Source organism: Pezoporus flaviventris, unplaced genomic scaffold, assembly GCF_033815535.1.
Source record: "Pezoporus flaviventris isolate CSIRO_AGI_PZ_B2104156 unplaced genomic scaffold, CSIRO_AGI_Pfla_v1 ptg000041l, whole genome shotgun sequence".
Taxonomy (NCBI): domain Eukaryota; kingdom Metazoa; phylum Chordata; class Aves; order Psittaciformes; family Psittacidae; genus Pezoporus; species Pezoporus flaviventris.
Window position 1 is genome coordinate 3,032,737 of NW_026892589.1, and position 142,243 is coordinate 3,174,979.

Genomic DNA, 142,243 nt, shown 5'->3' on the forward strand with positions numbered 1-142,243 from the left:
GGAAAAGAGAGAAGGAAAATGAGAAATAAGTGTAGTGGGTGACTTCCCGGCTTGCTTCAAGGCGCGTGATGCAAGCTGGCTGCAAGGGCTGACTGTTCAGACATGCATTTCCTCTGTGCTTTGAGGTTCTTTTGGTAACCTGGTGACTGAAATGTATTGGAGAGGAGAAAGAATCCCAGCTGGTGCATGGGACAGAGATGGGGCTGGTGGTGAGATGGTTGTAGCTTGTTAGAGAAAGACTTGATCTCCCTGGGAAGCCATTGGAGGAAGAGTGACCGCACTTTGCTGTTTGTATTTAATCCCAGGGATTAAATGCCCATTTAATCTCAGCACCCAGTGGGTTGGAGGAGGCAGCGCCGGTGCAGAATTCTGTGTGTCTCCACTCATCCATCCATAACAGAGAGTTTTCACCTGACTTAAACCTGCATTTGTATGCAATGGGGAAGGCTTTTCCAGGTGTTAAAACGTATTTGGTGTCGCAAAAAGACCTAATAGGCAGTTTATGGGCACTCTCAGCCAACACATGGAGGGTGATTAGCGGGGGATGAGCCCTCCCCGGTGGGCAGTCCCTTGGGATTGATTCCTGCGGGGGAGATGCGGCTGGGAATCGCTCCCCCGAGGCCGATCCAGACGGAGGGTCCCCCCGGGTTGCAAAGGGCAGAGCCCTTGGTAAGGGATGGGAGGGGGCTCCCCATCCACCCCAGCCTCAGCGTATACGGGTGAACGGGCATGAGGAGAAGCGCTCTCGGGGAATGTGGGAAGGGAAGAGCCGGGGGGCGCAACACCCGCTTTGGAGGCTGAAAATAGCGTCCTCCAGGCCCGGGTCTGGGGATGCTGCTGTGGGTAAATGACCAATTAGGGAATCTTTGTCAGATTCGGGAAAGCCGAGATAAGTCTCTTTTATCAGCCTATAAAAATACCACTTTCACTTATCTGGAGCTACCTACGCCGCCCAGCTGCGGGAGCCGGGACGGGGGGAGCGGAGCCGCTCCGCAGACAGAGGAGGAGTTACGGATGTGCTTGACAGCGAGTTGGGGGGGGGGGGGTTGGAAAACCATTTTCTGCCGGAAAACGAGCCCTCTTCCCCCCGGATCCCACCCGTTCCCCTCGCCGCGAACACCCTCCACCCGCTCCTTCCCCACGTTTTGCTTTTGCCTCTCCTTTTCCACCCTTTTCCCTGGCATCACGGCGAAGGGGGGCTCAGCCAGGCGGCGGTGAAGCCGATGAGTTGTTAGGGCTGAGTGGGGAAGGAGCACCCACGGGCACTGGTGGGTGCTGTACCCATGGGTTTGTTAGCATCACCCCAGGGGCTGCAGCCAAAAACACCGATGTGAGCGGGTACAAACTGGTTCTACGCCCATTCGTGCGCGTGTCTCCCAGCGTTGACATCGAAGCGCTCAGCTCCAGGCAGGCATCCTCACCCCGAGGCCGTGAGCTGCCCACGTCCATAGGTCCGGGTGGTTTGGGGACACCCAAAAGCCTTCTTGCATCTGTGCATCTGCCTCTGGAGGCATCTCTGCATGGATACCCACACGCCAACAGAGGATCGAGACGTGGAGAGAGTGCTAACATGCATTCCTACTGTGGGAAAACATGCTGCACTTTGATTATTTTCTCTGTGGTTTCCAGTCTGTTTGGGCTGCAGGAAAACGATCAGGAGGGAAAAAGAGCCCATCAGGCAACCCAAATCAAACCAGTGCTTTCTAGGGTTTTGAGGGGGTGTTGGTGGAGGGAAAAATGCGGCGGAAAGAAATACGGTTTTCGTTAAAATATCCCAAGCAGGTTTGCTCAAGTGGGAGCAGGCTGCGAGGCAGCGGCTCTCCTTCCTCTCCCAGGCCCACAGGACACCCCCGGGCTATGTGTTTTTTTAAGGCAAAACAAGCAAATCTGGCTGGCACAAAGTTAAAGCCTCTTCAGGAGCCTTTAACCCATTGCGGGGGGGGGGCATAAACCCCAGTTATCGCGGACAGGGAGAGAGCGGGGTGAGGTTGTTTCTGCTGGGGCAGGCAAAGGTGTTTTCTTGCGCCCTTTCTCCGTCCAGGAGTAAAGACGCGGCGGGGCGGCCCCGAAACATGGGGTGGCCCAGGGAGGAAAGAGGGGCCGGGGAAGAGGCACCCCCCCGGGGCTGCCCGTCCCTTCGGGCCGGTACCTTTCGCACGGATTTGCTGGATTTGGAAGGGCTTCCAAATTCTTTTCCAAATATAGCCCCAGGGCGGCCGCCGGCCTCCCGCCTCCCCCGTGTGCCCTTCATGGCTCCGAGCCGCAGATGAGGGACAACCGAGACACCCCCCCCCAATCCACAAGCCATGCCCGGCAGCCGGGAGGAAACCCGTGGAGGGGGGTACCATGGAAAACACGCATGGAAGCTGCGCGGCCGAGCCCCTGCGCTTTCCCCGCGTTTCAAGCAGGCTTTTTCGGGGAGGGACTGGGATGTTTTGGTCCATTCTCCCCTGCTGTCCCCTCCGGTCCCTTCCAGGAGGAGGGGACCTGCTCCGTGGCCCTGTCCTGGAGGCAGAGAGAAGGGTCAAAGGCTCCTCCAACCCACACGGCCTAACCCGAACCTGGCCATTCCCACCCAAACCCCCTTGGCAGAAAGCGGGGGCACTGCTGGTGGGTCGGGAAGCCCTCAGCTCCCATGGGGGGGCACACACAGCTTTCGGGAGAGCCATCCACTAGGATGAAGTGAAGCCTGGGCTGGGGGAAGGAGGCAAAGGCTGGGACCGGCATCTGGGGTGGAGGGACCCCTCAACGGGCCCTTACCCTGGGAGCCTTCAAAGATCATTTTAACAGCGATAAATGCCATTCCTCCCCCCTACACACACACACACTTTCCATTATAAAAGGCTCCGCCTGGGATATTTCTCCCCCATCACGTTTTTATAGCGAGATCAAGGACAAAGTTGTTGCGTTGTGATGACGGGTCCTTGTTTGGGGTCTTTTTAGATTCCTTTTTCAATGTTATTTAGGTTTTTTCCCAGTTGCTCTTCGGGATAAATCCCGGCTAAATCTGCAGTTCTCCCATTGCAATTAAGAGGGAGAAGGAGCGAGATCTTGATTGCTTCTGCTCGTTCTGATGGCTTCGGAGGTGGGGAAGGGGAGGGCGGGGGGGAGCGACGGGCGGGAATTGATTTTAGATTTCTCTTTTATGTCGGGTCTGGTTTCTGGTGATTAAATTTCTCTCTTATGTGGACTGAACCTCGGGATAACTGATTAATAACATGCCACTTGGCGCCAACACGGGGTCTCAAGGCCTTTAATCGGCAAGATGCACAAGAGAACAGAGAGAAACACAGAGCAGGACAAAACTCCACCAACTATTTTAGCCCTGCTGGTCTCTGCCTCGGCGGACGGGGGGGTGGTGGTGTTTCTTCATCTTTTCAGTATTTCCTGCTAAACTCGTAAACTTTATTTGATTTACAGCTATTTCATGAACCTGCTTAAACTAACATGTGTTCCGTCTTGTCCAACTGAATCATAAAAACCAATCTTGGATCCAAAAGCGATTTTTTTTTTTTCTGAGAGAGAGAGAAACGAGTTATTAATGACAGAAAATAGACGTTGTCTTGAACGGCTGCTGCTCCGGCCCCCGGAGCAGGGAAGTTGGTGGCTCCTGCCCCCGGCCCAGGGGGGATGGACCAGGGCTCGGTCCCGCAGGTACCACCAGGGCTCCACCGAGGGATGGTTTTGCGCGGAGATTTGAGCGTTAATTCCCTAAATCCCAGAATTATTCGTTGGAAATGAACGAATAAGCGTATAGTACCCAAAACGTGCTCGACCCCCAAGCCCCGTGCAGACATACACTGGTGCAGGAAAAGACGCGTGTACATCTCTTCCCCCAAACCCCTCAAAACAGATACGAAATGAGCTCCTAATATTTTCTTCCAATTTGTGAAAGCAGAGTTTTCTGTGCCCAAAAACAGCAGACCAGACGGACGAGCAGGTATGCAACACCGACGCTTAATATGCGTGGAACAGGTATAAATCTGTGGCGATTTATAGCACAAGGGCTTATAAAAATCGGGTTCACCAAACCGACTGCCAACACCAGCATCTCTTGGCACCCAAATCGCCAGCTCCTTTCTCCACCTCTGCTTGGGAAAACAGTGGGGGAAAGCTACCTGCAACCCTCGTGATCGGAATCCCGATCGGCGGGATAAGGCTGGGAAAAGCTCTTTGCAAATAGCGCTGGTGCTGCCCCGCACACCCGTGGGGCTGTGCCCCTTGCTTTGGTTGCCGCAGAACTATCCGCGGCCGCGCAGCTGGGCCGGATTTACAGCTTATGGCATGGCACCACATGGAAAGGGGTAAATGCTCTTTCCCCCCCCCTTTTCTCTTTCTCCTTTGGATATATATATATATTCTGCATTTAATTCCTGAAGAGAAGAAAAGGAGTTTCTTAGGCGCTGTTTGGGTGATTTTACAGAACCTGTGTTTTCCTTACATGGATGAAAGATGGGGTTTAGGATGCCGTGGGGTAGCGCGGTTCCTTCCACGCAACGAGGCCGCCCTCGGCCTTCCTGGGAGCCTCTTCAGCTCCCGAAATTTGTGGGTATCCTGGTAATACAAAGGATAACGTGGTCATAACGGATCGGCCGGGCTCGGGTGCGCTTTCGCTCTGCGTTAATTTAGGGCAGGGGATAGAAAGGGAACGGGGGCGAGACAAGAGAGGAGAACCAAAAATAAAAAGGAAGGGAAAATAGGAAGTATAAAGAAGGGAAAAATTGGTCGCGAAGAAGGAAATGAAGAAAAATGAGTTGGGAAGGAAGGTTTTGGAATGAGGTGGGTGTGTGGATGCCTGAGCTGGTAGCTCCTGGAAAGCCGGGGCACAGCGGGGGCCGGTCCTGGTCCTGGTCCTGCCTCGGGAGGAAAAGGAGAAGAGGCAGGAATAATTACAGGTGTCGCTTGTGCGGCCTTTATTCAGGCACTGATTCAACCCCCTTCGGTCTGGACTCCTCTCCCCGCCCCCCCTTCAAGGTCATTGCAAGATCACTTTCAGGGAAAGGCACAGGGAGCTGAAGACTTTCCCCCTTTTGCCCCCATTAGCTTTCTTCCCAGGGCGAGAGTGGAGGCCTTATCTGCCTTTATTTTCTCCTTTGGGCCGAGATAACGCCCTGATTGACACCCTGTTTGGCAAGAGCAGATTAGCCTTTCCATTCCGGCATCGATAACGCGCCCCACTCCATCGGCGCATCCGTCATTGATAGGGGCGGGGAGGGGAACCCGATGGGCACCCCATGCCAAAATGTCACCCGGCCTGGCTCTCTGAAAGGGGTGGGAAAGAGAAGTGCAGCCTAATTCTCCCTTGTCCGAACAGCACTGTGACCACGGGAAAAGCTGGATGGGAGGCCGAGCCCCGGCTCCCTCAAATGTGGTTAGTTCCGGGAGAGATGCTTTTTAGCAGCAGATTGGGGTGACAATATAGATCCCTTTTGCCCCAGGGATGCTTCTAGCTTGACTTTGGGACCCTGTCACCCTTTCCTCGCCTGTCATTTGGGAGAAAAAGTGACCTGCATCCCAAGAGTGGGAGGCTCCGAAGGGCAGTGTTGTGTGATTCTACAGCCCTTGCTTCTGCCCGGCTGTTTATGCTGCACATTTTGGTCACTGTTTTAAAGCCAGGAGTTTGCCTGGGAAATGAATAGGCTGAGAGGAGGGGGGAGCGGTTCTTAATTACAAAGTTCTTTCTCTTCGTTTTTTGTCCTTAAGTAGCCAGAAGGGTGGGGAAAAAGGGACCCCAAAACCACAAATATGAAAAGACAACTGGTGCTCACCTGTAGTTACAAAAACCCCAAGTTAAAGCAAAAAGCTCGACCCCAGGTATCTACCCCCCGAGGCTCGTCTGAGCGAGGTCTAGACCGCTAAACGCAGGGTTTTGTCATGGAAATATAGACACGGGGAGAGCTGTATCGGGGCTACAAAGAGACCAATGCAGGCGCTGCCCCTAAGGTAGAGGGAAAAAAAACCAAACCCTCCAAACCAACCAAGAAAACACAAAGTGAATAGAGCATTACGCTTCCAAAGAGGATGATTGTTTTAAATGCTTGTTTTCTCCCAGGTGCGTATTTCGCCACAGTGGGTACGCGGCCAACAAAAGGGAGATAGGAATAAAAGGAGAAATGGTCAAAAAGTGGAAGTAAATTGCTTAAAAATGGAAAGGGTGGGGGGTGTGGGGGATAATTCCTGCCGTGGAATCTCGGGGTGAGACGGGGGAGAAGAGAGAATGAGCAAGCAGAAGCTGCCGGAGGCCTAAGAACCGCTGTTGTACCGGCCGGGGCACCGTGCCCGGGTCCCCGGGCGGCTGCCGAGGAGCCGCCGGCTACGGGTGGATAGCAAAAGCCTTTCCGAGTTGCTTAAGCCGCCCCAAGAAGTGATTTGAAAGCGGGGGTGTGTGTTGGGGGAAGGTGGGGGGTGAGTTCATGCTCGGCACTATTTCTTACTGCTGACACCTCGACCCCACTGCAAGCCAGCACCCCGGCCACCCCCCCCCCCCCCTTCCTGTCCCTCCACCTCTCCTGGGGAATAGCCGATAGGAGAAACCTCCAGGGCGAGGGACATCCTCCGAAGGTAGCAAAAGGGCAGAGGGGTCCGGCCATGCGGCCTCAAAAAACGGGGGCTCCCCGCGGCCTGAGGCCCCGGGGACGGGCGGCGGGGCCTGGGCCTGATCCTGCGCTTCTGACTGCGGCGGGGAGCTGAGCAAGGGAGATCGAGCGTGTGTGTGTGTGTGTATGTGCAAAAGGGTCGGGGGCCTCCCACCCAAGCACGGACCCCCACACCCAGGGAGGTAAGTGGGGGGGGGGGGGTCGGATCTGTGGCTGCTGATGGTCTCTCCGGTGTTTCTATGCGTGCGGGAGCTTTTATATAGATATTTATATCTACTTTATGCGTATATATGTATGTATATATATATATACACGGAGTAGGGCTCATAGGTGGTGTGCACACATTTACACACAACCCCCCGAGTTTAGCGGGTGCACAGATTTGCACTGAGCTGCTCGGAGGGTGTGGACAGAATGATGTTTGTGCACACCCAAAACCCCTGGGTGCAAACCATAGAAGAAAGGTAAATATCTACATGTATGCGCGTGTGTAAGGGCAGGGGCACGGCTGGCTTTGCATTTGCGCCGTTGTGCGAGTGTGCAAAAGGTTGCCTTAGCGCTGATGCACGCACATATGATTTTGTGGTGTGCGTGTCTGTATATATACTCACAGGCACGTGTATAGAGAAGTATCTATACAGCTCTGCACACAGCCGTTCATGTTGCACGTTCAATCCGAGGGTATAAAACGCATTACAGCCCTGGAGCAAGGAGAAGGTGTCGTGTGTGCGTTTGCAGACCGCGTGTCCAGGCGTTGCACGCACACCTATACTTCTATATGTGTATCTATAGGAGGGGGCTGGTCGCGGTTCGGGGCTCGGGCCCGCAGGAGCTGGTTCTCCATCGCCCGGCTGCAGCTTCCTTTGAGTGGGGGGAAATTTAGGTGGAGGTCGGGATGGGGGGAAAAGGATTTTATTTCTCGGGGTACAAGGGGGGGGGGTGTCTCCCTCCCCCCCCCCCCCTTTTTCCTTTTTGCTGATTTTGGGGTTTTTGGTGATGTTTTTCTGTTTGCGGAGGACCTGGCTCCCACCGGGATCTGCAGAGCCGGGTGGGCTCTCAGCCTGGGGGAACCGGGTCAATCCAGGCAGATTCTGTCGGTCGGGGAGGTCGGGGGGTGCTGCCTGCAGCCCCCTCGGCAGGGAACACTCACCCTCCGCAGCGTCCAGGAGCTCCTCGCTCCATAGGTGTTGCTCTTTAGTTTCTTTCTCCCTGTTTCTCCTCCTCTCTTTTTTTTTCTGTTGGAGAAAGCAACGTTTTAGCATCGTTTTTTTTTTAGGGGGGGTGGGGGGAGCAGGAAGTGGACGGGGGGTGTGTGTGCTTGTGTGTAAAATCTTTCTGCAGCGGCCGCAAGTGCATCCCGAACCACTCCAACTTAAAGGAAAGATGGGACTCGGGGAAGCGCCGGCGGCTCCTCCGCAGCTCCTGCTTGTACTCAGGCATTTGGTGGGGCTTTTTTTAGGGCGATTTCTTGTTTTTCCCCTTCCCTTGTCAATCTTATTTGGCAAACAATCGCCTCGATTTAATACTTTTTTTTCCCCCGTTTATTTATTTATTTATTTTAAATCAGAGTAAATAATGGGTTCCCGAAGCACACTTGAATCTGTGCAAATAACCAGGTTATCATTTACTATATATAGCCCAGTGCGCTGCCTTCCAGAAGCGCCTGGACATTCATCTGACGAGTTTTCTGCTCGCTCTAAGAGCATTATTTAAAGAAAATACAATGAAATTACTAAATGAAGCTGAGCAATGCTAATACCGTTGGATGAACTGGGCTGCTCCTGGTGAAGGAGAGCTTTGCTGCTGGTTTCCGCCTTTTCCATTCCAAGAAGGAGCGGGTTCTCCTGGAGTTTCCAGCGCCTCCGTGCCTGCTTGGGTGATACACATACATATATGAGACAAATACATATATACACATATATATAAGAGATACATACATATATGATCTATACGGCCTTACACCCGCATATATACATAAGCGTTATATGTCTCGGCATGTGAATATATGTATATTTATGTGTATATATATACACACACATTATATAGAGAGGTTGCACACTCCTAGCCTCGTTGTATTTTGCATTGTACTGAATGGATTTTTTGGGGGGAGGGGGAAGGGAGGGGGGGAAAGCAGGAATCTCACTGATAGAGCCTTAAAAAGAGGAGAATAATACAAATTAACCTTCCATTACTGCTGCAGTCAACCATGACAGAGCAGGCCAGTTGCGTGGTTGGTGACGTCTCCGTGTCCTATAGGAGCAAAGCTCGTGAGATAGCAGCTATCGCCTTGAACTCTCTTTATTTTATCGGAGTATGGCTGGTAATAAACAGTAATATTTAATTTGTCGGAGACCACAAATCGGCTTCTAGCTGGAAGGCTCCTTCGCCTTGACGTTTCGGTCCTGGAGAGCCTGGACTTGCCATCCTTTTCCCAGCTTCCCCCCCCCCCCTCTTCCTTTTTACCCCCATCCAACCTGCAGACGGAAATAAATTCGATTTATTTGCATCGTTTTCAACTTGTCTTCAAGGTGTGTGAGCGCTAGTTTGGCACTGGAGAGGTGAGTGTTTCCCCAGGCAGCGGCCGTGCTCGGGTTCGCTCTTCCAAACTTGAGGGATTTTCACTTTTTGCCTTTCATCCCGGCGAGGGGAGGGAAGCTCGGGTTCCCCCTTGCTACCGGCTGCAAGAAACCTTTCTCCTCGGTGCTTTCGTTGGGAGTTTTAAGAGAAACCCCTCTTCTTTCGGCAGAACTGGGTACCTCGGGGGATGCTCCCAACATACGCTCGGGGCTGCGCCCACCGCGCTCCTTCCGCGGCTTTCCCCCAGCACCCATCACCGGCAGCTCCTCTTTGATACCTGTTTATTTCCCCCCTTGTTTTTCCACCCCCTTGTTTGCACCTTTCGCAGCAGCGCGGTGCGGTGGGAGGGCTGGGCCGGGCCGCCCGCCCCAGGCCCCGGGGCTGCTCCGGCCACCGCCACCTCTTTCCCGGAGGGAAGAGCCCTCCGGTTCGCTCCCTCGTTTATTTGTCTTTGGAAAACCTCCACGGCTCCTTTCCCTCTAAAAATAATGAAATATGGGGCAAGCTTTGTTCTGTTTGTTTAAGTAGCATTCTTTGGCTTATTCTCTGTGACTACAAGTGCAGCGATTTTATTATCCTTATTTGTAACCGTTTACTGTTGGCTGTTTCTTCTCAAGTAGCAGCTTGAACTGAGGCGAACATGGGAAATGGTGCCTTCCTTACCCTACCGCCCCTTCACCCCCCCGTAATAGCCGCTCACCCCCAGGTTTTTCCCTTCCTCACCTCAAACTTCGAGGGGGCTCCGGTGTTATCGCGCCCTGCGGGAGCTGGGAGCAAGGGTGGGATTGCTGAAAACTTCCACGAAATGCAAAAGAAACGGGCGAGAGGCAGAAAAAAGAATGAGGGATTTATTTTATTGGGGGGGGGGGGGGGAAGACAGGGATGGGACATACTGATGAGGAGAGGGTGGGGGCAGGAGGAGGAGGAGGGTGGGCAGAGCAGATCTAAACCATGCCATTTATTCCGAGTCTTATCAAAAATCCGCCTCGCCAATCTGGTTCTCTTCAGCCCGCAGAATGCGACAGGGAGGCTGTTTACCCTGCGCTGACCTATTCAACTTTACCCTCCCCATAATACATTAAAAAAAGGGAGCGAAGGAAGATGCAGATAAAGCCACATCCCCGCTCCTCCCTGACGGGTTGATTATTTGAGCGAGGCGAAGAGCTCCGGAGGGGCTGCGGCCCGAGGCCGGGCAGCGCTGCGCGGGGTGAGGAAGAGGATGGGGAAGGGCAGGAGAAGGAGCCTGGCTGCCTCCACAAGCGGGCAGAAGGGCCAACAACCCCACTAGGGGTCCACCGTCGAGGGGTTTTTCAGTCCCACTCCGCCGCGTTTCCTCCTTCCCCCTTTTTCCCCCCTTCCAGGTTATACCTAAGTGAGTCCATTTAGGGGGTACCCCCTCTACCCCCCCAATAAAAGGCCTCTGTGAGCATTAGCAAATATAAAGCTGGGTTTAAATCCACACCTCTAGGCTGGCTTTGAGGAAGGGGGGTGTTGGGGGGGCTGTGCGAGGTTAGCGGAGACAGCGATTTATTTAAAGGGGCGAGGGAGGGGAGGAAGAAGGGGGGGGGATATTCCCAGGCGCTGAATTTTCTCTTTGGTTGGGAGAGATGGATGGAGGAGGGAGGGAGGGAGAGGGGAAGGAGGTGAGGGAGAGGGGGGAGGGCTGCTGGGGAGTTTGATGATTGTCTTTGTGCCTTGTTCTTGTTTGCCGGCCAGAAAAATAGGCTGGAAAAGGAGGTTTAGGGGGGGAGGGGGCGGGGAGGGCTGTGTGAGGGTGAGTCTCTGCGGAGCAGGATCCCAGCTGGTTGGGTAGCGGGTCCCGGCACTTGGCGGACGGAGCTGGACGAGCCCACGTCACCTCCGCGCTCCGCTCCGCGCCCGGCTCCGCGCAGCCTCGGCGGCAGCGCCGCGAACCTGCCCGGAGGAGCGGCGGTCGCCACCAGCCCGAAACTTTTCTTTTCTCCTTCTTTTTTGCGTTTTTATCCTAATTTTTCCTGCACGAGGGAGCCGTTTTCCTTTTCCTCTCTTGAATCCTCTCCCTCTTTCTTATTGCTATTTTTGTTTCTTTAATTTTTTTTCTTTTTTTTTTTTTTTTTTTAGGTAGGGAGTAGGAGTGGGGTGGGGAAAACTGCATCTTCCAGATCAGGCTGAGGTGGGGGTGGGGGCTTTATCTTGGTCTCAGGATCCTTCCTAGTGCGTCTGACAACCTGGAAGTGTTTGGAGAGAGCAGGGGAGGGAGGGAAAGAGGGAGAGAGAGAGAGAGAGGAGCAGGCAAGCAGGCTTGCATTGGATAGATTTTTTTCTTCCAGGCTGTGTTTTCACATGCTGATCCGCAAATAAATAAATAAAAGGAAATATGCACACGCGAAGCCTGATCCCATTGTAATTTCCATTGCAAAGGGGGAAAATAGACACACACATTATATGTACGGAGATGCATTGATTGCATGGAATTCAACGAGCAAGGTAACAGCTCTTCCATTGCCATGTATGTCCGTCGGTGTCTGTCATCCGTGTGTGCGTGGGGGTGACCGAGAGAGAGCGAAAGGGGCTGGCTGGGGGCATTGTTGGGCACAGATTGTGGCTGCCGAGGAGCTGCGAGGCCTCGGGAGACGGGGGGGAAAAGGGGAAAAGGAGGGGGGGGCTGCCCTCTCAGGGCTTCCGCGGCCGCGTGTAGGGCTGGGAAAGGGGGGGGCGAGGGACAAAAGCAAAGGGGGGGATTTTCTTTTCCTGTTCCCCTTTATTTTTGCCCCTCCGCAAACCCACTTGGTGCTACTTTAGCAGCGCAGGATGCGTTTCTCATACAGCCACCGCGGCCTGGTTCTGTCAAGCTGTATTTCTTCTCAGCAGCTCTTTAAAGGGGAAAAAAGAGAAGGCATGGATCCCCAATTGCTCTTAGTTGCTGGGTTATTTTTTTGCCGTTATCCCCCCTTTTTAATGAATATTATTAGTATTTTTATATTTGCTTTATCGCGTCTCGACGCGGAGGGCTCGCTGGGGCCGGGCTGCCCTGCGCTGCCATAGCTGGCTCCTTCTTTGTTTTAATAAACGTTCTTTATTAATGCTATTTATTTTCCTTCCCCCTATCCTCTAATTTTGGCAGCTCAAGGGGGAATAATGGCTCCAAGCTGGAGGGAAATCGATTCAAAAACGGATAACGGGAACTTCCCAAGCTGCAGCAAGGGGAAAAATAGGGAAACAACAGTGCAGGGAGGGGGAAAAGAAGAAGAGGAGGAGGAGGAGGGGAAGAGAAAAGCCTTAAATGGTCCCTGGAGCCGCGGCTTTGCCCCCGAGGGCTGGGCCAGGGCCAGGGCCAGGGCCAGGGCCCGGGCCCGGAGCACCGGCTCCCGCAGCGTCCCGCGTCCCTCCGCGCACTTTCCGCGCTCGGTAGCGCTTTTGCTTCTCCCTTCAGTCACTTGGTGCCAAGCTCTTGGCTGGTGTGCGGTGGGAAAAGAGCGTTTGGGAAGGAGGGAGGGAAAGAGAGAAGGAGGGAGGGGGGGCCGGGCCGTTTCTGTGCGTGATCTTTAGCTCCAGAGGTGCGGACCTGGAATCCCTTCGCTTTTTGTCCTTTTAAATTATATATATGTACGTGTATCTGTTACGCACCGCTAACAGTGAAAACAATTTTCTCCCCCCTCTTTTCCCTATTTTTCCTCTGCATTTAAAGGAGATTTGCCTTTTTTTTTTTTCCTCCTTTTTTAAGGCTTTTAAATATTGTTGCAGGGAGAAGGAGAACTCATTTCAAAACATTCTCGTGTCCTCAAAACCAATATTGCCTCCATATGGTTGGTCTTTCCAAAATGAATCCCCTTTGAAACATACGACAGAGATTCCCCCCCCCCCCCAGCTACTAAAACTCTAAACTTCTTAAGAACAAAAACTAACAGATAATTCAATTGCTTTTATCTTTTACCGGTTTTTTTTTTTGGTGCTTCTTTGAAACTTTTACCATTCCTGATAGAGCCTTTAAAGCCACGTCAAAATAGCGCTTTTAGAACTCGCTGTGGTTACTCGCGTCAGAGAGAAACGGTGTATTTTTGAAGCTCGTTTTCGCTGCCGGTGTAGTTTGACTCTCAGTGTTATGGCTTAGCTCCCTTCAGCCCCAATTCCACCAGCCCGAGTGCGCGTTACCTTGCACAGTGTCTCGGCCGACTGATGTATTTGTACTTTTAGATTTAAACTATCTCCTTCGTCCTTTGCTTTACTCTTAACTGTGCGGAGAGGGGGAGAAAAGGCTTTTATTTGATTTATATTAATTTTATTTATATTAATTTTATTTATATTTATTTTATTATTTTATTTTACTATTTATTTTGTTTTATTTTTTCCAGTAGGGAGGGCAGAAGTTTAATTTTCTTTGCAAATGGGCCGATATAAGGGGCCTGGCGTGTCGGTGGCGTTTGCTTGGTCATTACTGGAGTGGGACGAAATCTCCTTTTTCCTTGAGAGCAATCAAGGGGGCTCTCACCCCACACCCCCACACCCCCCCCGCAGCAGCGAGCCCGGGGCAATTGGAGGTGTCTAAACCTCGGGGGAGTCTCTTTCACTCCCCCACCCCCCCATCTTGAACCCCAAACCTCCAGAGTCATTTCTGCGATGAGTTGGCCGGGCCACGGCCCCTCGGTGCCTTGCTCCCTTCGTCCTGCCAGACAGACCTAAAATACGCTGTTTACCTTTAGCAAAAGATGCATTCAATAATACCGCCTCCCCTTCCCCTCCCTCCCCGCACCCCCACCCCCCCTCCCCCCTCTCCTTCCCCCCCCCCAATCCTATCATCCCTTGCGGGCTGCGATAATAAATAAAAGTCTTTATTTCTCCCTCTTCCAAAGTTAAAGGGCCTCGTTCCCTCCCCGGGCAGCTGGAAGTGAGTTGCGGGCAGCGCGGGTTTGTCGGGCAGCCCTGCTCTAGGGCTCCGGCTGGCTTTCCCATCGCTAATGTATAGATAGCTCTATATTTTATTAAACGTCAGCGTTGACTTCTGCGTCTCTTATCTCTGCTCTCTCCCCATGTGTGCCTGCAGTGGGGGATCCGGCGAAGGAAGCTCGTAACATGGCGGATAGCGAGGAAGGCTTCGGGCTCCCCACCACGCCGGCTGACTCGGAGGCCAAGGAGCTCCAGGCTGAAGCCAAGCAGGACACTCAGCTGGGGGCCACCAGCAAGTCCCCCACTTCACCGCAGGCAGCCTTCACGCAGCAGGTAAGGACCCACCCTCCTCTTCCTCTTGCTTTCATTTGCGTTTCCCCCTTTTCTCGGCGTTTTCCCCCAAATGTCAGCTCAGCTGGGTGCCTGCTGCAGCTCTGGGCGGGGATGAGCCGGTTTAGGCCCCCACGGGCTTGAGAAATCCCACCTGTCTTTGGGCCTCATCCTGCTTTAGTGTTATTTGGGGCCGTGGTCAAGCAGGGAAGCACACGCGTGAGTATTGGGGTGCGTGCAGAAAAGCACCCAAAATACCGGGGAGAGGAGTCTGCTGGTGAAGGGGTCCACGCGTGAGGGTACGAATGCACATGGAAGTGCATGCATAAGCATGTATTTGCTGTGCCTGTGCGTCTCTGTGCAAGACATAAACATACATATATATTTATGTATATATATGCACACACAGGTACAGCCGCACTGGTGCACACGCAGCTCTGCCCCCAGCCAGGCAAAGGGCCCTGAGGGCAGGCAAGGGGGTGTCACGCGTGGGTACCCCAAAAGCGACCCTGGGACCCCGCACACCCTTGGGGTGCCCCTCAAACCCTCCATCGTTTCTCTCCCCGGGTGCTGCGTGGGGCCGGGACACGGGTGGGCTCCTACGGGGGACCCAGCTGACCTCCGCGCTGCCAAGGGAGAACGGGCCGAGGCAGCAGCGGGCCAGGATCCCCCCTGCTTGGCTTCCCCGTTCCCGGCGGGGCCGGGAGCCGTCCCCTGCGCTCGGCCCCGGGCAGCCCGGAGGAGGAGGAAGGGCAGGCCGGGAGAGGAGCTTTTCCACCGATGTGGTCTCGCCTTCAGCGGCTGCGGAGCCCCTCCTCAGAGCCCCGCTTACCCCCTGGCAGATAGACCCCTGGTTCGAGCCCTTCGCCGGCTGTGGGTGCCGTCCACGGGAGTGCGGGCACCGGGGTTAGCCCTGGGGCTCGGGGCCGTTTGGAAATAAATTGTTCCCCCAGTCCCTGAAGCTTTTGGTGGGGGCTTCGGTTCCGTTTCCAGCGAAGGGGGGGGGGGTGTCCATTGTGCCTCCCACCCCACGGCGTAGGGATATGTGGTCCCCACGGTGGCATCCGCGGTGCCGACCTTGGGATCGCAGGGCCCCGCTGCGGGCGGCCCTTGCTTGGGGCTGGGGGTGAAAGGGATGAGCCGGGCCGGGGGACGGAGGGGGCACCCCACATCACTCCAACAGGCGAAACAGGAGCCGGCGGGTGTAAGGCTCCTCCGGGTGGCTCTTGGAGCGCCTGGGCCAAAGCGTTGGGGTATTTCTCCTTCCCAGAAGCGGCTCGGAGCCGGTCCCGGTGCTCCCGGCCCTGCCTGCCCCACACTGGTGGCACAGTGGCCCGCACTGTCCTGCCCCAGTCCCCCAGCCAGCACCCCCCGGCCTGAATTCCCGTTGTCCCCGGCTTTGCCAGGGCTCAAGGGGCCGGAATTTCCTAGGAATGCCCCGAGCTCCGGCCCTCATCGCCCGGCCGCTTCCCTCCGAGCTTCTCCCGGCGGCCTCCCTCGTACCCATCCCGGGCTGACGGTCTGTGCCTTCCCCCTCCGCAGGGCATGGAGGGGATAAAGGTGTTTTTGCACGAACGGGAGCTGTGGCTGAAATTCCACGAAGTGGGGACGGAGATGATCATAACAAAGGCCGGGAGGTAAGAAGCGGAGGGGGGGGCGCGTTCCCCTTCGTTTCTGGGTGGCTGAATCGGCCTTTTGTGGGCCTGTTTGTGGGGGGAAGCTGCCTACAATGGGGACACACACACGCGTGGATGCGGGTGCGTGTCTGCGGCTGTAGCCCCGCTCTGCCTGACACCGGTACGGTCATATCTCTGACATCGAGAGCCCCCCATCCGTGTCCGTGTGCCACGGCCCCGGGAACGCCAAGAGTGCGGGGAACCGTCTCTGCGAGGATCTAGTCAGAAGAAACTGTTTCTTCTGGCTTTTCTTAACCAGAACGTTGGATCGTTAATCCCAATTTCAGGCTTTTGGAAGCTTTCCAGGCAAATGCGAGCTGCGACCGCTTGGCCAGAAGCTACCTTTGGTTACAGCAGCTCGCTGGGCGACTTATTATTATCATTACTATTAGTATGATTATAACACTCTTAATTAAAGGAGTAGCTCGGCCCATCTACGATTTCGCAATGCCTTACGCTGTTTACCGACAGGTCCTATTTATTTTGCTTACACCGAGGCGAACACACCCAGAGCACCCACCCACCCCATTTAAAACTCGATGCGGTCTAGAGCTACTGTTTATGTACGGATCGCGAAGCTGTTTAGATGCGATAGACGTGTCCGCAAATAAATAGCCTGCGGCTCTAAGTGCGTCCAGACACAGGCTTTTGGATGTGTGTGTTTGTGTGGGAGTGTAGGAAAATATACAGCCTCGCAAATCCAACTTTATTGGGATTCCGCGTAATCGATTCCATGACCGATTTAGTAGACGCGATCGGCAGATATATATGTGTGTATTTGAGTGCGTTTGGGGCGGTTTAACCTTATCTTTGATATTAATGCGTTGGAGGATTGTTAGATTGAAGGGTGCCTAAGGCAGCGAGATGCAGTAAAGGAGTCTCTCCAGTCCTGTCGCTAAACTGGGGCAGCCCGAGAGAGGCTCTTTCCGTTACGAGTTTGAGTTAAAACCCTCGGAGAAAGGGAAGGAAAAAAGCCCTCCCAAACCTTCTACATGTGTAGAAATGTAATAGCTGCAGTTTGCAAGGGCACAATCAACAACGCGGAGTCAAGCTTTCATTTTACTCTGTCCTCTGGCGTTTGTTGTGATCTTCCAAAGTTTGCTTGAAGTAGGAGGGGAAAAGTAAGTAAATGAAAACACAGAGTCGGTTGTATGAAGTTTTAGCAGAGAGATTTGTCTCATGGTTCGCCTTCTCCTAGAACCTTGCTGCTGCTGGAAAGTGGGGTTTAAAGAAGGGGTTTGTGTCCGAGGGAAGGGGTTACAAAGAGGGAAGGGGGGATGCTGCTGGGGACCGTCAGAACCCCACAACCCGGAGTGGGACAGGGGCTGGGGGAGCCGAGGGACCGCCCCAAATCCGAGTTTATGGGGGGAGAGGGAGGGGGAAAAAAGGAAAGAAAAAGGAAAAAAAAAAAGCAGCTCACGGAGGGAGACAGAAACCACCTTGCAGAAATTCCAGCCAAAATAGCGCAGTGGACAGAAGTCTCATCTGTAGAGCAATAAAACAGACATTTACAGGGCAGGGGCTGCAGGGGAGATACGTGATCGGTTTCCTCGTATCTCTAATTCCCCGTGTTTATTGTTGGAGAAGGCCGGTCAGGTGTTGTCGATGGAGTTACAGATCATTCTTCAGGTGGAACTGGATTTCTTCTCCTTTAAAAGTTAAAGTAAATCCCCATTTCCCCCTCTTCAACACCCCCACCCCCCCCGCCCCAAGCATTAAAACCCAGCCCAGCCGCCCTATGGCAGAGATAAGAACCCGAGGCTGGGGTAGGGAGGGAGGGCGGTATTTTTAGAGGTGTGGGGGTTTTGTTTAGGCGTATTTTAAGTCCAGGGATACATTTTCATCGGCTTTATTTTTAAATATTTGGAAAGCGCAAACTAAAATAACACCGAATGTTTTAAGTCCCTGCCTTGCAGTAATGGAAACTATTTCGAAAAGCCCCTGTTCTTCAGCGTGTATCCGAGCGGTTTCCAAGTCTTTGTCAGGTGTGTTTGCTGATGTCCCCCTCGCACGGATTTGGTGGGACACCTGAGTGCCTGTAGGTTGGGGTGCTCTTTCTTCACGTCTACACATTCAACTGTTGATACACATAGAGGTGGTTGAAATATGTGTATTTTAAGTATGTATATTTATAGAGATACATATATTTCTTTGGCAAATCTCCCCTCCTGTTCCAGCCGTTTATGTATAGAGGGAAGTAACTCGCTTCTAAAGTTCCCATGATCAGATTTTGTTCAAAGAAGGGGGAGTCGAAACAAAGAATACAAATAGGAATAGACCGGCAAGAACACGATTGGGTCAATATCAAACCCGCCAGCCTCCTATTACGGTTCTGCCTTGATGAATCGCCTGTTTTGCCTCAGCTGGGGGCTGGAGGAGCACCCAGCAGCATCCAAACATCCCCCCTAAGGGGAAGGAAGGCTGCAGTCCTCCCCTGGCCTTCCGGGAAGGCAGAATGTGGCTTTGCCCTTTTGTTAAATGACACCCCCCCCCCCCGGCAAACACCCACGCGAAACCACCTTGGAAAACTTTCCCTTCTCCGCTTTTAACCTGTGTTTTTCTTTGTTTTATTTCGTTTTTCATAGGCGCATGTTCCCCAGTTACAAAGTGAAGGTCACTGGACTTAATCCAAAAACGAAGTACATTCTGCTGATGGATATTGTACCAGCGGATGACCACAGATACAAATTTGCAGATAATAAATGGTAGGTGTGCGTGGCGAAAGGGGAAGGAGGAGATCTCTTTGTCGGTCTTTTTGGGCTGGGGATACCCATGAATAAGGTGCTCAGTGCTGATTTTTATCTCCTGGAAAGGAGAGGTGTTGGGTGCAGGGTCTTCACCTGAGCCTCTCGGGATGCTCCCACGGTCCTTGGGAAAGGCATCCATTAGCTAACGATAACTGTAATCCTGTTTGACGATGGGATTATTGGCTATTGTAGAGCTGATAGTTTAATTGCAATAAGAAAGGGACTATCTCCATCTCTAAGGATTGGGCGCCGGCAATTAGGGAGGGGGCGGTGGGGGGGAATGATGGGGTTAAACGGGGAAATGGCGAGAGCCAGCTCCGGCGGGAGAGGTGCCAGAGAGCTCAATTAATTCCCGAGCAGCGTTTGTAAACGCTTTTTCTCCCCAGGAACGGCGTGGGGACAACCGGGTGTGTGTGGGGGGCACCTACGGGAGAGGGTGTGTATCAGGGTGGAGACCAGGAGCCCACGGGAGGGGATGGATGGGGAACAGGAGCCCACAGGAGGGGATCCTTTCCCGGCCGGAGCTCAGGGCCCGTGTCCCCCCCCCACCTTCCTCACAGGTCGGTGACGGGGAAGGCAGAGCCGGCCATGCCTGGGCGATTGTACGTGCACCCCGACTCCCCGGCCACCGGCGCCCACTGGATGAGGCAGTTGGTTTCCTTCCAGAAGCTCAAACTCACCAACAACCACCTCGATCCCTTCGGACATGTAAGTACGGGAGAAGGGAGGGAAAGGGGCACAGCCCCCCCCCCCCCCCAGCGTGTCAAGCACCAACGCGTGGTCCCCCCACCACTGTTAGCGCTACCAAGGGCATGGCAATGTCACCCATCTCCAAATCCAGCGGATTGATGGGGTGTTGTTGTTCTCTTCCCTGAGAGAGTGGGGTAAACCCCAATGAAGGATCCTCCCTCTCCCGAGAAGTGGAAGGATAAACCTTAAACCCGGGCTATTTCTCAGCACTGCATGGGGATTGGTTACAGATCCCCAGGGGTAGAATCCGCGAGTGGGAGAAACTCGCCCGGCTTAATTGAGTGTTCAGCTACCTGGTTTTAATCTCATGGGGACCCATGGAGCGTTAAAAACCTGCTCCCTGCCTCCGTGAGTTTGCCCAACAGGTAAAATCAATCAGGCACAATTATTCGAGGGAAATAGGACCTAAAACCGTGCGGATCCCTCGATCCAAAGAAAATGCAGCAATAATTAAAGACCGTAATAATAATAATGAGAAAGTAATTGAAATCCCGCTAGAGCTTCTTGGACATAAAAAGGGCTTTGCTGGACCCGTGGGGCCATGAAAGCTTGTGTGAATTCTGCAGCCAGAACCGGCCCTCCTTCGGAGCTCCCCAAAGATGCTTGGTCCTCGGAGCGAATATATATGCGCGTGTATGAATAATATATATCTCTCTATAAAATATATAATTACTTAAAGGGGTATGCGAGTCCAGATCCCGCCATCTCTTTCCAAGAGCATATTTTCCTCCAGTCTCGTTTCTACACTTTAGTTTCATTTTTTTATTCCAAGTCTTGGGCTTTTTTCTTTCCTTTTTGTTTTTCCTTCGCTTTTTAGTGATAAATCTCGGGCTATTCAATGCTTGCCCATGTAGTCGCTGAGAAGCGAGGGAGGGAGCTGTTGGAGAGAGCCCCCACCCCAGTGCTGAGCATCTTTTACGAGCTCCTTTTCACCTCAGCTGGGGAGGGGTGCATTTATCTTATTTTTCTTTTCTAATGTCAATTTTGGCTCATTTTTTGCCTTGAGCTACGGACAAAGTGCTTTGCAAGAGCTTTTTTTCCAGGGCTCAGCACTTTTCCCACTCCTGCCCGGGGAGGAGGAGGGGAGAGAGGGGACCCCACAGCAACGCAGCCATGGGGGGACCTCTCCTACCCCCTCGGTGGGGTTTTGGGGGGCATCACTGGGGGGCCGGGGCTGGGCATCCCCCGCTGCGAACAGGCGGCTCTGGGGAGAAGTCCCTCTAAACAAAGCGGAGGCGCTGGGGAGACAATGAGGGACTTCAGAGGAGGAGCTGCACTAGGAGCCTCTCAATTAGAGTCGCTGTAATGAAATTAAAAGCCATTAGATCGTTCACCGTTGATGTCTACGACTTTCCTGGATGTCAAAGCAATTTGCTTAAACCCCCGGGACGGGACGGGACGGGGAGGCGGCGGCGGGGCGCGCTGCGTCTCGCTGTCGCCAGGGTCCGGCAGTCATTATCGCGACCGGGCGGCCCCCCGCCACCTTCCCCCGAGATTAACCCGGTACCGAGCAGGGCCCGCGTTTTATCTTGAATTTAGGTCCCCGACCTCCTCCTCTCCCATCCTCTGCGGGACACATTAAATCCCTCAGCCCCCCACTTCTGGTCTCTTTGCCCTCACCAGCAGCACGTTCAGGATGCCCACGGATGTTTGGGGATCAGCTCCGCTTTCCCCCTTGGGGACACAGCAGTACAGGCCAGGGATGGAGGCGAGAGAGCAGCAGGGAATGAGCACCCCTTTCACAGCATCACCGGCCCTGGTGGGCTGCTTGACTGGGGTGGGGGATTCTGGAGTGATGGAGATCACACTTGGGGGGGGTTTGGGGGCTAAGGAGAGCGAAGGCTTTGGGGAAGAGAGTGCCAGCACCTGCGGTCCCTTCTCCTCCCCTTCCTCCTCTCCCCAGACACCTCCACTCTGTGCCCCCTCCATTCCCACGGGATGTCCTCTTCTTCTTCCCTTGCCAGATCATCCTGAACTCCATGCACAAATACCAGCCCCGGCTTCACATCGTGAAAGCGGACGAGAACAACGGTTTCGGCTCCAAGAACACCGCCTTTTGCACCCATGTCTTCCCGGAGACCGCCTTCATCGCCGTCACCTCCTACCAAAACCACAAGGTGAGGGGCTGGACCGGGCCTCGCCCCGGCGAGGCGTCCCCCGCCTTCCCTCCTCCCTCTGCCGCTTTTCCTTCCCTCCTTTCTCCTACCTCCCTCCCCCCCCTTTTTTTCCGTTTCCTTCGTTCTTTCTCCTTCCCTCTCTCCTTCTTCCTTTCCCTATCCCTCCTTTCCCTTTTCCCCCTTTTCTCTTTCCCTTTCCTCCCTTTTCTCCTTTCCCACTCCTCCTTTTCCACCACCTTCTTTTCCCTTTCCTCCCTTCTCCCTCCACCTCCCCTCCTTTCTCCCTTTCCCTTCTCCCCCTTCCTTCTCATCACCTCCCCGTCCCACCCCCTCTGTTATTCCTGGCCGCACAAAGCATCCACAGACTGAGCTCAGGGCGACCCGGGGGGGAATTAGCTCAACAGGATGGGTTGCTCCAAGAGGAGCCGACCAACCGGGGAAGTTGCCTTTATCTCCCCCCCATTGCCGCCGGTTCCAGCCTGGTGATGATGGGGGGGAGCCCAGCGCTCTCCCCCAGCAACCGGGGGCCGATAACGCTCCGGCAGCGGGGGGGCCCTGCAAGGAAAGGGAGGTTCTGACCCCAAGATCAGATCCCGCCTGCCCGAGCAGAACAAAGCAGAATGTAGCTGAAATAAGGGTTTTCTTGGCTTGGTTCCCCTTTGGGGGACCCCGCTTCTCATCTTCTGGGCTTCCCCATCCCTCGAGGAAGAAAGAGGAGGAGGAAGGCTCAGGGTGGGAGTCCTCAGCAGATGTATTAGTGATGCCTTTCACCAGCCGCCCCTCATTGCTGCCTGTAGACCATCACTAGGGCAGAGCCCCAGGAAAAGCCAATTATTTTTCTATGGGGAAAAAGAAGGCAAATTCCCCCCTCAATCTCATACAAAGCAATTTCTACAAGCTTTTAGTTGTACTTACGGGCAGGTAGGATGGTTCCTTTGCACTTGACAGAGCGAAATCATTGTTTTTCAAATGGAGAAAGGTCATTTGACACCCTGGCTAAATCCTAGATGCTCTCCTGGAGGTGTAAGTAGGGAGCTCCTAAACCTATGCAAAGCAACGGTGTTATCTCCGGCCATCAGCTGGCAAAGCAGTTGCAGGGAGTAGAGGTAGAGAGGAGGTAGAGAGCTGGGGAAGAAAGAGTGTCTCACCGTAACTAAGGAGAAAAGAAAATACTTCCCTGCCCTTTAAAATAGGAGCTGTTGGCACGACCAGGACAAGCAAACTGAATCCAAACTGAGTCCCCGCCAAATTATGCCTTAAATTATAACTCCGCTGTGGATGCTATAAAATCAAGTTTAACTTCTGCTTGATGGATTCAGAGAAAGAATATAATATTAATAGAACTGGGAGTTAATAAAACGGGACACACTGCTCGTTTTAAAGGCATTTCCCTCTGAGAAAACAGACCTGAATTTAACTGCTTTCCTTTGATGAAAAATAGGACTGGTTTATAGAGAAAGGAATTATCATGCAAATAAAAGCAAAGCAGAAACATCGAAGTACAGTAGTTTGGGAAAAGTGCCATATTAGGAGGAGCAGGGCTATTTGATTGTAAATCAACAACATCTGTTTGATAAGAAATGACATCTGTGTATCCGTCTATGTCAAAACATAGGCACTGACAAACGCATGAATCCCTACAGACACACACGCTCGCATCCCACCAGACACATGCACCCACCACTACATATTTTACACACCCCCCTACACGTTTTACACACACTTACATCCCCCCTCCCCTCCCCGACACACGCATTTCTCCTCTCGCTGCACTGAACCATTGGGGAAAATGAGTAAAGAGTGGCTGTAGCCCCAAGATAAAGCCCAATTGAGGAAGATAGAGCCATAAAAAGAAACCAGGGAATGAGCTACCCCAAATGGCATCTCCCTCCAGGGAAGGGAATAAAATCTGTAGCTTGCCCCAGTGCAGATGGGGAATAATAGCAGTGCTGCGGTGGTGTGTAGCTGATGTTGCAGATGATGGCTGGGTGCAAGGGGTGACATCCTTGGGTGGCAAGTGGGTCTTTTTCCATAAGCGGACCCCCATGTTCAGCTTTCCCAAGTTTTGCTTGGCGAAACATCTTCCCATGTTGCAATGCCGACTGTGTTTCCTGTTGCCATAAATGATGGTCACAGTCCCGCTGGTCTGTGTCTGTCTGTATGGAGCTCCCCAAGGGGGGTCTGCCTGTCCATCCTTTCCATCCCACCTCTCTTTGTCAAGGCACTACCTATTTTTTCCCATTTCCAGCCATCCCTCTTTCCCATCCATCACCTGTAATGCATCCTTCACGTAGGCTTTCCTATCTGCACAATCACACGTAACTTGTATTTGCCACCATATTTTACACATTGCTTTATACACCCATGCATTTTACACATATATGTCCACAAATTCATGCGTTTTAGGTTTCAAGAGCTACATTATAGGTAAACTATATTATTAATTGTATGACTGGCCCAGAGTTTGAGCCTATGCTTACACAGCTTAGAGAAGTACCCGAGTTCAGATCCCTCAATTCATTTCAATAGCACAGCTGCAATCTCAGTGTAGGACTTGTGCTTATTTCCCCTGATATTTTAGGCAGCCTGAAAAGACATTTAAGCACACTGGGATCACTCCCTCCCCAGCCTCGCTGCCCAAAAGGAGGTTTAAGCTATGAAGAAAGTTTAGGTAAAGTTTTCAGTGTGGTTGTCAGCAGCTCGATCGATCGTCTCCCCCTTCACTGTGACCCTGCAACCCCCCCAGCTCCCCCCCCCCCCAAATATTGAGGTGTTAAAATAGGTCACATGCACATTTCATTTCCTTGCCATTTACACAATGGGTGCTTGCAATCAGGTTGAGTCCCTAATATTAACTTTCCCCTGCAGTTAAGTCCCGTTTTGCTGTAGCTTAAATCATTGTGTTACTAGCTTGTATTTATTAGGTACTAGCTCAGTGCTTAGGACCAGGAAATGAACCCTAATAGACAGAAATAATTAAGGTTCTGCCCTCATGAGGGTTCTTTCAAAAGCAAGAATTCACAACAATTATTCTCATTAATTTTTACAACCTACTTTCCCCCTTAGCTGGATTCGGGCTTTATATTGGTTTTCCCTCCTCAGGATATCCAGGTTTATGCCAATATTCCTCCCCCTGCCCCGACGTTATTTAACATTCTTGGTAGCCCAAACTCCTTTAAGGAAACATAATCCCAGCTGGGATGCTATAGGCACCCAGAAATGCTATATCCACCGTAGCAAAGCCAGGGAAGGACCTGTCTGAAGATGAATTGGACGCGCTCCCAGATGCCAGTCCTGGGGGTGGCTTTCTGATTGTAGAGGTTCATCCCACCCCCAGAAAGACCCCTGTGCTAAAAGAGCACTGTTAACTTGGTGTCTCTTCTCTGAGCATGTCGTCTTGCTTCTCTATCAAGGTATCTTGCAGGCCTTGGGGTGCTTTGTCCTGAGAGCTTGGTTCTCCTTGTCTTTGGTTGCAGTTCCTTCACTTCAGTAGAGGTCACCAATGTAGCGGCCCAGCTGGCATTCCATGGAGTGCCACTGTGCAGAGACTGGACCTTGTCCAGTCCCCCGGAGGAACCCTGCAGGGCTGTGTTCCCCACACTCTCCCTGCCCAGCCTGGAGCCATTGTCTTCTCCATGTCTTCCCATATCCATGGCAAGAAGGGGGAGCCCCTCTGCTTACTTGGTGGGTCCCCCAAGTGCTGAGAGAGGCAGGGATCCCAAGAGTTAAGGGAGGTGAGACCATGTATCTCCTCTTCATTACCGGGACTGGTGGCTTCTGGGCATCCCTTGGTTGCTTCGGGGTTGCAGTGAGCTCTTTCCTCACTGACCTTCTCCAGGGCTCCTCATATCTCTACTTTCAAATGCTTAGTCCCGTTACAGGCTTCCTTCAAGAGGTCTTGCGTCCTTCACAACCTGTGTATGAACCAGTCCTGTCTCCCTCTGCACCTTTGTCTTCAGTCTTGTGCCTGCCAGGCATGGGACGGGGTTCTCAGCCCAAGCTCCTCAAAGACATCCTATCTCCCTCCAGCCTCACTCCTGCCTCTGACCCACCTCCTTCCCACCCCCAATCCAACACTGTGCAAGGTCTGTCTCTTCCCGTCCTCCGTTCTTGTCTCCCAGTCCAGCCAACAGCCTCCTCAATGAGCTCCTCTGTCTCACACCAGTACCTTTAACCAGCCATTAGCTCTCAGTCCCTCCCATTTCCTTCACTGGCTTCTGGGTTCGTCATCTTCTTCCTGTTGCCAGCAGCCCCCCCTTCTCCTGGCCTTTACTTTGGGCTCCAAGTCCCAGCTCCCCATCCAGCTCCTCTGTTTGGCCCAGCCAGATGTACGTAGTCTCAGCAGGCACCTTGTCTTCAGCTATTGCTTTCCTTCCCACTTCTTCGGGTTTGGCTTCCTCCTCCCCACTGACTTGGTTTCCACCTGGGGTATGTGAGAGTGCAGAAGAAAAAGGCTTTGTGCTTTCGAGCCTGAAGCCCGGCATGCTGAGCAGGACCATGGTTACCTGCAGGGCAAGGACATCATGTTATCCCCACAACATGGGGAGGTCCTTGTGTGCTAAGCTTGAGGGAAAACACCTCAACCTCTTCATCACTAAATGAGGTGACCAGAAGGGTGATTTTTTTACCGCTCATGTTCACAAGAAAAGAGCTCAGAAACTAAGGCTCCCCATCCCTTGCAGAACATGAAGTCCCTTTTCTACAATGCCCAGCCTTTAAGACAGTTTCAGAAGTGCCTCCAGAAGAGCCTGAGAGGGTCAGGGTAGTATCTTTTCTCTTAGCTGAAGTGCTCCAAAGAAGTAGGACCAATTTGGCAGATGGCAAATGAAGTAAATAAAATAGAGCCCAGGGCATATACCTTGCATGGAATGTTTCAGTTTTGTAAAGAGTCTTTCCTTGATGCAACTAGATGCAAATTTTATCATGCTGGAGCTAAAGATGCTATTGGAAATGTCTCAGCAGATGTGCTTTGTGGTCAGTTAGCCCAAAGAAAGGAATGCAGAGGAGCAGTGTTGAGATTTCATTGGGAACTGTCGCTTCCTGTTAAAGTGAAGATGAACCCATGGGTCATACAAGCCCTGAAAAGCATCAGTCTAGGAGGCTTCACTCTGGAAAGCTCTCGTCTCAGAAGGGTCCGCATCAGCGGTCAGCAGCGAGCTTTGCCATTAAGTAAGAAATGCATAGATGTAGCCCTATGGTTTTATTGAATCAGTGCTGTATAATTTAGCCCTGGGCATTCTGTCTTAATGACTTTGCAGGACGTTGTATTTCAGTTTATTTTTCATGATGTAATTGTCATTTGACTTTCTGACAGCTTTTTCTCCCCCCTCAATGAGTTATAGTCAATTAAACAGAGTTTTGCTATGGCAAAGCTGATCCAGAAGGAGGTTATTTCCACCCACTCGTTTGCTTTTCCACCTCTGAAATAGTTTGTAAGTCAGACAAAAACTGGCCAAACAAAATATCTTCCCCAGGCTGTTTTCTAAAGCAGGGATTCACCACCTCCTTCTCTATTTTCTGTTTTGTTGTATAGGGTTTTGTTAAATCTGGCATGGACTCTTCTGGTTTAATGCTAGGGCTAATGCCTTGAGTTACCATCTAGGGAAACTGTTCAGAAAGCTTCTCCTGAAATCCATCTGAAGCCCACCAAAATGCTGAGACCTAATTTAAAACCTTCTCTAGCTCCTGGTTTCTAGATGCCTTCAATCTAGCAGATCTCCAACTTTAAGGAGGTTAAAATTGGTTATGCTTCACTTGGGGCATTCTGCTACCGACACGTGTGTTTGCTCATTAAGTGTGTTCATGATGCAGGTTAGGGACTACTCATGAAGCAATGTATTGACAAGATTGAGGGCCCATATGATATTTTGTCTGACGTTTTGTGGGTAACATGGTCTAGTGTGAGGCTTCCTTGCCCATGGCAGGGAGCTGGAACTAGATGATCTTAAGGTCCTTTCCAACCCAAACCATTCTATGATTCTATGATATAAAGGCTTGATTCATCAGACACAGCATTCATCTGAGGCCCTCAAATCAGGGGCTAGCATGTTGATGACTCCTCCTCCAGTGAATGGAGAGAGTTGGGGACCTGTGAAGGCAATGCTGCCCACCTCAGAGCCCCAGTGCCCTCTGGCAGTCCCCATCTCCCACCACTTATTCCAGCAGGAACACTGAGAGACGAGGTTCCCAGTGCAGGCGCCTTGGTTAAAATGCCTTCGGTTAGGTTGAGATGAATCTGGCCCTTTGTACATCTGTGTGCCGGTGCCAATGTTGTAAATCCTTGCTCAGTGAAGGACTTCACTTATGCAAGCAAATATTGCCATTGGGTTCGGCAAGGGAGGACAGCTCGTACATTTAGTGTGCTTCAGAATGCAAATTGCCTAGAAACAGTCAAAAACTTGAATAATGCCTATTATTCATTCCACAAGTGCTACCACCTCTATAGTGGAAACCAGTAGGTAGTTTCTTTGCAAAATACTCAGCTGGTTGTCTAATTATGAAGGACTTATAATTATTAAATGTGCCCCCATTTTACTGCTAGGAAATGGCTCGAATGGCAAATTGGATCAAATAGATCGGTTGTTTACCCTTCTCTTTGAAATCTGAAATGTATGACCAAAAAAAAAGTAGTTCAATGCCCTGTTTAGGTGTTACATTAGGTCCTGATTTAATAGGAATGCCCATGGCGGCAAGTGTAGGGGTGACAGGGGTCTTTGTGTGAGTTTTGAGGCTCAATTAGGCAAAAATGGCAAGTGAACAAATAGCCTTTGGGAAAAAAACATGCTCTAAGACAAGAAAATAGCAAAATAATCTGGTTGTGCAGACACCTGGCAGGGTTTGCTATTGACACTAGCTGAGCCAGGTTTTTCTCTTTGAATTCTGGCAAAGAGGAGGGTCCAGTTGCGTGTGCTTGACTTGGTGAACATGAACCTCTCTCTGTTCTCCCACCATTAATCTTGGGCTCTTTCCTTCCTGTTGGCCAACTTTCAATAGGAAGGAAAGACAGTGTTTCCATAAAATGCGGTGAGCACAAGGAGTTCCTCCAATGGCAAACACAGGACTCTCTCTCCTGGGCAAATGCAAGTGGTTTTCCCAACTCTTGGCTAAGGGCTTGGACTGCCAGGCAGTGATGGAGAAAGAGAAGAAGGGGAAATGTTGTCTGTTCTGCCTCAATATTAGGGCATCGCAGCTAGATCACATCTGATCCAGATTCAGTCCTGCTCTGCAAAGACCCCAAAGCATTTCCATTGCATTTGACATCCAGAGAGAGTTCATATGATATCACTAGGGTGTTTGAGGGTGTTGCTGGTCCACAGTTACTGTTGGCTTAAATGACAAACCCTGGCTTGAGAAAACCTACTCACCTAAGCCATCAAGAGGGATGTGTGAAATGTGTGAAGGAGAGGATTACACCTCAGTTGCTTTGGATAAGCATATATTCTCTAACATATAAGAGGATCAAAGTTATGAGTCTGAGAGGGATTAATCCTGACAAGTTTTAGATGCTGAAGGCAGCCAACCAAGTGAGCAAGCTAGTCCCTGTTAATTCCTTCTAGAATGAATGGGGAGGCAAATATTCTTTTGAGACATGATGGTCAGAGGTGGAGCTGTCCTCCAGGTAAATCTGGAAGTTAGTCCATGCATTGCTTACAGGTGTGGGGCTGGTTGTGGAGGGATGTCAGATGTGGAGCACCTGGAGTACATTTAACTGGTCTGAAATACATAAAGGGTGAGCCTCAGCAGCCTGAGTAGTGGGATACAGGGTTAGAGAGGTAAGGTTTTGGTCATGGCTGTACACTGATGAGAAAATACTTATTAGTGTTGGTGGGATTTGTTCAGGCAATGTGACTTTCCTCCCTGGCCCTGCAGTCAGTGCAGCCTTTTCTGTCCCAATAGCAAAATGAAAGTAACTCTAAGAAAGCAGATTTCCTCCAGAGAGAAATCTGTGTGTGTGTGTGTGCAGTCCCATGTGTTAGGGACAAGCCTAAGAGAAGCGAGAGGTTGTTGACAGGAGATATTTTTCCAGTGGAGCGATGTAGAGGAAGGCCCATCTGGAGTGGTCAGTGCCTGAGCTGAAGGAAGACTTGAGTTCCTGAAAGCTGTGTTTTCCACCACATCCCTATCGGCTTGGGTTTAATAAACAATATCCCCTCTCTCCCAGGCCATGCCTTGGACTTGTGATGAACCCGTTGCCTTTCCTCCCTTTCAGATCACCCAGTTAAAGATTGAGAACAACCCCTTTGCGAAAGGCTTCCGCGGCAGCGACGACATGGAGCTCCACAGGATGTCCAGGATGCAGAGGTAACTCGTGCCTCTGACATGGGGACCTGCTTAGCACCGTGAGAGCTGCCTGAGCTTTGCTTTGCATGTCACCTTTGGCTTGAGCTAAGCCAGGACTTAGGGGCAGTCCCTTCTCTGGCATCTGCATGTGTGCTTCACGTCAAGCTCTTGAAATACCATCAGGCCAAAATCCAGGACTTCCCACTCCGAGGTGAATGCTTTAACTGCTGGGTTACAGAGGCAGGATCTCACCTGTGGTTTGTCCTCTTGGCCACAGGGATCTTGTACTCCTTCCTGACTTGTTCCCATCCAGAACAACCTCTAGCTTTGGGCTAAGCAAATGTCTCCGAGGCTGTGTGTGGGCTTAAACCTGTTTAAAACAACAAGAGACTTGGGCTAGCTCTGAGAAGCTCTGGTCACCAGGCTGCTGCAGAAGAGCTGTGGGATATTTCTTTCCCCAGGTGGCAGTGCTTTAGAGACGAAGCTCATAGCCTTGTTCTGCAAGCAGGTTTGTTAAAGATGCTCCAGATGCCTTTGGAGATCTTAGTGCAGAGACCTGTGTTGTGCTGGTTTCTGGCTTTCAGAGGCAGGAGGGGAGTGTTTGTGTGGTCAGTTCTGGAAATGCAGAGGAGGAGTGCAGACGTGATGGTTTCGGGTTGAAGAAGGGAGGTATTAGAAATGTTGGGATCTCCAGGGCCAGGTGGCTGAAGAGACCTTTCTGAATGTCAGTTTTGGATGTAAGTACTTAAGCTGAAAATCAAGCCTAAATCCTGTTTAAAGTCCTTTTCTAAATGTCAGGGCCTGCCAATACTTAACTTCATGCCTTTCACTTCACTTGGAACTTCGTCCATGTGTCAAGCTGCTTCCTGGTGCAAATGTTTTGCAGGAACAGCGCCATACCCATGATTATACCTAAGACAGATGGAGATGCTCAATATAACATTTTCCATCCAGGAGGGCAGGAGTGACTCAGATCCCTTATTCTTCAGGACCAGCAGAGCTGGCTCTCAGTGGAGGGCTGCAGAGACCTGTGCTGTGACCTTCTGTTGGGAGGGTTTTCTCCACCACCCACCTAGGAGCTGGCTGTAGGTGGTCATTGAGGGCTGGAGCGCAGATGCTGGTGTGGATGCAGGAGTCTTTTCTGGTTGCCATAGATGGTGACCTTAGCACGGCTCTCCATAGCCATGCATATCATGTTGATGGGCAACAAATAATGCCTGAAATCCTGGGAGCACTTAGACCTGTTACCCTACTCAAATGGGCAAATGTGCTCAGGTGTACAAATATTTTCAGGCTCAGACTCAGAAAATCCAATATATACAAAATATATATATCATAGTTTTTACATATATATATGTACGTATATAAAATGTATATACACAACAGTTACTCTTCTCCATCTAAATAATCTCTGTGGTCTTCTGAATGTGCCCTGTGTTCCCTGCCTGCCCTTTCCAACGACAGCACAGATCCTGGCATAATATGTCAATATTTCTTTATTTATGGGTGTACTACCACTTGAAATAGCTTTTTTCCCTCCCGTGCCAGCCTCCCAGCCTCTACTGGAACTTGAGTAACGATGTCCCCTGCACAGTTTTGCTGCTAAACTACCCTTTCATTATGGTCAATGGAAAGATTTGAAGGTTTACATTCATGGTGGGGTTTTTTTGGAGCCGGGGGGGGAGGAGGTAAAACAGTAAGGACTATTAGAAGGGCTTCATGCCATATGAAGAGCATGGCATCTAGCCATGCTGAGCTTGTGCTAAAAATTGCTTGGCATTTTTATGCAGGCCTGCGGTCATAGTTGATGATACAGTGAACAGAAGCACTTGGAATCTATCAACACACCCACTCAGGCCTGGCAGGGTTGGAAGGGTTAAAATCCACAGTGTCGGCTTTTCAGGATGATTTTTGATGCTCACTTCCTTAATAACTTATCCTCTGTGCCAATAGCATAGAAATGACTATGCAGCTTTACAAAGATGTCTTTTTTTTTAAGGGAGAGCAGGATAAGATTATTATAGTGAAATAAAGACCTATTCAAGGTCAGAAATATGTGCCCACCTTCGTGCCTTTTAATATATATCTGAATATATGCAAAATTATATATAAAAATATAGGAAAACATACATAAATCATATATATATATAAAATGTGTATTTAAGATAAAGAGCCATTCAGGGTTGAGTATGCTAGAGAAGCATGAGCTACCTTTGTGGTTTATATAGGTTTAACATACAAATATATATTAAAATATAATTAAATATGCATTAAAATATAATTAAATATATAAAATATAATAATATATGTTAAAATATATTTTAATATATAAATGTATGTGGTGTGCCTATGTATTGACATTATTTCCCAGTGATGTACCTACTCCCTACCTGGCAAGTACAAGTAAGTCTCTCTTGGCTTTAGAGCAGTGATGCCTGTTTATGCCCTTGGAGAATAGGGTGGGCTGTATTTATAGTGCTATTTCTTCCCTATAGGAAAAAAAATAGCTGGAAAAAGCACTTCTTACAACAGCCTTTTGTACCGAAAACTGGTGACCTGATATAAATTAGGTCACTGATCATCTCATTAAGGGGCATAGCCATGGAGGGAATGAATTTTGCATGCTCCATGTTTTCTTTATTTAAACCTCCGTGTTTTCTTTATTTAAGTCTCAAATGTTTCTGAATTCCCTGCATAGGGCTATTGCAGAGGAACATCTCCCAGCTGAAACCAGCCCTGGGAGAAGCAAACCCCAGGAGACAAAGCGCTGACCCAGCCGGGTGTATGAGCTGGCTTGTGGCATCCCATTTTTGGGGAGGATTGGCCCCAGCTATGGGCAAAGCGTGTGCACACCTTGGAGCAGCCTTAGAGGCATGAGCCCTGGTGAAGATGTGCTTCCAGCACTAGACCTTTATGTGTTGTGTGGGGTTTGGATCGGATGGGAGTAGGTGTGTGGCGGTTGAAGATACTGCCTGGAAGTGGTGCCCCCAGCCTGGGCTGGTGTCTGTGCTCCTTCTGTGTTAAGCAGAGAGTGATGGGAGCTTCCAGAGAGCAAAGCTGCTTTCTTTTGAGACCTCACCCCATGAATAGGAGAGTGGATGAAGAGCCCTCCCTCTGCTTTCTCACCTGCAGAGTCCAAACAATTTGCTTAGAGTAGATGCCTACCTTTTAAATAGCTAAAATTACATGAGATAAAGTCCATCCTAAATTACCATGTGGCCAGACCTGGTGGTCTCCTTGAACGTTGAGCTGTCAAACGATGTGAGGGAAACCAGTTTGCTACTCAGCTCAGAGCAGGCCTTGCAGTGGGGTAAAGTAGAAGTAGGTTTAGGTGCTGGTGGAGACTTGGCCTGATGGTTCATCCATTGAATGCCTACCCCTGGAAAAAAGTAGGGACTAAGAGAAAAGAAGGCGAAACAGAAGACATCTTTCAATGCAAGAGTGAGCTCACAGCATGGTCTCGGGTGTCTTGTTGAGGACTCTCCCTCCATCTCTGCTTGCTTCTATGTGCTCTGGCTATCTGGGTAGATGGGGATGTCTTTGCAAGTCCATTTCTCTTCATGGCTTTCTCCTTCACAAAGTCTCTGCATTGGCTTTTCCTGTTTCCCAGAAGAAAAGCTAGTAAGTCTGTTCAGGTAGAAAACTTCATTCAGTAGCAATATTAAGCGTTTCAGAGGCAGATGGTTTCACTTGAAAAGTATAGCCATGAGCTCCAAAGGAGATCCAAGTTCCAGTGAACAGTGATTTCTGATACATGTTAATCTTCTTCCTGCTGCTGTTCTTTCCTGAGACGCACGGGACCCCTTTAGCAGGTTCTTTGACAGGATGAGTGCTGTGGGAGAGCAGGGTTTTCAAAGTTTTCAAGTTTCTGAGCATGAGATCAAGTTTGTGACTTTCTTGGTTAAAAAAAATGAAGAAAAAAGGAGAACACACTAGAGGAAAATGCGTAGAGGGATGCGAGTTATATGGCATCTGTGTCCTGTGCTCCTGCTGCAATTGAAAACATAAAGCAGGTAAAATGAAGTAGTTGTGACACTGGGAATTTTAGGCAAAGTATTCCCTTTGGATCTCTGTGAAAATTCCTTTTGCCTCTGCTTAGAACTTCTGCTGTGCCAAAGGGAATTTGGTGTGGATAGCAAGAGCAAAACATGCAGCAGAAACCCTCAGAGGGTGAAGCTGATGCAGAGAAACAATGAGATCTGCATTGCAGATGCTAGTGTAGGACTTTGCCCTTAAAATGCCCCATGTCAATGCAACTGTACTAATAAACCATAGCTATTGGGTGACCTGGGGGGTTGCATGCAAGTTGTATCTTAAATCTGTGACCTCCACGATGCAGTGGGGAAGAAGTGTTTGTGGGTCTGGGGCTAAAGCACTGTAGAAGAGTAATACTGTTAGAGCATTTAAACAAGTTTTGTTCATCATCTGCAACTCCCGCTGTCTTCAGCAGTTATTATGGGTGCTGAAGAGCTGCTGAAACTCTCAGGCCACTGTTACTGTTTGTTCAAATTAATGCCATTTAGTCTTTGAAGCTTCTCATTGGGAAAGCTTTTGAGAGGGAAGATGATTATGTGAAAGGGTGGGTCTTGGCTCCCTTGAGGGATATCTTGAAACCTTTCAAAGTGAAACACAGACCCAGAACTATCCACTGGACAAAGACAAGTGGCAGTGTAGTTCATTTGACGTTACGTACCCTGCTAACGTTGTGTTTGACTGATAGGTCTGTTTGATGCAAGTAGGTCTCAGTCCACTGCAAATGACCTTTCTCTTCTTGAGTCTTCTCATTGCATCTTTACATTCACGATCATTTCCCATGTTCTGCACTGAAATCTCCCAAGAGCCACATGCTGTCTGAAACATTTTCAGTGTGAGAATTGGAGTTATAACATCTGCTGGAGAGATGATGCTTTCCTCCAGAAATGTCCCCAAGGAAATTTTCCTGGTTAAAGCCCCAGTGGAAACTGTAGGCTTGAATTGTATTCTATAGAATTTGATGGAATTCAGATGAAATCCAAAATAAGGCTCTACAGGCTTCACTGGAGGGTATCCACAGCTCTTTTAAAGGGTGAAAATCAACTCGAGCAACACAGGGTAGCTGCAGTTTCCTCCATTACCTCTTCTTTGAGGGATCTGCCCAGCAGGACCTCATCTGCAGAAGCTTGGCACAGCAGGAAGGGATGATGACGCTGTCTCTGTTGGCCGACATCTATTCTCTGGCTCCTTTTGTGTTCGTCTTAGTCCAACATGAACAGTGGCATTTGTCTGCAGGAATCCAGCTTTTTATCTGCCTGATAATGATAGTCAATATCTCTAGCTGGTTCTTTTCACTGCTGGTTCTTGGGTTTGTTACAGTGATCTCTTCGGGCTGCATTGCTCAGATGAGGCACTGGTTGTTAACGTACCATGCATGCACCCAAACCAGGGTTATTGGATCCCTTCACATTCTGGCAAAAAAGGCCAGGACGTTTGATATGTTGGTGGAGAACACTGCAGTGAACATCTTAATATTCCTCAATAAGCACTTTGACTTGATGTCCAATCTAGAGTATTATTTTCTGTGGGCAGTCCCCATGCAAAGAGAGTTCATTTTTGATCTGAGGGTAAGGCTGAAGGGAGTACTCAGTAGTTTCCCTCATACCAATTCCTTCCTGCTGTAGATTTTATCCGCTTCAAACTCTCCAGTACAAACTCTCTCAAGTGCTCATGAGAATAGTTTGATTTTATTTCAGTATGGTGGAAATAATCTGAAATGAATGCACTTGACAATTGACAATTGTTTTCTGGTTTGTTTCTTTTTCCTGGGTGATGGTGTACTTATTACAGTTACATTTTCTCTTCCTCTTTCTATATCTGTTATGGCTGGCTTCCATTTCTCTCCTACTCTCAAGTCTCAGCAGGAAGGACAACAATTGGTGGCCTGGGAAATATAAACCAAATGCCTTTGAGTTATATTTGCACATCTGGAACTGGAGACTGATTCTGCACCCCTGTATCCACAGGTGCTGGGTGTGTGAAAGGGGACAGGACTTCTAGGACAGCAAACATTTGTCCTTTCGTAGTGAGTGACCAAGGAGCAGTTAATTTTAAGGAGGTTTCTGGCAATTTGGAAAGAGTGGAGAGAATTGCTGCAGTTGGCCACTGATTGATCAGATTTTAGGTTAGGAATTGTCATTGTGAACAAGATCTAGACAGTGCCCAGCCTGGGGGCTTCAAAGGATGCAGCAGCTAACAGTGGGTTAATCCTCTTCCATATCATGCCTCATCTTGACCTCAAACAGATATCAGTGTGCTCCTTGGGACCTGACATTTAATAAGTCTTTTGGAGTCTTGTTACCATGAGCTGCAGCAGCTCTGGAAAGCCTTGGCATATAAGGCTTTGTTGCAGAAATATCAGAAGCATCTTCTACAATAATTTGCTTAGGGTCAGTAGGGGTTGCATGTTTCAGTGCAGAAGCTTCTGGTTATAAACCATGGATCTTCAAAGAGATTTTGAACAAGTTTTTTGGCTGGCAGCTGCATTTACTGTGCGTTGGCTGGTACATTAGGAAACTTCAAGTCTGACATGAAAAGACATTGACAATATTTACTGTCTTGCAGCACACGGATAGGCAAGAAAGTTGACTGGATATCACTCCGTGAAGGTCTATATTTATACTTTTTCACAGTTTTTATCAGTTTGCAGGGGACAACAAGATTTCCAGCTCTGAGATTACAAAACCTTGAATTTGCTCCTTTGGTTTCTCTGCTACATATGAATTTGTGGCATAAGTGATCAGACGGAGCTCTTGAGTGCATCATGGTGACAATGTTATTTGGCCAGGGGGAAGATGTAATGAGAGAAAATGAGACAGAGGTCACTAACTCCACTTGTCAGAGGTCTGATTTGGGTGTAAGTGCTAGGGAAACGCAGGAAAGATTCATTTGGGGTCAGGGTTATTAACTCTAAAGAGGAATGTGTGTGTTTGTAGGAAATGGTTTTGCAGAACCAATGTCCGATCCTACAGGTCTGGGAAACACGTGGCCAGGTGGGAGTCTGGGTTTCATACTGAGTTCCTTTGCTATAGACTTGGAACTCATCCCTGATTGCTTCCCCCAAGGTTTAATGAAAACCCAAGTAATATTCTCTCCTGGTGGCCCTTCAGCTGGAAGCCTGATGGTGCAGAGACTGTACAGCACCTTGTGCAATGCGGCTCCCCCCTTCCTTCCAGTCCCCTTCTGCTATTGTAATACACCAACTACAGTCTGAATATTCATCATTAGCTTCCAACAGACTTTAAATAGACCAACGACAGTTTCCTTCCTTGTAAATTCTTTCCCCTAACCGATTCCTTCTGATTTTACAATTCTTAATGCAAAAAAGGAAAGCCCATTAACACCCCCATGTAAAACTGACATTCTGGCCCAGTCTCTTCCTTGCCGTGTGGACAGTTTCCTATATTGTCTGTGTAAATCCAGCTTTAGCTTTTTTTTTCTTTCCTGCCTTCCTACTTAGCTGCAGTTTTTTTGGATAGCGAAATTTCTGGACACAACAGTCATTTTTGTGCTGGTGGTGGACAAAACCTTTCATTCCATTAAACTGTGGCTGAGGATTGCGACCAGCTATTTTGGGAATAGTGACTTTTAGGTGCTGCAAAAAAAAAACCCACTCCAAAACATTTTAAAAGACAGAAGGACAAATTCAAATGGTTTGTTCGGCCTATGTAGAGTGGGCTCAAGAAACAGTATAAATATTTCAGGATGGCATAAGGGGGCCTATAGGGATGCTGGGGAGGGACTCTTCATTAGGGACTGTAGTGATAGGACAAGGGGTAATGGGTTAAAACTGAAACAGGGGAAGTTTAGATTGGGTATAAGGAGGAAATTCTTTCCTGTTAGGGTGGTGAGGCACTGGAATGGGTTGCCCAGGGAGGTTGTGAATGCTCCATCCCTGGCAGTGTTCAAGGCCAGGTTGGACAAGGCCTTGGGTGCCATGGTTTAGTGTGAGGTGTCTCTGCCCATGACAGGGGGGCTGGAACTGGATAATCTTAAGGTCCTTTCCAACCCTAACTGTTCCATGATTCTATGATGTTGCTTTACAAGGCACCAAAGATATCTCTTTATTAGAGCCCCTATAAGGAAGGAACAGGTAGGAATACAGAGATAACTGCCTTTGTGTACAGAAAAATAGCAAGCTGAAAGAAAGAGAATATTTGAGCTATTTGGTTAGAAAATACTTTCCTTCCTCTCCCTCCTCAAATAGTAGATTTTTTTGGCAAAAATAGCACCCAACATGTTTTGACTGAAATGGAAATATTTCAGTCTGGAGAGAAGTCATTGCGATACCTCCTGGGAACTGCTGTTTGGAAACTTGGTGTCTCCAACCTGCTCCCTCTCCAATGTGACTCCCTGCTCCCACTGTAGCTCCTGCAGAAAACCACAGTTCTCTATGCTTATGGAGGCTTTTGTGTCCCCTGGGAAAAGCAGTCTGAAAGGAATTCGGTCCCCAGTGCACAATGGGAATGTGGGATCCTGACATCACCTATGCTGGCACTCAGGGTGAAAATATTGCTGTTTCAGGCATACAGCTCCTTTATGGAAAGAAAACTTGTATTATCTAAAAAAACCAATCAGGTTGTTATTTTTTCACCCATCTCAGCTCAGAGGAAGTGTTGATTTAGGTGAGAAGTATCTAGGATGAGGATGGCTTCTTAGTGTTCGTGTGGTGCTTCACACAGCGAGGGTCTGATACCTATGGGGTCCCTGTGATCTACTGTGAGAATTTACTGTAAGAAACCCCCATGCAGACCTAATCCCACATCCCCAAGAGACATCCAATTCTTCCCCACTGAAGCAGGGAGAAACTGTGAAAACAATCACTTCTACATCCTCCAGAAAAGCCACTGAGAACATGGTGTGGCATCATGTCATGGTATGTTCCTCCTTCTCTTCCATCACAGCTCAGAGGTACCCACTGAAAGTAATAGTGAGGCTCTGTTGTTTCTTGGGGCAGTTGGTGTCGGTAGTATTAGAGATGAGGAAGAAGGAACCAGTCGATCCATGCAGCATGGAAGGAGAGATGAGGGCAAGGTCCATGTATCATCTCCTTGTGGATTGTCCCCTTAGAAGGGAAACATGGTGGGGGTGCAGCTTTGGGGTGTCGTGCTGGTATTATTTCCATGTGTATTGCTGTGTGAAAGAGCAGGCAGCTCCAGAACATGACGTGGTAGGGCTGGAAAATCCCCTAGAACCTAGAAGGTTTGAAGGCCATAGGAGTTTTGAAGGCCACAGCTATTGACCTTCCTGAAAAGCCACCAAAGATGCCCTCCAGCAGCAAGAGCTACTAGGGTGGAAATGTTGGTGTGGGGTGTCCACAGGCAAAGAGGTCCTTTGAAGCCCACCACATACCCTGGCATCCATCACTGTCTTGTGTGTCTGAGGGATAAATCTGTTTTCTCCCAGTCCATCTCTCTCTTGTTCTTGTGCACAGTTTAGACTTCAGGAGAAAAAGATGCCTCTTCAGCCCGTCCAAGTGGGTGGAAAGCCATGCTCCCATGGGGAGGAGCTGCTGTGCTTCCAGGGGAAGAAACCCCACCTTTGGAATGGGTTCTCTTTGGCAAGCCACCAGTGGCTGGGGTTTGGAAAGCTTTTGTGGCACAAGGAGAGAGACATTTACTTGGGTTTGAGCTCCTGGGTGAGTTTCCCCTCCATTACAGCCCGGTTGCTGATGTTTCTGGCAGCCACCACAGGAGGGGTTTGGATGGAAGCTCCCTGCTGTTGAGTAGGTTTATGTAAATGCTATTGCTAAACTTTGTATATAAGCTCTGAGTTCCTACAGTGATAGGTCCTCTCTAAAGGGTTTGATTGGAGATTCAGGGCTCCTCCCTCACACGGAAGGTGAGCCTGTTGGTGGGATTTAAGGATCTGTCCTTGCTTCAGCAGAATGATTTTGGGCAGACGAGTAGAGTACTTCAAAGGCAGCTTGGTTTGATTGTTATAGCCTTGAAGAAGAAAGCTTGCATTGGAATCTTGGTACTGGGTCATGGCTGCTCTAGGCCTGGTGGTACTTCGTGAGGTGCTGCTGTACTACCTGGTCTTTAGGTATTTTAGCAAGTGCTTGTCTCAGGGAGCTCCCAGCAGTCTTGGAGGCAGCTCAGGGGGAGGCTTGCACCTTTGCTGAAGGCTCTGAGACCTTTTTGAGCTTCACTTCTCTCTCCTGCAGAGCAGGAATAGTCTTGTCTGGCCACGTTTCTGATGTGCTTGGAGAAATGTCTCCAAAACACACTATAGGGTCTTGCAGGAGAGGGGATTTCCAGCCAGTGTTGGCAAAGCATCCCTGCTTCAAACCAGATTTCGGAGCAAGGGAATGAACCAGACTTTCCATTAGTGCTCCCCCTCGTAGCTCTGGCTCCGCTGAGGTGTGTGGCTCTGGTGTGCAGCAGGACTTGCTGATTTATTCCTTTCTCTTTCCTAAGTGCTCTGAATTGGAGCTTGTTTTCTGCTCCAGGGATCCCCCATCCAGGACAACCAGCCTGGCAGACCCTGGGGAAATAAACAGGGACAAATACCATAAGGGGGAATAAGTAGACTTAAATATTTAATCCATCTCCAAGACAGCTTGGCAGAAACGTGGTTTTTATGTGCACACGTGCACATCCACATATACAATACAAACAGTATGTATTTTATAAGTGCTACTAAAATATGTAAATATAAATCTTGTGTATTTTGCTGTGACTGCATGTATCTGTTGTATGTAGAGATGTAAAAGGCAATTGTGGTGGAAGAGCCACAAATCTAAAGGGAAAGATACTGAAAGGAAAGTGAAATAGAAGAGTGCGGCATGGATGAAGTGTGACTGGGCTGCAGCCTCCTGGGAGGGATGTCTCTGCCTGAGAGTCTGAACAAACATCATGACGCTAATGTGCTGCCTTTCTTTATTAATCCATTTATTTATGATCTATTTACTAATTGACTTTCTGATATTTTGTTTGTCTGTTTCTTTGCTTTTAGTAAAGAGTACCCGGTTGTTCCCAGGAGCACAGTGAGACAAAAAGTGTCCTCGAATCACAGCCCCTTCAGTGGTGAGACCAGGGTCCTTTCTGCCTCCTCCAATCTGGGCTCCCAGTACCAGTGCGAGAATGGGGTGTCGAGCACCTCCCAGGACCTGCTCCCGCCTGCCAACCCCTACCCGATCTCCCAGGAGCACAGCCAGATCTACCACTGCACCAAGAGAAAAGGTCAGACCTTGGCTGCTCCCCAGTCGGTGCTTTCCTCTTCCTAACATGACTCTCAGCGTTGTTTTCTCATGTTTCCCATGGACAGCCCCAGCCTGCTTTATGGTGACACATGAGGATAAGCAAGGGATGAGGGCTGTGCAGGTCCCCCAGGCTGGGCTGGGAAACTCCTCTCATTGTAGCCTAAATCCCCATCTGTGCTGCTGGGCTGGGAGCTGGCTGTTTGGAGGGGTGGCAGTGCCTTTCCCCCACATTGAATCCACATTCAGTAAGATAGCTGGTGCCGGAGATAAAGATGACTTATCTGCCTCCATAGCCCCTCAGACAGGGTTAATCTCCAAGTGGAGATACCTTGACAGCTTGGCTTTTGCACAGTTTTCAACTGAGAGTCTCGCAGTTGGGAGACAGTTGTCTGTAGAAAGCAATTCCACTTAAATGCTCGGTCTAATGAACGGTGCATGGGATTGACAATCATGATATCCATGCTCGTTCCCCTCTGGTGTGACTGACCTGCTTTGACAGAGCTTGAGGGATTAAACTGTGAGGGCTTTACACTGACTGCTCAGCTCGTCCTGGCGTGAAGAGCCCCATGCTATCCATGGGATAATTGTTCTCATGTAGGAGCGAGCAGTTTGTGGTCTTTCCTTTCCTCTCCTAAAGTAATGCAAATGCTTAGATGCAAACACACTTGCAGGACTGAGATAGCAAAAGCCTTAGATCAAGCTGTACCCCAACCACTCAGAAGAATATAGGGAGTTTCCAAGGTTGAATGCAACCCCATGGGGTGGACAGGAGATGGCTACAGCCTATCCTAGTTCCCCTTTATCAGGATTTAGTCTACGTGGCACAGGAAAAGCTAGCAGGAGTCAACATGCACTGTGGCATTTGAATGCACCAAGAATTTCTCCAGCCTGGTAGCCTGTCCCCACAGCAGATCCCTTCCTGCTTCCCTGCACGGTCCTATCAGTCAGCCACATGTCATTATTTTTAGTAACATAACCCCTGGGGCACTGGGATGTGCAGTGTAGACACACGGGCTAAGGTAGTGGATGCTGGGAAGTGCTGGCAGATGAGGCAGGAGGGCAGTGGAAATCTCTCTCCCATCCTTGGTGAATCCCCTGGATGTTGTGACCTGTGTGTTGTGTACAAATATAAATGCAAAAAAATTGAGAAATCTTCATATTTTCCTGAGATTGAGCTAAACAGTGATGAATGGAGGCCTCGTTTTCTGACCCCCCCTCAGCTGACCAGGCAACCCATGTGCTCCTATGGAATATAGCAAAGCTGTGGTTGGAAATGGTGATGCTAGACATCATCATTTTGTTTGGTGGGGAAAAAGATTTGCAGTGGCTTCCCAGTGTCCCCTAAGGTCAGAGATGGGGTAAGTAGCCCTTGCTGAGGAGCTCTGACACAACTGGGTTGCTGCAATGCCCCATTGTTGGTGATGAAAAGGCAGATCCCATTCGCCCTTGGTGTCCCTCAGCCTGTGATCCATCCTTGGTGCTCCTTTGCCCTGGGATCTGAGTTTTCCCCGCTCCTCTTCCCCTCTGCAAAACCTAACCAAAACAAGCTGGCCCAAATGACAACAAACCCTTTGGACAATCTCTGACTGCTGCATGTCCCTGCACCGCAGAGCAATTCATCATTCCCCTCCACATTGTAACGTGATAAGGAATCAACAGAGGTTTCCTTCCAGTTTTGGGATTCCCACTAAGTGGTGTCTCCATGGGTGGTTTCCCTCAATCCCCCAATTATCTCACTTCCTCTTATTGTCACAAAAGAGACGACTATCTGCCCTGTAAGAAGCTCCCTGGCCCCTTTTTGGCCTGCGTGGCCCTTGCGAAAGTGCAGGAGAACTGGCAAAGGGATTCCTTGTCTGTATGGCCGATGGCCCCTCATTATCTCTCCAATGGCTTGAGTGGCACAAGCAGTTAAGGGCCTTTTATCAAAGCCGCCAAATGCTTTAATCAAAGAGAAACAGTGTCCTGTCCGATACCACCGACTTCTTCCGTGAAGCTGGATGTCTCACTCTGCTTTCCTCCCTGTGCCTTTTTCCCCCCTTCCCATGCATCCAGCAAATCGAAAACAGCCACCCGGGCTTAAAGAAAAGAAACACAAAGTTAATGGGAAACAGAGAGCCAACGTAAGCTGCCAAGCAGCTCTTTGCAAAGTGAAATTAATTAAAAAAGGAGGAAAAAAGAGAAGTCACTAGAGATGAGAAATTCTGTGCAGATAAATCGGAACGTGATCCAACGTATCCTCTCAAACTCAGACTGAGCGTGGCACTTTCTTCTAGCATTGAGCAAGGGTCTTCATTGAACTTGGGGAAAATAACCTTGCCTATAATGTTCTTCTTTTTCTTCCTTTTCCAGCCTCTCCTTCCTAAGTGTAATATCAAGTTTTCCTTCAGAGTTCTCGTGCTTTCCTACTTTTCTGCATAACTTTCACCAAGCGTCACCATCTAAGAAAAAGTGAAAGCAAGAGTACGTTCACTCCTAATGCACCTCTGTCTGTTTTCTGGACTGGAAGCTTTATTGATTGCATTGGATCATCAAGTCCCCAAACACTGACTCCTCTTCAGTCAGTTTAGGATTTATCTCAAATGGCTTATTTCCTTTTTGCAAGGCTGTAGGGATGGAGAAGTGCTTGCAGGGGCAGAGGGCAATTCAGCTGGATTTGAGACCAGCTGGTGTCTGTATCTGCTGTAGCAAATACCATTTCCAAGATAGTGTCTCAGATACGGCTCCTTCCAGCTTTGACATCTCATGATGTTTCTCTGTATCCTTTTCAATCAGCAGGTCAAGTCTTGGTTTCAGCTCAGTTAAGAATAGGTCTCTATTCAAGTAACTTGAAGTCACCTTTTTCAGCTTCTACTTCCTTGGTGACCTAAGACAAAGCTTTAGCTCTGTGGTTGACAGTGTTGTTCTTAGCTGTCAAGTGAAGATGGATTCACTCTGGAGATCTGATATGGAGTTACATTAGGGGAGAGCAGCTGGGCTGCGAGGGGGTGTTATCTCTGAAGGCTCCTCTGTTTCAGGGAGGTGATGTTCTTCTGGGTTAGGAAGGCAGGAAGGACACAGCCCAGAGCTCTGAATCTGGCAATTCCTGCTGCCCAGGTGGGAGTGTGGGGTTGTAACATTGGGAATAACCCCAGCATGGTGCAATGGGGTAGCTGCTCCAGGGACCTTCTGAACATGATGGATCCTGGGGAATGGAGGTCCTCAAGGCAAGAATCATCCTGCATTGTATCCCGGCTCCACACTGAGATTTCTCATGACATTTCACAAGGTTGCTGGTCTTGAGAGGATGGATTAACTCCAACCCTGGATCCTACCAGGGAGTGGTCTCAGTTCTTGATGTGGATTTTTAGGCTGCAACAAAGACCAGTTAGAGGTTTGCTTTTTTTCCTACTTGTTCTCCACCTCTCCCTCTCTCATTGTTGTGCTTGGAGAAGCCCAAAAGGACTTACCAGCAGGCAGCTTGCTTTTCTGTCTTTCATTTTAGCCCCACGTCCCAATTAAGGCACTGGGGCTTGTTTTCCCTTGTGTTATCCGCTCCCTCAGATTTCCTGTGAACTAAAAAGCCATCCCTTCAAACCTCTGCTCCCTCCCAGCCTTACACAATCTCAACCACTTGGCAGACTTCTGGGATGCTTGTGATGCTGAGCAGGAGGCGACTGGATCAGCCTCTCCCTGGGGAGGTTATAAAAGTTGTCATGTTGGCACTGTTCTTGAGGGAGAAGAGGGATGTGGCAGAACCCACCGGCTCCAACCAGTGAGGACCGTATCCTTCAGCCACCTAGCTTGGACATGACCATGGGGGAGAATGTATCTTTCATCTCCTTCCTGGTCTGATGAGGTTGGTGGAGATACAGCAATGCCTTTCCCCATTCTCCTCAAGAGCCCGCACTGTCAAGGTGGATAGACCTCTTTGTTGACTGTACTCATTTCTTCCTCATCCCACCCAGCTTTTGCTTCATTCAAAGAACCCGTAAGGCAAAAGTCAGGTATGGGATCTCTTTTTGGAGGACATGCTGCTTGTCCTGCTGATGTTAAGAGATGCAATGAGTTGGCCAAGGCTTGAGCTATGCTATAGCTGGAGGTGTTTGCTGCTTGGGTAGATGCAGTGGAACCCAGAGCAAGGTAGCTGCTGGGACACCAAGGGTTGAAGAAGAGCCTGCCTGCATGGTGGGGAAATACCTGGGGACTGGTGTGCCCTCAGCTCTTGCTGTGCAGCCATGTTGCTTGTGGCACTCTAGTTTCAATGGCTTCATTTCAATGGCTTCATCCCATTCTCCCATCAGGAGGTGCCTCCTGTGCCTCTGCAGGCAGTGCTGGCAACTTACTGCCTCCCTGGAAGAGGTTCCAGCTTTTGGTGTTGGATTGTCTCTACCCCACAACCCATTCTGTTGTGTTTCCCTGCAATGTAATGCAGACATATCACAAACTGTGTGATTGCTGAAATAACCAGGGTGTCTTAGGTTTCATGTCTGATGATGTAAGACTCATTTGCCCTCTAGGGATGTTAATTTGGGTTGAATCTGCATTTTCCATGTCTTCTTTGACAGCCCTCGTCAGTTTTGCATGCTTGTATTGGCTATTCAGGCTCATGTTAGTTTCATACTAGAAACCAGACAAGATAAACCAACAATGTCAGTGATAATCACCCATTGTGTCTCCCTCACAAAGTGGGGATGAAACTACTGTCATGCACTGGAAGTGTGGGTGAACTTTAAAAACCAAACCAGTTTGGTTCCATTCTTCATTGTCTTCTGTCCCGGGGAGCTGATTGTCGTGAATTGGAAAGGGAGCTCTTTCGATTTACACCAGGGGAAGAGGTGGGCCCAGTGCACCCCCTAGTCCCAAGATTTTACATGTTTGCATTTCTTTTTGGATGGAATTGGGAAAATTCCATTTAAAAAGCCATTTGTGTGGTATTTACAACCCAGCTGGAAGTAGTAAATACCGGAAATCTTGGAACTGCTTATCCTCTCGCTCAAGCTCCTTCATTAGATAGATCATCAAATTCCTTGTGAGAGCGCCAGTTTCCACCCCATTCTGCAGGCTCCGTTTTCCTTGGATCCACTTTGGAGCAGCTTCTCCCAAGTGCTGGCAGCTCCTCCTGCTTGGCAGAACCTTTTGCTTTCTGAGGCTTGCGCAGTATCGAGGGACTGGTCACAAGAGCTGATTGCCACCCTTGGCTTTCAAGAATAGCAACAAAAGGAGAGGGTGGTCAGCATGCCCCAGAAGTGCCCAGCACCTCTGAGGGCTCAGTGGCGACAGGAAAAGGATAATGAAGTGCTATCAGTGAATCAACATCAGGAATCAAACCCAGAGCAGACCAGTTATCTCCTACGTCCTGCTCACATTGATGCCGAGGAGGCGAGAGGATCTTCAGGGGGAGGATTATGGCCTTGGCACAGACTGTTCAGGCTCCAGAGCAGGTGGGAATGAATTTAAACAGCAGCCGCCAGCATTGTGAGAGAGCTCTGTTTGACTTGTTCTCCTTTTGCCACCCTCTTCCTTGCATATGTCCCCCTTCCACTCCCAGATCTGTTCCATATACCATAGGGAGGCACTTTGCCTGCTGTGTGCTGACTCTGGTCTCCTCTGCAAGGAGTGGTGGGACAATGTCAGATCAGACTTTGTATTTTCAGAGAGCTTGGACCAGTGTAAATGCATCTGCTGGCACCAGCTGAGCTTCTCTGGTCTGTATCATCCCATGCGATGATGGAGGTGGACTGTTCTCCTCCTTATCCAGCACTCTGAAGTTATGTAGATGGGAAATTCATCAGAAAGAGGGGCAAGAGGGCAGACAGAAGCTGTTAGGATAGACTGTAATCCTTCATTAGTGACTGTCACTTTGGAGATGGGTACGGTGTCCTTACACATTTTACAGCTTGGAGCTGATGATACCCTTTCCTGATGCAACATCAGTGGGGTTGGATCCAGAGAGGCCAACAAAGCCATCACAACAACTTATGGAAGACGAGAGAGCACCTACAGGGTTTCCACTGCAATTTGGGTTGGGTTTGGTTTTGTCCCTTCACCTGCAATGAATCCTGGAAGCGTATCCATAATGTTGTGGCTCTGGCTGGGCTGGGGCCGGCAGCGGGATGTCTGGGCTCAATGGAAAAATCAGCAACCTGAGGTTGTAAGTCAGGCGCAGTTTTACACAACCAAAAACCAGAGTTTGACCGCTTTGTGTTGTGTATTAAAAAAAAAAGAAATAAAATAAACAGTCAAACCCCAAGCCAATGATGTCTGATGCCAGAGGAGTAATGCGGTTTAATGCTGAAAACTTTATTAGCAGAACAATGCTTCGTTTTACAAGACATTGTTTTTCCACCCTAGTGTTCTTATTACTCAGTGGTGGGACAGGGATCCAAAACTTTGAGGCTGTCTGTAAAAGCATGGGCTCAGACTATTCTTCCAGATGTACCTCCTGTGATGGATAGACCCGTGTTCAGAAGGGAGCTTAGACCTGCTCTTCCAGCTTTCAGGGGATAACATCCTCTCCATCTCTCCTATATAAAATGACCCTGATGAAGGAGAGTGATACAATTCTGCACCTATCTGCTTGCTGTTCCAGCTGTTTTAAAGATATTACTGCATTGCTCACTTATCCCATCCTACTTTCTGTCCCAATTTAAGCGAAGGCAGAGGAGGGAGATAAGTTGATTATCGAGGCTCTGTGTTGCTGGGACAAAGGAGCCAGGTTTTGCTGTTGTCAGGAAGAAAGCATGAAATGGGACTGTGCTTTTCCAGCTCAATTTATGTCTATTACAAAGCCAAAGGACATCAAGGAGAAGGTCCCTATGGTGTGTACCTCGGTACCTGATGTTTTCTGGGGTGGTTGGGTCAAGAAGACTGCGGCAGCAGTTGCTCCAGCTGGGCTTGGCAGACACCTGAGAGGGAATAATGGATTATTTTACAAGCAGAGTAGGTTCAGCTTCCAGGAGGAAGCACATGGCTGTATCTAGCAATAAGTATGTTGACAAGAAGCAAGAGGTGCTCACACTGCCCATCTGCATCTCCTAAAGGTGAGACATGAGCACTTGCCTCGGAGCAGCCCAGCACCCATGTACGTGTGGTTTTGCAAGTGTTTCTTAGGAGAAGGATGCTTCCAGTCTTTTTTGTAGAGCTGGTTTGGGGTTTTTTTTTCTTCCCTTTGTATTTTCAGGGTGGAAAAAAATTGCAGCTCAAAACGTGTTGGTTGAGAAAATGCAGAAAGGGTCGTTTCATGTGGCTGTCTTTCAGTTTCCCCCCCATGGAAAGGGTGCAGCCAGTAGGGCTCCAAGTGAAGCGGGACGGATGTGTTTCTGCCTGCGCCAGAAATCTTGTCCTTGAAGCAGCAGCAAAGTTAATCTGGGTCGGAAGAAGCTCCCCTCTGCCTCACTGTCCTTAAAATCTCTTGGTGAAATGCTTGCCCTTGGGAACTTTGCCATCCATTCCAGCAAAGCTGGATTTCATTTGATGACCCTGCGAATGAATAAATAAGGGCATATTCATTTATTCATTTTGCTTCACCCTAGAGATTTCACCTAAATTGTTTATCTCCTTCCCTCTTTTGGCCCTCGATGCTGCAGGAAACAAAGGGCTCGGCAAGCTGTGCCTTGTTGCTTCTAGCTGTGAAATTTACTTTTCTTTGCTGTTACACTTGGCTCCCTGCATGGGATTTGTGTGCCCAGCCCTCCTTGGCACAGCTTAAGAATGGGGCTGTAAAACTCCAAATCTGATTGTCTCAACTGTGCCATCGCTGATGCTCTCCCAGGGGGGATTTTTATTGTGATCTCTATTCCTCTCTCATTTATTGTGAAAATAATAATTGAAAAGGCTTTTAGTTAGCAACATCCGCTCTGAGCATCTCAGTTGGGAGTGGGGACCTCGGTTAGGTGCACTGTGTCCACAGGCGGATGTTGTACCTCTGGTCAAAGTGCTGCAGCAGAAGGGAGACGAAAGAGCTCAGGGGGGTGTACAAGGTATCATCAAGCAAGCTAAGCCTCGGGATCCCTCCAGTATCTTATTGCCTTGATTTTCCTCCCAGAGCTCCTAGTTAATCCCTTCCCCACTCAGTGCAAGACTTGATTTCAGCAGGATTGATTCAGGTGGATTCCAAAGAAGGGATCTGTATTTACACAGCCATAATTGAAAGACATGTTTGGATCAGCTCTGAGCAGGCTGTGTCCTTGGTAAAATGAGGACTGTGGAGAGGGAGGCTCAGCTGAGGGCATCGTATTGTTGTTCGCTACCAGGAGTTTTTATCTCCCAACAGATGAGGAATGTTCCACCACCGAGCATCCCTACAAGAAGCCCTACATGGAAACTTCTCCAGCAGATGAGGATCCTTTCTACAGGTCCAGTTACCCCCAGCAGCAGGGACTGAACACTTCATACAGGACTGAATCAGCCCAGCGCCAAGCATGTATGTATGCCAGCTCCGCTCCCCCCACGGACCCCGTACCCAGCTTGGAGGACATCAGCTGTAACACGTGGCCCAGCGTGCCATCCTACAGCAGTTGCACAGTGTCTGCCATGCAGCCCATGGACAGGTTACCCTACCAACATTTCTCTGCCCACTTCACCTCGGGGCCACTGATGCCCCGGCTCAGCAGCGTGGCCAACCATACCTCCCCCCAAATAGGAGATACCCATAGCATGTTTCAGCACCAAACCTCTGTTTCTCACCAACCCATCGTGCGGCAGTGCGGACCTCAAACTGGCATCCAGTCCCCCCCCAGCAGCTTACAGCCCGCAGAGTTCCTGTATTCCCATGGCGTGCCTCGAACCCTTTCTCCCCACCAATACCACTCGGTGCATGGTGTGGGAATGGTGCCAGAGTGGAGCGAGAACAGCTAACAAGGGGGTCAGGAAAGTGCAAGAGCATTAACCATGGAAAAAAAGCAAACAAGAAAAGGAAAATGGGAAAAGGAAAAAGAAAACAACCCCCAAAACCCTGTTGATAATAAAAAGGAGAGTATTTTGCAAGACTCCTTTAACTGAATGTTCACCGATAGCACTCGAGAGGGACGGACACTGATTGAAGCCACAGATGAAACAGCCATTTCGGTGTGACTTACCCCCCTCCTCCATCCCTTTTTCTTTCGTTTCAAAGGAAAACCCAACAGGTTGGCACACGTCCCCCCCTGCCACCATCCCCACCCAGTTTGTGTTGCTGCCACCACCAGCTCTGTGCCCCTATCCCCTTCCCTGCCCTCCTGCTCTTTTTGTTCTCCAAGGGACACCAAACTCCTGCTGCCTTTCTCAACACGATCAGAATGCTTGAACGAAAACAACTAGGATGTTACTTTTATTTTGTGGTGTTGATGTTGACAATGTTATATAATAAATAATAATATATATATTTTTTCTTTCAATTTTCTCAAAAAAAAAAAAAGGAGGAAAAAAAAAAAACAAAACACCATCCCTTTTTAACCAAGGGTGGATTTTGGAGTGGTGTTTCTTTATTCTTTTTCTGTTTTTTAAAATCAGTATTATCGTTGTTACTTTTTGACAGGAAAAAGGTATTATAAACCCACAAATAAACAAAGCAGGTACCTACCTCGCCCAGGTGTTGTACCACGAGTGGGATCCCTCCCCGCGGGTTGCTGTGTTTCCTTATGAATGCCTCAAACACATCTCTGCAGGAACCAGCCCCGTAAACTCATCTCCTTTCCCACTTGTGTGTAATGCTCTCTCTCTTCTTTCCTTCCTTCCCATCTCCTGGTCTCTCCCGGTCCATCAGCCGCCTCTGATGGAGAAACATCCACGGCTTGTCTCCTGCTGGATTTTACCAGCATGTGGAAAGCAAGGCTCTGAGCCAGCTGCAACGATGGGAAAGGGGAGGGAGAGGATGCAGGCAGCGAAGGGAAGAAGTTTGCTCATGAAAATGCTGATGATGCTTGTTTGCAATCCCGGACTTTCATTTTATGGTGTGTTCTTTTCCTTCCTCTCCTAAAGAAAACGCGATACTGGTCTGGGTATGTGAAGTGAATTATTCAGTAAATGTGTTTAAAAAGGAGCAGAAAACAGTCATGAAGTGCTGGGAGTGGGGGAGGCAAGAAGAGAAGCAACAGCAAATGTGTGTAAGTAAACATGTCTACTGCAGAGTGTTTCAGGTGTAAGAATTCCTGGTGCTATTTATTTATACATGGGAGCTCGAAGAACTCGGTCTGTCACAACACAGCTGATTCAAAGGGGTTACAGTTCTGATTGAAATGGAAGTTTGCTTTCTTCTCTTTCTCTTTTTTCCTCTCCAAGCTGTGCACACTCTATATGATTTACATATATTTTTAATTAAAAGTAATTCTAATGAACAGAAGAGGTATATCCATGTGTCAGCAACTGAGAACGCGGGTGGGAACGTGTGGGAACGCCGCTATGTGCTGGGGAGGGATTGTAGACAGGTATCCAAAGCCATGTAGCTAAGGAGAAAGCAATGGTCCCTACCTAGCTGTGCTTTCATACTCTTGTGTGCCAATTTGTGTCTAATAAATACCAAATGCACTCAACAGCGAGGGACCTGCCCACGTAGTTTTAATTTCTTTATGTTTTGAGGTGGTCTTTTTTAGTTCTTTTTGCTTGATACCCATACATTTGATTTCTTATCTGTTTATGATGTACTGCAGGAGGTGCAGCATCCCAGCTGTCAAGCAGTGATGGGTTGAACTTGAGCCTGCTGTGTCTAGGGGTGGGTGTTTGTCCACTACAGAACTGCCTGGGTACCCCAGGTCCTTCCCACCTGACTCACCCCAAGGGATATGCTCTCCTTGGGGTTACTTTCCCATCAAGGCAGATTTAGAAGCAACCATAGGAATCCAGGTGGGTGGCATCAGGAAGCCCTTGTGGAGGCTGAGCTACCTCTCATTCCCATACAGGGGTTGTTGGGGGATGCCTGGCCCTGGGGAAGTGTAAGGCTGTGTCACAGCCTTGACAAAGGAGGGGAGGATGCTGGATGCTACATGGATTGGAAACAAGATGGGAAAGTCATCTTCAGAGAAATAAAGAGATTGCATCCAGCCAAAAGGTCTCCTTGGTGAGCCATGGCCGCCCTAAGAAGTGGAGGGTGGGAATGAGCTGAGGAGGTGTCCCCAGCCTGTCCCCCCAGCAGCAGCCCATCTGGCTGTGGCAGCAGCACTGCAGTGCGTGGCTTTGCACCACCTTCAAAGGTGATGCTCCCACCTTGCTGTCCTGTGGCAGGCAGGACCTGGGAGATGATGTCTGCTGGGAATATCCCAGTGCTGGCTACAGCACAGCTTTCATCACTCAGCTGTCTCTGATTTTACTGTCTTCTGCTTGCAACAACTGGGTTTAATAAATGTTGGGTTAGACAGAGTCAATATGATGCTGTGCTACCCTAGGAGCTCACTCTGGGTATCGGCTACGTTTGCCAGCAGAAGGAGACATAGACATCTTGCAACCCTTCTGCGGGCATGGCTGGGACCTCAAGTTATACCCTGGGCTGTTTGTCTTCATGGAGACACTGCCAGGGAATTACTCAAGCATTGCATTGCTCAGTAAATCACATGCTGTCTCTCCCGAATATGCAGCTGGCCGAGATGAATGAATGAGTAAATTGCATTTGGAGTTAAGGAATAAAAATGACACTGTATTGAGCTGTCAATTGCATTGTACTTCCCAGGCCCTGTTATCCCAGTGCTGATCATGTAATCATCTTATCACTATATGGTCATTTACATATAATTAAATGGCCAATGGTTACTCTGGAAGTAAAGAGGTCTTACCAGAAATGTGTGTCATGCATCTTAAAGGGTATTAAGGAAACTAAATTCACATGTTTAATCACTGCTCAAGCTTTGGAAGGCCTCAAGTTTTCAACTTGACTGATTTCCTCACATAATTCTTTTGTCTCTTCAGGGAAATGCTGAGGCTCTTTGGTGGAGCTTGTGATGCCCTGATGGGCTCTGATGGCTGGGTTTTGGCTGCTGAAAAGCCAGGTAGAACCCCATGGCATGTGGAGCCATGATGGCATAAGGAGCAAGGAGGCCATCAGTGGCAGGAGGATGGACCTGTCATTAGCAAAATCTGGGATGCAGGAAAAGATGGATGGGAAGATGTTATATAGCCTTCTCCTCGGAGAGTTTGTTACTGGCTACTGCTTCAGTATGGCATTCCTGGTCTTTAGTCTTGATGGAGCCCAGTTGTACCATATAAGCACAGCCTGCTCTTTCAATTAGATGAGCAGGACTGTGAGGAATCAGATAGGATGTGAAAGAAAAAGTGACTTGTTCAAAGGCCCATGGTAAATCCCAGCCTAGATGTGAACATGCCTGGCCTATGTTGAACCTTGAGAAACAGCTTGTACTTGTTCCTAGCTGGTGCAAAACAATACTGGGAGCTGTTAAGCAGGGTGTTCTCTCCCTTTGGTTGTGATTTTCTGTTACAAACAGGCTGAAGTGATTTTCTTTATTCTTACTGACTTTATTCTTACTTCTTATTCTTACTTCTTTATTCTTGACTTTATTCTTCTTTCCTTTATTCTTATTTCCTTTATTCTTACTGATTTATTCCTTAACAGAGTATGATAACGATGATGATGATAATTAAAAGAAACAAAAAAGTAGGGAAAAACAGGTAGGAATTACTGTAATTGAAAGAACTGGACAAAAGAGGTTACAAAATCCACCCTATTCAGAGCTAAATTCATCCATAAGAGGTCTCGAAACCTGAGGAAGACCATCCAAGCATGGTAAAAGGAATGGAGCATGGCCACTTCTTGCCTCCAAGTCCCAGGAGCCATAAAACAATCCTCAGCACTGCCTGGTGGCTTCCCATAAACACCACTGAGGGTGCTGAGAACGGGCTGGACCTGGAATGCTCTGTTGTGGGCCTGGGGAGAGGGATGGTGGAAGCATCCAGTAGAGCTCTACTTGTTGGGAAGTGAACCATGTCCCTGGGTGAGGAGGGAGCTGGGCTCCAAAGGGAATGCTGCAAAGCCAGTGGAGGAGGAGGGCTGCTGTGGCAGGTGAAGGCAGAAGACCTCTGTACCTCAAACCTCTCCCTTTTGGTGAGGAGCCTTGGAGCAAGCTTGCTGCTCCGGTAGCAAGTAGCCATGAAACATCCCCAGGCAGAAGAAAAACAGGGCATTATGGCTGAACTGCAATAAATAAGTGCAGGCTGCGCAGTTCCTTCAGGAGGAGAAGGAGAGAAAGAAACCCAAGCTCTGCTAAAAACATCTCTTGAAGAGTGAACGCCAGTTCCCAGGCTGTGGTCACAGCATTGTTTTCTCAGCTGCCTTCCTGGGCTAAAATACTCCCTGCATTACCAGGACTCGTACCTGAGGAGGCTGCAGATGCCCTGAGCAGGCTCACAGAGAGCTCTTTGTCCCTATCAGCTCACCTCCACATTTCAAGTTTCAACAGCAAAGATGCTGGGTCTTTTTGGGGAGGTGTCTTTTCCCCACTGAGATCAGACCTGTGTTGGCGATGTTTGTCCTAGAGACAAGGATGCTCAAGAGGGGCAAAGTCACCCATCGCCTGCTCAGTGCTGCTCCAGGCTATGCTCCATCCCTAGAACTGCCTTTGTGCCCTGAGGGCTGAGGGAATAAAGCATCCCAAAGCCTCAGGATTCTTGCTCATAAATCCAGCCCACAATATCATAGATTTTATGGTGCTGCCAACTCTGGCAATTTTATGATGGGTCTCATGTGATTTGGAAAAGTGGTTTTGGGGTTTTTCTTTAACCTCCCCCCCCAAAGTTTCCAGTTCCTGGAGTCCTGTGATTATACGAGACTCTCAAGGGATTCTGAGTTCCCCCATTACCCCCCCTCACCCTGTTTTTAGTTCTTCATTGGGTTTTAGGCTCTATAATAAAGTTGGAAGGTTTGCTGGAGAGGAAAGTCAGACAGAGACAAGCAATGACTTGTCTGGAGGTGGGTCTAGAACTCGTCACCAGACAAAAAAAACCCACCTTGTTTTTTGAGTTCTCTCTGGAAAAGTGAACACTTTTGCTGTGTTTTTTTGAGTAATAAAATTGTCAATGCTTGAAGTGAATGGAAAAGGTTCAGAAAGTGCCTCGAATAAATTCCCACCCTCAAAAAGTAGAAATATTTTGTTTATGTTTAGGAGATTTTGCTCTTTTGAAATTTCAAGGGAAATTTGTCAACCTGCAGCAGCCGTTTCCGAGTGAAATACTGATGTGTTTCACTTGGAACACATCACACCCGGCGGCTCCGATGTCTTCTGCTTCCTTTGGCTGGATGAAACAAATGCTACAGCCTCAGCGGATGGGTCTGACTGTGCTTTGCTGTGGCTTTTGAAGGCTTTACCCTGCACATGGAAGTATACTCAGAGAAGTCATAAATGCTCCATCCCTGGCAGTGTTGAGGGCCAGGTTGGACAGAGCCTTGGGTGACATGGTCTAGTGTGAGGCATCCCTGCCCGTGGCAAGAGGGTTGGGACTGGATGATCTTAAGGTCCTTTCCAACCCAAACCATTCTATGATTCTATGATTCAGCTACTGTAAAGTACAGTTAAAAGTCAACAAATGTCTGCCATGGTTCTTCCATGAGGTAAATAAAGGCATTTCAATGCACCTACTGTCAGTCAGAAGGGCTGATGGTGGGACAATGATGCTTGTTTGAGCGCCCTGGCAGCCCCTCTCCTGGGAATGCCTGGGCAATGCCCATTGGGAATTTCATTGCCATTGTTTTTTCACTGCCATTGCTGGTCTTTCATTGCCACTGAAAGACTTGTGGGGTTTGCAGCTGCCCTGAGTTAGGCAGCAGCAGCTGGAGACACTCTCCAAGGCTTCTCACCAGCATCATTTCCACCTGGATGAGCACTCCCACCACAGAGAGAAGACAGTGGTTGGGCTTTGTTGTGGAGGTTTTGTATCGGCGGTTCTCAGTGATGCTGTAAGTTCAGTGTTGATGCTGCTGTTGGGAGCACGTTTAAGCACAAGTATGTAAAAACTGGGGATGTGATGAGGAGATGGAAAATAGTCCCTATGAATGGGTTTCTATGTAACCTGTGTGGTGCTCTCAGGGGAATGTACTGTGCTACAAGGCAGGAGGGGTTTGCTCTCTACTTAAGACCTCACAAATGACTTGTAATATGCTCCAAGGTAAAACATGTTGCTTGGATTATGAACAGAAAGTACAGCCCTAAATTATAGGGGCAGAAACCTGCTGTAAGGCATAGTGAGCCCTTTAATAGCAAGGGACTGCGGGCTCCAGTAGGACATCTATAAATGCTGGTGTTGAGATGTTTCTGTTGCATAAAGCCAAACAAATGTACTATAATTTTTATCATCGTGATGATAATAATCTACTGCTGCTCTTCCTCTATTTTATGTGATCTGGCACGTGGAGATCTCCTGTGTGTCTGTACCACTGCAGGGCTTTGTGCTGTTGGGGTATCCTTATCGCTAGCTCTAGGGATCCCAAAGTCATCAGTATTTCACTTCAGCTTTTCCTTAGCCTTGGGCTGTAATGAACCAGAATTTTGGGGTTTGCTCTTGGGATTTTAGGGAAACATTCTCATTAGAAGGGGTTGAGGTGGTCACGATGGAGCATTATTTCCCCCTTTGCTGCCCTTGCTGTCTGGACATCCAAGACATCCTTTATGATCACACCCTTGGACCTGCTGCTTCGGTTCTGCTCATCCAGTTTAGGGTGCAGCTGCTCTTTGCTGCAAGGCTGCATGGTTGACTCATGTTCAACTTGTTGCTCACCAAAACACCCAGGTCCTTTGCTACAAAGCTGCTTTCTAGCCCCCGCCTGTTGGATGGATGGGATTATCCATGCCAGAGGCAGGGCTTTGCCTTTGAGCTTGGTGAGGTTCCTGCTTTCCCACTTCTCCAGCTTGTTGGGGTCTGTTTGAGTAGCATCTCTTCCTTCCAGTGTACTGGCTGCTCCCTCAGTTTGGTATCATCTGTGAACTTGGTGAGCTTGTGCTCTGTCCCATCACCCCGGTCTTTAATATAAGAAGGTATTCGGAAGCATTGGTGCCAGTAGTGACCCTTGAGCGATGCTGCTTGTAGCCAACAAACATCTGGATGTTTTGCTGTGGGTGGTCACTCTTTGCATCTGATGGTCCAGCCAATTTTCCACCCCCCTTGTTGTCTACTCGTCCAGTCCAAACCTCACCAATTTGGACTTGGAGGACACTATAGGTGACTGTCAAAGGCAGTTGCAGGTCCTGATCTTCATCAGAAACTTAGGCTGGGGGGTTGTCCCCCAATATTTTCTCTCTCAAGATCACTGTAAACCTGAGGACATCTGCATGCACCTTCTTCATCTGAGCTTTTAGTTGGAAACACTGCAGCCCACTAAAACACAGGGTGGTTTTTGTGGAGCATGTATCTGGGGAAAGCAAGTCTAGCTGAAGCCTGGTTGAAAAGCTGAGTTAGGATGATGTATTTGCTGCTGTTCAAGTAGTGTTGGCTATTCTGCCTGAGCTTGACGTTCAGTGCTCCTAGGCAGGGAAGGAGAGGGAATTCCAGACTCTGCGAGCTTTTAATTGAAGGCAGAGGGTCAGTGGAGCATGGATGGTCCAGGATGCTGTAAGCAGTCTGGAGCTGGTCAGTGAGTTATGGGTGCGTGTGCCTGGACAGGCACTTTAACAGCCTCATTGAGTGACAGGCACCAGTATTGCTATTGGGTCAATGCCAGTCAAGGTGGTGATGACAAGCCCAGCTTGGCAGTGACTGCAGCACTTGCCTACATGGGGAGCAAGTAATGAGGTTCTGTTTTGGTTCATGTCCAAGTGTCCTACACTGAGGCTATGCAGTGAGGGAAGGAGGCAGCACTGCATAGCCAGGGCCATGGGCCACAGATGAGGCTGCTGGGTGACATTCCAAGCCTCCAAAACCACTTTGCAAAGGAAATTATAACCACTGTTGGATCAGCATGGATAACTACTCTTTTTGGGTGCATTGAGCCAGCACCAAAATGCTGCTTAGGCTTAAAGGACATAATTTGCTTAGCTTACTAAGAAATAATCAGAAACTGTAGTGATAAGACAAGAGGTGATGGGTTTAATCTGAAACAGGGTAAGTTCAAGTTAGACCTAAGGAAGAAGTTCTTTACTGTGAGGGTGGTGAGATGCTGGCACAGGTTGCCCAAAGAAGTGGTAAATGCTCCATCCCTGGCAGTGTTCAAGGCCAGGTTGGACAGAGCCTTTGGAGACATGGTCTAGTGTGAGGCGTCCCTGCCGATGGCATGGGGTTGGAACTGGATGATCTTAAGCTCCTTTCCAACCCAAACCAGTCTGTTATTCTAATTGTACTTTTCCCTCTGTAAACAAATCACCTGAAACAATAAAGTGTATTTCTATGTAAAGTGTCTCCTAGGATAGGAAGCATCAAAGCTGTTATGCTTTGCCATAGAACATTGCCTTTGGGATGGGAGGTGCGGTAGGTCTTATGGTGGTTATTGAATCCTTTTGTAAGGACAACTTGATGTAGCTATTTGTAGAAAAAAGACAATTCTCACCTCAAGCCACCCCAACATCCCAAAATGTCACTCAGCTCTGATCAGTATTTAAAAGAATAACAAAACATGGCAATGTCAGCACTAGGAACCAAAAGGGCCACCTCATTCCTAGCTGTGCTATAGCATTAAAACCCCATCAATCCAAAGAAAGCCTGAAGTATTTCCTTAATGTCTGTCTTTCAGACACTGTGGTTCAGTCCATGCCAATATTTGAAGACTCTTGCCTGTAAGGAAGTGAGCTCTTGGTCTGAACAGGATTACCTCCATATCTCAGGGTATTGCTGATCCTTATATGGGATTATTTTCAATGTTGGCTTGCCTGGGTTCTGCTCGTATTTACACAGCTGTTAATAAAGTACAGGAAAGCTGTGTGTGAGATCTCATCTGATCATGGCAGCTTTTAGGACAACTTTAACAACTTGATCACTTACTGATGGATGGGGCAGGAACATCCTGGTTCGTTAGCTGAGTCCATCTGCGACTCTGTCTCCTATTCCTGGTTGGCAGACAGCTGCTGCTCTTTCCAGGAGGATCGATTTCCAAGAGCAAGAGAGGCAGCCCTGTGTATGAGAGGTGCGGCTAGCTGAGGTGGAGCTGCAGCTATATATAACCTCTATTAAGGCTTAATCTGAAGCCAAATCTGGAGGCTTTGTGAGCCAGGAGAAGTTTAACAGGTACTATTTAAAAAGTGAATGAGCTTGAAAATCTCTTCAAGCCCAGTGTCTTCATACTGAGGACCCTCTACAATATTCAACCTGAAATCTTTAATTCTTTAGGTGCTTGGATTTCACTTATGAAGGTGAAAAATCCCCAGGAGTCAGCTGCAGTGATTTGGTTAGGCTAATTTCTTTAGAAGATTAAGCTGCAATGTACTCTTAGGCCCAGCTAGCCCCTAGCCAAAAGGCTTTATCCATCACTCTTGCCTGCAGTGGGGCTGCTATTGGGATTCTAGTAGGAGGATTCCTGTAGACAGGTTACATATGTTCCCATGCAGGGCTGGATAAAAGGTTTTGTGGGTTTGGTTTTATTTTGAGTTGGAGCCATCCTGATGAAGTTCAATGTAGTGGAAAAGCATTAATTGAATCCTGTGCTGTTGGGTGCCTGCCCTCCTGCAGGACAGATGGGTGGGATAACGAGGGGATGAGTTATTTGTGCATTAATGGTAATAGAAAGCGCAGACTTGGCTTGTGCAACTCATTGCCTGGACCAGTTGGGATTCAATCAAGGACATGATGCTTGCCTGGAGAAAAGGGATTAAATGATAGGATAAAAAGAGTAAAGTGTCAAACCCAGGAAACCTCTCCCCCCCATTCCCTTTGCTTGGGAAAAGACAAGCAAACACTGCTTTATCCTCACACTTAGGAGTGATGCCAGCAGTGCCAGAGGGAGATGCTCTCTTGTATCCCAACCTTTCCAAAGTGCTTAATGTGGCAGGAAAGCAGCTTCTTGGTGACACAACCCTGAGCTGCTCTCTGCTCCCATTGCTCATACCAGTGCTGAAGGGCCTCTTTATCAGTGTCATTGATGACCATGACCTTTCCGTTCAGTCTGTGCTAGAGTTCATGATGCTCTTCCATGCTGGGGAGGAATCGGGCTGGGAGACCTGGCCATGCTTCCTTCCCATCCGCATCCTGCCTTTAGGTGGGATGAAAAACTCTTCAGGCTACCTGCCTCCATTTCTTGAAGCGAAGGAGATGAGGGGAAATGGAGGAAAACCCCTTACATTGCTGTGATTTTTGAGACATAAAAGCTTTTCTTTGAGAGCAAATCCAGTTTGGCTTTTTTTTTTTCTCTCCCTCCTCATGGCATTAGGGCTCAAGAAATTCCTTGGAAAATAATTTGTCAAGGCCCTGACTGATCAAAGACATATATAAAAGGACCCTTTTTTTTGAAAGGGGAAAAAATCCCCCTCCGAGCTCAGAATGAATTGGCAATTCATTTACCAACTGTCAGATAAAGTAGCTCAATCCCTATCACGTCTTTAGCTGGAGCTGTGGCCAGAAGGAAGCAATTCTCGGCCCACTGTGCGTACATGTTTGGAGTATGTTAGTGATTAGAGTATTCCTGCCTGGGGGATGCAGAAAGATATGACTCAGATTCGCAAAAGAGCCATAAATCTCCCTCCTTTTATTCAAAATGTGTGTTTTATAGCCATTTCCTGGCCAATTTCTGCCTCGAATAAATATGTAACATATCTGTGTGTGTATAGTTTTGTAGGTCCAAGAGCTGGGCTCCCTCTCAGGAGTGAGCTATCTGCTCAGGAAAGGTTTGAACATGGTTCTCTGCTGTTCTTTCATTCCCAGAAAAATCCCTCATTGAGCCATAACTGGATGAATGGGGTCCTTGTGGCACCTGCTTCTGTTCTTCATCTGCGGTGGGGTGACCTGGAAAGGGACTGTATGGGAGATAGGATCCAAAGGACCCCAAAAGGTTATCCAGGCCCCAAGGCAGGATCAGCTAGACTGAAAACTGGAATTCTTGGTCCAAAGGATCAGGTAGGATTTTGGTAATCCTTGCTATGAGCCAGGCCTCCCACAGCATTGGATTTGGATGTCAACAGCAAGTGAAGCTCGAAAGCTCCGTAGGTGCTCTGCTAACATCTCATGACTACTGGGGTGATGCTCACCCAGGAGCTGGGATTGCTGCAGTATTGGAGCCTCTGCAGCTGAAACCATGTCTAGTTCCCAATTTATAAGTGACAATATACCTCCACCCCATGGTACCTGTGGGACTGCCTTTCCCCATCTCAAGAGCAGCAGCATCCATGCAACTCTCCCTCCCATTGTTATCCTCCCACCCCACATCCTTCCAACCATCTTGGTGTCTCCCAGTTTACTGCTCACACACCCTCTTTTTCACCCCTGTTTCCCGAATATCATCTCTGGATGATACAGAAAGGACAATGTAGAGGTGAAGGCAACGGTGGCAGGAGGTGGACAGCAGTGCAGGAAAACATAAAGGCAGGGCTATTTGTTTTTAGGTTACCATCATAGGCTGCACAAGTAGAAATCATGCCCCATATATTTTCATATTAATCTTTGGACTCTTTAATTTGATGGGTAATTCTTCATTGAAGTAGTGAAGATGCTCACCAAGAAAAGGCTGAATCATGTTTTCTTCTCCATGTTTAGCCAGATGATGACTTGCAGGAAAAGCAACAGGAACAACGCTGGTCTCAGAGAATAATATCACAAAGCTTTCTGTTGGTGTCCTGCTCTTCCAAGTCATGCAGAAGCCTGATTACCCTCAGTAAAACAACAGGAAAACCCATCCTCTTTGCAAGGAAAGCAGTAAATTTGGGGGTCTGGCATCGCTGATGCTTTATTTTTAGCTCTTCCTTTTAATCCTTTAAGCTCATAGTTCCTTTGTTTCCTTTTCCCCTAAACCAAGAGCTGCAATCACTTGGCCCTGATTCAAAGTCTCAAAGCCAAAGGCAAACCTCCCAGATCCCATGCCAGGGAAGTCTGGTAGGGGCCTAAGGTTTATCTCATAGGAGGCTTGATCTGAAAGCTCCTGAAGCTGGTGGGAATCTTACCACCAACCCAGAGGAGCTTTTTTTACCATGCCCTTAAGCCCACCCTGCCTATCTGAGTGAGTTGTTCTAAACTAACATGTTCTTGTAAGAAATGGTGTCAAGAAGTTTCCTAAGCTTTGATTTAAGGCTAGAATTGATCTCATGTACAGAACGTGATGCCTTGAATACAGGATAAACCAAGAGAGACATAGCAGATTAATGACTGGGGATGATGACAATGTCATTTACTGGAGGGAACAAGATGATCTTAAAGTCCTTTCCAGCCCTAACTATTCTATCTGTATGTACTTTTGCTTTGGATGCTCTTCAGGGCACAGGCACCGTCAGGCTGCTCTTTACTGCTTCTCAGTGATTTCTTTTGGATGAACATGGGCTTCTCATTGCAGGTTTAGACCCTTCCATGAATCCTACCCAAAACATGAATATCCCTGCGACTCCCAAATGCTGGGAGATGTTTATTCCCCTGAATGACTTACCTCTTGACCATTGCTACTACCCCTGCATCAGGCACTACTGCTATTGGTGTCATTTATTAGCAGAAGACATCACTTCTGGGTGCCTCCCACGGGCTGGGGTTAGTAATTCTGTGCCTGGGGGGGCAGTTTGACTTCAAATCAAGAAGCAGCAGGTCTGAAACCCTCCAGGCAAGTGTCTCTTAGCAATGGCTGCAGCTTTAAGCTTGGTTTCCCTGCTCCTCTCCCTCCCCTCCCTGTGGTATCTCCATTTAGGCCCACTCATGTAAACATTTATAAGCACATGATGGTTTTAACAGTGATTCATCCTATTAAAGTCCAAGTGGCTACTCACAGGATGGTTTCCAGAACTAGGCAATAGATATAAAAAGGACCATGACTTTTCTGTGCTATCTCAAGTGGCTAACACTTTAGACACCACAGGCTCAGTTTTAGAGGAGCTGGTCTCCTTTGGCTATATATTAAAGCTGCTCAGAAACAGAGGTGGGTTATTTTCCACCCCTTTTTCTAGACAATTCTTTGTGCTCAAACATCCCAAATAGGTTCAGATTGTTGTGGCAGCACAAGGATTTCAGGCAGCTCCAGTGATGGTTCAGAGCAGGGGGCTCAGAAACGGTCCTGGGAGGAGAAGAGTGGGATGCAGCTTTCTATGCACAGCAAGTTTTTGTTGGTGGGGGTGTGAATCAAGTTGGGAAATACCAACTTTTCCTTTTTTTTGACCCAAAACAGAGGACTTCAGGGCAGCAATAGAGAGAGACCATTTTGAAAATCTTTTCCCCCTCAGCTTGTGATACTTACTGTGCTTTCCCAGCCCAAAAGGGCTCTGCAGGAACATGATGGTGCCAGCTCAGCACAGGCATTTGGGAAGCCACTCGCGTGCCTATCGGAAGCTCCTGGCTCTGTGTGGGGACCACGTGTGCTGCCCTGGAGAAGGCACTTAGCTCTCCGGGCTGCATTCAAGCACTTCAAATGCCACTGTGAAGTGGCCTGTGCACCCAGAGCAGCTCCGTGGCCCCCTGATCTGGGAGCCCCTTTTCAGGCTGGGAGAGGAAGGTTAAACACCTAAATATCAGTGTGCTGCTGCAGACACACCGATGGTGATGTGCTTACATGGTGCTGTCATGCAGCACTTCCCACCACTGCAAGGGTTCACCGGGAGCCTGATGGGATGTAGGGAAAAGCCAGGGAGGATGGAGAATCATGGAATAGGAGGACCTTAAGATCATCCAGTTCCACCTCCCTGCCAATGGCAGGGACACCTCACACTGGACCATATTACCCAAAGCTCTGTCCAACCTGGACTTGAACACTGCCAGGGATGGAGCATTTATCACTTCTTTGGGTACCCTGTTCCAGCACCTCACCACCCTCATAGTAAAGAACTTCTTCGTTATATCTAACCTGAACTTCCCCTCTTTCAGTTTAAACCCATCACCCCTTGTCCTATCACTACAGTCCCTGATGAAGAATCCCTCTCCAGCATCCTTGTAGGCCCCTTTCTATACTGGAAGCTCCTGTTTGTGGAAGATTATCAAAGCTATCTCAGGAATGGGTTGGGTTTGGGGTTTCTTCACACCACCTTGTGCATTTAGGCTGAGAAACCACTTCCCAGAGGGATTTCAGGGGATGGCTGTGTGGTCTTTTCAAGCAGACATGACCTTTGCTGCCCATGCCCTCAGCTGCCTGGACGCCAGCCAGCTCCACACTGGAAGGCATGTAGCTTTGTCAGTGCGGTGCTAAGCATGAGCTATTACCCAAAATAGGAATTAAAAATGCATTCAGTGCTTTTAGAAGTGAGTTTTAAACCGAAAAGTAGGAGGGGTTTGCTAGCAAACAGTGTTTTTCATGTGAGAGTTAGATAAAAACACCCCCCAAAAGTTGTCCAAAACGAAAGCTATGGTAAAATGAATCTTTTTCACTACAAAATGATTCAATGCAGGGAAATGTTTCACTCTTTTGTAATGATTTATCAACTCTCTTCAAATAGAGCAGGCAATTCTAGTTAAAAACTTATTCTATTAAAAACTTATTCTCTTGAGAAATTACATTTTCTCTTCAGAAAATGTTTCAAGGGAATTTCTTTGGGTACCAGGAAAGGGCTCCTGGAGAAATGTAGCTTCATGCTGTGGTGATAGGGAAAAGGAATAGAGAATGCTGATTTTATGTATTTTACATCCAAAATGTAATGGTTTAGATACATTTTATGTATTATATATAATATATTGACATAGATTTTTTATATATTATATATGTAATATATAATATATAAATATATTTATACATAATGTTATATGTATATATAATTTATATGTTTATATATATAGGTTTTACACCTATATGGTATATAGTCTATCAAATATATTTACCTGTTTGATTGATGGACAACCAGACACTGAGGTAGGGATGCTAACGTAGTATCTTTGTGGGATACAACCTCATGAGACATTCAAGGAAGATCTCCATGCACCATTGAGACTTGTGCATAAAGGAAAGCGGTAGCAGGGTGTCAATGTGGAGAACACACAAAAGTCAAAGCCCCTGAGCATGGTCAGGCAGGTGGTTTAGGAAGAAAGAATGAGAATCAAGAGTTGCCAGGGAAAGCCTGGAGATGATGGTGGTAAGGTTGGGTGAGGGAACACCTGGGGAAGATTGATGAGGAGCTGGCCAATGCTTGTGTGTGATTTACGAGGCGTGGTCCTGGCTGTAGCAGGAGTTCTTTGGAGATATTGCTGCTATGGTGCAGGACAAAGAACTCCTGGATGCAATGTAGTTACTGGATTGTCAAACATCACTTGATAAGGTTCCACAAGTGAGATTATTAGCTTAGTGAGGGAGAAACAGAATATGAAGTCAAATCAGCTGTGGGGCAGAAACCGTAGTTCTCTTTATGCATCCAATTCAATGTGTATGTATACGGATGTATCTATGTGTATCTCTCCATCTGTCTGCCTGTCCATCTACCTATTTACTCAGCCAACATCAGTCATTCATGATCCTCCCTCCTGGCAGCTGGGAGCAATTCAGTGGGGTGGAGGGCTGGCTTCTTCAGCTGGGAGAAGGTTATTTCAGGGGCTTTCAGGATGTCCCTTGAGACTTCAGCTTTCTGGTGAAGGAGCAGCAAGGAGAGGGAATGTTCTGATGGAGCTGAAATCAGGAGGATGGTGTTTGAAGACCCAGGAGCTGGTGAGTAGCCCTTTGGACATGCTGGCTGGGAATAATGCAGCAAAATTGGGTACAACCTGGGTGCTTATATCCCAGTAATTGTGAGTACAATGCTTCTCACCTTTATTCCACTGTGCTTTGTAGATCTGACCTGGTACCCACCCAGAGTGGCTCCCCTTGGAGTAACTGCAATGGCAGAAATTAAAGCAAATACAACTGGGCTGTGCTCTCACCCCATCTCTGCTCCTCTGCATCTCCTCTGGGGCTTCTACCCTTTCTTTTTCTCTTCCACTACCATAATTTTCTGTCCAGAGCCTTCCCAATCCAGGGGTGAGCGTCAAGCCCACTGGTATCAGCCTTTCCTTTGAATGTAAGCCACAGAGCCCCCAGGGAACAATGCCCACAAGGAAAACCATGACTGATAAATCCACCCCTCCTCTTTAAAGTGCTTACGCTCTGTCCAGGGCACTGGAGCCTCCATTTTAAGATCTGATGATGTCTGAAAGATGGATAAATGAATACACAGTGTTTTCCAGTTGGATAAAGACAGGGGAGCAGATAAGAGAAGTTGGATAACTTTGGCTTTTGCTGTGAGCAATGACCTCAAGCTGCATCTTGTTAATGTTGGCAAAATGAAGGAGTTTGAGCATCCCTGGAGCCTGCAATGCCCAAGGGTCTGGAGTATGCAGCCCTATAGTATATATAACTGTCTTTCAAATGGCATCAGGGGAGTTTTCTGTAGTGTAATCTTTGGGTTTATTTGTTTTCATATCACTTGGAATTCTCTCAGGAATAACGACTGGGCTGTGCTCCCTTTCCTTTGATAAGCTTGTAGCTTTTGGAATTTCACATTTGGAGGTGAAGCTTTGAAAGATGTGTCTAAAAGGGAGTGAGGCAAAGTGGCAGGCAGCTTTATAGACTTTGCTTCTGCTCTTACTCAAGACGAGGTACCAAGCTGCTGCTTTCTGTTCTGCTCTCCAGAGCCTAAATAACAAGATTTCTTTCATTCCTGGTCAATAACCACTCTTCTTGGCACAGAAATGTGCACTTCTGAAACCATATGATGAGACATCAGAATGCTCTCAAGGTCATGTTGGGAAGCCAGACTATTAGAGCAAGAGAGAAAGGAGGAAGGCATAAAGCCATCTCATAAATCACAGAGATCTTTTGATGCCTTCAGCCATAAAGCCACAATGGGCTAAACCCCATAGCTAGAAGAAGAATATGGGACACTGAGATTCCCTGTAGCAAGGAATCAGGGAATTTAGGGAGATAATAGTTATGGCATCACCTTGGCAGAGTGACTATGCTCAAAAGAATGACTGCTTTATTGTGGTTGGAAGGAAGGATGTTACTGTCCTATGGGGCAATCGAGATGAGTCCACATCCAAAGCATATTCTTTGCAGGGGGACCTAACTCATAAACTGAAGTTTAGCAATATAAGAAGGGACTGAGCAGGATAAAAACCTCATACTGGTGTTGGGGCGGAGGTGCAAAGTCAGTGAGACCATTAGCCAAAAGGGGGTACCAGGCAAAGCTCTTCCCTAACAGAGAGTAGAATGATGGAGGCATTTGCCAAGAAGGCCACAAAGGCTTTAGGTGCTTTTAAGACCCAGCTGGATATTTTCATGGAAAAAGAATTGTGTGTGGGAAGCTGGGAGGGAAAGGAGTGAAGGTAAGTGTGGAGGGGGATGGAATGCAATAAATGGGAACAGACATGAGTTTTGGGGCTCACAGCCCTTTTGGAGAGCTGTCTGTAGGACTGTCTCCTGTGATCTGTGTCCTGACCTCCCTAAACCTGAAAGGGGCTTTTCCAGGGCAGGATGGGATGGCTGGCAGTGTAAACTCATCCCCACATACTTTTTTCCTTGAGAACTAACTCTATCCCAGCAAAAAAAAACCAGCACAGGGAGAAACCTCTACCTCCCAGAGAGATCAACTGTTCTTACAGTCAGGGCTGGGAGTCTTCATCATCCAATTTTAGCTATTTTAAAGGTAGGCATCAAATCTAAGCTACCCATCCAGGTTTTTCTTTAAGCAACATGCGTGTCCTTTGGCTCCTAGAGACACTGCAGGTCAGTACCACAGCAGAAGTACAGATAAAGTGCATGGCTTTAGGGATGCACCAGCAGTGTGAGATGATGCACTGGCTTTGGGTGAGGACATGAAGTTGGCAGAGAGTCAGGTTTCTGTTCTGAGCCTCTTGTATGCCTAGACAAAAGGATAAACAGAAATGGGAAACAGTGGCTGCATCAACAGAAATGCAATTTCTATTCTTCTCTTTGCTGTTGGTGCTGATTTGCATGCTTGTAAAGCAGAGACAAAGTCAACAACAACACTGTAATAATCACAGCAACAATAATAAGAGATCCTGACTAGGACTGTTTCCTAACTCATGCTTTGGCATGGCCTGTCTGCTGCTTGCTTCTTGTGTTAGAGCACTGTTTGGAAGTGATAAGAAGCACACAACCTCCTGTACTTTAAAGTGCACTAGAAATAGAAAGAGAGATACAGTGCTACAAAAGGAAACCGACTGGCTTCAGGCTTTCCCCAGGGCTGACTTTGTGGTTCAACACCCAGGATCCTGATGTAGCATTGCAAATCAAGAACAAATTTTCCATTCTCTTTGATGGACGCTAGGTCAAACCTGCAGTCAAAACTAAACCATCTCTGCTTCAACCAAATTTGCTGGGATGGAGGCATCAGTGAGGCACATACAGCGTTGACACAATCATGCTTTGGCTGAAGGCTTTCAGTCCAGGATCTCTTTTTCAAGCGCAAGATAGCTGTGGACATGCCAGTGTGAGAAAATGATGGATTCTTTAGCAGGAAGTTGCATGGATGATGGCTCAGGGATGGTGAAAAAGAAGACAGCCTCCTCCTCCTGTTTGGAAGGCAGGAGATTTGGGTGGCTTGTGGCTCATCAGATGTGGCCACTCTTTGGCTTCTATAGTTCTTTGCTGACTGTTGCCTGTTCTTACTGTTCATGGTACTCATGGCAAATCCCTTCCAAACCAACATCCACAGAGACTGGCAAGCATGCTAGGTGATGGAGCGGGGAACTTTGCCAGCAGATGTGGGCTTGGGCTTGCAAGACCATTGGCAAGTGCCACACAGTCTGGTTTCTCTGTACTTGGTGAGGTATGCATGAGAGGGAGATAGACTCTGTAAAGAACATTGAAGACCAGCCTTAGACCAGTAAAGCCCATAATGTTTAACATCAAAATTTGGTTTAGATCCCTTGACCTCAGGAGGCCATCCAGTCTCTGGCCACAAGGTAAGTGAAGATGAAGATGATGGTGTTTCTTGCTTGAAAACATTGTTGGTCACATGCTGAGCTTGCACTACTGTGTCTTCAGCAGCACTGTTCTTGTGCTTGATCTAGCACGTGCTCACGGTGTGTTTTCATTTCTCAGCAGTGAATTTAGCTCAGCACCTGCTCAACTGCTTTACAGAGGTGGACCCAGGAGACCAGATACCTAATCCCCATTTTCCACCCCACTGGCACATATATTCTTCTACCCTCCAAAGCAAACATTTCAGCATGCAAGGAGATGAGGATTGCTTTCCATGAATGGCTCTGCTCTGTTCTCAAAGAGACCTGGGAAAATGTGTGGAAACTTTCTCGCTGGCCCAAGTGAGTTGAGAGAAAAAAATCCATTGCTTAGAGTGAGAAAGTGAAAAGCTTTTGGGGGTTCTTGTGTCCAGAGATGAACATGAAAGGCAGTTCATGAGGGAAAAGGGAAGGGCTGGCTGTAGAAACCACAAGAAGCAGCTTTCTAGGATGTAGCTCCCATCTTGCTGTGCTTGGATTAATCTGGTTTACAACCTGGATGTCAACAAGGGTCACGCGTGATCAGCTCCTTTGTAAAATGGACCATACACGGAGGGACAAGGGGTCTACCAGTGAAATTCAGGCCAACAAGTAACCAACCAACTGGTGCTTGATCAGAATTAGTTCAGTCTGGATATGATCTTGCTAATCTCTGCTAAAATCCGAGCTTCATCCTTCCTCTTGTGCTCCTCTCCAGCTCAAGGAGGGGGGGATAAACTGAAAGGAAGTGGTTAAAAAAGGTCTTTAAAGAGGAAATTCTTTTCTAATTCTAGGTTATGGCAGGGGCTTTGTGTTCTACACAGGGAGATGATAGAACCTACCATGACTGGAAAAGACATTGGCCATTTTGAATCCAACACTGAAAACTTCTTCCCATCTGGCCCCAAAAAGGGAGGAAAAAGAGAAGTGTTTTTGTGCATGGAAAGGGTGGCTCATTACATGGGAGGAATCATGTCCTGGCTGCTTGGGGAGGCAGGATGTCAATCTTGGAAGGCCAAGCATTTACTTTGGAAAAGCCAGTTCTAAGTTTCTCATCTGCACATGGACATGCTTCACCCCCTCTTCTTCTGAGCCCCTTCCTTCTTGGTGCCTTTCCCAGCCAGTGTTCCTGGGAGGAAGAGGAGCTGTGTTCCCAGCCCTCCTGGTGGCCCTGTCCCCCTTGGGCCCAGTGTCACTGTCACCTGGCAGAGGAGGGTGAAGCAGGAGTCTAGTATCCTCTTCCCAAACCCATTGCGGTGCTGCCCTGCTAGGAAGCCTTGGCTTCTTTGGTTTCCCACACTTCAGCTTACTTGTTCCTTCCATGAGTTTCCAAAGTGCTTTGCAAGAAGCCAAAACACCTGCTTTGTGAACTTGTATCCTTGTGGAAAGCTGGCAGAGATGCTCCTCCTGGACGGGTATGATTTGTTTTAAGATTGCTGGTAGATGTGATTCCTTCTTTCTCTCCTGAAGCGTCTGGCACACTGCTTCATTAGTTATCTCTTCTTTCCTCCTTACAAGAGCATCTCTTCCTTCATGTCTTCCCTTCCTGCATTGTAACTGCAGAAATGGCAGTAGATTGCCTGTGTTGGATGTGTCAACTTGACCCCTGTCCCGGCTCAGAGAGTGTGCCATTTCAGAGGCAGCAGTCACGTCTCGTCTCCAGGAGGTGCCTGCTGTCGACCAGCCAATGTCACTCTGCTTTTCCCACCGGATGAATAATGGCATTGCTTGGCCGTGCCAGCTCTTAGTTCTGCCTAATGCAACTGTCTGAAGTCAGTCCAGGAGTCTGATCTTGAATTAGAGAATGGCAGCGAGGACTTAATCTCACGTACAAGACTCAGCTCTAGAGATACAAGCAAAGACACTCAGCTCCTGCTATTCTCTTTTTTTTTTCCCAGCAACAGTCCAGTAATTCCCTAAATCCAAAGTTTGGATTGCTCGACTGTTCTTTTGGAAAGGGGAACAAAAATAACATAACTAAGCCCATCGCAGACCCTTGAAGTGGACTCAAATGGAAATAAAAGCCCTTTGCGGAGTGAGCTTTGGATAGATTTTGCATTTCATGTCCAAAAATGACTTGGAAGGACCATGTGGGCCAAAGGCCAGGGTCTAGTCTGTGTACCTGCGCTGCTGTCCAGATGGAGACGAAAAAGAGCAGATGCATCGAGATGAAGAGAAGGGTTTCAGAATGTGTTCTCAAAGCCTCCTGTTCGCTGAGAGAACTGGAAAGCAATTTAGAAAACATATCTAGGGTTTCCTTTGAACATGAGACAAAAATGGACTTGGACAGTGCTACCATAATGCCTTCCCAGGCTTACCGCGGTGGGGAAATGTCATTTGCCTGCTAGGAACTCAACCCAAAGCTCTCCTTTGGGCCAGCTGCCTCTCTGTACTGAACAGGCTGGTGTAGGAGGAGACAAGCTCATGGGAAGTTGAATGAGACACTTGAAATATTTGGCCTTCCTGTAATGGAGGTTAAAGTTGGCAAACGGGTTGGTGTTCTTTTTCCTATGACTTTGCCCAAGTGTCCAAGGAGGTTGTGGTTGTGGTGCTCTCGCAGGTTCATTAGTGAGAGGGAAAAAGAAGCAAACTTCTTTGGCTAGCCCAGATTTGGCTATTCATAGAGGGCTGAGGATCCCATCCAAACAGGGAGGCTGAGCAGTTACACCCACCTTAAGTGGCGCATGTGCCCTGTTGGCTGGTAGAAGTAGGCGCTTGCTTTCTAGTCCCTCAGTGAATCTACTCCATCTCTACTCAAACCTTCCTCTGCCAGTAACTTCCTCAGTGTCTTTGGTCATGGGCAGATCTTCTGCCTTGTGCCCCAGACGACCTGGTTCTGCCTAGGTCCATTGTCTCCGGATTCATGCAGACATGGATGGATAAATGAAAACTGTGCACCCACTCTCCCACCTCATACAAGGCAAGCAGGAGGTGCAGGGAGCCAGCACCTTCCTGCTGCGGTTGCAGCATCAGAGTGGCTTCAGCTACTCCAACCAGCTACCTTAGACCTGGACTTGGAAATCAGACTCCCCCTTTTTCCTCAATCTTTTAGACATATTTGTTTTTCCACTACAAAGAGAGGAATGCTGAAAACCAGGGATTCGCGTGCTTCTTTTTCCACTGTGTTAACTGTAGGCACAGAAAAAGAAGGAAAGACTAGTATCAGCAACGATTTCCATGGAAACCAGAGGAGGGATTTAACAACTCTTGGAGATGCATGGTGATCTACGTTCATTAAAAGTGAAGTTCTGGCAGCTGGAGCTAACACTGAAACCACTGGATTTAACATGGAAATCAACATGGGACTAATGGTGAGCTTGTGGGAAAACCATGGTACTTGTAGTGAAGTGCTCTAAGGCCAGCCATAGAAATCGGATAAAGCCAATATGGAAGAAAACATTAAACTTCACCAATAACAACCAAATGGAGGGCTGATATCCACTCTCAGATATAGGGACACCAGCTTTCTGTTTATAACATTGCTTTACAGCCTTCTGGCAGTACTCCTGAGCCTAAAAGTCATATTCAGTTCCCTTCACACTGAAGGTCTATTGTGTTCCACCACTATGGACTAAGTTTTGGGATAACTAGGAACTAGTCTTAACATGTCCAGAAACCACATACAATGAGAAAAGCAGAACTGACAAGTGTAAAAGTCTATTTTTACAGAGTCCAATGATGTATTTGAGCCTCAGCAAGCTGTCAAATGCAACGTGGACTGAATTGATCCAGAATCTAGCTTTTGTTGTGGAAAACTATGGAAGTTCCTCACCTCTTTGAAAAACACCTTGAAGAAGAGGCACTGAGGTCTAAGATCCAAGTCTTGCGTCCTACTTAGTCTCTATATTTTGCTGTGACTCTTTTTAAGTTAATATGTGCCCAAATCTGTTGAGGAAGCATCCATCACTGGTTTCATCCAGGAGTTTCTAGGCTTGAATGTCTAATGAGGAAACACCTATGCCTTGGGTGTGGAGCCAGAAGAGACAAACAGAAAATGGGCCTGCTGTCTGGAGAGACAGCACAGGGGAAAAGCAGGAAAGATCTTACTCAGGCTCCATGGCAGAGCTATGGATGTGTGAACTGGGGCTTGGGGCAGCCTGATTTCTGCCCCAGGGCTTGTTTTCTTACCATCTTCTGGACTTCCTAGGTTAGTGAATTATGATCTTGGAGGACCATACTTGTATTGCACAATGTAGAGAGCCTGGCTTTGATGGGCTTACACTCCACTTTACCATGACTGTGCCAACTGGTAGCCTGTGCGTAAAAGAGCGGATGGAGCAAACCCTCAGTATGATGCATGATTTTGCATGGAACAGATTGAAAATTCCTCAGCTAGATGCATAGCAGTGGAAGATCTGTGCCTGAAAAATTGCCTGTCTTCAGCTGTCATCTAGTTTAATAAAGGCAGGGTGGAGAGGGAATAGCTTTTCTTACCTCTTTAGACCGTTGCTGCTACAACAGCACTGCAGCAAAACTGGATCAATATGCAGAAAGGGAGAAAAAAAATTGTCTCTTTAGAGAGACAAGCAGACAGACAAATAGACAGCTAGCCAGATCCTTCTTTGTTATATGCATGTAGCTCCAAAGCTATTAAAGGAACTATTTGTAACCAAGAACAGAATCAAACTGCTGGCGTAGTTCACTGTAAAAGATTTTCAGTCCAATCTTTGATGGCATTTTAATAGTAACAGCTACTCATCAGCAATGTCAGGGTTAAATGCTCCCAGCATGTGTGCAATTGCAGAAATACCCCAAGAAGAACCAAGGAAATATTTCCATCTTAAACTCCGATAAGAAGTGAAAACGTGCAACTCGTTCCATATGGTGGCTGAAAGCCCTGAGCCAAGCGGAAAGCCGCCGCGTCTGCCAATGCGTAAGAACTCGCAAGCCTGATAAATGAGTGCATTGCTTTGGGAAAGACAGAGACAAAGTCACAGCAGAAAGAAGAAAACAGAAGAAAAGTGAGGAGTCTTTTCCTTTAAAAAAGAAGGGGAAAAAAAAAGCCAAGTCCTCCCCATTTGTCTTGTTGGATGGCAGCAAGAATTTCTGGGAATGTTTTACATGTCAAAGATTTAACCAAGCTGGGATGTTTGTGGACAAGCCGTTATGCAATGAATAAATAAATCAGGGGGGAAAAAAAGCAAAGGGAAGAGTCTATCTTCTCTCCTGCTTTACAAAAATGAGCCTGAACTGAGACAGCTGCATTCTTCTGCGATACCCGGCACAAGCCAGGATGAAAGTGCTCACAAACTGGAGATGGATCATTCCTGGATTTCTCCAGTATTGACATGGAATTGTAGAATCACAGAATGGTTTGGCTTGGAAAGGAGCTGAAGATCATCCAGTTCCAACCCCCTGCCATGGACAGGGATGCCTCACGTTAGCTCACATTGCCCAAGGCTTTGTCCAGCCTGGCCTTGTACACTGCCAGGGATGGAGCATTTGCCATTTCCTCTGTCAATCAGTGCCAGCACCTCAGCACCCTCACAAAAGACAATGCTTTGGTCAGGCAGCAAAGAGGGAAAGGGCACAAGGAGAGAGCCAGGGGACAGATGTGGCCAGAGAAGCATCTGAGCGCTGGGTACCCTCCAGCAGCAGGATGCAGGCTCCCTGCCGCTCCCTGGCACTGCAATCACTCCCAGCACCAGGCATGGGTGCTCAGCCAAACAGAAGTGGGGCTGTGTCTGGCACCTGGGGTCAGGGAGCAGGGGAGAACCAGGCTGTGCTGGAAGGGAGCAGAGGGTCAGAGCAGATTGCGTGTCTCCTGCTCGGTGCCTGAGATTTGACAGGTCTGCATTCTTGGCTGAAGGGATCTGGCTGTGTACGATCGATTTCTGGAGAGCAGTGGCTGAATACACAGCTTGGCTGCTTGGAGCAGAGGCTGTGCCTTTGAAAGGGTGTTTCAATGGTTAAGCAAGTCACCTTGTGCAACCTGAACACATTCCCGTGTTAAGTTAAATGAGAAATAGAGGAGGAAATCAGCCACACAAACAAAATCAACTCCTCTTTTCTTTCTCCCAACAGGGATTTTTCACTCAGGAGTTGCTTTGAAGCTGTGACTATCGAAGCACTTAGGTTCCCTGCAATGGACAGTAATAGGAAATCTTAGCTGGCTCATTTACCTAAGCAAATTTGTTACAATGAAGTTGTCCTGCTATATAAACACTTCTACATGGGCAGGAAGCAGATTGACCTGTGCCAGCTTGGTGACTTCACCCTGGCAAGGCAAGCAAAGCCAACTGTGTTTTATTAGGTTAAAAAGAGCAAACCCCACAGGTTGTAAATTGCTGGGCAAGGCGATAAATGGTACATGCACTGGCTAGTATAATCTGCCTGGAAAGCTGAGAAGAACCTTGCCTTCTCATGAGCCTAAACCATTCCTTTTTTCTAGAGTACCTTATGTTCCAGCTCTGTGCCGTGTTCATTTGCCTGCCAACACTTTTATTCTCCAGTCTGTGCTTCTGTCTTGCAGCTGCTGATGGAACAGACCTCTCAATCTCCCTGGCACAAGGGAAATAAGAGTTTCCAGTATTTGGTGTGCTGTTCTGGGGCAGCTGTGTCCTGACGGTGGTGTCCGGCCATCTAGGTTATAGCTGGGTTACCAGTAAGAGGGGGTTATTTGCCCAAGTGTGCTGGAGAGGGTTCAGACAGAAGGAGGAAGTTTTATTGGGATGGAGGGACCAATGTGGACCACTGCAGTGGGCTGGGGGGACCTTCATGGTGTGGATACACAACTAAGGTCAGGCTGGGGCAATGTCCTCAGCAGAGGAAAGGTGTCTCAGCCGCATCTGGACACACAAGAGGTGACAATGTGAGGGAGCTACAGCAGTGAAGCAGGGAGCTGCAGGGATTTGGGAAACGATTTCCTATTCAAGGATGGTGTCTTGGATCACGTAGAGGTCTGTCTGTATATTTGCCAGTGCCTTAAACCTGCTTGGGTCTCCCATGGGGCTATGAAGTGCTTGATTAAATAGAGTCTGTGCTGAGACTGCTCTTTTTGCTGCTAAACCAGAGCAAGATGGTTTAGTTAAGTTAAACCAGCCTGATCCTAAGCCTGTCCCATCCCCTTTGCCTTCCATCTGCAGTACAACCTGTGTGTCATTCCTCCCCACTTGAGTGCTGGGAAGATGCTCCTCCTTGGCCATGCTGTTGTCCACCCTCCGATTCAGCCAGCTTGCCCTGCCACTAAGTGCTGTGGCCTCCCCAGGGCTGCCACCTCCCCTTTAGTGTTGCCTAATGTGATGTGCATGCTCCCAGGCTGAGGGCAGGGAGGTGCTGGCTAATCCCACCCCTCCATGCCCACAAGCCTGGCATTTATTATATGCTAAGGCTTTCTTGAGCCAGCCCAAGACACTGCAGAGAAATCCTCTTCAGGCCTGGGCTGGCCAAATGTTCAGTGGGTGGAAAATCTTCAGAGGCTGAATGTTGAGACTTCTCAGGATTTCCTTTTGATTTCCATTTAAGAGCAAGTTAAAGAGCTAATTTTGGTTATGCCATCTCTGTGTCCTTGCAAAATAACCCTGCTGAAGGGCAGAAGCCTGGATCTTGGGGCCAGATTTTTTCCTTTGTATTTTATTTTGTGCCATCATTTACAGCTCCAAAAAATGCCTGTAAATATGTTAGGTTTCACCCTCTGTTCCCCAACACAGCCTCTACGTGGCTGAGCAGATCCTGTCAGAGGTCTTGGAGGCTTTTAAGCACCTAATTTTCACCAGTGGGAATTAGGTGCCTGAACACTGTTAGGTTTGGACCCAGCTTTCTTCACTTCAGCCCCTGATGTTATTACACAAACGAGTTTCTGTAGTGGCTGGAGAAGTCCCTGACCTAAGGGCTGGGAAGTTCCAGATGTGCTGTTCTCCAGCTGCTGCTGAACGTTCACCCCTGGGTTTGTACCATGCAGAATAGGCAGCAATAGATCTGTGCTACCTCCTGCACCAGTGCTAATGTTAAGCCAAAGGTGAGTGTTGAGTAATCGGCCCCGTTTTCCAGCTGTTTGTTTGAAGAAGATGAAGTTCCAGGTTGCTCAGGTACATTTGAGTTTATTTTCTTTTACTTGTTTTTAAACCACTGTTGAGTGTGAATCAAGACCTTGTTCCTCCAGGACAAAGATAGCTGTTGGCTCTGCCTAAATGCATGACCTTAATGTGAGTTAGATCTCCAACCCCTGCCACCCAGCCCCAATCAGATGCTATACCAAGGTTGGTCCCAGCAGGTTTCTGGCTGCTGCATGCTTATATTGCTTTTGTGGGAATGTGGATCCATTTTAAATGGTGCTTGTTGCCCTGTGAAGGTTTGATCTCTTCAGACATGAACCTCTTTGATTTAATATAAGTATTATGAGCTACTGCTTCACTTTCAGAGCAATGGTTAGACCTTTATCTTTATCATCCTTTGCAGTGACTCTTTACTGTCTGTAATCATGCTTTAGATCCCCTGTGATAGAAGGGGATTAGACTCCAGCACCTATCTGGCATCCCATGCTCCTGCAAAAACAACCCCAATTTATGCCGTGCTCTGGGAGCTTCCTTGTAGGTCACTGATCAAGGGAAGCAGGTCTGAAGTTTTGCCCTGTTTAATGAACATCAAAGTGTCACTAACAGTGGACATGTTTTGAAATAGGTTATTCTAGAAGCAGCTCTTCAATGGGTATCAAAAAGCTTTGTTCCCTTGATTTATTCCTGGCTGCATCGATTTAGAGCAGCAAAGGGCTTGGCTGGATCATTCTTAAAGTACTTGGATTGAAATGAAAGAGGTTTTCCCCTAGTGTAATACTAAGTCGATGAGCAGCTCTGTCAAGTTGATATCTTCCGACACTGGGTTTGCTTGGGACAACGTAAAAACATCACCACAAGGTAAGACCAAAGCTCCATTGAGTTTTCCCTTGAAGGGGAACTGCTTCATGGATCCTGCAAAAGCAGAGAGGACACAGCTCACCTGGGAAGGTTGTTTTCTCAGGCTGAAGCTCATCTCTTGCGCTTTGGCTATGCTGACTCTTGCCATCACCACAAGTGTGGAAAACTCAGTTGCATGTTCTATGAACTGGGCTGATGTTGATGTTCTCCATGATATTTATTTAATTTAAAGCATTGCCAACTTGGGCAACCAGAAAACAACATTTGTTTTTCAAGGTTTTAATCTCATTCATAGAAAATTCCATTAATGAAAACTCCCTTTTGAAGGACTTCTGGAGACTGAAGCCTGGAAGATGTGCCAGTCTCCTACCCTGAGGTTCTGGCTCAATGCTCTAGATACAGGAGAAGATACAGCTTTTAGGTCTGTATTTTGTGGGCCTTAACCACAATTTAGGCTTGTCTGGCCTGGTGCCTTTTGGAAAGAGTAGATCTGTTATAGAGAGGTCTTGCTATGTAGATATGAGAATGGATGTGCTGGCTTAGATCAAATATGCATCTAGCCCCATATCCTGTCTCTAGTGGTGCCAGCAGCAAATGCTTAGGGCAAGATATAAGACCATGGCAAGCCTCTTGGTGTTACTTCCTGTGGTCCTTCCAACTCATGGCAATTTGCAGCTGAAGGACTTCCTGAGCTATGGATCATATCCGCATCCTTGTGTGCAATCGTCCTTGATGGAGCTTTCAATGTCTTTAATTGCTATTTGAACCCATTTATGCTTTTGGCTTCTACAACGTCCTATGACAATAAGTGATACCACTTAATTATGTGCTGTTTAAAAACATAACCATAAATCATAATAGCCTTCACTTGTAATAAAAGCTTTGAATTTGGATAAGATTGCCAGCATGGATAAAGTCTGCATAATTACATCCGTGTATTATGTCTAGAGCAATAAGAGCCTCCTACCAAAGTGTGAGGAATACATATGACTAGATTATGGCAAGATCTTCAAGAGAGATTGGTAATTCAGGATCCCTCAGCTCCCAGCTGCCTGATGGCATGTGCTTTGGCAGGGTCTGGTTTACACAGAGCTGTCCATCTGTTTTCTTTTCCCCAGTGCAGTTAGTAGGAAAGGTTTATCCATCTTTACAGACTGTGGTTTAAGGAGAAACATCAGGGGAGTTGATGCTTTCCCTGTGACTTTTGCTTCCCTAGGAATCTACAAAGGCTTGAGGAGCAATTCTGCTCTGCACTGCTGTTGTTTCAAACCTGGTTCCTGGTTTATGGCTCAGCCTGGAAGAGTTTCCTTGTGAAAACAAGCATAGCCTTGGGCTTCTTACTCATGGGCCACAGAGGAAAACTTGGCTCTGCTGGAGAACTCTGCTCTGTGAGGTTGTTACTGTAAGGTAAGGGAGAGCTTGTACCTGCTTTGAAGACCAACCTCACCCACCACCCATTTGACTCTGTCCAAAGCTGGACTAACAACTGTTTGCTGGAAGGAGAGAGCCCAGAGAGGCTGGGATCAGCCCATGCTCATTCAAGCTGAGGTACCCTGAACATGGGAGACTGAGTCCTGCCACTGGTTCCTCAACCTGTAGATGGCTTCCAAGAGGCACCCCATCTATTAGAGCAACCTGCTCTGAAGCTTGGCCTTCATATGGTAGAGAGACGTGTCCTGTGTTCTCAAGGCAACTCTGAGAGCTAGATCTGATCTGCTTCTTGGCACTTTGACCTTTCCTTCCCAATAACTGATTTTTTTTGGGGGTGGCAGAGGCAAAAAACATGTAATTCTGCAATGTTTTCTGATTGGAAGCCCTCAACCTTTTGTTTTTCCTGAGGGTGCTGGTAACCTTGGTACCACCAGCTCCTCAGAGTTTCTCTGGGTGCTTTTCTGATGTGAGTTTTGGGGGGAAGAAAAGGGGTCCGATTGCTTAATCCTTTCAGCTAAGTAAAATCATCTGCACTGGTAAATTCTCCAGGAGATGTACAGTTCACTGCTTGTCAAGCCAGGATATTAAATTAAGCAATTTTCATCAGATAACACATCTTCTGGTTCATGTAAAACGTCCAGCAAATCGCTGCACTCATAATTCAGCCTGATTGAAAGTGAGCTGCTAATCCATTTCACTTTGGAGATAGGCAAGAGCATGGCAGAGGGGCCATCTCTGCAGGAGACTCCTGTTTGCAGCCATGCACATGAATGTGCTCCCCTTGGGTGCTCTGGTGCTGGTCTTTGCTGACCCTTTCAATGCTGCGTAGCGTGGCCTGGATTAGCTGCTACACAGGGAATCCTCTTAAGTGACGAAACCATCGCTTGGGGAAATCATTCTGCTTCACTTCCCTCCTGGTAGGTATGGATGGTGGAAGCCTCCACTAAGGCTCATTCCTGGGTTTCTGGGAGCTTTTCTTAGTGGCCCTGAGCTCCTGCCCATCCAGAGTTATATTTGCTTCCCACGAAGGTCTTGCCCAGCCCTCTGTGGCAGCCTGACCTCCCATTGCAGCTGAACCAGGTACCCAATGCTAGAGTGTGAATTTGAGCATTCAAAGTTTATAACTCGGGATGTATCATGAAAGGACCTGAAAACATTCTGGGTGTCATAGAATCATAGAATAGTTAGGGTTGGAAAGGACCATCTAGGGTTGGTAAGATCATCTAGTTCCAACCCTCCTGTCATGGGCAGGGACACCTCACACTAAACCATCTCACCCAAGGCTTCGTCCAACCTGGCCTCGAACACTGCCAGGGATGGAGCATTCACAACCTCCCTGGGCAACCCATTCCAGTGCCTCAGCACCCTTACAGTAAAGGATTTCCTCCTTATATCCAATCTAAACTCCCCTGTTTAAGTTTTAACCCGTTACCCCTTGTCCTGTCACTACAGTCCCTAATGAAGAGTCCCTCTCCAGCATCCCTATAGGCCCCCTTCAGATACTGAAAGGCTGCTCTGAGGTCTCCACGCAGCCTTCTCTTCTCCAGGCTGAACAGCCCCAACTTTCTCAGCCTGTCTTCATACGGGAGGTGCTCCAGTCCCCTGATCATCCTCGTGGCCTCCTCTGGACTTGTTCCAACAGTTCCATGTCCTTTTTATGTTGAGGACACCAGAACTGCACACAATGCTCCAGGTGAGGTCTCACAAGAGCAGAGCAGAGGGGCAGGATCACCTCCTTCGACCTGCTGGTCATGCTCCTTTTGATGCAGCCCAGGGTATGGTTGGCTTTCTGGGCTGCAAGTGCACACTGCCATTAGCAATAATAATGAAAATAGCAGTAGTAGGGGAACTTACCTGCTGATGCTTTAAAGTTTCACATTGTTCCAGCCTCCCCAGCAATCACTCTGGGAACCATTCCCCCATTTCTTCTATTTCTCTTTTAATTAAAGCTGAGTTTCCCTGTAACTCCATGACTCGAGAAACTGGGGCCTGAGAAAACCCCAAAATGTCTGTTGTCCTGAGGGACACAGGTCCTTTCCCAGGATCAGCCTGCCTGTGTCCTGGTAGGCTAAAGACAAGTGATTTCAGCTATGTCAGGTGAATTGTGTGTTTTGCCTTTGTGGGCATCCATGGCTCGCTGAGGACTACTTGGCATACCTCCCCTAGTGAGTGGTTGTGTCATCTAAATCGTCTCACCCAATTCATTTCCCTTTAACCAAGATGGAAAACACCCATCTTCTGCTGAAGAGAAGTGAGCCAGGGGCAGCTCCGCACCTCTCCAACGCGATTAGCAAACCGGACATGAACCGCTTCATTAAAGCCAAATAACCCCGAGCAACCACATCATTATAAAAGACCCAGGAAATCCTATCGCCAGGCAGAGCAGCAGTGTCCCCCCTCCCCCTGTGAGTAGAGCCTTCCTCTTCAAAACCCGGTGACCTTATGCTCCCTTCCTCCCCAACTCCTGCTGCTTTACTGCGAGGCAAAAGCCCTGTGCGATGCGTGGAGGGGTAGGGCTTTATTCCCTCCTTTCCCTCCACGGGGGGCCCGTTTTCAAAGCCCAGCTCTCTATATCCAGCCCTGCCTGCTCATAAAATGACTCGCAGCAAAATAAAATGGCACGTGAACAATCCCACACAACCGGCTCCTGTCTGGATGGGAGGGTTGGGGCTCAGTGATGAGCAGCCAGGACAGAGTAGGACAGGCAGTGGGAGGGAGCAGAGGATCAGCAGTGATGGGTGCTGAGAATGAGCCACAGTTAGGCTTGATATTGGTTCTTTGGTGTATATATATCGCAGATAAAAGAGACTATGTGTATACGAAGTCACTCTATTGTTATAGCACCGCAATATAGTTACAGCACCACAATAATGTTATCTCTATAGGTATATTAACAAACTTTGACTGGTTTAGATATAATAATAGCAAGGGGGTTTCTTTCCTTACTCAACTCTGAGTGCACCGTCAGCATTTTCAGCCATTCCATCTTGGCTTCTTCCCACTCAGGCTCTCGCTACATCTCGCATCCCAGCAGTGCATCCTTGCTCCTGCTGCCTGGTGTTGTGTGAGGATCCTGGCTTCATTTTCCGCTGCCTGGGAAAATCCTGCCCCGAGTCCTTTTTTGGGTACCAGCTCCGTAAAACTTCTTTTCAAATCGCACAAGATTTCATCTGTAAAAATCCTAGGAGGAGTTTTGCCTTAATAGAGCTGGATTTAACCTGTTGTTGCCTTTATCAGCTGCTCTGGAAAGAAAATCAGCTTGAAACAGTCAGGTGCTTGGCACATACTCCCCTTCTCTCCATATTTCAGCTCTAACATCAATGACTTTCAGTCTGTTGGTTCAGCCTGCGTTAGCTGTGTGTGGATTTGCATGCCACTATTAATTGCAGAGCAAATTAACCTTCTTCAGACCATATGTTGCTGCTATCATGTGTGCAAATATGCTGTTAGTGACTGTAAAAAAAAACAGAAATAAAAGCACAGTTGGACTCATGTTGTTGCCAAGAGATTAAATGCCAATGCTTAAAGACTTGGCAGTGTTTCCACAATGGGACTTTTGTCGTGTAATGTTGTATCTGCTGGGATTATCCTTTGAAAAGCCTGGCAGTGTCCTCAGAAAATGCAGCCTCTAGCTTCTAATTTTCCTTTTATCTTCTTTTTTTGGCAGCCACTTGAAGAAATCCCTTTGCCATTTTCAGACTGGAGACCTTCTGTTCTCCTCCAGCAAAGTACCAGTTCTGCACGCAACAGATTTCTCCACTCAGCATCTTTGGGACACCCGTCGATCAATGACAGGGAATTTGAGTAAGAGGAGGGGTGACTTGGAAAATAAACTCTTCACGTTCAACTGACGAAGTGGGAAACATCCGCTGCTGGCCTGTCTACACCGGCTTTGATGGAGTTGTGCCAGTGTGGAGTTTGGCCGGGCGTCCTTCAAGTCATTATTCTTTCACTGGTTATTTGCTAGAGTGAATTGAAAGCCTGAGTTTTACATCTGCTTCCTCACGGACTTTCTTTCTTTCTATGATGAACACTTTATTTTCATATTTGGCTTTCACAAAGCCTGGGTTGCAAACATTGGTTTAATGGTGGCCAGGTTTTATGGGGGGAATCAGGGGCTATGTGCACGCACAGGTATAGATGCGGTTTGTTATTCTACAGACACTCATCGGCAGTGAGGTATTTTTGTGGAGCTGGAAAAAATTATATGCAGAAAAAATTGTTCTGAAGGAAAACCAGCACATATGAAATCTTCCCCTTTTCTTCTTTAGTTTTAGTGGAGTCCTATATTTAGGAGCAAAAAGCAGTTATAAAGGCACAGACATCTTAAACATAGTCTAGTCTGTCTGTACTTTAGATAACTATTTAGATAGTCATCAATTACATATGAACAATCAATGTTAAGGTAATTATAGAATCATAGAATTGTTTGGGTTGGAAAGCACCTTAAGATCATTCAGTTCCAACCCCCTGCCATGGGCAGGGACACCCAAGCCCCATCCAACCTGGCCTTGAACACCACCAGGGATAGAGCATTTACCACTTCTCTGGGCAACCTGTTCCAGTGCCTCACCACCCTCGCAGTAAAGAACTTCCTTGTTTAACCTGATTATTATATTATTATGTAGTACTTATACTATCACTATAATTAACTTGATTATGAAAGTGATTATAATTAAGTCAACTGCTTTAATAACAATTAATTGTCTTGCTGCTCTCCGTAGGTCCCCATTTCCCAACAGCTCTTGAGGACTCTCCACCACTGAGTTCACCCTCTCTGTGGGAAGAGGTGGGACTGCAAGAGCTCAGTGATGGCTTTTCAAACCTGAAGCAGAAGCAAAGCTGCTGAAAGGTAAGTAATAAAAGGCCTATAAAATTGCCTTTTGTTTAATAAAAATTCCTGTCAGCATCTCAGGAACTAAAATTGTAGCTGGATGTTTGATGGCTGCCAGCCTATCAAAAGCAGAAGATGAATTTCATAGAATCATAGAATAGTTTGGGTTGGAAAGGACCTTAAGATCATCAAGTTCCAACCCCACTGCCATGGGCAGGGACACCTCACACTAAACCATCTCACCCAAGGCTCTGTCCAACCTGGCCTTGAATACCACTAGGGATAGAGCATTCACAACCTCCCTGGGCAACCCATTCCAGTGCTTCACCACCCTAACAGGAAAGAATTTCCTCCTTATATTCAATCTAAACTTCCCCTGTTTAAGTTTGAACCCGTTACCCCTTGTCCTGTCACTACAGTCCCTAATGAAGAGTCCCTCCTCAGCATCCTTATAGGCCCCCTTCAGATACTGGAAAGCTGCTATGATGTCTCCACACAGCTTTCTCTTCTCCAGGCTGAACAGCCCCAACTTTCTCAGCCTGTCTTCATACAGGAGGCGCTCCAGCCCCTGATCATCCTCGTGTCCCTCCTCCCATTTTAGGTATAAAATGCTCCCTGCTCAATAGTAAGAGCCCAATGAAGCTACAGATCAGGTAAACATTTGGGTACCAGCCATATTTAGTGTTTAGCACATGCAAAGAGGATCCCATAGTGATGCACCTGACCTCCTGCATGGCTCCTGCAATGGGATGAGGCTATGGGATCTGAAAACACCCTAGCAGAAAGTGGGTTTGCAATGTACAGGCAAAAGATCTTTGGTTATGGACTTCCCAAAGAGGGGGCTTTGGAGAGAAGGGATTAAAACTGCCTTGTCAGCAGTCTGCAGAAAGATGTGTGCTCACAGATAACCTAGATCTTGTCAATGTGCTTTCCAAGAGGATGGCTGAGGATGTTGCTCCTCAAAGAGCAGCACCATAGCCCCTTGCTGGAGAAGTTCTCCTTATGGCTTCCATGCAGAGCAGGCTCGAAAAGAGCCCTTGGTGGCCAGCAATAAAGGTGATCCAAAGCCCCCTGATCCTCTGATAACAACAGTGGCTTGTAAGCACGTTTGGGGAGGGCTTATCCCCCCTTTGCAACAGGAGTGTGCATTTGGCTGTAAATTTCTTCCAGCTGGAAAGTCAGAGAGAACACTGATAAGCTCCCTCTGTGTCCCCCCCCAGCTGGGAATGATGGATTGACCAGAGGTAACTCAACGTACCAGCTCCTTTCTCCTCCACAGTTGGAGCATATGGAATGTATTGTGGTCTGAGGGAAATACAGCTGAAGTATTTCTCCTGTGTCTCTTCAGGAGTGTTCCAGGGTGGATTACAGCAGGTGTCACACTTAAAGCAGGTTAAGTGACAAGCCCTAGTCACCTCCATCCAAAGTCACTGCAGACCTCAGCCCTAGGCTCCAAAAGCTTTGCTGTTGCTTGGGTTTGGGTGAGATTAGCAATGGGAGCTCCAAAATATTGGAAGAAAAAGAGAGACTTTCCAATGAGAGGGGACAACAAGGAAATAGCTGAGATCTGCCTGGAAAAAATACTGCGCAGTGTCTGATCCTGGGCTATGATGAGCAGTTTCCACAAAGTTCTCTTTATTCTCTGCTGTCTGAGGAATAAAACTGAACCACCACTGGTATTGCCTGGGAGATGCAGCGGTAAACGTGAATTACAGGAGGTCTTCAAGTTCTTTGAAGTTAGTAGCAATTTAGGTATTACCAGTGGTAATATTTCCAACCAAAAGCAATAGACTGCAGTTAGCCAGCGCCTTTTATTAAGGTACCCAGCCCCAGAAAGGACGGAGTCATCCCCACAGGACAAATTCACTCTGTTTTTTCACTAATAGCTACAATTCACTTTGGGTAAAAAGCAGGATCAAGCAGAAACACCAGCAAAGGCACATCCATTATGAGTAGTCAGAGCTTAAGCTGCCAGGCTGATGGGAACTCAGACTTGAGATAAAAATCTGTGCATTGACCCATGAGGCTGAATTACCCACTATATGGAACACCCCTGACCTAATCATCTTCCAGGAAAAGGCATGGTGTATTGGAAAGGATACAGAGATGCTTGGGAAGAAAATAGGGAAAGAGACCATTTCTGCCCCTGGAAGATGGGACCTACTTGAGGTGGGTGTTTCCAAAGTGCTTTTGCATGTGGAAGAGTTTTCTCCAGTGAAGTTTTCACCACAGCCCTGAGCAGGCTCTGATTTACAGCCCTTAGAACACCCAGGACACCACAATTGCATTTGGTTTCATGTCAGCCCTGAATGAAAAGGCAGGACTTCGTTTAGGCTAGACTTGTGCTTCTCAGGTTTTCCTTCTGCCTTGGTGCCTCCCTTCTGATCTGCAGCATCTTCTGTATTATCTGCCCTATTCAAGTCTGTACCAAACCCAAGAGTAACCTGTGCAGGGTGCTGTTGTGCCGGACACTGATGGGAATGTCAGTGGGTTTGTCTACAGTTGGGTTTTGTCCATACCCCTCCTTTTTTCTCCCCATTAAACTGCATTTTGGTGGAGCTTGAGGCTTATAGACATTTGTTTGGGATTTATGGATGTCTTGTCAGCGATAAAGGGTGAAGTTTTTTGGCCTAACAAATAACGTGAAGTCGCATGTATGGAATCAGGGTATCACCATAGTCTTGGTCAGAGTCTGGTGGTGAAGAGGCAAGGTGGTCTGTAGCTTCTCTGTGCAGCGCTGTGTGCTGATAACCGCCTGCCTTGTGCTTGTAGCGAGGGCAGAGAGAGTCCAACCTTCTTGCATGGTGTCTTGGTAAAGGGACAATAACACCCCAGAGCACATGGGTAAGATTCAGGCACAGAAATGGAGCCAGTTCTTTGTGGAAGAAAATATCTCTGAAAAAGCATCTGGACAAATCAGTCCCTGTATTTCCCTTCACTGGGACTCTGCTCCATAAGGAAAGGCTGCGGCATGCAACCCTGTTGTTGCATGTATTTTGATTGCCAAACTCTGAGAACACGTCTGGAGCCCATCACTGAGGGCTGTGAGACCATCCATAGTCAGTGAAGGGTCAGCAGCAGCCCAAGGGACCACCATTTCAAACCAGTTGCCTTTTTTAGGTGGGCAGAAAGATCATCTGAGGTGTCAGTCCCTTCATGCTATCTACAGATGTGGCCTGGGGACAGCCAAGCTTTGATGGTCAAGGTTGGGTAAATACCAGCCAGCATCAACCCCATTGGGTCAAGACACAGACTGGAAGCTGTGCTTTCAAGCAGAGTGATGCAGAAATTCCTTTCCCTTTGAGCTTTTTGTGAATTTGTGACTAAGATAAGGAAGTTTCAAAGCTGGGGAGGTGTTGAACGTCTCCAGGCACAAGAGATGTCTAAGGAGGTAACAAAGTGCAACTTGGGTATCCTACACCTTACCAGTGAGCCATGCTTAATGGGTCAGGCAGCAGAGGTGTAATGAAATCAATAGAGTTGGAGTGCAGATCTTTGAGAGCCAGCAACTGGGTGGTTTTGGTTTTTGTGTTCATATTGTTGTTGCTAGTTTCTTTTTAGTTCTCTTTTCTTCCCCCCCCTCCACTCTTCCCTCCCTCTAAGTTTCCTGTTCTCTAGTGAAACTTTCAGGTTTAACCCTTGGGAAGGCTGAGATTTGAAGGGCAGCTGCAAGAGAGTTGAGGTCTATTAGGACAGAAGGTATTTGGCACGATTTGCACTAAGAAATATCTGTGAGAGCAGAAAATAGGAGCCGTGACCAATCCACCAGGGAAGGGGCTGAGCTTTGCAGACAGGGCTGAAGGCTCCAGCTCTAACCCCGGCCTGACAATTGATAGAGAAGAATCTTGTGCCTGTTGTATTACAGCACTAAGGAGGAACGCGCGTTCTCTCCTGATCAAAAGTCCCAAACACAACGTGCTCCCCGCTGCTCTGCCTCTGATCTGCAAATACATCGCTGGTTTTTATCACTCAGTCTTGCTTTATCTGAGCAGAGCTGGTCTCAAGCGCTACAACCTGATTATCTCCGAGGAGGTTGCCAAAAGCATGTCAGGGATCGTTAAATGTAATACTAAAGGAAGCAGGAGGAATCAAGTGGTTGGAGTAGGAAATCAGAGGGAATTCCTGGCTCAGGTTGCCAGCCCAGTGAAGGCTGGGACTTGCAGCTTGCTGTGAAACAGAAGGTCACAGCTCATCCGAGATGATTGTAAAGTCCTTTCCAATCCTAACTGTTCTATGGTTCTAAGCTTCCTCAAATCAGTGATACATTAAATGGAAATGCCAGTATTTGTCCTCTTCCCCAGCCCTCATTAAGTTCACATTTACATACATGCATATAACCTAGAGGAACAAGTAACGTTTAAAGCTGAGCTTCAAATCCATGCAAAAGTGTTTGTTAGACTTTGCTATTTAGCCTGTGGCTTTGGATTTGGGGACAGAAACGGTGTCGGTTCAGTTTGCAGGAGAATGAACAGCAGCACAGCTACAGCTTTTCTGTATGAATTAGAAAACAAGAAACGATATTCTTGGGCCAAAAAACTTTCTGTTTAATTTGAAATGAATTGAATTTTGCATTCAAGAAACATTGAGAATAATTTTTGAGGAAAATGGAAAGATATTTTTGAGTACAAGTGGTCTGTAATGAAACTCTTTGCTGTAAAACAACAAATCAAAGTGGCTTTTCTCCATTGTTGGGCTTGCCAAAAGATTTGTGTTTAGAAAAATACAGAGTGTTTTGTTCTGACTGAATTTCCACTTGTTTTGCTTCAAAATAGAACTCTGGCCAAAAATAAGTCTTTTAGGTGTAATCAAGATCAAATTAATCAAACCCCGTTTGCTACTTGCTCAAAGCTACTCCTTTAGCAAAGGGGGATCTTCCCAGTTAGGGAAACTGTGTTTTAATAGGAATGCAGGGTTTTTACTGGTCTTGTAACAACTTCCATAGAAATAGGATAAAAGTAGACTAAAAAAACCCACAGTCTAGGCAAGAATTGTTATTAAAACCAAGCCATCCTTTGAGCAGGTAGAGTTTGTCAAAGGTTTTTATCTCAGTCTCACTCAGGTGGACCTTGGCACCTACAATCCTGTCTAGCTCTGGGTGGAAATCCTCTTTGTTGTCTCTCTCCGTTTTAGCAGTGGTGTTTGCAGTCCCAAGCTCATCTCTGATACATCAGAAGCGCCTGCTCCAGGGGTCTCTGCTTTATGAAAGGCATTTTCTTGTATTTTACTGGCATTTATGGTGTTCTTTTCCTTGTTGAAGTTGATCCATGGGGAGCAGGTCTTATGGAGCTTTGGTTTCCCGTGGCTCTGTGTCTCACGGCTGGATTATCACGTGCATAATAAGGTATGAGCTCTGATTGAAACATTTCCTGAAGTTGAAGCCTTTCAAAGATCTCTCGTGCCTTTTCCAGCATCTAATGGCCATGCTGAGCTCTAGCCACGGCTGGAGTTTTGCCTCTATCCAGATGCCTATGGCCATCAAACACAGCCAACTCCTAATGCATTTGGGGCTTTTTCAGTCTGAGTTGAGTGAAATGGACCCATGGATTTCAAAAGTTATTACTGGAGGGAGCTGAGTGACGCAGAGATGATGTGATTCCTTACAAATGACTGAAAAAATCAGGTCTGGGTTGACATTAAACCTGGTGTGCTCCATCCCAGAGGGATGTTGGTTGGGAAAGCTCCCACACTGAGCACAGCCTGGAGGAGAGCACTGCAGGAGTTTCAACTCTAACAGGGTTTAACCCACCATATGGTAAACTTGGACTTATTAAGTGACTATTTAGGACCAGGACAGGAAAGGTGGAGCCACATAAAGGTGTCAGACCTACCTTAGGAGAAGTGGTGTGAACAGTGTGGCTCTGGGGACTGCCCTGGCAGATGTCTAGTCCAGAGGCTGGAGTGATGGAAAGGTTGTCTGAGCAACAGGACATGAGCTTTCACCATATAGGTGCACAGCAGCCTCGTGTAGCAGAGTGGGATTTGCTATATGGAAAAGGAATTGCCTTGCAGGTCTGCTTCAAGCTTCAGGCAAATGGTTTAATCTGAAGATTCACAGTTCCTGTGAATGGTGATTTGAGGCAGACTGTGAACATGAACTTGCCAACAGATTTATCCCAGCTGAGGCTGTGTGCATCCCATTTTACACACTCAGAAATATCAGTGTTCTACCAAGGATGCCTTAGAACCCTCAGGATGCATCCAGGGTCTGGGTGTCTCTAAACCCAAGTTTAGGCTGGACTCATGTGTGGTGTGGTCATGTCTCTACTGAAATAGTCAATGTCTGGTTGAAGTTGTCATGGGGGTTTTGGGTGCCTACTAAATACAAATCACTTAGATGAAGGCAGGTAACAAACTCCATCTGCAATCATTTTCTCTGTATCAGAGAAACTATAAAAACATTTCTGATCTCATTTCAGGATGTTAAAGTTTACAAATAACTATAATGGAGAAGAGGAAAGAATAAGGCTCTTGCTCTCGAAAGGCATATAGTGTGACCCTAAAATCATTCCCCTTGTACGCATCCCACCCTGAACACCTTCCCTGAGGTGATGAGGAGGGCTGTCAGGATGAAGGTCAGTGATGTCACCTTTATGTCTCAAGGAAAGTGGGTCCTGAAGCCAGCAAGTGGACGATAGCTGCTTTTCCTTCTCCCTTTGCTAGCTGTAGGGTCATCGTGCTTCAGCCGGGCTCTGTGGTGCTGCTGCAGGCTTTGGGGTGCGGGCAGGGCAGCAGTGCAGGCAGGAGAGGCAGGCAGGCAGAGCCAGAGTGCTGTCAGCAGCTGCCTGCATTCCCATGGGGACCGTGGCACCTCGTGTGTTTTGACAGGGGACAGGCTGTTCTCCTGCTAATAGGCTGTTGGACATGGTGTTCGCTGCCCGGCGGGAGGAGAGGGTGGGAGCTTACAGACTGCAGGCACAGCTAAAGGTTAGGGATTCAGCGGTGGCACATCCATCCGGAGTGACAAGTGCGAGGATCGATATTGCCATGCATTATTGCTCCTGGCGGGGAGCGTGGAGGTCAGCTCACACCATTCCGGCTGCGCAGGGCTGGTGCTGTCCTGACACGGCACAGGGGAGGTGGACTGGAAAATACAGCGTATGGAGATGTGAGGGTGGGGAGATGCAGTGTGGTCGGCATCAGGGAAGGGGAGAGCTGGCTTTTTAGGTTGTGTGCCATCGGTACAGATGCAATGTGGGGACCAGAAGCTGCCACATTGGCTCCTGTGCCTGGGTTTGTTCCAGGAAGGCGAGTTGGCTTCTACCTCGTTCTGTTTCAGTTTCTTTCTTACATCTTTCCTGATCAGGAGAAGCAGAGGAGGAAAAAGGCTGAGTTGGTTGCTTGGTTTTGCTGCACTACAGAGCTTGAACTCCTTCAGTTTATGAGCTAAATGAGAGGGGAAAACAATTATTAACACTTGCCAGCTTAACCACTCCTAAAATCCCTGACAAAAGTTGTCTGTGTGGCCTTCCTTGTGTATAGATAACAAGTTTTATATATATACATGTATTATATACATAGACGATTCATTGATTGATTGATGGCTTGGCTTTGCAAACAAAGATTTGGGAAGGGCTTTACCCACACTTACTACAAGGCACAATGACCAAGGGCATGCATATATATATGTACATATACACACATTCATGTATATACATATATATACACATATATATAGACATACACATATATTAAGTGTTAATTAGGAGATTCCATCACACAGACAGTGCTTTTGCAACAGTGATCCCTAAGTGCTTGCAGGGAGATGTGTCTCCAAGTGCCTCATCCCAACCCTATCCACGAAGGGAGCAGTTAGGCCAGGCTCTGAGACATCCCACAGAGGACCCATGGACCCAGACTGAGGGATGCAGAACCGTTTCCATTAGGAAAGTCTGCGTAAGGTGTTGCAGTTGGGTTGCCAAGCCCGTGAGCCCATTAAAACCCTTGCGAGTGGAACAGAAGAGCTTTGGTTTGCATGTGTCACCTCCAGGCTAAGATAAATAATAATAATGAGGACAATGAGTGATTTAGAGGATTTTCCCAGCAGAATTAATGCTGATTTATATCACAGGGTAGCAGAGGGACGGGCTGTGATAGAAGGAGTGGGTGAAGTTTCTGAATGAGACGGGGAAGGGGATGACAGTGGGGAGTGAAAAATGAAATGTGCTTGCTAAAAAAAGCCAAGTGGAGCTGGCTGGAGCACTGCATGGAGCAAAGCAGGTGACATAAATAAACCCAGCCCTTGGCTGACATAAATAAACCCAGCCATTGCCCTTAGCAGGGATCACTCACTCTGTCATTAGATGGAGTTATTAGTGTCTTCGGTTGCTATATGAGGGAATATAGGGGTCTGTAAGAGAACGTAAGAGTGTCTCTTCATCCTGTGGAGCCAATTAAATAGAAGTGATGGAGAAAATGAGTTTAGGTAAAAAAAATGACTGCATGAGTTATAGGACTTTGAGGGTGGGCTTTGTAGGATCCAAATTAAAGCACCTAACCTCTGGCTAGAGAGCTTGTTCCACAGACCTTGAGCCAGTCAGAAGCTCTGTTTGGAGAGCCTTGCCACCCACAGGGACCTGCTGGAATCCTCTCTGGTGTCCCAGGGGAGCCAGAGCCCTGGAACTGCTTCCTTTTAGATGTCCCCAGCTGTGAGCTCCTGATGCCAGTGTCCCCCCTTTACAGCACAGATAGCCCATCTGATCACACAAAGGGTGATGGGACCCTCTGGGTTGCTCCTGCTTGAGTTTAGCCATGGGATCTTGGCCGTTGACTGCAATGCATTGACTATGAATACAAGGCATTGCTGATCAGCATCATCAATGAGATGGTGCGTACCAGGGAGGTGAAGCAAAGCTGTCACCCTGCTTATTGGGCTGTTAAGGAGAAGAGGATCGTTTCTTTGATGTGGTGCCAATGCTTCGGAGCAGCAGAAGCTTCATCACATCTTCAGATAACAAGTTCTCTTTTTCGTTAATGTGAACTTCATCTGGCAGCAGCCCCATTACAGAAACAACAGGTTGGATCAATGCAGAAGGCTCTCCCAAACTCCCTCTGCTGGGAAAGAGGGCAGTCACAAATCGATGGGGAGCCCATTGGCCTCTGCAGCTGCCTGCCTGGAAGTAATCCCTGTAATGAGCTGCCCCCGTTTCCTTGAGACGCATTGCAGCATGGCTTTGGGGACCCAGGGCATCCCACCCCTGTGGGTAATGGCCTGCTGGCTCCCAGGCTCTGGCTCCCTGCTTGTCTTTATCCTGCTCCCACACACAGCATCACCAGCTAGTGGATTCTCTCCCAGTGCTTTCATCTATCCCACTGCTGCCATGCAAGTGATGGCTTCAGAGGCTTCCCAATGCCTGCTGTGTGTCCTCGGGGATGCACAGCCTTGCTGGGGGATGCATGGACAGATACTGCAATGAGACAGGGGCTGGTTCTTCCTCCAGACCCCAGACAGCAGCCAAGTCCTGACTCCAGGGTTCATCTGGCTACTTCATAAGAGTGGACTTGAAGAGGTTCTCTGACTCTCAGGGACTCAGCTTGAAGAAGTAATGTAACTAAAATGCACTGGGATCAGGGACATATGCAGGACAAAGCTGGTTTGGGAGGTGGTAGGCTGGAAGGACATTAGGTACAAGAACAACAGCACAGCTTTGGAACTGCTAAAATATTGATTGCATTCTTCAAGCCAAGCATAACATATCCTTCTCCCGCTGTGCTGCCCATGTTTAATGTCCTGATCCTCCCTTTACCTTTCTCTGCTAGCACTGGGCAGGATAAGCCCATGTCTGTCTGCATCCCTTTAAAGATGGAACAGCTCAGTATTTCAAAGTCTTTGCCTAGGAAAAGAGGGATTTTACCTCCCTGCAAGCTGATGGTTTGCAAGGAATTCCCTTTAACACATTTTCCCAGGGTGGAATGAGACATTGTGCCTGCAAGCTCAGGGATTCCTGCTCCTGCCCCAGATGCTGCACTTTGGTCCCTTCTGCACCACACAGAAGGCTCAGCATCCCCAGTCCTGGCCATGCCACCCTCCGTGTCTCCCATCATGGCCATGCACAATGATGCTGCAGAGATGGTTGGTGGACCCACAGCCACACTAAGCAAGCTCCCCACCACTCCAGAGTGGCTGCATTGGTCTTCCTCCCCCACCAAGGAGTCCAAAAAGCCACCGTGACTCAGTCCTTTTCCACAGGCAGAGTTTCCAACTCGTGCAATACTCAGTGTTTTTCTTAGAGTCCTGGCTCCTGAGGCTGTGTAATTACTGGAGCTTTCATTTTCTTTAAATAAAGTCCATTTCTAACACTCCTACTCACAAAAATAGCCAGGAAATGTGACCTTTGATGAGCTCAGAAGGCACAGAGTGAAAATCCAAACTTCATTCTTTCTTATTCTTTCTTTTTCCAGTTTTCTTTCATGTCATGGGTTTTACAATCTTCTCTTGCAGACTGGGGTTGCTGGAAGTCATCTTTCTCTACCCCTTGAGTCTTGCAACATTGCAAATGAGTTTGTGCCTTGGTGGTGTTGACATCTCAGGTGCATTGGCTTCAAGAATTCAGTGTTGATGTTTTTCTGCCTGGTGATGTGTAGTTTTGTGCTATGGAAGGTAAGTGGGAAGGTAGCAAATCCCAACCTACACAGCAACCATTGCTGGTCTGACTTGTCTCTGCACGTCCTGGATCTATTGGTTGAATTCCATCAGAAAACCTGGAGTTTATGCTGGTCAAATTTAACTGTCTCCCAGAAGAGCCTCAGGTCTTTACAAGCTCTGTTTTGCTGAGTGATGCTGCATTTCCAATGCTCAGGCAAACCACAATCCCACGCCGCACCGGTCCCTAAGCAGGAAATGTTCTGGTTCCAACCCTGAAAGCTCTTGCACTCCCTGCTCCTTTTAACCCCATAGCCAGGCTGAAGGTTCCAATTTGTCCTGCCCACAGGTGCTATGAGGGTAAAAGTCACAAATAAACCTTGTGCTTCCTGGCTCACAAAACAGTCCAGGATGTCCTGGGTTATGTACAGCTATGGACAGCTCAAATTTGGCTCTGGACTTTGTGATGCAAGGGTGTGATGTATATTTTAAGCTGGTCTTTGAAGTTTAGAAGAGAAACAGAAGTGCTTTCCTTGGGTGATTCAGTCCACCCCAGCAGCAGCCATACCTTAAGCATGAATGGATGAATGACGTGTTAGAAGAGCTGCCCTTTTCTCCCTGGTTTGAAAGCTGTTTGGAAAGCTAGTTGCTATCCCCTAGCTTTGAAGTTTAACAGTAGGTGAGATGGGAAAGCTCATTTGATGCTGCTGTGCTGGGATGCGCTACGGAGAAGCAGCATTACCTGGTGACAAAGAAGGAACCCTGCCCTAACCCACCCACCAGCATCAGGGATACATGCAAAACCGAGATGCTACACAAAGATCCAGTGATGCAGGTAATGCTCCAGTTGAAGTTTTTGGTCTATGGAACACCAGGTATTGCAGCCGTGACACACAGAAGTACAGAACACCGGCCTCTGCAGCTGAAGGAGCAATGCTGTGATTTCCTTGAGGTGTTCATGAAACCATCAGCGTTGAAGATCTGTCTTCTGTCCTCAACCAGCACAAAGTGGCAGCCAGCACACAAGGGCAGAGACCAGGGAATTGCTTTTTGAAGTCATCCAGTTATTTAACAGCAAAACACAGTGATCTCCAGCAAGTGAGAAGCTCACTATGAAAAGCAATCCAGAGACATTCCAAAACACATACTTTGTGGAGTGGGAAGGAGGAGCATGGATTTTTAGCAGCATCAATCAATGCACTGGCCAAAGTCACACGAGACCGTGAAAAAGATGGAAAAGTTTAAACAAGCCTTGGAAGCAGCCCAGGATCTGGTCATTCAGTCTGCAGGACCTTTTATGAATAATGCTGTAACACAAGCCTGTAATAGAAGCATCAAGATCCAGCCCGTTGGTTTTCCAGTCGGAGTTTCCCATTCCAAGATGAATGACTTGGATTTTGGGGAGGGAAAGTAGCAGAACTGGTTTGTCTCCTGGCTGGGAGAGTTTGGCTTTGGAGAGCTCAGCTTGCAGGAACAGTGTGAACTTTCTCCCCTTGAGATTTCTCTTGGCCTGGATCTACTCTTTAGTCTCTGTTATTTACACCTCTATTACATAGTCAGGAGGTTGTTTTCATTCTACTGTAGGAGATGCTCTGCTCCCTTTGATGGACACCTGATTGCCATGTAGTAGCCAGAGCCTTGAAGATCCTCTAGACCTGTACATGCTCTCTTTTCTTTCTTCTCTCCTCTTTCTTCTCTCTCATATCCATGCTGACATCTGAAGTTTATTGTTCTTGAGGCTGCAGAATGGAGGAAGAGGAGTAATTTCACTGCAAAGGCTACCAAAGTGCCTTCCCCTTAGTGTAAGTGGCTTTTCTGTAGCTCTGTGACCCCACTTTTCCAACAGTAGCAGAAGAGAGTGGGACTCGCCATAGTGAGAGCTGCTCCTGCGCTTTAGATTAAAGCTGACTTGCTCCAGATCTTGATAGCAAAACACCCAGAGTATTCTTCACTTCTATTTTCCCTATTCCCCAGCAGCAGCCTTAAGCACAATCCCCTTTGCCACTGCTAAAAGAAGGATGAAGAAATAGATGTGGGAGGTTGTGTTTCCCAACCATCTTATGAGTCAGAAGTCTCTGGAAAGGATGGGAGAGGATGGATGGGAAGCAGAAAGCGCAGACAAGTGGGTGTATTTCTGCCTTGCAAAGTGCAACAGGCAGCCTTTGGCATCCTGCATCAAGACACCTCCCAACTGACATCTGGCTGTTGCTTTATGGGGTCTCTCCATGGCCCCAGACGTGGGGTCACAGGCAGATCGTCCATCCTCCACCAAGGCACTAATGTAGCGCATTAATACATCTTCCTTCCTGATGTTAGGAAAACCCATGAGGTGCTTTAATACAGATACACCTTTCCTGACCTGCGATGCATGCTGAAGCAGTCAAGCACCTTTCACTTGGGTTTTTATGTGGTTTGAAATGGGTTTTTTTTGGAAGTATCTGTTTATTACCGCTCAATAAAGTTTTATTTAGCGAAAAGCCATGATTGATTTCCTCTGCTTTAAACAACAAGCAGCCAACCCCCCCAGCTAACACCAACTCCTCCATTCATAAAAACGTGTTAACAATTCATTTAAAATTCACATGCAAGCCAAGCACAGTTTCCTCATGAAGTTACACAAATTAATACAAAGCAGCACACTGCCTAAGCCTGGCATCAAGTCAAAGCGTGCTCGGAAGGCCTCCCTCTGCTCTACAATACATCAATGTGTTCTTGGAAGCTGCCTTCAGTTCGGCAAGCAGCAGATAGCGTTTTGAGTTTCCCCTCCCCTGCCTGCTTCCCTCTGTACACTTGATGGGAACACGATGCAGAGCAACGGTTAAAGTCTCAGGGTGCGTGAAACTTTGTGCACCTTAGAATCAGAATGGTTTGGGTTGGAAAGGACCTTAACTTCACCCAGTTCCAAATCCCTGCCATGGGCAGGGACACCTCACACTAAACCATGGCACCCAAGGCTCTGTCCAACCTGGCCTTGAACACTGCCAGGGATGGAGCATTTACCACTTCTTTGGGCAACCCATTCCAGTGCCTCACCACCCTCACAGTAAAGAACTTCTTCCTTAGATCTAACCTGAACTTCCCCTGTTTAAGTTTAAACCCATCACCCCTTGTCCTATCACTACAGTCCCCAATGAAGAGTCCCACTCTGGCATCCAAAGACCTTAAAAGTCTGGTCATCCTCCAAGAGGTGCATTTGAGAGTTGTCTTCCACAGACTGTGGTGGCTGCTGTGTTTTTCCATTCTGCCCAGAACAGTGTTGTGAGTTTAGGGAGCAGAGGTGGTTTAATGGACAGGGGCAGCAACCAGCTTTATGAGTCTATTGGTTGGGAAGGAATGCTCCAAGGAAAGACCTCTGCTCTGCTGATGGGTGCTCAGGCATTGGAACAGGCCTTTTTCTATGGTGTCGAGGGTAGAAATGGCACATCAGTCCCACCTGTCACCATTCAGCCAATCTGCCACATCAGCTCCTTCTGTTGGCTCCCCATCAGCCTGACTCACAGGCCTGGGCAACAGGATGCTCTCAGGTCCTTGCTGCTCTTGGAAGGTGTTCCCTCAGTGAGATATCCTAACTCTGACTTAGGGACCCTTGATATTGTCCCACCAGCCTCTCCCTGGCCACACCACAGCAGCTGCAAGCTGGTTTTCTTGAAGCACTGACTGGCCTTGATTGACCTGAGCAGCCTCACCTGGGGCTTCCACCCATCCCACATCTTCCCATGGCCTTGGAGTTCTATTTAAGGGCAACTCTGAGGCTTTGCTCCTTCCCTGGGCTATGTGGTACATGTGCCTGGCCTCCTGGGTGGACTGTGGATATATTCTGCAGGTAGTTTGTCTCCTGCCCTGCCTCTGATGTTCACCTGAGCCATCTGCTCAAGGTATTTCTTCTCTACCCCTGTCTTCTTTGTGAACTTCAGACCCGTGCCTCTTGTCCTGTCTAGACCTGCTGCCTTTATTGTAGTAGTCTGTCTATATCCCTGTCTTCTAGATAGATCTTTTGCCCCAAGTCTTGTCCCTGGCTTTGTCTTCTGTTGTGGGTAGGCTCTGAACCTGATCAATCACTCACCTGGAGCCTGCCAATGGCCCTGCTGAACAGCACCCCACTGGTGAGGGCATTGCCTGTGCCAGGGTCACCCTCAGCTCCGAGCTCATCCCTCCTCATGGGGCAGCCCTGCTCCTGCTGCTCCTGGAGCTCAGGTCATCTTTGCTGGGTTTTCAAGTGCCCACTGTGGCCACTGGAGAAGGATGAGCAGCTCCAGAAGATTGGATAACACATCCAAAGTAAGGTGGGCAAGAAATACAGGAGCTCTGCTTCCTTTATCAGTAAATGGAGGTTAACTTCATGTTAGCATCCCTGTGTTGCTATCCCTGCTGTTCTCTCCTTCATAGTGTCTCTGCTTCCATAGCTGCATGTCTACGCTTGCAGAAGAGTCTGGGTCCTGAGCCATGCAAAATGAACAGAATATTGGGAAACAGAGATTTCCACTCGAGAGCTTCCTTGTATCCAAGAAAACAAAAATTTATTCATTCTTTCATTTGCCTCATTGTTTTCATCTGGCCAAAAGAAATGCTGCCATTTTCCAGGGCTGCTACTGTGAAGGTCAGTTGGTCACACTGCACTTAAGGCAAAGGAAACACAAAATGTGGCTGGCCTTCCTTCTTCCCGCACCCTCGAGATGTCACCACACTTGCACAGAGGGTTTCCTGCAAGTTGGTGCCTGGGCATCACCATCAACTGCCTTCCTTTCATTGGAGGCACTCAGTATGTGGAACACAGCTCCTTGGCATCAGCTTTCCCTTCACAAGGGCTGGAATGATGCCATCTTAACATTACAACAGAGGTGCTTTTGGGGGAAGAAAAGGATATAGGTAAATATTTAGACCATGTTTAGGGCTAGGTCCTTCAGTAGCATCCAGCATTGCTCTGCAGATCTCCAGTATAGACTGATTAATAGCAATGATTTGATCTACTGAGTAAGTGTGTGTGTTTAAATGCCTATTCAGTTCCATTCCCCTTCTTTCTTCCTTCCCAGCAAGAGACACGCTGAGAAAGCCAATGCTGAAAGGCTGCTTTGCACAGGAAGCCTGGGGTTTCTCCTCTTTACCCCCTTGCCAGCCCAGCCTCTGCTCCTCTATCCCAGCAATGAGTTCCCTCGTTCCTCAGTGAGGGGAGGGCAGGCTGGGACACATTGATTGTCCTCGATGAAGGCACCTGGAAGTGGCAGGAAGGAAAGTGCGAGGCCAGGTGGGAGCTGGGAACACATCCCTTGCTTCCACCACCTGTGCATGGAGGGGAGCAGGGAGTGCTGGGGTCTACAGAGCAGCTCAAGTGTTGCTTGATGCTATCAATAACTTGTCAGCCTGAATTTCCCTGCATTACTGAGGGTCACCAGCCCTGTGTTTGAAGCATCTTCCCTGGGGAAGGTGTGGAGCAACCAGGGAGGGGGGTCCTGTATGTGTTGCGTGGCCACCTGAGCAGAGAGCATCGCTTGTGCTGTCCGGAGGGACAGAGGTGTGGATGTTTGTGGATCTCTGAACTTCCAGCCTCTTCCATAGGGACCCTGTGAGGCCTGTGATTGACAGCATCAAATATCCAGCATGCTTCCTCTTTTTTCCCTTTCCCTTCTGCTGGCCTCTTATCTAAAGTGCTTTCTCCTGCCTCCAGCAGCTGAGTTTCATCACGTCAGGGAGGTCCAGCAACCTGTAACCCCTCGGTAAAACCCACTGCTCCCAGAGCACATAGAGCTGGCCACAAAATGATGCAGTTGCTTTTTGGCTCTAAGCTCAGAATCATTTTCCCCAGCCCTCAGGGCAGCTGAATTGTGTCAAGATGCTGTTTCGTGGTGCAGCTTCCCCAGGGATACCAAGATGGGAGGGAAGGATCCTTTCTGAGGTGCTCGGTCTTGCCTGCGGTGACATGCAGTTGGAGCTTGGCCCTAACTCTGAATCAGCTGCAAACCCAAGGGGAATCCTTGGCACTGGCTTCAAAACCTCCTGTGCTTCTGGGCAAGGCAGGTCCTGAGCATGGCTTGGCTTTGCAGGCTTGCTTGTTTGCTGGAGAGCAGACCTGCATTGGAAAGTCTCTGTGGGAACATTTAGGTCGTTTTGAGCAAGATAAATCTACTGCATGTGGGGAAGATGTGGGGCTGAGGAGGGAGACATTTCATCAGCTTCAGCTGGGTTAAAAATAGGGGTTTAGTCTAGCTGGTTTCAATCTCTTCCCAAGATCCAGATTCTCCCCCCCCCTTCAAATTCTCCATCGGCCCTGCAGAGGCATTTTAAGCTCCTGATCATAGATTTGCTTCCCCCAGGTATCTCACGTGGATCCCTATGGCTCTGATCATCATGGACTGAAAGCTCTGCTGTGCAGGATGGCATGGAAAAGGCCAATCCCTCTGCTCCACCTGCCCTGTGTTACTCTGTGGTTGCCGATGTGCACTTGGGACCTTCAACGCTCACAGTGTGTGTATCTGAAATAGCTGAAGTTGAGGCCGTTGTGTTGAGGGCTGCTCGTTTTCCAGGCTCATTACAGAATCTGTTTGCAATGTCAGTGCTCAGTAACTGGGAGTTGCATTTGCTGAGGTCACACAAGAGTGTATTTGAGACCTTTTCATTCCTCTTTTACCGCAAAGAAGCTGGGAAACACTGTGGTGATGGAGCAGAGTCCCAGTTCCCCGTTTGTCAAAGCTGGTATGAGCCTGGAATTGCACTCCAAGGTAAGAAATGACATGCCATGTGTCTTAACAAACTGTAGCTCTCTGTAAGATAGATAGGAGTGCCCTTTATGGAGCGATGTGGTGGGGATCTCTCCCTGTAGATCTACTGTCTGTTGACGGCAGAGTACGGCCGCACAGTCAGCAGAGATGAGACACTTCACTGCAGATGGTTGAGCTTAAGCAAAATGCATCTCTATTACACTCTTTTGAATTAAATCCTCAATTGTTTGGGGAACCTATTGCAGAGAGGAAAAGGTAGATCACATTTCACCAGACAATGGCTGAGCTGAAAAGCTGGAGCTGGTTTTATAGGAGACACACTTGACTTTTTCCTCCCAACATTTGTTCTGGTTTTGCTTTTTCACAGGAGAAGGAAAGGGAAATCCTTGTGGGTTAGGGTCCTTGCTGGAGAAAGGGAGTGTGGGTGAAGGCAGAATGTGAGAAGGCAGTCACTCCTATGGCTGGCAGCAAGAGAAGAGGGCACCGAGAGCTGCTGCTGCTCCTCCCAGGCTAAGGGCCATAGCTGAACCATGGGAGAAAGGTTGGGAGTATGGGGATATCTCGTGATCTCCAGAGGAAACACTTCCCATCTGCTGGATTCCAGCTGAATATGTGGGACCCAAGTTGCTTTTGGTCTGGGGGTTGGAACTGGATGATCTTAAGGTCTTTCCCAACCCAAACCACTTTATGATTCTGTGATTTCTGAGGGGTCTGGGACTGGGAGAGGAGAAGCAGGAAAGAAAGGTAGTGCTAGAGCTGTAAATTCAGGGAAATGTGACACTGAAGATAAGCTCATCACTCCAGGATGAGCAAGAAAAGAAAGAAATCCAGGTGAGAGGGCAGAGCCCTGGCTGGCATGAATAATAGATCTTGACTCACCAGAAAGAACTGAAGGGTTGTTTTTTCCTCTGATGCCATTCTGAACTGGGAAAAAGCCAGTATCCTAGGATTTCTGCATATTCCTTTCCAAAAGGGGAAAACCCTCCGAGAGTAGTCAACAAGTTCCATTTTGGTAGGAAAGTTGATTTGTTATGAGCTGAATGTAGAAGATGAATGTCAAAGAAAAGTCATTTCGAAGCAAGAAAGTCCATCCTTCTCATTGAGGAAAATGTCAAAAGGGCACGCTGACATTTACAGTTCTTCCTCTCTCCACGTTGCTCCTGAACGAAAATTTGCCAAAGCCAACAGGGTGTCGTTTTCTGATGGAAATCTGTTTTGACAACGATTTTCCAACCAGCTCTTCGAGCGACGCACAAACATTTCCGCTCTCGATTCCAATCTGGATTTGGCAGGAAGTGGGGTAAGGATGAAGAGGGGCTATTCTTTTCAGTACCTGTCAGTGATGTATTGCCCTCTCACAGGACCCAATACTGCTCAAAGCATCCTGCTTGCAGGGAGATCTCAGACCCAGGTTTACACTGTTTGGCTGGCTGGCCTGGGCAGGAATTAAGGCACTCCCTTCATGTGAAATGCTGACATGTGAGCTGAGTTAGGGCTAGATACTTGCTGATCCAAAGTTAGGTCCTTGCTAGACTTTGGATGAGATGGGATCCCAGTGCTCTTTCTGCATCTATTTACTACTGCCCCTAGCAAGAGAGGTGTGCATATCATGCTTGGGACTGGTTTAGAAGTTCATCTAAGCGTCGTTCAAGCTGCCACAAACGTCTTCTATCTGACAAGATGGACTAGGGTATCACTGGGAGGAAAGTCCTCAGAGCTTTTTGTTCAGCTGGGGTGAAGTGCAGTCATGCTGAATGGGCCAACATAGGAAATACACGCTGCTTCTGCCTTTTGAGGGGTTGTTCTGCCAAGTTACAAGCCTGTCTTACAGGGGGTTTTGTGTGTCTGGTTCATTCTGTTTGGTTTTCTGTTTTTCTGCTCTATGATGCAGCTTCTGGGTCACTGTAGAGATACCAACTGAAGACAGGAATCTTTCTGGCTCTAGCTGAAGGCAGGGTATGTGTCTGCTTCAGCTGTTTGTGCTTTGTTTCTCCTCTCCTTGGCACCTCTAGAGATGGCCAAGGAGGTGGAAAGACTCTTCTTGAGGAGTCAATCATCTTCTCATTATGGTTAGAATAAACTTTAGCTTAGACTAGACACCACTTCAGATTGCCAATGCTAAGTGGGAATAATTTCACTCCAAATAGCTTGCAGAGATGAATTTCATAGTGAATACAGGAGGGCTGCACATATATTTTGTTCTCCTGTGGTGGAGGAGACCAAGACATGGGAGTCTTGGGAAGGAGGGCACGGATTCACACAACTCTGCACTTTAGGGCAACATCATCAGCTTGTCTTTAAGGAGGGAACCTCCTTGATGACTGCAGGCTACAGATCACAGCCAGCTCCTACCTGCTGACAAGGTGCCGCTGAGATGTATGACAACTGTAGACGGCTGTTGGCTCCAGGAGATGGCTTCTCCATGCTCTCCTGTGCCTTCATTTCAGAGTGGCATCAAGGGAAACAGCAGGAACACCCCTGACCAGGCCACAGAATAGCTATCAGAAGTGCAAAGGGAGACTTTCACGAGCAGCCCAGGTGTGCAGTAGTTTTGATACTGCAGCACTTCCCCACTGGCTGAGCTCTTCCTTGATGTTGGCCAAAAGCACCAATGACCAAGTTTAACTCTTCCTGCAGAACGTGGCTTCTTCACCCCGTCTGCCCACCCTGCTTTAAATATGCATCTGAGCTCCCATCACTCACTAGCTTGAGCTTGTGATGCTGGTGCAACCCAGTTCACTGATTGCTCTTTTAGCCTGGACCATGTGTTTCTGTGCCAAACACAGTGTCAATTATTCCCCTGTGTGTGCTGGCACTGAGATGCCGAGTAAGTTATGAGAAAACATCACCCCAAAATCTACAGCGCAAATCAGTTCAGCTTCTCCTCTCCCTAGTGTAACATCTGGGCTGGAGGCAAAAGTTGATCATCTTCTTCATGGCATGCCTGCAGAAACTTCTGAGATGTTTTAGTCTGTTCTCATATAGCTCTTATCAAGCCATTAGGCTGGGAATGGGGCATCCCAATTAATACTTTGTAGGTATCAGTAAGGTCCATATTTACAGATCCATATAGCATCAATTCCAGTGCATGTGAAGGAAGAGGTTTGCAGGCCTCTCTCATCATTTTGTGGGGTGGTGTCATAGACTCATAGAATAGTTTGGGTTGGAAGAAACCTTCAAAGCTCACCTAGCCCACCCCCCTGCAATGAGCTGGGACGTCTTCAACTGAGCCAGGTTGCTCAGAACCACATCCAGCCTGGCATTGAATGTCTCCAGGAATGGCAAATCCATCACCTCCCTGGAGGGAACCATCCTCTTGGGGTACCTCGTGCTGGTACCTTCTTTCCCGTGCTGGGGAGGAGGACCGATCACCTTGTACTTCAGCTCTGCACACAGGGGGCTTGCACAAAAATTATCTGAGCACAAGTGCTTGGACGTTACCAGCAGGAAAAGAAAAGCCACAGCGGCAATAAAATTAATTTCCTTCTCTAATATATACAAGACTTTCTCCCAGAGAATTATGACCCATGCTGATCAAAGTCTGTAAGTGGTACTTATGCTATCAGTTTCACCCCCTTAATGCCCTCCTGTCAAAACAAAATCCCTTGGAAAGGCTTTGAGGAAAATCACATGAGCATAATGGCTTTCAAAAAACTGGTCCTAAGTACTCGGTAACATATACAGAGCAGACTATTAGATGGGCTGGTGTAATTGGACTTATATTCAAATGTAAACAGTCTTCTATGAGCTAGTTACTGCTTACCCCCAGAGCAGAGCACAGGCTGAAAACACTGGGTTATCACAGAGCGGAGGGGAGGGGTTGGCAGCAGTGGGAACTTTGCCCTAAGACAGGATGGTGACTTTAGGCAGAATGAGATAAAAGGAGAAGGGAAAGGGTGGGGAAGGATGGGGCTTATTAAAGAGCCATTTTCAGCCCTACAGAGAGAGGATGAAATTCAGGCTGCGTGCAATTCTGCTGCTGTGTGGCTCTCAGGTAGGAGGCAGAGGCATCGAACTATCTGATCCTTTATCTGTTGTAATGCGTTTGTTTGAACATGTTCTTGGTGGATTTAGTGCTGCTCTGACAGCTCTGGGAACTGGAGTCCTCAGTGCGTTCCCAGAGTGGATGCACCAGGCAGTGCTGTGTCCAGAGCAAGGGGTGATGGGGAGGCTCCATCTGCTCCGGCCAGGCCATGACCGTTCCAGCCTGGTGAGTACGATGAAGGTATCATCTCAGATGCCCCACTTTCTGTACCATTAGCTTTGGGAGGCAGTGCAGGCACTCTCCATTTAGGAGCCACATCCCACCTTTTGAGGATTTGTTGCTACACCTCTTGGGAAGCACATATTTTGGTCCTCAGCATCGTCACAGGAGTACCCCATTGCCCTCTTGAGTGATAATAATCACAGTGGTCACTCCATGTGCAGATGCTGTTGCTGCAGCCTTCTGCAGACACCTCCTGATTTGGTGTTGAGCACTTTTAATATAAACTCTATCTTTTTCCCATCATTGTTTAGGAATGTATTGGTTCTTTAGGTGTCCTTTACTATGAGCAGCAGTGCCCAAGACGTGTTCAGTAGCTGGGAAAGGATGAACAGCATCAGTAGGTTCAAAGTCTTAAATGGGGGCTGTGTTTGGAGAGATACTGATGGCAGCAAAGCTGAGCATCATTGGTGGTTTGGACGCTTCTGAGCGGAAAAGCTGCTTCTGGGGAGTGATTCCATTTGTTTCACCCTGCACAAACCAAAAGCAGACACAGAGTTCAGCACTCATCAGGCCTGGCTTTCCCTTCCCCTCTTGCTCCTCCCTTCTGTGCTGTTCCCCTCTTTTAGGCTGAGATCAAAAGGTCCTTCCTTACTCTTCCATGCCTAATGCCGTCCTTCCATGGTCTGCATTCCTCCTTTTTCTTTCCCATGGTTTCCACCCTTTCTTCATGCCCTGCAGACCATACCACTTCTTTGCCGCATGATTTTTATCCCTGGGGATACCAAAAAGCAGGATCAGGCCAGCTGGACAAAGGGATTTTTTGACAGAAGCCTGAAATATTTCAAAGGCTTTAAAGGAAAACAAAAAATCCCAAACAAGCCAACAAAATAATACCAACAAATCCATACGGTTTCCATTACTTTGCTTTTTCTGGCGAGTTAAAAACGAGTCTTCCCTGATCATCCTTCTCTAGTGCTGGGGCAGAGACAAAGTCTGCTGGAGTCAATGAAAAGATATTCATAGATCAGGCTTGTCCAGATTCCTAACATCTCATAGAGGTATTTCCCTATCTGTCCCTCTTTCCTGGACTTACTGTCTTGCTCTCCCTTTGGAGGAAATTCCTTTCCTGGTGATAACCATGTCTCTAGCTCATATTTCCTCTTTCTTGTTGACAGTTTTAAACCAATAGATTTATGAACTTTGAAGTAATAGAAATATTTAAGACATACCTACTCTTTCCCTTATCTAGAACAGGCCAGGATTAGTCTTTTTTTCTAGACACTGCACTTGTAAAGGGAAACATTTGCCTTTCTGCCCATCTTCTGGAAAGCCAACCCTAGTTTGTTTAATGAGGACTTTGGAAACCTGAGTTTCAGCCTTTAAGAATGGGTAACCTCATTCAGGGGGATGTAGGCCAGATGGCGGGGTCAGAAGTAGCCCCAGCAGTGACAAGGGGCATGAAGATGCTCTCATATGACTACATCAGGAAGGATGCCTGATTGCATCCTATAGCCCATCCCCAGTGTGTCTGTCCTGGGGGACACCTCATGCCCCACCAGTTCTCAGGGAGCTGGGCTACGCATGCTGGAGCATTGCTCTCCTTTTCATACCAAAAGCCTGCTGAGTGTAAATTCCTCCTTCAAGGACATCATGGATAGGGACAGAATTTCTTCACCTTTTCCCTTGTTCTCTCTGCTGGATGCCTAATGCATGAGAAAGGGTGGAGGGAGGAGGCCCTTCCTACAGAACATGGTTCTCTCTTGTACAGGAGATGGCTGGACAGGACAGAGCTACATCCAAGGCATCTTAACCCATGTGCTCATTTAACGCAGCAAATCCCCCAGGAGACTGGAGTTAGGGGTAAGTACAGAGGTAACAGCAACTTCCCCATGAACATGAGTGCTGTGGTCTGAGGTGTGTGAAATTACCCGGCACTAATGACTGAAACTTCCCAGCATTCCCAATGGGCAGAGGAGGAATACCACAGGTAAGACAACTTGGGTGTTAAGTAAGATTTTGCATAGCTATAGCCTCCAATGACCATAATCTGGTGCCTGTGGCAGAAGCATCTCTAGGTATGGCTGGATTTAGGGAGGTCGGACCTTAGTTCCAGCAGCTCAAGATCCCACTAATGATGCTGTAAAGATGGCTGTGGATAAAGCATCCCTGTGGTGTGCTGCTGTCAGGTCTGAGGGCTTGTCTTTTCATCCTGACACTGGGCAGCTTCTCCAGTGCCATTCTGAGACCATCTATCCTGCTCCTTGACAGCAGTATTGAAGGCAGAAGAAGGTAGGATGGGGGATTGTGAGAAGACATTGGAGGTCCCTTGGGTCCCGCTGGTGGGTGCTACATGGTCTGCATTCCTCATGAGAGGGGAGAGTCAGGCTGACCCCAAACCAAGCTTTGCCTTGGTGAAAGAGGATGAAAAGAGTTATCCCGAGGCATGGAACTGGATGATCTGAAGGTCATTTCGAACCCAAACCGTTCCATGATTCTATATGGGACAGCTTTGAGTGGCTGCAGGTTCTCTGCTGAGGAGCAACCACCAGACTTTCTGATGCCTTTTTTCCTGTGCTTTCAAGCGGAATTTTCTAAAGGAGACCACTCTCATTCCAATTTATGGGATCAGTGTTTTAAATACAACTTGACTGATTACTCAATTGATTCTCTGTATGGTTGCTTTGAAAACGGCTCTTTCAGGACTCTTACCAAACCTGTGATTTCCACAATCCCTTCTCCCCCTGCACTGCTCTGCACTGATGGCTCTCTTTAATCCAAGCCTGTCTGAAGATGCTCAGTACTGGAAACAGAGCAGACTGGCTGGGTCTGTGCCCAAATGGACCCAGATCTGCACAAACAGCGTTTACCACCAGTGGATTTTGTGGTTTCTCTTTAGAGCATTTCTCCCCCTTCTGTATGGCCGGTGGCTGCGGGATGCAGGGATTGAGCCAGAGGCGGGACAGGGAAATCACACCCTGGCGTTTCCCCAGCTTTATCAGCTGTGGTCTTAAAACAATAAATCATTTCCCAAGGCTATAAATCCAGAACCTTTCACCAACTCGTACAGTAACTCACATGTGCAGAACAACAGCAGGCTGTTTATGCAAACCAGCGAGAGCATCGCCAGTGGAGTTAATGGTTTTGCAGCTTTGTGCTTACCCACTGGCTATGGGGCTGGGAGCTGTGCTGCTGTCCCAGAGCATGGGAGGGGAAAACAGAGGCTTTGGGGTAAGAGAAACTACATTTCCTCTTCCAGAAACCAAACTGGGATGTCTCTGAAGGGTATTTGTTTCTGTTAAGACCTCAATGTGTTTCTTCCTGCTTTATTCCATGTTATTTCTTAGCTGTGATTTATCCAGATCAGCTTTAGAAATTGGTACTGTAAGGGTTAACCTGATGCGCTCGGGTGCTCCTCTCTCCTCTTGATCCCCAGGTCTTGGCTCTGTTAAACATCTCCCCCTCTCTTTTACATTCAGATCCTCTTTTACAAGGCTGGGCTTGGGAATTTCAGCCCAGCCAAGAGCCATCTTCCCATCCATTAAGGTTTCGTGACAGCAGGTAACAATACCACTTCAAAAGGACAGAGTTGCACCATTTCCCCCCTCCCCAAATTAAGCTCTCTGACAGCATCATCTGAGCAAAACAGGAAGAAACAGCTGCCTTTTTTCTTTGCAAGACTTATCTGCATCCACATCCCCATGGGCCCGTTTTGGGGTGCAAAGGCAGAGCTGATCCCAGTGGGTACTGATGCTTTTTGGGCACTGCAAGGCTGTTTGCTCAGAGACCTTTGCAGTTGCATTTTAGCTGCCTCACCCCCCAGGAGGAGCTGAAGATACTCTGCTTTATCAGCCTGCTGCTGACCTCTTACCCTGCATCAGGCCAGCGAAGGCTGGATCATGTCTTGGCTAATCACTGTGGCTGCAGAGCCCTAAAGGTCTGCATCTACCGTGGGATGCGGTGAGCTCACTCTCTCAGCCTGCCTTGCTTCCAGCCCTTTATCCTCCCTTTCTTTTCTCCTCTCTGCTGCCTCAGTCTCACGTTTCTCACATCTTTATTTCCACGTCTCCTGCCACCTCTCACACATCTTGTGCATCTTCCCCATCTCCTCCCTCACGGGGCGCAGGTTGCTCTGTGCTGCTGCCGTGCTCGTGTGTGGTCCTCCACCTGGGAGGAAAAGAGCCCATCAGTGTGACTTTGTCTCTCCTCTCTGGGCACCACTTAGTGATAACAATAACAGTCAGAGGAAGGTCTCTTGCGAGGGGAGATCAAACAGGAGGTGGAATGTCGGGTTGGACAGCGCTGGGAAGGCAGCCCAGGAGGTGCCAGTGTGCTGCAGTGGCAGGGAAGGAGGCTTTTCATGCCTTTCTTTCCAAATATCTTTTCTTTCTGCAGGAAATATGGAGAGAAATAAATAAATCTGATACCATTTTAGGTTTTTATAAGCAGTTAAGTGAATATAAGTCTGCAAACCTGAAGCTATGCGCCCTAGTCTCTACCTGCAGTTCCTTTTTACTGCTTATTTCTCCCAGCAACATCAATGTAAAAACTTTTCTTTCTAAGACTCCTTCTGCCAAACCCATCTAACTACAGAGCAAGCTTCAGCACTCACAGACCCCTCACCTGAGTTAGGAGCTCACGCTGCTCTGGGTTTTGGATAGTGAAGCCTCCCAGTTTCCAGTGAAATCTTCTTTTAGGTGACTATTGGAGGAGCTGCAGTCCTCCTGTGCCGCCCCAGAACCCTTCAGCCAGCCTGGACAGGATGGGGATATCTCCTCTAAGGGGCTAGTAATGAGTTATAGTGTGATTGAGCTGCGTGGTGTGTTAGTGCACATGGTTGTGCAAGTATTGCAGCTCAGACCTAGGCTATGCCAATGCTCTTATTGCACATAAGGGCCTGAGGCTGATGCCTTGTCCAGCCCAAATGTCCAAAGTCCTTCTCAAACCTTGCTCTGAAGGGCAGGAAAGCCTAATGCTAAGGGATGCAGGGGTACCTGTGGTCATGCCACCAATCCATCTCCTTTCTGTGTCCCAGCCAGCCACTGTGGACTCATCATGCCTTCCATCCCTGTGGTTTTTGGCCCTCCTGAAGTCCCCATATCCTAAAGGACACCCACTGGTGGGCACTGCTGTTGCAGAAATAGCTCCCTGCCTTCAAAGACAGGGAGATTCTCTGGCTGTGAGTGGCTCCTAATATGTAAATACTTCCAGGTTTTTAAAGAGTGAAGTAGATTTGGACCTGTGAGAGCCCTTGGGGGACTCTTTCTGATATCTTTTAAGACTTTCTGATATCTTCTTTCCTGTGCTTTCAAGGGGGGTTGTCTAAAGGAGACTGCTCTCATTCCAAGTGATGGGGTCAGTGTTTTAAATACAACTTGACTGATAACTGAATCAATTCACTCTGCTTTGAAAATGTCTCTTTCAGGACTCTTACCAAACCTGTGATTTCCACAGTCCCCTCTGCCCCTGCACTGCTCCATGATGGGTGGCTCTGCATCAGCACCCAGACAAGTGTGGGGTGCAGGGAGCTGCTTTCTCTGCACCAGATTCCTTCCCCAGAACGTGTCAGGTCCTTTTCACCCCACTGATCTCCAAACACACTGCATGGACAGTCAGTGTTAGCATCCTCCCCCTGCCCTGTGTTTTCAGGTGGGGAAACTGAGGCACTTTCAAACTGAGTGATGGGGCTGAGCTCAGTGGGCAGGGAAACAATGCAGACAGAGGCAGAATTTGGCCATTGAAATAAAGGCTGTAGGACACTCCTACAACCTGTGCTCTTTTCCCCATCAGCCTTTTAGGGCAATGGAGAAGACACAGGTCCACCACAAACACTGATGTTCATGAAATGAGTTATTTCCAATGAGCTCCTTGTGGTGTCAGCCTCTCCCCATGCTGCCCACCGTAACAAACCCAACCTTTTGCAATCAAACCTTCCACAGGAGAATGCTAAGAGAAAGCCAAAACCCAGGTGAAATCAGGGCTCAGATCCTAGCACTGACCCTGCTTTTGCATAGGCCATGGGGCTGCTGCCATCCTTCTCCAGGCTGCCAGCACTGCAGCCGGGAGGGAGCATCCTGGTCCTTCCCTCCCCATCTCACCATGGGCTGACAGAGATGGATGGCAGCGTGACCAGGAACGTGCTGTCGGGCTCGGGCTTTCCTCCCAGGAGAAAGCTGCAGGCCTTTGAGAGAGCCCCGTGATGAAGATGTAAGAGCAGTGTTTGACACGGAGCTCCCTTGTTGGGGCAGCTGTGGCTCGCGTCAGTCGTCTGCCAGCCGGGTCCCTCACCTAAAAGGGTCGCTGTGCTTCAGGGCTCCTTTTCTGGCTGCAAGAAGTGGTTGGGGGAACACATATTGCAATAGGAGATATGATTGGGGAAGAGCTGTAAGAGCCATTTTTTGGGGGGGATGAAGTCATGAGCTGAAACATGGGAGGCTCAGGTTAGATAGAAGGAAGAAATCCTTTACTATGAGGGTGCTGAGGCACTGGAATGGGTTGCCCAGAGATGTGGTGAATGTCTAATCCCTGGCAGTGTTCAAGGCCAGGTTGGACAGAGCCTTGGGTGACACGGTCTAGTGTGAGATGTCCTTGCCTGTTGTAGGGGGGTTGGAACTGGATGATCTTAAGGTCCTTTCCAACCCAAACCATTCTATGAAAGCAACCAGGAAGACTCATGTGAGGGAAAAATGAGGGAAGAAATGCTCATTCCCCCTGCAATAATAGAAGGATGAGCAATGAGAGACAAACCCCTCCTGGGCAGAGCCCCGCGAGCCTGCACCCGAAGGAGTTAATTCCCCAACCGGTGCACTAAGTGGTCAGCAGCCCAATAAATTATGCCCTGGAAAGACAAACCACAATCATCATTAGTCACGGCTCATTGGCCTGTTAAGGCTCCTCAGTGAAGTTTATCTCTTCCCTCCTGTCCACCGGCAGCCATATTTCATGCTCCGAAAACAGATGACCCCGGGGGTCAGCGAAATGAAAGCCCCATTCAACAGGTCTGCGAAGGACTCGCCACGGAAAGAAACGGCCGAGGTCAAAATAACATTGAGATACGGGCAGCCCTGCAGCCGCTGCCCTCCCGGAGCAGACACACACCACACGCTCAAGTGACCAAGACATGTTAATCCGTTTCAGGATCAGGCAGGGTCAGGCTGGGGCTGGGAGGAACAGTGGCATAATTAGGTGAGGGTGACCTCCATAAAACAGTAATGGGCTTCCAGAGGCACGCCGGCGTGCTCTGCACCGCTCTTCGCAAGATGGGGATGCTAAGAGGGATGGAGGGAGTCATAGAATAGTTAGGGTTGGAAGGGACCTTAAGATCATCCAGTTCCAACCCCCCTGCCGTGGGCAGGGACACCTCACATTAAACCATCTCACCCAAGGCTCTGTCCAACCTGGCCTTGAACACTGCCAGGGATGGAGCATTCACAACCTCCCTGGGCAACCCATTCCAGTGCCTCAGCACCCTCACAGGAAAGAATTTCCTCCTTATATCCAATCTAAACTTCCCCTGTTTAAGTTTTAACCCGTTACCCCTTGCCCTGTCACTACAGTCCCTAATGAAGAGTCCCTCCCCAGCATCCCTATAGGCCCCCTTCAGACACTGGAAGCTGCTCTGAGGTCTCCATGCAGCCTTCTCTTCTCCAGGCTGAACAGCCCCAACTTCCTCAGCCTATCATCATATGGGAGGTGCTCCAGCCCCTGATCATCCTCGTGGCCTCCTCTGGACTTGTTCCAACAGTTCCATGTCCTTTTCGTGTGGAGGACACCAGAACTGCACACAATGCTGCAAGTGAGGTCTCACGAGACCCAAGTATTGTCCCACTCTTTGCAAGATGGGAATGGCCAAGAGGGATGGAGGGGGTCCCGGTATTGTCATGTACAGCCTGGCTTCTCTAGGTGGTAACAGATATTTTGACTCTGGAAGACACGTACCCAGTAGTATAGTTTTCGTCATGCTGGAGGTAAAATTTGGGGCTGAACCCACTTTGACATCCATGTCTCTATAAACAAAGCATTTTCAAACCAGCTCCCCTCGTGCCTCTGAGCTGTGTTTTTGAGCACCATAAATCAGAAGGTGCTGGCTCAGGGCTTTTCCAGCGAGGGAAGCAGCAGAGGAGTGAGGAACAGAGGTAATTCCAGCTAACGTTCCGCTGAGATAACTTCTTTTCAAGACAGCTTGTGGAGATCACGTTTCGAAACAGCTATTTGTCTGCCTATTTATTGCAGCGTGCGTCATGGGGTGGTTGAAAACAAAGCAATAGAGATGATGTGACTGGGGACATTCAGTCTCCCTCCCTCCCTCATTACAGCTGTGCCTGGGCACAGATAACAGCTCTGGTGCAGGTGCAGTGCATCCCAGCCCTGGATCTCTGCCACGGCTGCAGGAGGAGTCTTATAAAGGGAAGGGATGATGAGTAGGGCTGTGTTTTCTCCCTTTCCTCATTGCTGGTTGGAGGTGGAGCAGCTCCTGCCTCTGAGTGCTGTTTGCAGCCAGTGACCTGCAAAGGAGACCTGCAGGATTTGGGTAACCAATGCAGGAGCCCTGGCTGGTGGGGATGGAGGGGAAGGAGAGGTATCCTCCATCTCTGCAAGGCTGGTGTTGGGTCTGTCCCCGCTAGCTCCCGGGGTGCAGGATGGGGTCCGTGTCTCTGCCCCTGGAGGCTGGGATGCTCTGCCAGAGGGATTTCAGGCAGCACAAGGATGTGAGGGAGGTATCAGGGAGCTGAGCAAGGGGTGCTTACAGTGGAGGTGTGATGTGGAGTCTCTATCTCTGCCCCAGTATTTATCTGGGGTCCCCCAGCCCTTAACTCTCCTGCTGTGTAACTCAAATGACTAAAATAAGCAGCGTCATCCCTCTTCCCTCGTGTTTATCTGCCAGGAAAACTTCAAACTAACAAAACCATCTGTTCTAGATAAAAGTTGTGGGGGTTTCCAATGGATTTGTTTTTATTTTTCCAGTTGGAGATGGAAGTCTCTGCTGCAGAAACTCATGTTGGGAGAGTTTTCTGCAAAGCCCATATCCCACTTGGAGCTCCAACCTCTATCCCTATTTGCTAAGCCCTCATAAAGGCCCTTCTTCTCCTATCTTAGGTTGTGGGGTGGCACCGGGTCTTATCCAAGGAGCTGGGCTGTTGCACTACAAATGCCATTAGCAACCTCCCAACCTGCAGAAGGTCACAGCAGTTGCTTGTGGCAGCCTGGGGAATTGAGCCACGATATCCCACATCCCAAATGAGCATGCCAGCCTCCAGCCCGTGCTTCCTCCCCACTGGCCACCAGCTACTTCAGATGACAACGCACAGTCAGGACAAGGTGTGAACTGACGTGGTATTGATTTCTTTCTAGACAAGGAAGATGAAAATGGATAGCACGGTATGAGCATGAAGGATGTGGAGATGGCAGCAGGTAAGGTCTGTTCTTCACGTCACTCTATTTACAAGCTGGTCAAAAGCAGACCCAGGTGAGCCTGGGAAGTGGGGACAGTACGTAATGCATATGGGGCTTTATGCTCCAGTAAATAAGGAAGCCATTAGTTAAGCTGTAATTAGCTTCTTATGGTGGTGGTTCGTGTGCTGCACACAAGCTGGGGATGAGTGCTACCAGGCTGCTCTGTCTGCATGGAGCACAGCAGAGCCTGTTGTGTGTATCAGACGTGCCTCCCTTTAGTCACCTAAAGTCTATCCTATTTCCTACCTTTCCCTTAAGTCACCTTCCCCTTGCCATTGAATTAAAGCCCATTGGATCAGCTCCTTTGAAATGCCTGCATCAGCAAAACAAAGTGGCAGCAGAGATGGGACCAGGCAGAGCAGGGAGGAGATGCAGGAGGAAGGTGTGAGCAGGGTGACAGGCACGGTGCTGGTGGAAAATTTATAGGCTCGGGCTCTGGGCCCCCTTTTTATTACATTTTACACCGAACAAGCCAGATTGAGTTACCATTGTGTTCTCATCTGCTCTATCAGGGCTGCGTCCAGATCCAAAGGCTGCAGGGGTGGAAAGAGGGAACCACGGAGACGTCGGTTCTGGCCATCAGCAAATACATCAGGTGTATAAATAAAGAGCAGGCAGTATTTCATAAGCTTAGAGTGGGATTTAGCTGTCCAGGAGAGTCTGGAAGAGAAGGAGCGCAGCTACCATTTCCCCAGCCCCTAGGACTGTATAACTTAGATGAATCTCCACTTGCCTTTTGTCCCTGGGTAACAGAGGCATTTCTAAGCTCTGTTTGCTGGCTTCTCCCTCATCCTTGCCAGCTTTACCAGTGCAGAATGGCTGCTGGCAAAGCTGGAAGTGCAGAAGCAAGCCTGGACAGTGAGATTTTTAATAGCTGGTTTCCAGAATAACAGGCATGCTGTTCTGGAAAGCTCTGGAGTTTGGAATGAGAACTAATAAGGATTTCATGTGGTGATGTACACATGAAGATGCAGAAGAAGGGGAATGTACCTGAGGGCTACTTGCAGATGGATATGCCTTCTGAGGTTCTCTGGGAGGATGAAATGGGGCATCAGTAGCTGTGTACATGTTTTAATGGCTTCTCACCTTTGAAAGATTGAAGCTGGTGAATGCTGGTAGGCATGGACCTGTCCCTGCTGAGTGAGGAAGTGCTGAGCTTCACGAGGGACTGTAGCAATAGGACAAGGGGTGATGGGGTTTAAACTTTAACAGGGGAAATTTAGGTTAGACTCTTTACTGTGAGGATGTCTTTACTGTTTCAACCCAAACCAGGATCATCCTCTGATCTCAGTTTGGTTATGCCAATGTAGACACCAAGCCACCCCAGAAGTCCTGTGTTTAATCTTGGGGCTTTCAGCTTTAAGTTGCAATATTTGCTTGAGCTGTAAGACATCTACTCTGCCCTCACCAGCACATGGTGGTAGTAGCTAGTTTAGCTGAAGTACTGCAGCCCTTTTCTGACTGTTACTCCACTTCTACAGACAGAGCTGAGTTTGGCATCCTTGGTAGAGCTTAATATTGCTTCTCCACTTCTAATCTGCCATGGCCTTATTGGAACATCTGCATCCTGGCCTCTTATTAAGGCTTTAGAAAAATAGAAGCATCTAAAGCCTGAATAGTTTTAAATTTGGAAGCAGAGTGGGAGTAGATAGAAGAGAATACATTCCCCTTCACGTAATCATCAGAGGAGGACAGTTCTGAACAATGACCAGATCGTCCTCACACTAATGATGACAGCAATTTCAGACTTATCGCACCCCAGCACTATATTAAGGCACTGAGATTACATTGTTCTTGATTAGCACAACATCTGCTGGAAATCAGCATGGAGAAGGCTGGTGTAGGGGCTAAAAAGCCTTATGGTGGGACAGAGAAAATACTCTCCCATGGGGAGAATAATATCTTTGCCCTTCTGGGTGTTGCTCTGTGCTGATGCTCTGTAGGAACCATAAACATGAGATGCAGGCACTTGCCTCAAGTTGGTGAGGACATCAGTCACTGATATCAGCAGGTCCCAGGCCTGTCCAGCCATGTGGTTTTGGGTGAGTTTCTTCCCTTTTTTCTTGCCTATTCCAAGTCTTTTGCATACGAAGACAGGCTGAGAAAGCTGGGGCTGTTCAGCCTGGAGAAGAGAAGCTGCGTGGAGACCTCAGAACAGCTTCCAGTGTCTGAAGGGGAGTTACAGGGATGCTGAAGAGGGGCTCTTCATCAGGGGCTGTAGCGATAGGACAAGGGCTGATGGGTTCAAACTGAAACAGGGGAGATTTAGGTTGGATTTAAGGCAGAAGCTCTTCCCTGTGAGGGTGCTGAGGCTCTGGCACAGGGTGCCCAGAGAAGCTGTGGCTGCCCCATCCCTGGCAGTGTCCAAGGCCAGGTTGGACAGAGCCTTGGGTGACATGGTCTAGTGTGAGGTATCCCTGCCTATGACAGGGCTGGAACTGGATGATCTTGAGGCCCTTTCCAACCCAACCCATTCTATGACTGTGGGCATAGCTCCCTGCATGGCACACCAAGTTTAATGCATGTCACTGCTGTGCTTGCCATGATGCAGGACAAAGACCCCATTTCCTATATTAAAATACTCCCAAGCTGGCTAGTCTCAACACATTCATACCAAAATACTTTGATACATAATGACCCCAGACTGGGGTAGGAACTTTCTGCCCTTTATCCAGCCTTGCACGGAGACCTGCTCTACCCTGAAAGAGCCTCATCTTCCTCGGTTTCCTGAGGAATAAGGAACAGAACTTGTGGATAACTTTAGGAGTGACTCACTGACTTGGTTCCCTGCCTGGGCTGGTTAGTACCTCAACTCCATGGCCCTCCTTGCTTGTAGCTCAGAGGAACATCTCTTTGTATTATATTTGCTGATTCTCATGTTGAGCAGTTGCAGCAGCATTAAGGAGTTTGTCAGAAGCACTGCTTTGCTTTTTAGAGGCCATTTATATTATCCAGGATGCAGGAATAGTGTACACTGGGGCTGTGAGGGTATTCTGTGGTCTTGTAGCTAAAAATGCTCAAAAGCTCTGAATTATAAAGATCTGGACCTGCAATGGTGGTGGATTTTCTTCTATCTGAAGTATGCAGTTCCAGAAGCTGTGCTGTGCTTCTGAAGGTGATACCTGAGTCTCGCCATTCATCACAGTCCGTGGCAGCCCATGGTTTGAGTTCCTATGGGACATGGATGATCTGGGGGATGAGGAGCGTTATTGCCAGGCATTGTGTTGATGTGTGGCTCTGCACAATAGGTCAGAAATCCAGCTCAGCCTTCTTCAGGCTGCCCTGCTTCTCCTCAGGAATCGCTGACGCTGATCTGCAGAGCCTCAGCTCAAGGAGCTTTCAAAGGACCATTTTAGCAGGCAGTGCAAACCATCCATCAGTGCTCCTGTCTATGCTCTAACTTGCTCCGTTCTGGGTTGCCTTAATTCAGTTATGATGAAACTTAGAGGAACTGCTCCTGACAAATGAGACTTTCTCTAGTGGGTTGCTCCTTTAAACCATTAACACATGCTTAAATCTGGTCAGGACTTGAGAACGTTTAAGCCCTCATAGATCCTTCACTGCTGAAGGCAGCTTCTGGCATGCAGAGGATCACTGCTACCCAAGAGTGTGTCAGCGTGAGGGTATCCTTGTCCTGCTCATCCACCCCAAGCATGTTAAAAGAGTTGCAGGACAAATGAAAAGCAGCTTGAGGTTATAATAGCAGGATAACTGTTTATAAGCAGCAGAAGAGGAAGGTGATGGAGAGGTAGAGTGAATGATGCTGACTTAAGACTTCTCCACATGGATCTCGAGGAGCTTTGGCTTCCAAGGAAAAGCCTTGCAATAAGAATAAAGGTTTTAAGCCCCTCCTCCCAGATCAGGTGCCTGACATCCATTGCAACTAAGCCTGTCCTCCAAAGAAAGAGCCCCCAAGAGTTCTTCCTCCTCCTCCCAACCTTTCCAGCACCAGTTTCCACTGGTGTTGCTGTGACAAGTCTCTCTGGAGGGCACCAAGAGCTCCGATGGCAAATACTCATTAATTGATTCACTGGGACCAAGGAAGCATCCGATCCAATTAGAGATACATAATTTATGCCATCGAACGCAGAGATTGGGACACCATCGATCCAGGGCGAGAAAGGGGCTGACAGCTGTTCTGGTGTCGGGGTTGTGGAACCTGAACTGAGATGATGATCCTTCAGCAGCAGCTGCGGGTGGCAGGGGACCACCAGCCCGAGATGAACCACCTGAGGTCTCCACACACTGCAGACCCAACCATTTCTGTTCTTTAATCTTGACCACAACAAGGGCTTTGAAGCCCATAGAGCTCCTGAAGGTTTCAGTGCTCTATGTGCCCAGGTACAGCGCAGGTTTGAAGAGGTAACAACCGAAGGCAACTTTTTACCATGGGACCACACATCCCAACCACCTTAGTTTTCAGAAAGCCATTGGTCATCCTAGTAAGCCCATCCTTAGAGTACACCATGCTTGGAGTAAGCCCATACCCTTGGAGGAGGGAAATACCTACTCCAGAAGCACCAGGGAGGAACTTGATTGCAGTAATAGGACAAGGGAAAAACAGTTCCACTACAATTTTGGGACTTGATGTCTTCAGATAGCATGAGAAGCAGCAAGGGGAAAGTCCTAATGAACATGCAGGTATGTGCCATGTGTCAGGACATGGAAGCTTCAGGCCAGACCACTGCACGCTGTGCACACCCAATTCAAAGTGCCTTTGGAAGATGGAAAATCCTGGTGTTCCCTAATGTCGCTTTCATTCTCAACCTTTGCTCCCGATGGAGCAGCTGAGGGAGGAGGAGAGTGGTTTAGGGTATAAAAATCCTAATTTTGCTTTCATTCTAAAGCAGGTATATCCTTATATCATTTAATCCTTAACAGAGGGTGTTTTTATGAGTAGGATTCTTACATCCTTTTAATTGTAAAGCAAACAGATCCTTCTAATCCTAAAGCAAATATAACCTTATATCCTTCGGTATGTAAGAATCCTAATTTTTCTCTCATTATCAATCTTTGCTTCATGTGAAGGGCTTAGGGAGGAGGAGAGTGGTTTGGTTTTGGTATATGGAAAGGAAGGAATGGAAGGAGATGATGTAGCTCATGACATCAGGAGGCCACTGTCATAGCCATACAAATAACTGTATATGACTATTGTGGCAGCTGGGGGGCCCGTGACCTTAAAGGTATCCTACTATGGGAGGAAGAGTGACTGAGGGCCCCTTTCCCGTGGATCACTCCCCTGTGTCCATTCCTAATGGAGGGACATCCCAGGGATCAGGTCTGAAACATGGGCAAAGAGTTTTCCGAGGAGGCCAGAATAGCTCAGGTTCTACCATCCATCCTTTGGGGTATTTTAATGGCTGTGGGATTGCTAACATGAGCCAGATGGAGACTTCCCACCCACTTTGATGGAATTTGGAGCAGACCCAATGTGAGTGGGTCCTTATCGAGGGGGACAAAAGGGGAAAGCTTTTTGAGGTCTAAGTGGTCCAGAGAAGCAAGGATCGCTCAGACGAGATCCCCCTGGAACGAGCACATGGTTATTCCAGGCAAAAGCAATCTGTTATTTCCACTCCTGAACGTTTATTTGGGTCAGGGTGGGAAAATCTGATTGACTTGCCAAAATCCCACTGGGGTGGTAAAAATACAAATCCCACATATTATTATGTGTGTATTCTGAAAAGTGGTTAGTGACTGCATTTATTGCATCTGGCCACTCGCAGGGAGTTACCCTCTCTCTGCCCCTTCCCCTAAATTCACATGCTTATACGTGAATGAGTCCTGCTGGGACCTATTAAACTGCTTTAGGGGGATGGAGATGGAGTGATCCTATACCCAGCTCCTCCCAGGGCTTCCAGCAGCACATCCTGCGGGGAGGAAACGTCTGTTGGCCCTACCTGGTGAGCCACTTCATGGATGTGGTGTGATGCTTTCCCAGCCCCAAAGCTGCATCATCAGCTCAAGGACCTGTTTCATGAGCCAGATGGAGACACCAAGGATGTGAATTGTTCACAGCATCATCCCTGGACCCTTATCTCCGAGAGGAGCAGGCTGTGTGTTTCATCCAGGTAACATTGAGTTTGACCTGTGATGGATCAAGTAAGGTGGAGGGCACAGAAGATGAGTGTTAGGAAGATGCTGTGACCTTTGCACTTCATTAGCAGTAGGATAGGTTGCTGTAAGGGTGGATGGAATAGGGCTCTGGACATGATTTATGTTTGGCTACTGGGAAAATGAAGGGGAGCTTTACCAACTATACGTGTGAAGACACACAGCATCTTAAATCACAGCAACTATCAATCCATCCCAAAAGCCAAGTGCTTTGTGCACAGCAGTGCTTCCAGACTCAGTTCTTGGCTCTCCCAGTTCTGGACAAGCAAAGGACAGTGAGAACCTATTGCAATTTTGGCAGCCCTAGGAATGGTTCAGATCCATGCTGCTCCAGCCCTCGAATCTCCATCCAAAAGCCACAGCTGCCCATTCCGGCACTGTTCCTGGATGCATCTTTCCACCAGAGGAAACTTCAGCTGGAGACGATGGCCTTCCTAACCTTCGTATCCAACAATTACACCTTGGGTTCTGGGTGTAACATAGGACAAACACAGCGCATTCTGAGGCAGGGCCACTGTGGCTTTCATAGTGAGATATGAATCTGTTCTGTGACTCGTGTATCTTGATCTTATAGAGAGGGTTGGGATGTGCTTGCAGACAAAGTGGCCTCTGAGCTGGATGAAGAGTCCAAAATATCCCTCTTTTGGCTACTCAGAACTGCCAGTGGATTGGTGCCTCACATCCAAATGGTGTTTTCCAGCCCTACATTCCCAGTTCTGGGCCAGAGCCCTTCACTGTTGGCTTCTCAAGCCCCTCAACTGCCTTATAAGCTACACTGGACCTTATTAATTTGAATCGGTGCCATCCCCTTCCCTCATTTAGCACTTATTGCAGGGAGCTTGGGTTATGTGCATGTCAGCATTGGGATGCTGTGAGCTCCTGCCTGATGCTGGCTGAACTCTGCTGCCTCTGCAGCCTGGGACTGGCCTGGCACTTTTCAGGCAGGAGGAAGGTACCTCTGGTGCTATCAGAAAGCATCAGCATTTGTGTCATAGCAACACCTCAGAGTCCTGCTGGGTTAAAACCACCGGCTTGAGTGACTGTGAAGAACATGCAAGCTCCTGCTCCTTAGGAAGGTTATGTCTATAGTCAGCAAAGTATTTACCCCTCAAAGCGGCCCAAGGCAATGAGCAGTTCCTCGTGTCTTCTATGAGCACAGCAGCCCCATCTCTAGCAATGCCCAGCAATCCAAGGTGAAAGAGGTGCCAAGATACAGATAAAAGGTGACCTTTGCATCCATGCTTGTAGCATCCATCGCAGACTGGTCCCTGCGTGTGAGCTGTTGGTGCTGAAACAAGACACAAGCAACCCCCCCCTTACCCACCTGCATTGATGGTGCTGCATTTAGCTCACGTTCAACGTGCTCTGTGAAGCAGGGAAAAGCATAAAAGCAAAGGGAAGCCATCTCCCTGCCTGACCCTGGGCTCGCAGGACCCCATGGACTTGCCCCCTTTTCTTTGTGAGGCAAACGCTGGCATGCACGCTTCAGGATAACAGCTTTTACCAGGGAACTCTGGAATCCTTAGGAGGAGCAGAGAGGTAGAATAAAGCAGGTGCTGTGCAAAGGAGGCAGCAGAGCCCACAGAAGGAGAGGTCCCTTTGCAGGCAGATGGGAAATGCATGCTGCTAAAAGGGAAAGAGGGCTGGGGGAGGTTTGGTCCCACCGAGGTGGGGTTGGTTATGGAGCTCAGTGATCTGCATAGCTTGGGACTTCAGTGCACATCTCCATAGCGTTAGCTCAGGCACTTCCTTCCCCAGCCTCTGAGGGGTTGCTTGTTACTTGCATTGGCTTGTATGTTATTTGTGTTTGAGGCTAATTAAACACTGAGCTCAACCCCCTGATTACAAGGAGAGGACTGAGCCCGTGAGCAGACCACAGTGGAGGATGCCACAGCCCCCAGGCTGACCCCACACCGCTGCGGACCCCCCGTTTGCAGCTAGGACATTATTTACTCCGATACCAGCAACGTTCTCTTGAAATATATCGAAGGAGAGATTGGGAAAATGAAGTGTATAAGATTTATCCTGCACTAGAGGATTTCAGCATCCAAGAACGCCAGAGCATCCAGTCCCTCAGACTTAATAGAAACCTCCTGCTTTATTAATATTGCCTTATTTATTATTTTCCCCCTTGTCCACAGGTCCTGGGCAGAAAGTCAAAGCTGTGTTTGAGGAGCCTTCCTGGAGGTTTTCATTAGTAACAAGGCCAGGGAATCCACTGCAAATGTAAAAATAATCGATTTGAGAGCCCTGAAAGGATGGAGAGTGACTCGCTGTGGAAATATTAAGGGAGAAAGTGGGAGTGGGAGGTTCCCATGGCTCAGTGTTGCCTAGCTGTGAGCTTTGAAAGCTGCCTGAAGGCCAAGGAGATGCTGAGCAGGAGGTAAGGTTGCCTCCGAGCGGCACTGAAAGGCAGTGCTGAGCACTGATCTTCCACTGCTGGGTATGCCTGAGCTTAGGAGTGTGTCAGGGTCCTTCTAGGGCTAAAGAGAAAGGGAATAGGTGGACAGAGAGCTCTTGTCAAGCAGATCTGCTCCTTGTTCACTTCTTGGAGATGAAGGTCCAGGGTGATGCTCACAGGAGAGACACAACAGAAGGATGCTGCTTGATGCTGGACAAGGCAAGGAGTGTCCGGTTCTTGTGGGGATGCTGAGACCATGTCACCTCCTTCCAAGTGACTCCAGCAGCAGAACCAGTGCTGCTCCTGGGCCTCACAGCTGTTGCCTGGCCATGGTGTCACCTCCTCACACTGGTTTGCTGCACAGGAAGAAGGTGCCACCATGTCCGGACCAGTCCCTGGTGCCTGGAAAGGTGCAGGAAGAACAGGAGACTGTTTCCCACCTTAGCACAGATGTGTCAGCCCCAGTGTCTGAGCAATTGTAATCTTGTGTATAACTCAGGCTGCAGTGTGGGAGCCCCATAGAGGCCTCAGGTACCACAGGCTCTTCAGGGGTAAAGCCCCTTCTCCTTCCAGTACACCCATTTCTCCTGGCTTTTGTGGTACCAACTGCATGGATGTATTTTCCTGTGGGTTTTTGTCCTGCCAGCTCCATCTGAAGCTGTTTCTTAGCCCCAGCTCTGTCTGACACATGCCACCCTGTACGTCCCATGTGCTGCTGTACTCATATCCTTGCCTGCAATGACTGGATCTGGTCCGGTCCTCTTTTGCTGCAGCATCACTTCAGAGCAAGACCATCCATCCCAACACTGTCCTATGGGACCTGGATTTAAGCCCTGACAAGGAGGAAGAAAAAGCTGTAGTGGCATTCAAAAATGCTTCAGTTTGAACAGGAAAAGACCTTGGGGCAGGATCCCTCCTACATGTGGACCAGTCTCCATGCACCAGGCATCTGGGAGAGGACAGGGCTGTTGTGGTGCCAGGTAATGCTCTTCTGATACGCAGCAAGGCTTCTTCGAAGCTGCATGGTCTCAGGGTGCAGGTTGGAGGGGTGTTTCATTTGGGCACTCCAGCAATGGTACTATTGATAAGCCTTATTTTGCAGAGCCAATATGAGAAACCCTGACAACCATCAGCATTCCCAAACCTGAATGTAGATGGATCCCTTCCAACACAAACCACGCTGAGATTGTGTTTAAGAGCCCCTTCAAGTTGCTTGAAGGGTTTGCACTCCCTGCTCCACATCAAGTGGTAGGAATTGGGGAACAATCTGCTAAACTTCATCGCTTATACTGGTAGAAAATGGGTTTAAAATGGTACAGATCATTAGGAAAGGAGAATCACAGCCTTTCACTCCGTGCCAGTCCTCCAGGTACGTGCAAAGAGAGGTTTGTATGGAAAGCAGAGCTCCTGCGAAAGAGCTAATGCACACAAGCAGTGGTCTTGCAGCCAGGGGACCTCTGGCCACCAGCACTGTGGAGATAGAGGGAGGAAGAAGCGGGTTTATGTGCCAGCTGGGAAAAGGCGGCAGTGAACACGGATGCAGATGGAGACTGACTGCAGGGTCGGATGCCAAACCAGCCTTGCTAGAGCCGCGGGTCAGACCCAGGAGCAGCCCTGCAGCCTGTTGGAGAAGCACTTCAGCTCCTACACGGCTCCTCCTTCGGTGCTTTTCAACAGCTCTGCGGCCCCCCCAAGCCCAGCCCGCTGCGCTGGTGGGCCGAGGGGCTGGAGGCATTTTCCCAGCGCTCTAATCTAACAGCACCAGTGGGAATGTTTACAGCACGCTGCCACTTGAAGCCTTATCAGCCTCCTCCCCTATCTCCCACCGCCCCGGGCTGATAAACGGAGGGGCTGGTGGCACCCAGGGGAAGCACCCAGAGCAGGCGATGGAGCTGGAGACTGCTCAGGCACAAAGCCAGCAGGGCTGGGGTGCTCCTCCGGTGACCCCCTTTGTGGTGATGGGGATGTGGTGGAGGGGAAGCAGCCCAGTACAACTCGTCCCAAAGGAACGCTGCGAGCAAAGGGTTGTACTTGGGAGCAAGCAGTTTCCAGGCCTGGACAAAAGGAACATCCCATGGAAGAGAGACAGGGTACATTGTGGGAACAGGGAAATGCAGCCCCATAGAAATCAGGGGCACACCAGGGAGGGTGGCTCCAGTGTTTCCAAGCAAAGTGGAAACCTGCTGCTGGCACCTGCACCTTGGGCAGGTTTTCCCTAAATCAGCCTAATGAGCAGAGGAGAAAAGGCAGCTCACGTGGAGTTGGGCTCTCTGCTCTGCGCTGGAGCCATAGCTCTGAGATGGAAGAGCCTGGGAGCGTCTGATGTTCTGAACGCCGCATGGATGCTAAAGGTGCCTTCAACCCCTCCCTTTCCCCACTTGCAGTGCTTTAACAGAGCAGAAAAGTTCAAAGAGACTTTCTTTCTCTCTCTCTCTCTCTCTAGATGTATTCAGGGAAGAAAGCTGCCCTGAAATGTCCCTGTGGTCCCCCCCTCCTTGGGCAGCATCCCTCGCAGCATCCCGCCGCAGCCGCTCCCGCAGTGGGACACTCCTCCATTGCCCTCTAGCGGCCCCCGGCCCTGGAAGGGGCTGCTCCCCTCCTCCAGCATCCCTGTAGCTCGGGTCCTCTCCCCTTCGATCCCTGTTCCCCCCCTCCCGGGGCAGCTCACCCGCTCGGCAGCCCCGTGTCCATGGTACCCTGTAGGTGGGGTGGGTCGCGAGCAGCCGCGTTTGGGGGTGTTTTGGGTTGATTTTCACGTGTTTTGGGGTGAAATAACAGTGGCTCACAGCCCCCGGGCACGGCTGATGTGTGCTGACCCCTCCCGTGGGTTGTCTCCCAGTCTGGGAGATGTTTTTTCCCCAAGCAGAGAATCTCAGATTTGAGATTTTGGAGAATAATTGGGATAGGGACTTTGTTCTGGGATATTCCCTAGGTTTGCAGTAAATGCATGTTCACAGAATCATTTGGGTTGGAAAAGACCTTTAAGATCATTGAGCCCAACCATTGACCCAGCACTGCCAAGGCCACCACTAACCCATGTCTCTGAGCACCCCATCTACAAGTCTGTTAAACACCTTCAGGGGTGGTGACCCCACCACTGCTCCGGGCAGCCTGTTCCAATGCTTGTCAACCCTTTTGGTGAAGAAATGTTTCCTAATCTCCAGTCTGAACCTCCCCTGGTGCAACTTGAGGCTGTTTCCTCTTGTCCTATCACTTGTTACTTGGGAGAAGGGACCAAGGTTTTAACCCATTCAAGATGAGAAGCGCTGTGTTTTGATGGTGCTCATCCCACATCCAAGAAGCCTGGTGCTGCTTGTGACAGCGTGTCCAGGAGAGAGGTAGTGAGGCTGCATGGGAGCTGTGGCATCACTGTGTGAGCGTTCCCCCGACACATGGAACAGAACAAACTGAGAGGCAAGCTCAGGGAATGGGGGGATATTTGTAACAGGAAAGGACTTTGTGTAGCTCATGGGATGGATGGAGGGCCCTCCCTCCATGGAGGACCTTGTGGAAGGCAGAAGAAAGAGAGGGGCTGGAGAATTCTAGAATCCCAGCCTGATTTGTGTTGGAAAGGACCTTAAAGCTTATCCAGCTCCAACCCCTGCCACAGGCAGGGACACCTTCCACTAGAGCAGCTTGCTCCAAGTCCTTTCCAATCTGGTTTGAATCACCATGTGTTTTCCAGGGTGCTGGAAGAGCCGTGCACAGCACCTTTACCCACCTTCCTCGACTGTCCCCCTTTATCTTAATACATAAGGACCTTTTGGAAACCAAAAATATCCTGCTCTTCCCAGTGTGTGCTCCCAATGTGTCTTTCTGAAGTTAATCCATCCACTAGCAGAGCCCTGGGTTGCATGTTGCTATTCTGGTCCCTGCAGCAACAGGAGCTGCTTGTGTGACTTGTCAGGATCTGCTTCATCGCAGACATGAGATCACAGTCTCATTTCTCAGTTATGGATAAATACATTCCTGCCAAGGCTGGAAACATGATGAAAGCATAAGTGAAGGCTTCCTGAGCCTGCTGACAGCCTGAAACACCATGTCCTTGGTGTGATCTGCTCGTTACAGTGGTCCCGAAGCTCCAGGCAGGGGGAGAAGATGCTGCAGGAGGATGAAACAGGATCATAGAATGGTTTGGGTCGGAAAGAACCCCAAGATCATCCACTTCCAACCCTCTTCCATGGGCAGGGATATGTTGTCATCACATCCTCTGCAGACCTGTCTGGAGGTGTTTGAGATCTTGGGCTCTTCCTCCAGCACTGGTCTGCTAGGACGGGAAGGGCAGCGGTGCCAGCCTGCCATGCACTGGGACTATGGTCCCTGCACATCCCTTTGTGGTGCCTGATGCTGGAGGAGAGAGAGCATCAGATAAGACTTTAAAGAGTGGGGGATTTTTAATATGAAAGCAGCCCTAAGGAAAACTGTACTTTTTCTTCGTTCCTTAGAAAAACAGAACATGGGAGATGAAATGGGAGCACATCAGTGCACGCAAACCGCAGCTTAGACCATGACACCATGCACAGACAGCAGACACATAAGACAGGTAAGAGGGAATGGCTTGCACAGAAGAAACCACAAGTGCAGAAAAGGGAGGAAAGAAGCCAAGGAAAAGGAAGTAATGCAGCAAAGTCAGGGACTAACAGAAAAAAAACCCCAAAGAACCAGTGCAATAATGGGGGAACCTGTGAGAAAGGGAGAGGAAAAGCTGTTTTGATTTGGCTTTTTCTTTCTCCATCACCTAAACCTGTCCCCAGGTGACTTCAGGGTTTCATTATCTGGTTGTGTGACCCCCAGAAGAGTTTCCTGGCCCTGCACAGACCCCGGTGGCCACCACCATCTAGGGCCTCTGGCCCAACAGCCAGGACAGGGGACCTGTTTCCACCCTGATCATCCCTTTTTGAGCCCTCCAGGCTGCAGAGTAAGAGCTGTTTGGGCTTCAGATGCTGCAGACTGCACCACAGGGGCCTGGGTGGTGTTTCCATTCCTTTCCTAGCAGGTGCTGCCCCTTAAATGCAGAATAGGGCACAGGAGCATCCCTTAAGGCTGATTTTGATTGCTGTCAGCAGTACCCTGGAGGCTCCAGTGGGTTTTGCAATCCAGCAGCAATCCCTTTCCATAAGCAGAGCAGACGGAATGGGGAGGTTTTGGTGATGTGATGAGGAGCTGGGTCCTGTCCACACCCTTTGCCTGTATCTCAACTTTTAGACCCCAGAGAGTACATGGCTGAGGAAGTCCCATTGCGGAGCCTGGTTTTCACCCCTCGGAAGATGAACTTGGTGAGATTCAAGTCTGTACTTTGTGCCTTCCAAAGAGAAATACTGAGAATCCACCTTTCCTCTCTGGGGCTCATCTTTTATGCCCTGCTCCCACCTGCAAGCAGCATCCTCCCCAGCATCCTCCCCAGCATCCTCCCCAGCATCCTCCCCAGCATCCTCCCCAGCATCCTCCCCAGCATCCTCCCCAGCATCCTCCCCAGCATCCTCCCCAGCATCCTCCCCAGCATCCTCCCCAGCATCCTCCCCAGCATCCTCCCCAGCATCCTCCCCAGCATCCCAAGCCCCGGTACCCATGGGCTGCCCAAGCCTCTGCCCTGCAGACCCCTTCCTCCTTCCCAGCACTGAGGCTCAGTGAGGAGCCCTTGCCCTCAGAGACCCAGCAGCAGCAGCAGCTCCCTCCCAAAGCCCCCTTTGATGGCGTGCCAGCCCTTGGAGCATGGCTGAGGGCATCCCTCCTGCCTACAGGGCCAGGTGGGGCCTGTTAGCTGAGCCCTGCAGCACAAAAGGGGCTGTGTGGCTGCTGTTTGCCCTCTGGGAGCTGGGAGGAAACTTGGCAAGGAGGAAAAGCCTTTAGAAGCTACCGGGAAGACCGTTACTTATGTTCAGCTGCTCTTGAGGAGAGAATAAAGGGAAACTTGAGTGTGAGCAGGTAAGGCAGCAGTGATGTGGGCACTTCATTTGTTATCTGAGGATAGCAGCAAAGAGGATTTGTCTCTGTGTATCAATGTGTTTGATTGTGCATAATTGTAGTTTATGTCTTAATAAGTTGCCTTTGTTGTCTGGGGGAGGTTGGTTCTGCCCAGCTGAGAAAGTACCTTTGGTTTCTGAGAGAGGAGGAGGATTTTGTCTGGAAACCCCTCACTTCAGCCATGTATTTTTAACGTGAATGTTTTTGGGTTATGGAGAAAAGTGGAAGATAAAAAAGCCTCCAAACTCTGTGCATAAGGGGGCATGGTGCACGCATCTGCACCCTGCAGCAGCCTGGAGAACAAAAAGGCTGCTGTTTGGGAAAGGAAGGAGAAATACAACGAGCTTAAAGGCACAGCACATGGAAAACCTGCGGTGAGCCCCCTGGCCAGTGCTTCCCATGGAAAGGAAGGCTCTGCCCCTGTGATGCTGTTCCAGGGCTCAGGTAAGATGAAATTCCCTGGAGGTGGAAAGCCTTGCAGTGAGTTTATTCCCTGCTTGTGTCTCTCAAGAGCGAGGTCCTGGGTTCTTCCAGGCTTTGTGGGTCAGCGCAGGCTCTCTCCAGGCAAACAAGCAGGAAAATCTCCATCCTGAACCAACTGGGCAGGGCTGAGGCTTGCTGTGGTCCTGGACTGGGCTGGAAGAGCATCCTGCAGTGATGTGTGCCACCCATAGCACAGAGATGCCATTCAGAGCTGAGGGCAAGGCTTGTACTGTAACAGAGCCTGCCAGGCAGGCCATGAATCTCAGTTTGGCTCTGGGTAATGCTCTTCCTGGTGGTCCAGCTCTCAGAGCCTTCTTGTGAGTGTTCCCAGCCTGAGAGAGGCACTTGCAGCTGTATGGTAAAGGATTGAGAGTGTCTTCTACAGCACCTCACCACCACCTTTCACAGTCAGATGCATGAGGGATTTCACCTTGCTTATGTTGTCCCTTAGATCCACCAGCATCTCAAGAATCATAGAATCATTTAGGTTGGGGAAGACCCTTAAGATCATCAAGTCCAACCAAGAAAGGATTTGGGCCCCTCATAATGAAAGGCTATCTACCCCCTAGCCTTCTGGGGAGGTCCCCTGTATCTTGCTGTCTCTGCATGGCTGGTCTTCATCTTGATGTTGATTCTTTGGCAAGATGGTAGGTCAGGAACCTCTGGTCTGAAGAGCATTTTTGTGTTGGAGTTGCACAAAAGGTTGGACTTGATGATCTGAAAGCTCTTTCCCAACTTAGTTGATTCTGCGACTCTAAAAGTACTCTTCATCTGCTTGAGCTTCATCCTGTACTCAGCTGGGGGCTGATGCTCTCCCAACTGCTTGCTTCAGGCAGCACTAACCTCATCCTTGTGTGATGCTGAGAAAAGGCATCAGAGTCTGTCCATTGATTCAGCCCTTGGGAGTGACTTAAATTCCCACTACTCCAAGGGCAGCAGAGTGCTGGGAGCCAGAGCTGCTGGGAATGACTGGATCCCCATGAACAGCCTCCTGTTTGAGTCCCTGCAAGCACCAGAGAAGAGCCCATAACCACCAGCCTTTCCTGGCCATGGTGCCACAGCTCTGGTTAGAGCATCGTGGAGCGCTGAGGGCTTTTTGTGAGGCCTCTCTGAACGTGGGTCCTGCCCATCCCACCCAACTTTGTTGGCCAAGGACAACATTACCTGCAGGTCACCTACTGACTACCTACTCCTTGGCAGCGGACCAAAAGCCATGGCGTTGACATGGGGCAAACCTCTGTTTTCAGACATTTGGCTTCCTGTGCCACGTGCCCAGTCTGGTTGAAACTGTAAAACTAACCCAGAATGACACCATTCCTTGGAAGAAAGCAGCTCATGCCCCACGTTCTGTGTTCTCTCTGCTTTCCTCATCCATGCTCCAGGCTGTCTTGTGAATGGTAATTTATAGGCTGTGGGCAGTAAATGGTAGCAGGAGCCTGGCTTGGGACTGGCTTCTTTGCAAGTCCTCAGGGGACTTTTGAGTCACCCCAGGGCTGAGCTTGCCTGCAGAGTGTTTCTTAGTAGTGGGGTTAACCTTGCCAAGCTAAGGGGGGAAGCAGAGGAACATGAGGCCACGGAGTTCGTTCATGCACCTTCTGCAGTGGTTCTGCGGGCAGAGTAAGAGCAAAGCCAACCTGCATGAGCTCTGAGGTTGAGGATGGGTCCAAGCTGAGCTAGCCCAGCTGCAGGGGAACTGCTTGCACAAACTTTTGTCACCAAATGGCCATAGAATTTTATGGCTCTGCTCTATCTATTGCGCCTAATCCATGGATGTATGACCCGCTTTTAATGAGATATGACAGGTTGTACATTTCTTGGCGGTTATGGCATGTGTCATAAAGCAGAAAGCTGGAGGCAATAATCCCCTGGAAACACATTGCCCAGGGGTGTCCTGTTACTATTAGGAAATAAAATTCCAAATGAAAAAATAATGAAAACATTGAAGAACTTGTTGCACTTTGAGCCGTAGCTAAGGTGGAACTGTCAGGGCAATCAAACCTCCAGCCTGAGCTGTAAGGATCATTTATATCCAGTCTAAACACCCATTCCACATGTGTTCCTGACAGCCTGGCCCTGGATTGCTGTTATTCCTGCAACCAGCACCCTGAGAGAAGCAGCTTTCCTTGGGAGCTTGAGGGGTTCACCTGCACTCTGCTCACCAAGAACTCATCACCTGGGGCTACTGCCTTCATTTCCAAGCCTTGGAAACAGTAAAGAGGTCTCCAATCCAAACTCATTCAATAGAAAGCTTCATGTTTCTTTTTTCTTTTGCATTTAAGATGAAGAACTCATAGAATCACAGAATGGTTTGGGTTGGAAAGGACCTTAAGATCATCCACTTCTAGCCCCCTGCCATGGGCAGGGACAACTCACACTGGACCATGTCACTCAAGGCTCTGTCCAACCTGGTCTTGAACGCTGCCAGGGATGGAGCATTTACCACTCCTAGTTGGGTTAATAATCTCTCCCTTGTTTTAATTAAGCTTAAGGCAGCCGCTTTTGTTGGAGTCTAAGACAAGAGATATCTGAGGATGGAGTCCCTGGGAAGATGTCACTTGGGTTTTCTTTGGTTCTGGACTCCAGCACTTTAGTGAAGCTCCTGCTTCTCCTGGCCTCCACTCCCAGCATTTGGTCTCCTTTTCCAGGTAGCAGCAAGTTTTGCTTCCAGAGAAGATCATAGAATCACAGAATGGTTTGGGTTGGAAAGGTTCATGTAGTTCCAACCCCTGCCATGAGCAGGGCTACCTCACACTAGACCAAGACTGGAAACAACAACTAAGGGAGTTGCCTGAAAACACAGAGATATGAATATGTATATATATATAAACAATAATATTGGGATATAATTCCTAGAGGTTCTCAGTGCTGTATGAACACACAGCAATCCCAGAGGACAAGAGGTGTGTGATGGGGAACAGAAGCAGCAGTGGTGATGCCAACATTAGTCAGCTCCTCAGTGGGAGAGGGCTGGGATTTCCACAGCCAAGGCTTGGAGTCCTCTAACAGCATCACAAGTCTGGTTGTGGAAAAGGGAAACAAGGTCAGGACTCCAGCTGAGGGGCTGAGAGAAGGGAGGGTGGGAATTACTCTGTCACAGCATTGGTCATCCCAGCATGGTCCTGACTGCTGTAAAGTCAGCATAATGTTTATGGTGGTGCCATAAACCCAACGGTCAATGACAGAGTAAGAAGTTCACTTGCATGCTGTGATTCCATCAGGGAATGCCTCGTAGCTCTGCTAGTGGGTGAGTAATGCAGGCAGACCAGGTTCATGCCAATAAAAACTTCGCTGTGTGCTCTGGATGAGACACATCATATGAACTGACTTCATAGGGATGTTGGCAGAAGGTGAGGGGTGACCACACCATCACGTTATGTCCTTTGTTTTGCTTGGTGGCTGGAACAGCAGCTGGGAAAAACTGAAGCTGTCTAGACTGGGTGAATGAATAGTGCCGTGGTCGGATCAGTTCTCCATCCCAACAAAGAGATGTAGAGCATGGTGTCAGGTAGTGACATCTGACAATTGCAACCAGACCAGAGAACATGCCAGAAAAAAGATGATATTAATCATGAGGGAAAACCTTATACTAATATGATCACATTGGGAAAGAGATTGTAGCTTTCTGCTAGACAGAGGGCTCGAGAAAGTCATAGGATCTTCATCCTTGGAGATGTTCAGTCTGAATTCAGTGTGGACCTTGGTTTGAGCAGGAGGTTGGAGTAGAGACCAAGGTTCCTTCTGAACAGAGATGTTTCGTGATTCTAAATATTGAAATGTTATTCTAAATAGAACAGCGTGCGTTTTGGGGGTGTTGGGAGCAAAGTTTGCCTTTCATTTCCATGAAATCTTATCCACAAGCAGGCTACTCATATACAAAGGAATAGTTGTTACTCTTCCTTCTTAATCTCTCCGCTTCATTTGCATGAGATAAGGGAATGAAACCAGCACTGTGGCCTTGCAGCCAGAGGTTTGTGGGAGGGCTTCCACCACCCCCATGTGCATTCATACACATTTCCCCCCATGTGCAAGCTGTAACCCCACACTTGCCAAGCCACCAAGCTTGCGCAGATAGTTCACAACCATCTGTTACGAACTGAGGACTGTCACCTGCCTTCTGTCCTCTAGCTCCCACAGAAAGAGTCTTCAGCAGAAGATGCTGATAAGCTGTAGCACAAGGGCATTTCTTTATCTTCTTTCTCTTCTTCTTTTTCCCAAGCTTAAGAAAAATAAGCAGCAAAGAGGATTTATCCTTTTCCCTTCCCCCAGATAATGACTTGGAATTGCCAAGTGAAGATGTTGCCAGTGGAGGACCAAGATGCTCTGTCTACCACAGCAGAAAGGTAAAATGTCTGATGCCCTATAGAATCCAGGGTGCATTTGCAAGCTTCTGGCTTTCAAAGGGAAGTTTTAATCACCAATTCCATCTTCTTGGCTTGCCACACAGTCTTTTCTATCAACTGCCCCAAGTTTTTGCTTAACCAATAGCCTCAACATGCTGATGAATATGAGCATCTTTTCTTCCTCCTCTCCTGTCTGAGTCTGAGAATTCCCAGTACCTTGAAAGCTGGTTGCAAACTGCACTTTTTAGTTTGTGAAAACTTCATTTTGTTGTTTTCCTTCCATAAAGCAGTTGGAAACCAGCATTTTTCATGCAGTAAAATTGGACAAAAGCAAACAAATTTCTTGGAAGTCTCAAATGCTCCTTGACTGTGGTTGGTTTTCTTTAAAGCTCCATTTGTTTCAATAAAAATCTGCCTTTTTAATTTGTGAAAATATTTGGTTTGGACTTTTGTCTACATATTTTAAGTTTACCAGCACAAAATACCTTTGACATTTAATAGGTAATAATCTGTCATGAAATAGTTCAATATGTTTTGAACAAAATGCTCCCACAAAATAACATCCAAAACGAAATGAAACATTCCAGCACTGCCTGTGGAAAGCTGAGCAAATGCTTAGACCCTCTTCAAGAACTTCATAGAAATTGACAGGTTCTTGCAAAATGGTCTGATTTTGATCCAAATTTTGTTTTTGGAAGGAGGGCCTCCATCAAGAACTTTTTTGACCAAGTGCTTTTGATCTTTGCCTTTCTAGTTCCACTTGGTTCTCCAAAATGTCCTATTTTCTTGTCATTGTCTGAAATGGAATTAACTCAGCCCGTCGGAAGGAAAGGCAAAATCCTTCATTTATCTTCATTTTACTGACAAGGAAGCCAAGGGAGATTGGCCAGGGAGGAGGGAGAGATGAAGGGGAAGCCAAGACTTAGGGGCCAACTCAGTGCTTCCCTGGTGTGGATCATACCTGGCTCTTCCAGGGCCATACAGGGCATGTGGCCTGCTCTAGCTGGGATGGATCTAGGAGGGACTGTGGGAAGTCAACCTCTCCATATTAGACCTGCTCTGGTGTATGGTACTGTGCTGTATCCTAAGTAAACTGGGGTGCTTACGTGCCGCAGCTGGTACCTGCTTGTATCCCACCCTGTGACTTCAATGTGTTGTGGTTGCCCAGTCTAAACACCCTGCAAGGTGCTGCACCCCCAAGGTTGTGCTCTGTGTTTGCCAATGCTCAACCTGCTGGTTTTGGGGATGTAGAACTGGAAGCAGGGATGGGCGAGGGTGCACACTCGGAGAGAGCTCGGGGTTGAATGAAGGTTGTGCCCTGTGTGTCCTGTTTCCTGAGGCTCTGCTTGATCTTGATGTTAGAGGAAGCTTTCTGAAATAACATGACAACTGCCGTTTGCCCCATCACAGTCAAGCTTTGTCCCATCAAGTTATCCTCAAGAGATGTGCAGCGGGTTGGTTATTAACCAGATTTCTGGGAGCTGAAGCATGTGTTTCTCTTTTAAAGTGCCTGGTTTTACCTGGGGGGGGAACCTCTGCAGTGCTTGGGAAGGCTAAAGAGTGACTGAATAATCTCTCTTTTTGAACACAGAAGTGGTAAAAAGATGTTTAAGACGAAAGGGAACATTGGGAACGTGATTGTTCCTTTTCTTTCTTCCCCCCCCCCCCCCCTCAAATTCCTATGGAAAAAAAAGCAGATATCCTTACAGAATGGCAATGCAATATCTCTTTACTTGGAAAAGAAGCTTTTAATAACCAAAATATTGATGTATTCTATGCAAAAGCCATGTGCTAAAGAAACGTGTGCCTCTGATGAGCCAGCTTGAGCTTGAAATTGGTAACAACCATGGTCTTTGCCAGTGTCTGACTAGTCACCTCTCCCAGTCTACACTATTCAATCACAGCAGCTTTAGCCTAGGTGCACAAGGTCCTTTGACCTAAAACCTTGGTGAAATGAGCTCTGGTGCCTGGATCAGGATAAGGTGTCTCACCTTCTGGAAGTGCCTGTTTCCCTGCTTGGAGGAGCTAACAAACACATGGAAGTCTCCATAAGGCGAGGTGAATTTGTGTATCTTTTCTGGGTTTTCTCCTATTCCAATGCACCAAGCACCAGTCCCACTGCTAGTTTTGCAGTTCTGAGCTGCGTTGTCATTGCAGCAGTGGGTGGCAACTCACATTCCCCAATCTTCATTAGTCCAACGACATGCATAGATATATCTGACACAACAGCTTCTAGGGATGCGTGGATCCAGGGTAGCTTTGTGATTTCACAGAGCAGTAATGATAACACAGTAATGAAAAAGTGACCCTCCAAAGAAATCCCTTCTCTTTTCTGACAGTCACCCACAGGAAGAACATTAATTTCCAACCTGTTTCTAAACATACTGACAGTGGGTGAGTTGGGAAACAACGGAAGCAATGTATTGGGTTCTTGGCCATAAATGAGGAATTAATTGAACACTTTCTTTTAATTTCCCCCCCTTCCCTTAGGCTGAACCAAACTTTCAGCTGACAATGCTCTTCCTAGTGAAGGTAAGGCTTGCAGTGATTATTTTTCTCTGTGGGTTGGTGCTTCCATCACTTCCTGCTTGATTTGGAGAGTTCTTTGTTAGTTCTTTGCTCCTTTCACACCAGCTCTTGCTTCTTTGTGCTCCTTTTCTATGTATGATAGAGATAGGAGGAAGGTTTAGGTCCTGCGGTTGGTGGTCCATTCATGGTATCAGCAACATTCAATCAATCAATGCTATAGTCTTGTTATCAGTTTCCTGTACCCTATGCAGTACCTGGAGACTCTAGACAGCAGAAGCCCTGATTTAGGAGTGCTGGCTTTCCCATTTCTTCCATCACATCCCTTCTTTCATCTCCTGGTCTGCACCTTGGATGACTTCAGAGAGATGCTGTGTTCCTTGAACTTGGTAGCAGGTAACTTGCAAGTTAAACTCCTTTCCCTAGGAGATGAGGCCAGCTACACAACAGTACCTTCTGCTATGGAAAAAATGAGCTTTTTCTTACTTCTTAGTGTCCCTGACACTGGGAATCTCCAAGCAGCAGAGCCGTGCTCCTGGCTGGTTTTGCAGCATCTTTGTCACCTGCATACAAGGGAGACAGCAAGCAGAAATAACCAATTTTGGGAAAAGCTTTGAAAATTATAGGAAAAATTAATATGATTCCAAGGAAAAATAGGAACACAATGTGTTCAACCCCCCTTCTTTTTTTCTCCCAATTTATTGGCAAAAAGGACTCATGGACATCTCTGGGTCTCCCTGTCCAGCTCAGATCCTTTTAGCTGCATTAGTCTCTTTGCCCTCAATACTGGGCTTTCCTGGTGTGACCTCAAGCACTTCTGGAGCAGTGGGTACCAGCCCTCAGCCTGAGCATTAGGCAGGATTTGCCCCTGCTTTTACTGCTGAGGAGATCCGTGGCCTGATGCTTACCACGTTGCTCCTGGTTTTTGGGAGGCCAGATGTCCTTGGTATATTCTGCAGCAGAATACAGGTTTAGAGATCTGCCTGTGTGCAACGATGGGAGATCTGAAGGTTTCCTTTCTCTTTTTGTCTCTCCCTCTCTTCCCCCAACCATCGCCCAGCCCCAGTTACAGCCTGGATGCTCCCGGAGGAGACGAGCAGCACTTCAGACACAACAAAGCCGCATTGCCAGCTTGACAAAGGCAACATCTTCTGGACGTCTGCCCTAATGAGAGCAAATCTTTTGTCCAAACATTTGAAGTGAGGAGGTGCCTTCTTTTGCCACCCCCCACCGGGAGGAATATTCTTATCCAGTTGGCTCTGGTTGGAAATGGAACCAAAGGCATTCGCTGCTTTTAATGAGATGTGACAGTGGCTCCAGCACTTCAGAAGGGAATTAGAAAAGGAGGGATGGCTGCGGAGCCCGTCTCCACTGAGTCTTATCCATCAGCCCTTCCGTCCCGGGCAGTGCGTGGGATCAAAGGCCACCTACCTGCTGCTGAGCACAAAATCCCTCGGGATCCCCTGCTCCAGCGCTCCTATCCATGCTTTACAGGGCAGCGTAACACAGGGCTTTGATTCCCTGGGGAAGATGGGGCATGAAGGCAGAGACGACCCCATCAGCTTCTGAGCATCAGAGCTGGATCTGCTAATGTGGGGTTTTTGGGGTGCTACAGGTTTTGGGTTAAGGCTTTGGTGGAGGGGAGAAATGCTGGCATTCAGTGAAAGCTGGTTGGAAATGCAGCAACTGGAATGTTATGGAGAGAATTTATATATATATATATAAAATATGTGTATTTAATGAAACCTTTTGACTTTAGGTAAGTGTTTCAGATAAGGTTTTGGGTTTCTTAGGAATTTAAAGAAAACATCTATTAGAAATACCCACCAAAATCTCCCCGTATCTGATGGTCTCATCACTGAAAAGCGGTGAGCAGCGCCCATTCTTGTATCTGTCTCATGACAAGTTTGCTTAAAAGCATAACAAAATCTGGGAGAAAGATGTGCATTTTTAATCCCATTTTAAAGGACCTTTATCCATGTGTGAACTTCTCTTTTAAAGCAAATCCATTTACGGGAATGCCAGGGAAATGCTGGTGCTTTGGAGGAGGAGAGGGATGGTGGGGGGCAGACACTGAGCCACATAACGCTGACCCCAGGGTGTGAAGATGGATTGAACAGGCTGATAGCAGTGATTACAATGAACTTCCTCGGTATTGTTTTTGGGTGCTGGAACAGCTTGTAGCTGCCCTGTGAAAGGGATGGGGAGGGAAAATAACTCCCCATGCACAGATCATATAGAGGATGCTTTTTGCACACCTCTGCTGCTGCTCATGAGCCTTGGATGTGTCTGAATGACTTCAGTAGCTGATACAGGATGAATTCACCCTCAGACCCACTCTGTCACATTGGATGGGGCCCTCCTTGGGGAGCATCCCAGCTTGCAAGTCATGTTTTGGGTTTATGAGCACAAATCCATCTGGGGAGGCAGGATGGAGAGAGCAGTCAAGGACCATGTGGGTGTTCCCCTTCTCAAAGAGCTGGATTAGAGATGCTGTTGCTGGGGACCTGATGGTTATTGCTGTCCCCTTGGTGGCACTGGGAGGTGAGGGACAGTCAGTAACAGCTTCAAGGCATTTACAGCAGCAGGAAAACAAGAACCAATGTATCATAGCTAAGGATGCTTGGGGGGGGGAAATCCCTTTCCCAGAGGAAAATGTCTGCATTTTTTATCTCTTACTGATAAAGAATGAATGCATTTCTAGGTTTCTGCATAAGAACTGTCCCGTTTTCCATGGGGGTGTGACACAGCTTAGGGAAAGCTGATATTTTAAGGGCAAAATCAGCTTATTTTGGTGCTTGGCTCTGGAGCAGGGGCAGGACCACGCGTGAGCGCTATTAACAACCTGAACCTGCTCGTCCATCTCCATCAGGGCTGGGGGCTGCCGACAGCACAAGTGGAAGCGGATGGAGCCTTCCTCCTCGCTGAAGGCTGGAAGGGGGGAGCAGGGGAGCAACCCCTGGGGAGCAAAAACCTGCTCAATAAATAGCAAGTGATAAAACAGCCGTTTCCATCAGGAAATCAATTAGATGTGGGGCCTTTGGGTTGTATTTCTCCCTCCCCCCTCCTTCTTTTCTTCCTCCCTTCCCCTCCTCTTTCCCATTTTTCAGGCAGATGTCTAAGGTGAGGCTTGTGGAAGCAATTGCTTCTCGAGGCAGTTGCTCTTCTGTTCCCTCCATTCACAGCTAAAGTGCAGCGAAGCCCATCTCTCTGGGGCTTTGTGCTTCTTCATCGTCCGTCCCCCCCCCCATCCACTGGGAAGTTGCAGGGAGAGAAGCTGGAGCTGGGGAGGTTGCTGGGGTCACACGTTTGAGATGCTTGTAGCCTGGAGGAGATGCATCAGCCTTGGAGCCAGGCCCAGACAGCAAGACCCAGAGTGAGGTGTTAGGGATTTTCGGGCTTGGGATGAAGGAGAGGAGGGTTTGGGAGTGTGAGCTGGGATGCATTTGCTTTGTGTTTGGCTTTTGAGCTTGCTCAGAGATGAGGAGGGACTGAAGGGGGGTTAAATCCCTCTCTGGGCAGGGTGAAGCAGCAGGGATTCCTGCTGGTCCTAGGGATGTGCTGGAGGTGAATGAGCAGCTCAAGGTCTTTGGCAATAGGAGACGGAGAGAGTGGTTCAGGTCAGATGTGTCAGTGACTGGGGAGATGCAGGTTTCCCCTTGCCCCTGGCCAGCACACAGCTTCCCCAAGGCTCTCCCTCGCCTCCTACCTCCAGCTGTTTGCAGCCATGGCTCTGTCAGGGGCTTCAGGACCTCAGCTCCCAGCCAATGGTGATGCATCTGCGCTTTAGCAGTGATGCTACAACCCCCTCTCCATACTCAGCCCTTCTCCCCTCCACACCTCATGTTTGCCCTCCCAGCCAACACTGTGGTCTCCTTCATGCATTTACAGCATCCACCCAAACTACTCGTGGTGCCCTGTCTGGTGCAGCGAGAGCCACCCAAACCCATGGGATGTGAGCTGGGGGAAACTGGGATTCTTCCTCATCCCTGAAATTTCCGATGGGATTTTGCTCATAAGTATATGAATAGAGATTTTACAGTTGGCATGATGTGTCTGAAATAACTCACCTTTCTTTTGCAGGCAGTTACAGACACCCTGAGTTCATCACCCCTGGAGAACACCCACTTGTGTCCTGGAGCAACCCGTAACGATGGAAAACAGGTATTTAAAGTCCTGCTTTGCTCCTTACGCTTCCTGACCTGTTCCTTATACTTCCCTGACTTTACAAAAGTTGTGAGGAATCCTAACTTGTTGCAATAGTGATGGGTTAATTTATTAAACAGGTTTAAGGAGGAGTTGGAGTTCCAGAGCGAGGCCTTCAATGATAGAAATAAAGCCCAGTCCATGGATGTGGATTAAATATTTCCATATAATGTTTAGTTCCTTGTTAGAATAGGAAAACCAAGGTGTTTGATGGGTCAGGCTTGTTGGATTTAGTAGGGCTGTGTGTATTTGGGGGTAGACCTGGCTTTTAGAACTAGAAGTTCAGGTTAACGAAGGTTGACCCAACTTTGAGGTGCTGGCTTTGAGACCAAACCTTTGACTGTTGTGGTTGCAGCATCCTCTTTGTCACTTGTCATCCTTGGTGGTTTATGGGTTTAGGAGCCTTGCTCTTCACTTAACCCCAGGAGCTCAAAACTGCTCAACCCTTTCTCCTGTTGGTTGCACAGAGACCTGAGCACATGAGGAAGAGAATGCATTGGCTTGGTCAAGGAGGGCCAAACTGCTTTGTTCTATGGAAAAATTGAGATGAATTTAAGCGATCGAACATCACTATGGGATTGCATTTCCAAAAGCTTTCTGCTTTGAAAACATCAGAATACTTGGTGGTCTGGGCTTTAATGTCACGTTTTCATGAAGTAAAAACCACCTAAGTCAAAATGTTAGCTCCTAAGTAGTGACTTTATTAACCCAATTGTCAGCAAAAGCAGTAATTCAGCCTAAGAAGTTATCATGAAGGGAAAAGAAAGAGCAGGGGCAAAGAAGAAGGGCACTTGTCTGTGGAATCGAAGCATTTTGCTGCTGAGCAAATTTCTCCTGGTGAAAATTTCACTGCATTTGGGCAAAATATTGCGACTTGTGCAAATCTGCTTTTCCTCCTGGTCATCGGTGTCACCACGGGAGCAGCAGCCTCCTCCTGCCCCAGTGGAAAGCAAAGGGGGTTTTCATAGAGAGCAGAAGCAGAGGATGCTCTCCTGATGGTGTGGCTGCTTGCTGAGGGTTGAGCAGAGGACAGGTTCCGTTGAGACCAGGTCCTCCATA

General features: G+C 48.3%; 1 protein-coding gene and 2 long non-coding RNA genes across 7 annotated transcripts; all 3 read left to right on the forward strand.

Moving 5' to 3' along the window:
• Window positions 1-6,158: 6,158 nt before the first annotated feature.
• TBX5 (T-box transcription factor 5) lies at window positions 6,159-50,512 on the forward strand. 4 transcript variants are annotated; one of them, XM_061465791.1, is made up of 9 exons: window positions 6,159-6,778; window positions 14,194-14,369; window positions 15,909-16,003; window positions 18,628-18,747; window positions 19,350-19,497; window positions 21,504-21,656; window positions 29,866-29,957; window positions 40,926-41,152; window positions 49,424-50,512. In XM_061465791.1, the coding sequence occupies exons 2-9, from the start codon at window positions 14,223-14,225 to the stop codon at window positions 50,005-50,007; spliced, it is 1,566 nt and encodes a 521-aa protein (XP_061321775.1). In that variant the 5' UTR covers window positions 6,159-6,778; window positions 14,194-14,222; the 3' UTR covers window positions 50,008-50,512. The 4 variants fall into 4 exon arrangements, with proteins under 4 accessions (XP_061321775.1, XP_061321776.1, XP_061321773.1 ...); XM_061465792.1 differs by lacking the exon at window positions 6,159-6,778 and adding an exon at window positions 8,798-9,154; XM_061465789.1 differs by lacking the exon at window positions 6,159-6,778 and adding an exon at window positions 11,352-11,639.
• Window positions 50,513-55,978: 5,466 nt separating this feature from the next.
• LOC133275613 (uncharacterized) lies at window positions 55,979-84,248 on the forward strand. Its single transcript, XR_009745624.1, has 4 exons — window positions 55,979-56,069; window positions 60,907-61,098; window positions 83,038-83,174; window positions 84,095-84,248. It is a non-coding gene; the product is annotated as an uncharacterized LOC133275613 (long non-coding RNA).
• Window positions 84,249-114,143: 29,895 nt separating this feature from the next.
• Window positions 114,144-123,836, forward strand: LOC133275614 (uncharacterized). Of its 2 annotated transcripts, none has more exons than XR_009745625.1 (3): window positions 114,144-114,230; window positions 114,797-115,111; window positions 123,406-123,836. It is a non-coding gene; the product is annotated as an uncharacterized LOC133275614 (long non-coding RNA). The 2 variants fall into 2 exon arrangements; XR_009745626.1 differs by having other exon boundaries at window positions 114,797-115,018.
• Window positions 123,837-142,243: the final 18,407 nt, after the last annotated feature.

Excerpts from the sequence above, each read along its gene's own strand:
- TBX5 (XM_061465789.1), top strand. Across the intron at positions 16,004-18,627 it reads ATCATAACAAAGGCCGGGAG|GCGCATGTTCCCCAGTTACA; the intron begins GTAAGAAGCGGA and ends CGTTTTTCATAG. Across the intron at positions 18,748-19,349 it reads AAATTTGCAGATAATAAATG|GTCGGTGACGGGGAAGGCAG; the intron begins GTAGGTGTGCGT and ends CCTTCCTCACAG.